This window comes from Saccostrea echinata, unplaced genomic scaffold (genome assembly GCF_033153115.1).
Source record: "Saccostrea echinata isolate AGI-Se365-2 ecotype Australia unplaced genomic scaffold, CSIRO_AGI_Sech_v1 ptg000005l, whole genome shotgun sequence".
Taxonomy (NCBI): Eukaryota; Metazoa; Mollusca; class Bivalvia; order Ostreida; family Ostreidae; genus Saccostrea; species Saccostrea echinata.
Genome location: NW_026889754.1, coordinates 14,988,231 through 15,132,409, shown reverse-complemented (window position 1 = coordinate 15,132,409; position 144,179 = coordinate 14,988,231). Strand labels below are relative to the sequence as shown.

At 33.4% G+C, this 144,179-nt stretch overlaps 2 protein-coding genes across 8 annotated transcripts; one reads left to right on the top strand and one right to left on the bottom strand.

Moving 5' to 3' along the window:
* Positions 1-52,881: 52,881 nt before the first annotated feature.
* On the bottom strand, positions 52,882-116,386 carry LOC133179815 (myosin-10-like). Of its 7 annotated transcripts, XM_061314491.1 has the most exons (44): positions 116,280-116,386; positions 112,443-112,618; positions 112,161-112,238; positions 111,642-111,686; positions 111,294-111,377; positions 110,217-110,413; positions 109,795-109,818; positions 107,649-107,669; positions 106,588-106,673; positions 105,990-106,090; positions 104,804-104,983; positions 104,092-104,106; positions 102,586-102,652; positions 102,266-102,372; positions 84,048-84,158; positions 81,471-81,530; positions 81,309-81,329; positions 77,502-77,613; positions 76,710-76,873; positions 74,531-74,584; positions 74,303-74,419; positions 73,973-74,092; positions 70,537-70,704; positions 68,061-69,230; positions 67,009-67,098; positions 64,900-65,556; positions 63,999-64,376; positions 63,003-63,234; positions 62,199-62,369; positions 61,436-61,543; positions 60,510-60,762; positions 60,124-60,171; positions 59,601-59,718; positions 59,191-59,298; positions 58,562-58,664; positions 58,055-58,131; positions 57,512-57,654; positions 57,054-57,086; positions 55,921-56,065; positions 55,477-55,608; positions 55,030-55,139; positions 54,705-54,829; positions 54,327-54,503; positions 52,882-54,172 (listed from the first exon to the last, which is right to left on the bottom strand). In XM_061314491.1, exons 2-44 carry the CDS (start codon positions 112,593-112,595, stop codon positions 54,084-54,086), a joined length of 6,552 nt encoding a protein of 2,183 aa, XP_061170475.1. In that variant the 5' UTR covers positions 112,596-112,618; positions 116,280-116,386; the 3' UTR covers positions 52,882-54,083. The 7 variants fall into 7 exon arrangements, with proteins under 7 accessions (XP_061170475.1, XP_061170469.1, XP_061170471.1 ...); XM_061314485.1 differs by lacking the exons at positions 63,999-64,376; positions 64,900-65,556; positions 68,061-69,230 and adding an exon at positions 66,592-66,645; XM_061314487.1 differs by lacking the exons at positions 57,054-57,086; positions 63,999-64,376; positions 64,900-65,556; positions 68,061-69,230 and adding an exon at positions 66,592-66,645.
* A 4,370-nt stretch (positions 116,387-120,756) lies between these two features.
* On the top strand, positions 120,757-122,679 carry LOC133179701 (E3 ubiquitin-protein ligase TRIM71-like). Its single transcript, XM_061314393.1, has one exon. The coding sequence runs from the start codon at positions 120,757-120,759 to the stop codon at positions 122,677-122,679; it is 1,923 nt and encodes a 640-aa protein (XP_061170377.1).
* The last annotated feature ends 21,500 nt before the right edge of the window (positions 122,680-144,179 follow it).

The following is a 144,179-nucleotide window of genomic DNA, read 5'->3' as shown; positions in this document are numbered from 1 at the left end:
AAAAATGTTCAATTACCAATTGCTTCCACTTAATTTGAAAAATCTAATTAACTACATTCAATTACAAATATTTTTTTTTTCTGATTAACAACCTGATACACACCAATCTCATTTTTGTAGCAAATATATGCTTTCTCTAGAAGGTAAATATGGAACTGGGAAATATTCCTATCTGGTGATTGAGTATCATTTAAAACAGCTTGTTCAAAATGATTTTTTTGTATACCAGAATTCATTCACAAAGCTTTTAAAAGACAAGAAGAAATCTCTTACTCTGGTTCTTTCTTTGACATATAAATATATAAAAAACAACTTATCAATTAAGATTATTAAGTAATATTCAATTAGTATGCAAGTATATTAAATATGTAGTAGCTACAGTGTATGGCATTAAGTACGTGTGTATAGTACAAAAAAATTCTCGAAGATTTTGATTAGTTATGCAGTAAAATGCAGTAGCCAGTAAAATAATTATGTAATTTGCAGTAAATTGCAGTATGCAATAAAATGTATTATGCAGTAAAACGCTTGTGTAGTATACAGAAAAAATGCTTGTAAAGTATGCATTAAATGTTATGATAAGCACGAGCACGAAAGTTACTTTGATATTTAAATGCAAATGTTATAACGTAAAAAGTTTATAATAATTTTGTAAATCCCATTTGTCCAAGGAACCAATCAACTACTCAAAAAGCAAGCTATTCAACAATTTTAAATTGTATAGATTCATTTGTGTGTTTGTTTAAAGGATTATCCATGTTTCTCAATTACTTGAAATTAAAAGCGTATTACGTTCCTTACAATCATAGCTTATAAAATTTATATTTAAGAGCCCTCTATACACTGCACACAAAAGAGTTCTAATTTTGTGGTATTTTTATGCAAATAGAGTAATCTACCCTTTGATGTAGAATAAAATGAATTAAAATGTTCAGCTTATTGCTTAATCCGTGATGAAATCAAGCATTCATAACATTTTAATAAGCCAAAATGAATAGATTGGACACTTCATTTGCGCACTTCAGTAAACAACGGTGATTTCTGTTATCAGAACTTCATTGTCTTTGAACATTTTTCATGGGGGTAAATGCAAGGTACCCTAATGTAATAGATAATCTCAATATTTAAACCTTTACATACTATGATTTTCACAAGGTCTAAAAAGCTTTTCCTTTAGTATATAGAGGGTCCTTAATGTGGATATACCTCCTGAATTAAGCAATATTTGACTCACATAACAAAAATCCGAGTTAATTAGATAGCGATCACGTGACCGTTATACGCCATATATAGGCGACAATGGCTGATCAGTTGTTTACGCTAATCTTACTAAAATATACGCCATATAAACTAAAATCTCGAATAATAATTTCCTGTCACAAAAAATTACCAAATACAAATAAATATATATCCAAATGTCTAACTAACAAACAGAAAAAGCAGATTAATTTTTCAAATAGCGGTAGATTTGGTAAAATAAAATAAATTAAAACCCTAGCTTTTACAAAACGTTAATTTTAATCAAGTTTAATAATAAATAAGCGACTGAATTATATTCGATTTCAGAAGGGCTCGGGCAGATAATCAGAATACATGTAACAGTGTGTAATACCCGTAGAAGCAAGGTCAGACATGATATTTACCAATTACCTTCTTTTATAATCATAGACAACAATTAAAATTCGAGAAGCCCCGCAGTAATTTTGCAACTTAGTTCGTTCTTTACCATCACTTTCTTTATATTTTCCTACTGACATGAAGCCACTATGTACATCCACCGTAGTCCTTTAATGGTGAAGGTATACTCATATTTTCATCTTTTATTCAACGATATAATTAAACTTAAAACTAGTTCAAATTTCTATAGTAATTGAAAAACACATTAATAATTATTTTTCATAATTTTTCGAATTTTTTATTGCATTTATCCTTATAACTCCGTTAATAATCTTTCTATCACTGAATTGTCGCATATGACGTCACAGCAGTATGGTGCCGAAATCCGATTGAAATATGCATATCGCGGTATTTGAATTTCAACTCTTTTAAAATATCATTTAAGATATGCTTACAATGATGCCGCTTAAGATATGCTTGCAACACCATTTATTGTGTTCAGTATTTCAATAAACAAGGTTATAGATAATTTTTTTCATAAAATTTCGATTTTTAAGAGCATGCAATAAGTCCTTTAATCGTGCGTTACGCATGCAGAATCGTTCGTGCAACGTCATCGTTTGTGTATGTTGTCAACAATAACGTTGCAGCCACTGTACAAGAAGTTGCGCTTCGTTACATATCAATATAAACTTTGTGTACATTTGTATATAAACGCTCGTATATTTTCATCTATCAGTTCACTGAGATTCGCATTACCAGTTGACAGTGCATTATCGTATGATTGCCTGACGCCACGTGCGTCAGGCAGTATAAGGATTAATATTTCAGGGATCCGAAACTAAGCGATCATTCTTAATGAACTAGATTTTCTGCAAGCTGATTTACATCGGAATTTGTTACCTGCATTTAAACAAATACAGTTTGCAGAGGAAAGAATCATATAACTGATGCAAAATAATGATGTGTTTAATTCCTTCAATTTTTTTGCATGCACATATTTATTCTTTGCGATTCTTTGTACGAACATGTCCGTGTAACATTTTTTCTGCGTTTCTAAACTACTGGATCAGTCCATTTGCCTTCTACAAAAGGGGTGACACAATCATTTCGCGCCAAGTGTCACATGTAAATTATGTTCGCGCCTTTTTCTTGGGTTGTTCTATTGAATGGGTGTGATAACTTCTATGGAAATAAAGTTTATTCTTTTAACATGATTCTTAAGCTCCAGATTTTTTATTAACAGTAAATTTTATCTCATTTTTTTAAGAGAACACATTGTATATGGACAAGCAACACTAAAGCAATGAATTTGCTGATTATTCTTACTATTTATTCCATAAGTGGACTAGTCTAATCATAAACAAACTCCCTCCACCCAGTAAATGGGACATCCTTTCTTGATTCTGTTTTCCACCTAGCCTTTCTTTCAACATTACATTTATTAATAATGTACGTTACAAGGTAAGGGTTTTTTTAAAAAAGCTTAGAAAGTCAGCGAGTAGCATAATTATTATTTCATGCTTTGTGAGGAACAAGGGTTTCGTTTTAATACAGTGACAACAAGAGTGTAGGTTAGCACCCGTAGCGGAATGGGCTTCACTCCCGTAAGGTTCTAAGTAAAGAATCGGCAAAATAAAGAAGACATCAAGATCTGTACTGGTTTTCATTTCATAAAAAAGCACATTATTTTAATTATGAGAAAGGTCCTGAAATCGATTGAAAAGAAAAACTAACAATTTCAAAACTGTATATAAAGATATATTTTAAGCTCATTTATTATACATGTATATAGTAAGACCATCATCGCGTGAGTTTTGTACGGGGGGGGGGGGTGTTATTAGTATCTTGTTTTGCGCTAGCTATAAAGTGTACAGGTTATTTACTTTGATTTCTAGAGTAGCATTGAAGCATTTTTGTCTCAAACACTTCAAGACAACTTTCCCAGTGAAAACTGTTCATAATTTACTTCGTCGTCGAGAATGACGGAAAACAGACCAGTCTATAAATAGAGGCCGTCTCATCAATCTATCACTGACCATGAAGAAGTGCGCCATCTAGTAAGAGAGTACATGTAATATGAATTTCTTTAAAACGAATCATCTAACTATTTTCCCAGAATTATCAGTGGCGGATCCAGGAATTTCATAACGGAAGGGCGCAGTAGAAGGCAGGGGGTCTGGGGGGCTGTATTGAAACCCCAGTGGGTCCAGAGCAAAGCTCTGGGGCCCGTTTTACAAAAGAACTTACGACTAAGACCACATTTTAATTCTGCTAAAAACTTTCCTATTAACATGAAATAGAAAATATTTTTAAACTTTTTAAAAGGTATGTAGAAAGATACCTTTACGCTAGCAATTTTAAACAAAATCATTAATTTTGCATAATTTTACAATCAACTGAAATTTTTGGTCTTAGTCGTAAGTTCTTTTGTAAAACGGGCCCCTGATTCGCCCCCGGAAGCTGACGAATTCTTACAAATAAGAGGTGTTTTTTCCTTGATTTTAGGATAATGAACATATAAGTTCTACATACAAAAAATTCAAACGGGGGGGGGGGGGGGGGCACGCCAAATAATAAAATAATCAATAATCAATAATAAATAAATAATAAATAATCAAAGGCGGATCCAGCACAGGCGCGCCGCCTGTGCTGGATCCGCCTTTGATTATAATTCACGCTAGCGCACTTGCAGTTTCATCCAAAAGTAACTAGTCAGCCCGTGGGCTAACTAATAAATGACCAAATAGTGGCATGTCTCAGATATTCGTTAATCTGTAGTATTTGGTTATGAAATTTGAGAAAGTCAACTATACATCTTGTGTAATGAAGTATCGCAACTATGTCGCTCCTTGATGACGGAAACGTTTAGCACCTCTCCTGCATATACGTTCCATAGATATTGATTGATTAGTCAGGCAAGCTTTTTGAAAAGCTATTACTTGTAACTTTATAAAGTTTTTCATAATGATGAAGGCGAAGAGAACAAACAGTGATCGATTTAGTAACTCCTAAAAATTTTAATTAAATCACGGCAGAGCAAAAAACACGGACCCTTTGAAACACCAAGGTGGGCTGAGGTATCTAGGAGAGAGCGTATCTCCTGCTTTACGGTAATACCCGCGCCGTGAGTCCTCCACATTGATACTGTAAACGGAATAATCCGCAGTCAAAACATACAAGCACGTAGGAAGCAATTTCATTTTGAGGAGGTACAACCACACATTTTCAGTTGGGGGGAGGCACTATCAACTACCAAATTCCTTGACAAGCAATAAAAAAATCTATATAATTAGAATTATTGGGGGGCTCGTGCACCCCCCCCCCCCGGTTCCTACGGTCATGACATACCATTGGTCAGTCAAAATAGAATCAAACGATAGTTTGTATTTGGAAACAAAGTTCTTTGTTTTTTTTCAATGCTCATGTTACGCAAAATAATTTTTTTAAATCCTTTTACCTGTATTATCTGTCAGTATAGGCTGTCCCCGTTTAATAAGTGATCCATTTCTAAACATGCTGTGTACCGAATCATCTTCAAGATATAAACTCCATATGCAAGTGATTTTGGAATGTTGCTGCATAAATAGCGGAGGTTTCAAGATATTTCTGTTTCAAGACACACATTAAGACACATTGCGTAGACACACGTTAATCTCTCTCGCCTTCTTGTGCAATGTACACCTGAGAATATTTCCCTGAGAACTTTGAAATTAACATTTTCAATATGTTTCTTGTACATGAAGAAGGCATTTCAAGATATGGCTCATTGTCTAATTCTCTCTATTATCCTGGATAGTATTGCACGCATGTTTAATTTTTGAGAAAAACTATAATGATATGTATGCGTCTGACGTGATCTGTCAGGTAAGATGAGTATTTCATTTTCTTTAAAACATGCTTTTCAGAGACAACTATAACTTTGTTAGTAATAAACTAAATGCAACGCTATTTTTAATACTATTAGTCGTACTCGTTATAACCGTTCACGGTAACTCAGTCGGTAGAGCGCTCGCTCCGTGATCGGGAGGTCCGTGAGTTCGATTCTCGACCGCGACTGACCTAAGTCGATAAAAAATGGGTAGCAACTGTTCCTTCGCCATGCGCACGGCACTTTGAAGTGAAAGTTGCGGGTCCTTCGTATGAGACCTTAAAACCGAGGCCCCGTGTCACGGCAGGCGTTGGCACGATAAAGATCCCTCACTGCTCAATGGCCCTGAGTGCCGAATAAAGGTCAAAATTTGAAGCCCTTCACCGGTATATATTGACGTCTCTATATGAGTGAAATATTCTCGAATGGGACGTAAAACAACATACAATCAATCAATCAATCAATCGTACTCTTAATTAACAAATGATTCTTGGGATTGTACCATTAGGTATGTTATATATATATATATATATATATATATATATATATATATATATATATATATATATATATATATATATATATATATGATTGCGCCCATGACAAAAGGGCCTTATGGCAATTTTGCTAAAACAGAGAAATAACGTCATAAAGATATGACGTTGCAGACGGTGAGCGTCGACGCAGATTTTTTTTTTCCCACGTGTTTTACATTTTGACACGTCTGGCTCACTTTTGTCGTTGTTCTCAATATTGAAATAATTATTTATTTTCATTTATATCTTTAATTCACGTCTTGATCTTCAAGTCCACTGATATTAATTAAAATATTTAGAATTTTATTCGAGACCCGTTTCTTTACTACATGTTATTGTAGCTTTATATGTCTCTGATCTGCATGGGCTGTGCATTTCCTATACATGTATAGAAGCTTCAGACAAGGTGTTTTCTGGATAATTGAATATGGATGAACGAATGCGATTTTGATATATAGACAAATTGAAGTTATTTGTTAGACACGGGTATATTATCAAAATATTGCAGAGGAAATCGTTTTCCTGTATAAGATCCGCCCCACCATTCTCCACACATCGATCATGTAAACATTGAAGCATTGGAACATCGTGCATAAATTTTTGTTGTAAAATGCTTTATTGCCAAAAATTTTAAACTGATCACACTTCTTCCAACAGAAAAGAAATGTAATCTTGTAAGTTTTCACAAATCTAGCAAAAGTACGAACGAATGACAGACGTGATATTATTTTTAAGAACTATAAATAAAAACAAGAGAGGTAACTCTGACAAGCGAGATACTAGAGAGGTACCAGAGAGGGACTTTCTTTTTCTTTTTTTTAACACCATTCAAAATCAACATACTCATACAAATTTGCTCCCGTAGTATAAAAAATATTTCTAAAAATCTTACTTATCATCAGTTAAAAAAACGTTTTAACTGTAAGTATTATATTTATATTTTCTTTAAAAGTATTTTTTGAAAGCTCATGGAACTAGCTGCTGTCAAAGTGAAAGAGAAAAAAAAAATAGAATAAGAAATAGATGCTACATTGAACCAGACTTTCATTTATTTTTTTAAAATCTGTTACATGTGCATCTATTTATTTCAACATGAAATTATTTTTTTTAAAAAATGAATTTTAATTTTTTTTTAGTAATAATAATCATAGATTTAAATAAAATAAAATGAAATTAAAAAAAATTGTTTCGTCTTATTTTTGTTGTTGCCACTTCCGATGAAAGTACTTGAAAACAAACAAAAACTACCGAATGAAATAAAATTGTTCTAATTGTTCTAGCTTAAAAAAAAAGTTTACATGTATGTATACCTGATGTGAGGGTGTGTGTGTGTGTGTGTGTGTGTGTGTGTGAGAGAGAGAGAGAGAGAGATGTTACATTAAATCCAGTTTATTAATACAATGTGAAATGTGAAACTTTAATGAAAAAGGCGAGTTTTCAAAAACAGAACAATATCGTATTATGAAAAGAAATCTCTATCTCTTTTTTTTTCTTTTGCTGTCTATTTATTTTCAGTAACTCGAAAATATAACATTTTGGTACTCGTGTTGTGCATAAAACAGTTCAAAGGTTTTAGCTTTATCTGTAGTTTTTAGTCACTTAAAAGTCAAATATATGTAATCCTTGTCATTCATAGAATCTCAGCATTGTATGTCATTACAGTTCTATTATCAACCTAAAACTCGGTTTCTTATTGAAATAATAATCTCAGTTATCGGTTTAGTATGATATTGCTTAACTTGCCGTTGAATTATGTAAACGGGCTGATTTTGTTATTTGGATTTATTGAAATAAATCTTGTTAACAATAAATTGTATTTAAACATGCATTGTACAAATTAAATTAAATGCTAAAAATATACTGCACAAAAGACTAAGAATATGTTTGGAAGTTTTTATTCTTGTGGCAGTGCAGGAGACCGGGGAAGAGGGCCAGGGTAATTTTATGTTACCGGGACCTAACTACTTTACAGTGTATCTGTAAAGCTTTTCAAGAATAAGCATATCCAAGTCTCTGGCATGGGGCCAGAATGGAATTTTTATATTGTAAAACTTCATATACAATAACATTTGAAAACAATAACATTAGAATTTCATACGATAAAGAAGCCGCGAGAAAGGGGGGGGGGATTCTACACACACCATCACATAACAATATTTACATGTACCTAAATATGTGCCACATCGTAAAAATTTGTCCTTTAAAAACTCAGCCAGTCAAGGAATATTATGAACCAGTCGCATTTAACTGACTGGATATATAAAACTTTCAATTAATTTTTACACCCCCCAGCCGAAAAAAATTCTATTAATTAATCTGCATGTCATTGATTCATAACGACAACATATATATAATTATTTATGATTTATTTTTTAGAAAAATCTATTTGATATTAATTTTAAAAAAATGACATATTGATTTCATTCAAAGTTCGGATAAAATTTGTGGAAATGACAATGAAAAACCCGATATCTATTAATACCCATTGTATACATGTTCTTCTAAAACCATTTAATTTTACAAAATCAAACAAAATCGTTATTCTAGGACGCAATTTTTCTCATGATTAACTAGATTTGAGAGCAGTTAAGTTTCCAGTTCCAGGCATGTGGAGCTCATGATCGCTGTTTGTTTTGAAAATGACCCTGCTCATATACATGTACGTAAGGAGAGAGTTCAAGGTGCAAAAATGAATTGAGGAATTATTTCAATATTATTTCAAACCTAACCAAATGACGTATTTGAAGGTTATGGGATTGGTTGTGGGAAAACATCCCCCCTGCACACCTAAAATGTAGGAAGATTTTAAAAATACGACAACCCTCGTATGCTATTAAACTCATGTTAACTACAAGTAATGTGTGTTTCTGTCATTTAACTTTTAACCCCTCCCCAACACACACACACACACACACTACCAACCACTGGTCATCCTGGATCTGTTCCTTTCATTCTAAATGCATGTGAATTATAATTCATCCATTTGTTTATAATTTATCAACCTGCTTACTTAAAATTAATTATTCAAAAATTTTCCTCGCTGTGACTGAAAAAATGTGAATCATTTCAATTTGAAAAAAGAAATTTCGTTACCACATGCGGGCAGAAGTCCTTCTGATTTTTTGTTTGAAATTTTTTTTATCGAATATTGCTTAACATGCAGTGTATCAACTTAATGTCCTTAAATTGTTGTACAGCGTATATGGTAACTCACTTCATTTCTCAAATTTTCTGTCTAATTATATTTAGAAAACAAAAAAAACAAAACAAAACAAAACAAAACAAAACAAAAAAAAAACCAACAAATTTTCACTACCCAGCAGCATCTATTTTATTGTTGTTCCCAAGAATTTTTTTGAAATATTTTTTAACTTCACATTTTGAAAGAGATATCGTTTATACTGTATTCAACCCCCCCCCCCCCCCCCCCAAATACATCTTGTCCTATCGAGAGCCATGCTTAAAATGAGATGATTTTCGAATGAATTCTACAGGTTTCTCAAACGATTATTACACGAGATAAATACTTTAGTTTTGAGAGAATAAATTGATATTGAACAGAAGCCGCTTGCTTCCCGGGTTTTCCTGACATTCCAACATAGTGAAATGTAAAACAAACAAACGAACATTCACTCATAATTCTATACACCACTGCATGATGGATAATAGTTAATACAACTATTTATTATCATATTATACAATTATCAAAAGAGACAATGACTCAAAAATGTTTCTGGAAATGCTCAATAACATACATTTATTACCGTAGTAACATTACAATGCAAAGTGAAAGTCATGTTCACTCTGAAAACTTTTGACGTTGGTGCGAAAGTAACATGACGTCATTGTTTACCTGATAAAGTATCATTGATAAAAATGAAGAAAAAAACCTACTTAGAGTTGACGTAGGGCCATAAAAATTCAGATTTGGCAACTTCTAACCTTGCTCTATTAATATCCATGAAAAGTTAAAATGTGTAAAAATTGCCATAAGGGCCCTTTTCCCATGGGCGCAATCATATATCTTTATTTATTTATTTATATTAACCTTTCTATTCTTAACCAGAACAGACAAGTACATAGGCTATGTCATAAGAGCTGGTTACGTTAAAACAAACATATGTTTTAAAACATATCTTCGTAAAAATCATCTAATTCTATGACACATTTAAACAACAAAATTAAATTCTCAAAAATGCAGCTCATGTTGCTTTAAGTGAAACATGGACGTAATGTATCAAATCCCATTAAATAAGTATTTTTTTCTGTAGATATTACAGACGGGTGTCAGAGTGATCCAGAATGTACCCCTAAATACACCTATATCATACGGAATGGCAACCGGCCTTAATTTCGCCCAGCATTTTTTAGAGTGTTGGCGATGCAAAAACGAACCAGCAAAACACGTATGTAAAACGTGCTCTGTTAATCTGTGTGAGGGATGTAAACTGAATCATCTTAAAGAAAGGAAAACGAAGAAACACAGTGTGATGACGATATCAGAGGATAGGTACATGACTTTAAAGAACTCAAAGAAACAACTAATGCCTGAGGCAATACTTACGACATGTGTTACGAGTAAACTCAAAAAGCAGTATAGCATTAGGTGTTGGAATCAACAAAATATTGCTATCAGGGGTGATGACTGTCATGTCCCAATTATGGATGTTGATGGTAACATAGTAAGCATTATAACTACTGATGCAGAAAATGGTCCTTCTGATATTTTAATACTAAACGAGAAAATTTTAATCTATATCAGTTATTATTCCAAACACATCATTTTTGTACAGAATATGAAAACATCAAACGAACGCAAAACTGTTGTAGCCACAGATTGGTATCCAGTACGGCTGTGTGCCAGTAGACTAAGTAACATCTTAGTTTGTGTATGCTTCCAGGAATATCATGACACTGAAGATCAAAAAAGTAAAGTTTTACAGTACACCTCAACTGGGGAACTGATGCGAGAGATTCGTTATTATTATAATCGTCCACTTTTTATTGCTGAAAACATCAACTCGGACATAATTGTTAGTGATTACCATAGTGATATGACCGAATACGTGGTGAAAGCTGTAAGTGGTAGAGGACATTTTAGATTCACTTATGACGGAGGTGTAGGAATTAAGTTCTGGCCGGGTGAGCTAGATTGCGATATTTTGGGACAGGTTATAATTGCAGATCGTTACAATAACAATATCCATATAATAAACAAGGATGGTTTATTTGTGCGTTTCCTGCTCAATAAAAATCATGATGTGGACACACTTTGGGGTATGTGCTTTGACGGAGTCGATTCGATCTGGATTACAGAACTGGAGTCCAAAAAAAACGGTTTAAATACTTGACAATTGAAGGCTAAAAATGCTTTGGCTACAACGCTGTAATACTAACATAACAAAATAAGCTTATTAAGCACAGCCAATTAACCCCAAAGTTTCAGGGATATGTTCATTTAATTTAATTGGTTGAAAAGTTTAACAATAAAAGATGTAAATGTAGCCAAATGATTTTAGTTGATGGAAACTGCAGTGATATGATCATATATGTCATTAAAATGGATTTAGACCAGGACATTATTATGATGCATAATAATTGAAGAAATAACTCCGGTGAGGATAGGATAGAACTCTGTATCTTACAAAAGATTTGATTTTGAAACCGATTGTGCTTATTGGATCGTATGCGCTAAATTATATGTTATACGATATCATTTGTATAAGAATAGTGTAATATGAATAAAGTTGATCATTAGGGTTCTATATACATCTATTGTGATAGCTATAAACAGCATTGAGAATATCCTGATCACCTAGCAAAGCAATTGCAATATGTACACAAAAACCTTTATATCGTTCCGATGTATTCAAGTTCTTAATTTTAAGCGTACGAGTTCTGCACAAAATCGGGAAGCAAGTGATATAATTCAAGGGATTAAAAGGGAGTATATAAAAAAGCAGAAAAGAGAAAAAAATACGTGAATCTTCCGATCATTAACAGTTAGAGTATGCAAAGTTTACATGTACCAACAACAAGGAAGGTGTTTCCTGAATTGAGTTTAAAATGGTTTCTTGTAAAAATTTCAGCTGCACTTCCTTCATGCGAATTCCCCGAATAATCCCTGGACGATCACTTCAAATACAGAGAACAGAGACACTTGACACTTTGTCAGAATGGATTAAATGTATCAGATGTATGTTCAAATCGCGCATTAAATGATTGAGGGCAATATGAGAACCATCTATCCTTCTGTATTCAATAATCCAGAAGTGAAAAAAGAATTAGGTAGATTACATGTTCAGTACGTACTGGTCCCTGCTGACAAAGCAGGTAACAACTTTTTGTCTTTGTTTGTAAGGCTCATTATATTAAATGTATTTTAGAGGAACTTGGATTTAATTCTACAAGTGGTAATCCAACTTATACTCATAGTTCCCTTTCTACGGAAGAAATTCTTCAAAATCATATGTCAGTTTTGAATATTTTTAATATTCCAATCAACCAATATGAATTTGAATTACCATATCTATATTGGATTCCGAAACTTCATAAAAATCCTTACAAACAAAGATACATAGCGGGTTCCAGGAAATGTTCAACCAAGCCTCTTTCTTTACTCCTCACTAAAATATTAACAGTGGTGAAGGAGAAACTTCAAGAGTACTGTGCAACAATATATTCGAGAAGTGGTGTAAATCAGATGTGGATACTTAAAAATTCTAAGGAATTTTGGAAAATTTAAAATCACAAGATTTTACCCAAATCAACAGCTTAAAAACTTAAGAGAGTGTCATTGCAAGCTTGATCAATCTACAGCCGGGATGACATCAATTCGTTAACTTGATCACATACAGCATCCAATGGATGTATTGAAGCATGTATTCAAGGACACGCCACTTTGAAAATATGATTTAATTACGTCTGAGTGAAATTAGGGTATTGGAATGACTTGTTAATAAAAATCGTATCATATTAAACTATTTCAAGAATATAGCAGATATTCAGATTCCTTTCAAAGACAAGTTGTATTCATTTTTCTACTCGAACTGTAAAACCTATATAAATTTGTTTAGATACCTTATTTCTATGCACAAGTTCAGGTAATCCTATTCATTAAACTCGACACATATATAAAGCATCCGATGTAGAAATGCGAAGTTCATTCTTCAATCTTCAATTAATTTTGATGACTTGCCTTAAAATGCAATATAAAGTGCTTTTTTGTTTAGGGTCGTGCAGAAAATACTTCTGGAGCTAGGTGTGCATATATGAATCACTGTAATAATAAATGGAGAGGAAATCCAAGGATAAGTCAAAGCAAACACTCTACCGAAGAAAAAGAGAAGTGAGGTTAAAGGTTAAGAAGTCTGAGATTTTGTTGAGATCAGCTGGTCACACCATGCTCCTTTATATGTTTAGATTTCCATAAAGTGATCCCGTTTGATTGTTTAAAGCCGGGTTTTTTTCCCCCGAACACTGTCAAAAATCGCCACTGATGTCAATGAGATGGATATGATGAAGGGGTTATTGTTTAAATATAAACAATTTTTAAGTATAAGTTTAAATATAAAGAAAATTACAATATCCTTGTAACACATGCCAAGGAAGAAATGAGACATTTTCTATTGGTTGGCAATGGTTGCCATGGTTATAATATCGCAAATGAATTTGAAATTTACTCTCTATATCTTTTAATCTGATCCTATTTTTTTATTTTTAAAAAACACACATTTCTGTATGACTGGTGATAAATCTTTAAAGGCATGATTGTTATCCTAATTTTTTTGCATTTCAAAACAAAAATAAATAAAATTCTTTTAAAATAGCACTGCTTTGGAATTAAGCAGAAAAATGTGTATAAAGAGTTGGAAAATATTTTGTTTCCTTGGATACGTACCCTTGTATGTATTCCCAAAACTTTTGATTGATATTCACACACAACTAAGCTGACTTTCAATTTTGATTGCCACACCATCTCTAACTGGATGCAAGAAGTTACCACACGGGGTTTAATAGTGCTATAAAGTGAACAAAATCGAACATTTTCCCTTCTTGGTAACCATAGCAACAGTGTTATTTTCTTCATCAAACTTCACCAATATATGATATTCAACTCTAGTTCTATCAGATAAGTACTCTTCAAGGTGAGTCAAACATAGTAAAGGGAAATAAATTCCTAAAGCAACAAAAAATATCACTTTAATCCACTGGTACATTGTTTCCATGGTTACACTGAAAATTAGCAATTTATCTCATTTTTTTTATGTTATCTGTGTTACAAGGCCCTAACGATGTACATTTGAAAGTCTTGAATTGCAATGGGTTTTTTTCCCTTGGATAGAAGCATTAACCAAAACTTGGCAACAAATTTTGCTTGGTTACGCTGTGTTACCATGACAACCATAAATGTTATTTTTAGAAAAATGTTGCCAATACCTCATTACTTAAGGTCAAATATTGTTATTGTTTTTCTTGAGTTGTTGATTAAGTTTGATTATGTTACACCTATCATTAGTGCATATTGAGTAAAACAGTTTTGTGACCTAATACGTAGTCATTCAGGAAGCCGTGTCCCAATACGGATTTCCATTTCACACCGTTGATGACTCCATATTAGGTCACAAACTAACTGTGAAACTAATAGTACATGTATAAGATTATATAATTGTTGACAACGGGGGATGATATATCTACATGCACAAGCGATAAATGAGTCACGAGATATTAACTAAAACTATTTTTTTGGTTGTACAGTAAGTCCTTGTTTATATCAGGACACAAAAAATTGTCTATATAGTATTTACTTCTTTTTTAAATAAAAAAAAGTCCTTTACTACACAGGGCTTACGGCTGGTGTAACTCTTCCTAGGCACCTGATTACACCCCTGATATTTCTGAAGGACCATTTTTATGCTCTGTTCAAAACAGTATTGTTATAAAAAAAAAATTTAGATCGGTCACGTACTGTTCGTAATCTTTATCTTTTTCATTTTCCTCTAGTTTTAATAACCTAGAAATGAATTATGTATGAATACTGTATTCTAACGTAAGATGGACTTACAATGATTATCATCATAAAATAATATTATGTGTGACAAATGTTGTATAACATAATAAAACTTGTGGATATTTTGATCAAAGTAATAAGGGAGCAAAACACTTTGGGAAAATATAATGAATACATATCTCTTGTATTGGGAAATATCAAGAAATCGGAAAAGGGAGAAGCTAACGTATTTTCTAGTCATCATAGTATTTTTGCACAAAATGTGACATTCTGACAATTTTCTTCAAAATGCATCATTTTTCTTAGCTTATGATACAAGCTACAAAAACTTAGTTGAAAAACTTGAAACAAAATAAAAACCTTGTTAAAAGAAGAATTGTTCTTCGAAACGGATTTTCTGCTGAGAAAATGAGAACTGTGTCTAACCGTATGTATAACTAGGGGACGGGGGATATCAAATAACAAACACTTTTTATGAAATATTAGAAGTTATAACATTAAAATAGAGTTTTCTTATGATAAAATATTTTTTTTTAAATCAAAGACAGAATATAATAGTATTTATTGTAATTTTTATACTAAATTTATATTGCTCAAAAAAGGGATATAAAATTTGTTATACTCCAAGCAAACATTTGTATCCATGTTAGGAATTTAAACACAGTCCGAACCTGCCTTTGAAAACCCACACTTTTATTGATAAAAGAAAGATTTTAAAATAACGCATCCCTTTATTTTTTGGTAATATCATACGTTATCATCTTTATTTTCATAAAGGTCATAGTCAATGCACCCCAAAGAGGGTATATTAGACAAAGGAGTGTGTTCTTGTCAGAGTTTACGGAACTCTCAATTTAAACTAAAAGGGTTTTTTTTTAATGAAATGGTAAAACAATTTAGAATATTGCTCATTTGGAAGATTTTTTTCTTTTGGTTTGCTTTTGCTTCAAGACTAAACAGGCATGAAAACACTACTAAGCCAGAAACGTACTGACAATCCCATTTTTTTACTGACAAACTTAGACAATTACTGACATTGTGCTGCCTTTACTGCAAAACTTAGACAATTACTGACTTTTTTACTGTTGGTGCTGATAAACTTAGAAAAGTACTGACAATCTTGCTGTCTTGATGGTGCTGATAAACTTAGACAATTACTGACCCATTTACTGTCCCTGCTGGAAAAAACTTATACAAGTGCTAACATTATGATTTACTGATAAGTACTGTCCCTATTTTTGTCCTTCTTGTGGAGACTGCAGTGGTGTGATATTTTTTTTTTTAATAAAAGATTTAATTTCATTTTTGAAAATAATTTTTGAATACATTTTATGCCCTGATGTTTTAAAAAGCTCTATGATCAATTTACAGTAAAATTATTTATCTAAAACTATTTTATAAGGGAAACATATTAATCATCAAAACCTTTCAGCAGATAAGCGATTTATAAATTATTTTTAGTGAAATTTATTCACGAAACATGGCATTTTAAAGTGATCTATTCCTCTTGATTTTAAATACATGTAATTCATTTATTTTTCCTTAATTTACATGTACCCTATTTTTGTTTAATTGTATAAAAAAGAAAATAAATAAAGCCGTCTGGTTAGATATGTTATATATGCATTTAATTTTAAATAATTACAAGTAAACCTTTTCAAAAAGCTTGCCTGACTAAATCATTCAATATCTATGTAACGCACAAGCAAGAGAAGTCCTTAAGGTTACCGTTATCAAGGAGCGACATAGTTGCGATACTTCATTACACGAGATAACGCTAGTTTCTAGATTGTCTCTCTTGGTGCGCTCTTTAGTTACGGAGGGGAGTTTTGTTTCCTAGTAAACTGGCAGGTGGGACATTATTTATATATGTTAAATCATCGATATGCCGGTCTTTCATAAGTGTTTATCGGGATGCTCTCATCAACTCGAAAAATAACGAATTTAAGTAAGGGCATCATTTTTTTTCTACCCCCCCCCCAAAATACCCCTACAGATATAAAGAGAAAATACCAGTGAATAACACATCAAACGAGGGAAGAGACATGGATCTCCAATACAAACCCATCTGATCATTGTACGTCGGCATTCTGAACGACACTCTTTTCTTCATTAAAATTTAAGATTCCACTAACTTTTTAGAAAAGGTTTGTATAATCGAAGAAGTGTCTTTTTCACAAAATTTTTGACGTTGTTTTGATTTCAAGTATCCTATAATTGAAAGTACATTTTAAAAAAAATGCGTCAAGTATAGATCAATATAATCATCAAAATCATCACTGCTTGACAATATGTTCATGTATAATCTTTCCATAATATTAACTACATTTTTTGAAAGCCCTAGCCATCGTTCATTTATATATGTACGTTTGTGTACCTCGACAACCTGTTCCACTTCTTTACTGATATGGATACTTTTTGCGCCTCTCTCGTCGGAGAGCATGCGTAATGGCATGCCTCTGTTTGGTCATTTGATAGTTATCCCACGGGCTGACTAGTTACGTTGGGATGAAACTGCAATGCACTTGCGTAGATTGGAATCCTGGGGAAAATAGTTAGATGAGTCGTTCTAAAGAAATTCATTTTACCCTCTTACCAGAGGGCGCGCTTCTTCATGCACAGTGGTATCTAATCAGTGATACATTGATAAGACGGCCTCTATTTATAGACTGGTCTGTTCTCCGTCGTTCTCGACGACGAAGTAAATTGTGAACAGTTTTAACAGTATTCAAACTCAAAGTCCTTTAAAACAATACAAATCGGGAGCAGAGCAAACACGGACCTCTAAAAACATCAGAGGTAGGATCAGGTGCCATGGAGGAGTGAGCATCTTCTGCCGACCGGTCACACCCGCCGTGTGCTCCTTGTTATGATCGGGAAATAACAGAAAACTCCGTTGAAAATTCAGTGTGTAAATAATGGCTTAACAATTTGAATTAGTATAAAGAAACGTCAGTCAGCATATGACTTAATGAAAGATTATATATGCTGACAAGGTCATTGTATCGACCATAGAACTTACGAAATGATGACTTTAAACTAGACTGTTAATATTTTTGTTTCATCAACTTGTTTGTCAATAACTTACCTCGTTTTAGAAATTGTACATACGTAGAGCATGCTCTTAATTGCGTATCGAATCAACAGAGAGATATACACCCCGTATGCAGGTGATAAGGGTATATTGCTGCATAAGTAAATTAAGCTGACGATTGAAAAGTTAGTCATCACGTTTATCATAAAGCTTTGCTGTTTGATTACCACTAACGTCTTTTTCTAGTAAAATATCTAAATATGAAACAGATGTGTCAGATTCTGTGGTATCTTTTATTTCAAGCTCACTGGGATATTAACTCGACATATATGACTGGAAATAACTATTGTTAATTGATAATACGTCGTCCTTATATTAAAATGTTGAGTTGAAGGCCACAGCAAGAGATTTCTTTTTCTCTTGTTATAAAATTCTGCTTCATATGAATACAAAAACAGGTCTGCTAACAACGGGGCGCAATTGGTACCCATGGGAATTCCAACAGATTGTTGGAAGACCTGGTCTCCAAAAACCAGATAGATATTGTCAATTGGAAACTCAAGCATCTTTTTAATATCAACTTAGTACTTATGTGTACAATCAGAATGTTTTTTCATGTGTTACATGGTCCTAACGTTAAATTTTCACTTATGATAGGTGTTACATGATCAATCTCGATGATCAACTCAAGAAAAACAATAAAAGTATTTTGACTTTAAGCGAATAACTTTCATGGTTACCATGGTAACACAATGTAGTCATACAAAGTCACAATGTAGTCATACAAAGTCTGTTGCTATTTTTTGGTTAATGCAACTATCCTAAGGAAGAACACTGAAATTCACAAATGTACATGTAAATTGAGCGTTTTTCAGCATTGTTATGCATTTAAAATGTATTCCAAATGTACTCATGGATACCACTTTCTTAGAGATAAATTCTCAATGATTTCTTTAAAGCATAAGTGGCAACAAGGTGTCATGTTTTTGTGGGAATGGTTTCTTTGTTTTCCTCAGTCTTTATTAAGGCTCAACAAAGATTCAGAGTAAAACTTTTATTTGATATATATTTCTGGTGTCAAGTTATAATAATGGGCAAAGTTTTATCAAAATCGGTGACCATGCGTTGCAAAGAAGTTTTGATGGTTACTGAGAATACTTCGTTAAAATATTAAATACATGTACCGTATATACTCGCCTATAAGTTGGATATTTGGGAGTTGAATTTTGAAATAAAAGTCTAGATCAGACTTAGTCCTAGAAAATTTGGAATTTTTCTTAAAGAGGAAAATTAATATACATGTAGTAATATTGTGGAAACTCCAACGATAATAGTTGGTAAAGATCGGAATTTAATCTAATGCAGGTATGAAGATCAAATGTAACCAGTACTTGGAGATTTAAATGATCTTGTATTTGTTTAAATTGTTAATAAAAGATCAAATATCGATGTCTTACCCCAAAATATATTTTGAATGTCAAATACAATAGATTATTAATCAAAAATTGTATACAAATTCTAGCAACAAAAAAACTGCACCGACTTTTAAGCGGGTTAATGGCTAATTCTTCAAAAATTAATCTTTAACAAGATGTGTTTGTGAAACACTGATGCCCCCGTATGGCAGCTTATGGCGAAGGTTAAAGTTTCTCAAATGCAAGTCAAAATCCATGCCAAAAGATTTTAAAAAATGTTGGTATCCAAAGAAATGTCTTGTCTCGAGGAATATACCTTTGAAATTTAAAAGCCCTAGCTGCAACTGTTCAAAAGTTATGGTGAAGGTAAAAGTCTTTTAAAAGTAAGTAAAACGTCAAGGTCAAAGTTGTTGGTATCCAAAGGAAGGTCTTGTCACAAGGATTACATATATATGTGAAGTATGAAAGCCCTATCACCAACAATTCAAAAGTTATGGCCAAGGTTAAAGTTTTTCGAAACAAGGTCAAACTCCTATGTCAAAGTCAAAGTGGTTGGTATCCAAAGGAAGGTCTTGTCACAAGGATTACATTTGTGAAGTTTGAATGCCCTAGCATCAACCATTCAAAAGTTATGGCCAAGGTTAGAGTTTTTCAGAAGTAGGTCAAACTCCTAGGTCAAGGTCAAAGTGTTTGGTATCCAAGGGAAGGTCTTGTCACAAGAATTACATATGTGAAGTATGAAAGCCCTATAGCTTCAACCGTTCAAAAGTTATGGCCAAGGTTAAAGTTTTTCAGAAGTAGGTAAAACTCCTAGGTCAAGGTCAAAGGGTCATAGAGGTTGATATCCAGAGGAAGGTCTTGTCAAAAGAAATACACATGTGAAGTTTGAAACCCCAAGCTCCAACTGTCCAAAAGTTATGGCCAAGGTTAAAGTTTTTCAAAGTAGGTCAAACTCAAAGGTCAAGGTCAAAAGGTCAACGTTGTTGGTATCCAAAGGAAGGCCTTGTCACAAGAAATACACATGTGGAGTTTGAAACCCTTAGCACCAACTGTTCAGAAGTTATGGTCAAGGTTAAAGTCTCATAAAATTTTGCAAAAGTGAGTCAAACTCCAAGGTCAAGGTCAAAAGGTCAAATATGATGGTATCCAAAGAAAGGTCTTGTCACGAGGAATACACATGTAAAATATGAAAGTCATGGCTTCAACCAATCAAAAGTTATGGGCAAGGTTAAAGTTGACAACAGACAGACAGACAAACAGACAAACGGACAAACAGACAGACAGGACAAAAACAATATCTTTCGATCCCGGGGCATAAAAATACAACCGACTTATACGCGGACCGACTTGAAGGCGAGTATATACGGATATTAGTGAAATGTCCTAATTGCACATAAAAATCGTATTTTCTTAATTCACACAACTGTTAATGTGATAAAAAAAAAAAAATAATAATAAATAAAAATGGATGAATTTTTTTAAAAAAAATTCAGTTGTTTGACACTCAAAATATCGTCAATATGTACATATGTATATATTAACTCAAAATGGATCGAAAATAGTACATATGTAAGATACTGTTTAATTATTAAACATACAAAAATAAATTGCACTAATAAAAAAAAATGTTTGCCACTGGATGTATTTGATCCGGGGACCTCTGGATTGTTAAGCGGGTGCTTACCCACATGACCAGTCACACCTTGCATAGAATGTCCATTTAATTAATACTTATATAGATATATGTTTCATTTAAAATTTTCAGAATCTTAGATCAGCAATAATTTTGAATGATAGAAACTGGTTTATTAGGAATATTACTATAGTATTAAATTGATAAAAAGTGATTTAAAAAAAAATATTATTTTTCAAAATATAATGTTCTTTGTCTAACATACTTCCTGTAATTATCTGAAGCCATATTTGCTTTGTTCGATCTAAAGAAAAATACATGGAAGATCTCTTGGACTGTTCTGAAAGGTTGATGTGAACCTAATTGTGTTACTCATTGGCTCAATTACAACGTACACCTCCTGTTCAAATCCTTACTTAGGGTATGTGACAATCATGATATTTTATTTTTATGTCCATATTTAATGAATGATATTTATCAGTAGTATGGTACATAATGAAAAGTAATATATATAAGTATCTCATATGTTGAATATCATGAAATTATTTATTTGTTTCATTTATCATATTCAACAGATGTAAATGTGTAATTGGGATAATTTTTTTAGAAATAAGACAGACAAAGTATTAGTATATTTTTATTGTGAACTGTCTTATACTGCATTAACTGTCATTGTTTCATATATTATTGTAGAGCTGTACCTTTAAAAGAAGTTTCTTAATAAATGATTGAAGCCTAACTCATTCCTTGTTACACATATATTGACTGACTTAAAATTCATGCCTTTAAAATGAACTAAAATACTCTTTGAATTGTTAATTGACTATTTTCAAAGTTTAGCGGCATCTTAAAAATAGAATTTCAGTAAAAATTCATATCCATTTTCTCATCAAATTACTTTTGGATTGGGGGGGGGGGGGGGGGGCAAGTGCGATCTTAAACAAAGATGATTGTGTTATAACTGTTTTCCTCAGATACTTTCATGTTTAGTTAGTACATTCTTTTATCTGTTTATGCCCCCGATGATATTATAGGTGGTAGAATTTGCTGTTGATAGCACAAAAAGCGAAAACATTGACATAAATCTTGCAAGGTTTGAATTAATGAAATATATGGAGGATGGAGTATTCCGATTATATCTTTTTTCGAGATTTTTAAGGGAGAGGTAATAGTTTCAAGGTATGTGGAAATTTTGACACAGAGACAATAATTTGTAATTTTGATCTTGTTCGAGCGATTAACTTGTCAATCAAATCGACAGCATTTTTTTATAGTTTCTCGCCTGATTGATCAGTAAGGTATTGTCATACTGAGGTGTGCACATTTGTTAGTTTACACCAAGATTGTGCATTAGATCAGAGAAAAAAATCATTTCTCTGCTTAGATACTGTAAGCTAAATAATAAAATATACGCCTGTAAAAGATGATCTCCGTACCCTATATCTGTTTGATTTTTTAACTCTGTATTATAAATTTGTCTTTTATTTATTGTGGTTATTTATAGTTTTATTTTCCTAAGATTTATGCTAAGAATTACCAGCAAAGGTCTTATGAAGCTCCACACATAAAACTGATTTCATCAAAATATTAAATTAATGTTTCATAGCCTAGTTGGGAACTTTGTGCAGTATATATATTTACATTTGCTGTGTTTTTCTACTAAGCCAACTGTGAAATTGATTTGAAAGTCACTTTTGTGTATACTCACGCGTAGAAATATACACGGTAAAACTCGCGCTAAAGTGACGTCACAATGAGGCTACAGAGACGTAAATAAAAATGTTTCAATATAGGGCAGCAAGAAATTCAAATATTGGGTATATTATTGGTGCTTTTAAACTTGTAAAATGTAAATATAAGGAATCTTTTTAAGTTTAGCGTGAATTATTTGTGTGTAAATCACACAGACTTGCACGTCGGCATATTTTTCATGAAGCGTTAGCGCGCTTCATGAAATATGCCTACGTGACAAGTCTGTGTGATTAACACACCAATAACTCACACAAAACTTAAAAACATTCCTTAAATATATACAGTTATACTGTTAGTACTTATTATTCATTCAAAATGATTCGCGTCTGTTTGGTTGATAACCAAAATTATTGAAGTTTACCCACAATCGGAACCTCTGTGAAGCACACTGTTTGTAGAAGAAATTGTCTGAGGTGAACCGAGTGAGTACATTAGCTAGAATATAAAACAATATGTGTCACTGCCGCATTGTACAGAAGGGCACTCGCCGGATATCACAGGAAGTTAGTTTCGCAACATTATGGTGACACGTACATCTCTTCTTCAACCAATTTAGCAAATACTTAATAAAGTGAACTATTTTTTAAGAAACTCGCAATTTACAGTCTCTCAACTCACCCTGATTTTAGAATATTTTTTTAAATACCAGATTTATATTAAGATAAATTAAATGAATGATTAAAAATAGCATGTGAAATACAATTGCAGGGAGAGATAAAAAGGTTAAATATTTAGCTACATTTTCTAACAAACAACAATATGTGACAGGGGTTTATGATGTAATAAAAACACCTGCGGGTTCGATTATGTATTTATTCCATATTCTATCATCATAAAAGTATTGCAGTCCTATTTGTGGAATAGAGCTGACTCCTTTATTTGATGTCAGAGTATTAATAAATAAATGTTGACTATGTACACTTTCTTTCAAACACTCAGTCTATTTTCATTGAATTATAAAATGGTCATAAAGTACAGTCATGTATAGCCATGAACGGTCAGCTGAAAAAGTGTCTTTGTCTCAGGTCAGGAATTTGGAGGTAAAAGTTTTGACCAATAGGATTAAAGAAAGTTGAATTTTACTCAGGTAGCTTATTACAGGTGTAGGGATAAAACAAGGGGTGGATCTAAAAATTTAGCTGATTGTTTATTTTATTTCAATTAGTTTGTTTTATTTAATTTATTTAATTATTTTATTTGATAAATTATTTTATTGAATATTATTAATATTTGATTTTAAATTATTTGTCTTTGTCTATAATGATTGTCACACTGATTAATACATGCACTTCAGAGTTTAAAATCAGTTGTGGCATATTCATAAATGTAAAATTAATAAATTATACATTTGAATATCATAATAATTAAAACAGCATAAAACTATCACTATTACAAATAAATAAATTAAAAGGAGGGATTCACTACTAAAGTGTTGCAAAAATATTTTTCAGCGGTTTCTTCCTAATATTTCCTTTTAGGTCGGGTTAGTGTGCTATGTATATTTCAAGGGACGGAAAAGTGAGAGAGAAATAATAATAATGACTGTGTTGCTCTGCATTCACCACAAATGTTTACGAATTTTGAACAAATAATTTTGAACAAATGTTGAAGATGCATTAAAAAAAATTCTGATTGTACACACAAGTACTCTGAAGTTGACATTAAAAAAATGCTTGAGTTTCTGATTGACAATATCTATGTGGTTTTAGGAGACCAGGTCTTCCAACAATATATTGGAATTCCTATGGGTACCATTTGCGCCCCGTTATTAGCAGACCTTTTTTGTATTCATAGGAAGCAGAATTTTGTCCAAATCTTGTACGTGAAAAGAAGAAAACACTTGCTGTGGCGTTCAACTCGACATTTAGATATATCGACGACGTATTGTCAATTAACAATGGCTATTTTCATTCTTATGTCGATACGATATATCCTGGTGAACTTGAGATAAAAGATACCACAGAGTCTGAAATTTCTGTTTCATATTTGGATATTTTAGTTGAAAAAGACGTTAATGGTAATCTAACAACCAAGCTTTATGATAAACGTGATGACTTTAACTTTTCAATCGTCAACTTCCCTTACTTATGCAGCAATATACCTTCATCACCTGCATACGGGGTATATATCTCTCAGTTGATTCGATACGCAAGAGCATGCTCTACGTATGTACAATTTCTAAAACGAGGTAAATTATTGACAAATAAGTAGATGAAGCAAGAATATCAGCTGTCTCGTTTAAAGTCATCATTTCGTAAGTTCTATGGTCGATACAATGACCTTGTCAGCAAATACAATTTTTCATTGAGTCAAATGCTGACTGACGTTTTTCATACTAATTGTTAGGCCATTATTTACACACAGAATTGTCGACGGATTTTTCCGTTAATTCCCGATCATGACAAGGAGCACACGGCGGGTGTGAGCGGTCGGCAGGGGATGCTCACTCCTCCATGGCACCTGATCCCACCTCTGATGTTTGGAGGTCCGTGTTTGCTCTGCTCCTATTTTGTATTGTATAATGGACTTCTGAGCTTGAATACTGTTCGTTATCTCCATATATTTCATTTTTCATGTAAAGTGTGCTTATCAACTAAAAAAAGATAGAGACGAACTGCAACTCTGCACGGGAGATTGATTGATTGTTTGTTGTTTAACGTCCCTCTCGAGAATTTTTCACTCATATGGAGGCGCCACCACTTGCCGGTGGAGAGCTGCAAATTTTGTCCTATACTCGGCACTTACGGCCATTGAGCAGTGAGGGGTCTTTTTCGTTCCAGCACCTACTGCGACATCCGAAGGACCGGTCTCCACGTCCCAAAGTGGGATTCGAACCCGCGACGTAAGGATCAACTCCTTACTCCGCGACTCTAGAGCAGACGCTCTAACCACTGCGCCACGCGGGCGACTGCACGGGAGATGATGGGGACCTATAGTCTTAACTTATGAAAAAGAAAGGGCATGATTAAATATTAATCAAAACTGAAACCAATAAATAATGAAATGCTAAAAATAATATCTACAATTGACCAAGTGGTCATAGAAATTTGTATCATGAAAAATAGCAAATAAACCCTTTTGATGTATACTACATGCAGATATTACCCATGAGTTTTTCATGTAACTTTGGGAATAACAGTTAATATTCTAAGTGACAACTGTTTTCTTACATATAATTCATTTTAGAGACAAAATTAACAAAAAATAGCTGTTTAGTATCAAAGCTCTAGAAAGGGGGAGTTTCGATAAGGCCGCTTATCGGCCCACTTATTTTCATAAAAATAAATTTCGTTTTATTTTTTCAAAATTGGTTTAGAATTCAAGATATATATGTTAATTTTTGTTATTTATATTTCAAGAGTTTATATGAGATGAATTCACGCCGTAGTTGGCACATTCTTAGATGTACCCTCAAATGCTTTAACATTAGGCTAATGGGAAAATATAAGAGGGTGGCATTTATAAATCGATGGTTAAAATATGAAGTGCATGAGGGACACTCACCTGGTTTTCTTCAGTAATTAGATATACTCTGCACACTAATATCTTAAAATATGATGACTTCATATCCAAAAATTGAAAATTGTCTAAAATTTGCATATCTAAAATTAGAAGCTCCTGGTTACTTGATCTGACGCCGTGTAAAAATACAGTCAAAAGTAGCATATTTTTTCTAAACCAAAGAGAACTCTCGAAAATATTAACATAAAAAAACATAATCGTATCCTATCGTTATTTCCATACTTATTTCGTCGCCCAAGTATAACTATAACGTCACATATTTAGCTCACCTACACGAAGTTGGGGGAGCTTTTGTAATACCATCATTATAGGCGTTCCAGGTTATTAAAAGTTTTTAATCATTTTCTTCATATCTTCAGAGTCGCCTGATCTAGTGTGTTTTCTTGTCATCTGTCGGGTTTCAGATGCTGCATTTTTAGTTAAAGAATGTCCAGGTTAATGTTCTTAAAGCAGGTTAATGTTTATGGAGCAGTGCAGCCATAAGCACTTGTTGAGAAGACGTGCTTCATGATGCATCTTAATTTGGATGCGCACTGTCAGACTTGCTTCAGACGCTAGATCTGACTTACATTTTCTTGATGAATGCTCAGGGTATATATTTTGGAGCATGTCTCATTTTCATGTAACTATAATCCCCATCTTGAAGAAATATGCACCGATGATGCTACAGATGCCGGATCTTACATTTTCCGAAAGACTGACTGAGCTAAAGAGAAGTTTGAGGATTAGTCCATTCATTAACCTTCTTTATCAAGGATATGTTTATAGCCATTCCTTTGAATAGAAACTCTCCTCGTTTCAATCTGTTAGAGAAGGTTCACATATAATTCCGTGTGGTCTACATGTAGGGAACGTAGATTACTTTTAAGACTGGATTTTGATTTGTACGTTTCTGCAGGATATGATTTAACACATACATTTGGTATTTACAAATGTATTTTAAATTGCGGCTATGGTCTAACAAATCAAATAGTGACTAGAGTTGGTGAAACAACATAAGCATGAAAAGGAAGTTGGGAAGCGCGAGGAATTACATGTAGGTCCTCGCTTGCCTGAATTTTTCTCATTTTTGCTGAAAACATAATGCACCTCTTTATGTGCGTAAATACTTTTAAGTTTAAGAATGAATAGAAGACATGCACTCAATGTATTTTAGTTTTTTTTATCATTTGGCTACCGGTATTTATTTACGCATTCTGTAAGCATTAGCAATAACCACTATCGGTACACCAAGTATAACCTGGTTTCCATTAAAAATTGAAAATGCCCTATTTGAAAAATCATTGAAGTGGAAGAAAATGCAAACTTGATCTATAACTCAAGTTTAGCACATATACCAAAACAAAAATCAGCTCAATATATGCGATTTTTTTTTTAGAAAAAACAAAACAAAAAACGCCGAACCTCCTTCCCCCTTTTTTTAAATTTGTAATATTCCGTCAAAAATCAATGAAGCAGAATTTCAAACTCGAATTCTAAATTCTGTTTCTCATCAGGATACACTATAAATACCAAAGCCAGCTCAATATCTGCAAGCGTTTAGAGAAAAGTGCGAAAAACCAAGTGGAACAGACTGACTGAGAGACAGAGGGACGGACGCACAAACAGGCGGACAGACGATGAGGAAACCTTTAGAATCCTCCGGCTTCACCGGTATGGGACTAATAATTACTGTCTTGATAAAATATTTTGACTGGTAGTAATACGCTTGGTATTAATAAATACAATGTACATTGCAGACTATGATTCTTTTAAATATACTTTAAAAATGTAATTAGCTGCATTTTTTTTTATCGTACCGAATTCCGAAATCTATTAATTTCAAGAATTTTTTTAAAATTCAATTTAATGATATTACGGTACATTTTTAATACTAATTTAGCACAATAACTTTAGTTGACAAAAATGTGTTGCAAAAAGTGTCAAACACCTGTCAATGACAGTTTAAGATTATCTATCTCTTGTCTATATATCTTTACAATTGCTTTTCTACGTACGGGAAAATGTTATCTATTGATTATTAAGTCTAAGTATAAACTGTCGATTAATTCATTCATCCTCTTTGAAAGAAGAAATACAATTAAAACACGAGAAAAATCTTGCACCTTAAAACGCATCCAAATAAAATAAATATCATTAATTTTCTGTAAAGAAAAATATTAAAATTGGTTATTTGATGCCTTTATTCACATTTGTAATATAAATAAACTCCATTACCCTCTTTAAATATGACCCCTCCAAAAATATAGGGAAGAGGGTATACTTAAATTTTTAATTATCACGTGACCAGAAAATGTGCAGTATAATTTTTTTTTTCATATTTTTAGGAAGATAACACTTTTATCTACAACATATCACAATTTCATTACATTTCTTGAGGTGCCGAAAAACAGCCTTATCGAAACTCCCCCTTTACCATACTTCCCTTGTTCAATAAGGAACTCACTTATGAAGTATTGATAGATACCAGAAATCCTAGGCAGCGGTATTACAGATGTCCAGGAACATTTAAAAATAAAGTTACCGATAATTAATTATTCAAGTCTTGATAGATTTAGATTTTTTTAAATAAAAGGTGCTGCACCTGTCCTGTTAGGACTTCCGGTCGATGTTAAAAAGAAAATAAAGCAAGATATACATTTAAAGACGGGTATCTTTAGTCCCCGTCAATGAAGAAATAAATAAATGAAAATTAATTTGATTTTTTAATTTATTTCTTTAGATTGAACAGGAAAATGGATAAAATGAAATCATTCCACAGATCTATAAATTAATAAATTTTGCAAATAAATTCCGAAATGGGTGCAACAGAGTTCTTACTAACTCCTCTATGAATGCACTAGATACAAGATGATGTATCGTACTTTAATTAAAACTCTACTTTCATTTTCTATAAACAGCCATGAAATAGCAAAAACGTGAGTACGGTGGCGGTTCCGATTGGTGGATGTAAGTTACTGGCAATTTTTAATGAAACTGACAAAAAGCAATCGTTTATTTCTTTCATAAAACATCATCACTGAATTATTCAATCAAAACTTGATTTAAATAAGTTGTGATAACTGATTAAAAAGTGAAATGTGTAAATTATTTTCGTCATTCGCCGATCTCAATATTGACGGAAACTTTTAGAACATCATGTAACATCAAGCCCGATGTTAAAAAGAAAAACGAGGCGATTAAAGCTACATGAACATAAAAAAAGCTTTTGTGTGAATGATCATTGAAATAATGGTGAATCATTTATAACACTATAAGTTGTGGATATATTTATATGTCGAAAGTCTATCAGTGGGTTTTCCAAATAAATTTATCGGTAAAATTTGTATATTCCTCACAATCTCATCATCTCAGGCCTTTCCGTCAGAGGTCGGAAAAACAACCTCATGGCGTCTACGTAATACATTCGAGGTTGTTTTTCCCGCTAGTCGGAAAGGCCCGAGAAGTTGCGATTGTATTCCTCAATCTCATCATCTCGGGTCTTTCCGTCAGAGGTCGGAAAAACAACCTTGAATGTATTAACATCACCGGATGTTAAAAATTTATACAACATGGAGTCGATTCCTATTTATTAAAGTATTGGATAGACGGAGTTGAAAGTCCCTTCTATAATATATTTTAGGTAATATCTTTACATTCAATAAAGTAAAACTCCATACTCCACAGCTAAGATGTCTTCCTACATTTATTTCAAGAGTTTTTGAAAAGGGGGTTGTCATGGTGTCTACGTAATACATTCGAGGTTGTTTTTCCACTTGTCGGAAAGGCCCTAGAAGTCTTATATATCAAATACTCGGCCTATTCATAGGACATTAAAAGCTAATGTTTCCAAAAAAAAAATCAATTTATAATTAAAATGTGCATATTCGCTGCTTTTATCCTTGACGGAAATGAAATAAGAGCACCAGAAGTACAATATCATGCATAACATAGTATATTAACAGTATTAATGAAATTGTTATTTAAATTGTTATTTTCAAGTTTTTACAAAGGGGGGGGGGGGGATGGCGATGTACATCTACTTCTGCTCCAAAGCTAAATGCGAGATTTTGAACAAAGTATTTCTTCCTGGTGAAAGCCTGTAGGCTGTCAGTAGAAACTACAATTCCTTTATATATATTAACAGAGTGAGATAAGAAACTTACTTTGGAAGTCTCATATTCTAAAATGTTTGAAAAGATACACGTCCACAAATATATTTCATTTCTATTACGGGCAAAATAATGGAGATGCAAACATGAAGCTTTAATTTCTTCCTTTCCTTAATACATCAGTATAGAGGACAAAAAAATCTCTGGCTCAAATCCCGTCTTCAAAGTTAATGCGAAAGAAATTTCGTAGAGTTGATTTATTGTGTAAATTGAGAAAACATTATCTTCTGTAAATAGTACTGCAGCAAAATCTTCGAAGCTCATTTCTGAATTTGATGTCAAAAATCCAGTAAATATATGGATTAGCAATGTGATTCAATAGTTGAAAACGGATACAGAGAACGTAAATATTTATCTTGTATCCTTTTATTTCTTTTATTTCTTCTGTACTTGCAAAATGGTGGATATGTGTTATCAGTGACGTCAGATACGAAACTACGTACACAATAATGATGACAAGAAACATGACACTGATATTCTTTCTAGCTTTTTGTTCCGGGCTTCCGTCTTTCCTTGAGGTGCTATTGGATTCTTCATTAGCCTGTATTGAGTCTTTCCTATTTGTATTTTTTCCAACACTAAAAATCTGTGTTTCTTTTGACGCGATGATGTTGTAATCTGGAGCTATATGTGCTCGATGTCTTCTGACAGGTGAAAATCTTTCATAGATGGTTTTGATCACAGGAATGTAAAGTACTGATACGACAAAAATGTTTAAAAAGGAAAGAAATAACAAAACCCCCAAGTATGGTATTATAACACTGTTAGAGTTGTTAGTGCCGTCATCGGTACTACAGACAGTGAGATTACTAGTGACATTAAATGATCTGAGTTTATATAGTCCATTAAATTTCAAAATTGGAGAAGCATAACCGGCACAAGTCAGAAATAAAAACTGGATGGCGATTCGGCACACTTTTCGGGACATTTGTTTACCAAACTGGCGACAGATAATCAAATATCTTTGCAATGCTATGGCAAGGATCATAAGAGCCGAAAATTCTCCGGTAAATATAATTAAAAAATGCATGGTTTTACACAGAAAGACACTGGGGTAAATGTAGCGCATGGTATTATCCAAATAAAATTGAGTAACGTTCGACACAGTCCCGATAAGATCAACAACAGCGAGAACTGGTATGAAATACCGGGATCCCGATTTGTCTTTTACATATTTTGTGTACATCAAAACGACTAGAGAGTTTCCAAATATTCCAAACGCAGCTGCAATTAGCTCAAAAATTGTATTGGGCAGAACTTGTTCCGAATATTCTTCTGATAAAGTATGTGCATCGGCCATGTTTAAATTCCTAATAAAGAAAGAAAGGCACTGGTTTTTCAACTTATGACTGAATCGTTTAAAATGAAATATTAATATATGTTATATAGGAAATTTGTCATTGGAATATATTTCCTTCCTGTGAAAGGAAATTTCCAGTAGGTTGTTTTCTATTAATACAGGAAGTGCATGCGTTATGTAACTAAACATCCAAGTTCGAAATACAGTACAGACCACGAGCATTCCCCGAAAAACACATTCCCATCCATCCTTCTACGTGCACCTCGAAAACTGTCGGCGTCTTTAAAGTTCGCTAACCAGCTCTGCAAGTGACACGGTTTGAACACGGTGAACAGCTTTTCGAATAAACTCTTTTTATTTAATTTATTTATTCAATTATGTTAATTTCGTTTGCAAAATAAGAAAAATTGTTGTGTTAGTAGTACTTTTTATTGATGTACAGATGTTTGAACTCGTATAATATCCAGTATCCTCTATTTAAAAATCTAGATTCAAGTTTTTGTGCCCAGAAACTGACAAACTCGGAAAATGTAAGTCACGGTTTAAATACCTAGTTAAATGGATATTAAAAATATGTTAAATTGACCTTTTTTTATCTTTAATTCATATTCGATACAAGAAGCAATAGACTTTCATAAATTGTCTGGACTCCTGTACTTTCTACACTTAGAGTTCCTTTCATTTAATAACGTTCTTGACGTAAGTATACATTTATATATGGTATTTAGTTTTCAAAAAAGTGGCTCCCATCAGCCACGTACCTCCGATCACTTGACTCTACACTAATTTAGTGTTTCGGCGGTATGATACGAGGTATATTAATATAAAATGATTTTACAGTGAAGAATAATTTTCTTACTTCTGCTGCAAATCCGTCTCATCAGGAGTTTATTTGTATTATGCATCTACACATAACGAATAAAATTATTTAATTATTGAGGAGGTGAGAACATCACCCAAGTTTTTATTGCGTTTGTATGACACAATAGGTAATTCAGAATAGACTTTTTTACAGTCATATTTTATCAGTTTTCTTTTTAAATGCGTCGTATACAGGGTTTGTATTTTGTGACAAAAACAAGAGGAATTCCTTTCTTCTTGATGCCACTTTCACTTTGCAGATTTTTTTCTCTACTATAGTTAGCGAGTACATTTTGCCTGTTAGATTTGATTTCAACTTTATTATATCCTCTTTTTAAGGGATTAATCTCAAACTCACGCAGAATTTTAAGCAAAGTGACTTCATTGCTGGTATTTCTCGTATGGCGTAGTGTTTCACCTTTGGTGAATCCTTTAAAAACAGATGAATAATGTGCCCTGTTACGTTCCAAATATTGGAATGTATTAGTTGGTTTAATGTAGGTTTTAAAAGTCCAGAATTTGACTGGATTTAAATATATTTCCTTTGAAAACTATAGTATCTAAGAAATTGATTTCTTGTATAGAAATTTCATATGTGAATTTGAGTAGAGGATGGTGTGAATTAGCTATTTCAAATAGCTTATGGATATCAGTTTCCAATCCATGAAAAATTATAAATCCGTCGTCGCGATAGTGACCATGATATATTATTTTATTATTCCCTGTAAATTTATCGATGATTTCATCAGTGATTTGATGTAGGTGAATGTCGCACACAGATGGGGAATACTTAGAACCCATAGCACATCCTATTGTTTGTTTATACAAAGCAGAGTTGAATTCAAATAAATTGTTTTCTAATACTACAAATAATAATAATCTTTATTCAGGAATAGGCATTATGCAATGTACATGAACATTGAGGTGTGAGTATTATATACATATAAAACTTAATTAGACATGATTTAAGAGATGATTTTAAAATGAATTAACTAATAAATCTTATTTTGCATATATATCAATTAAATATATTATATTGTATATATGCCTAAACCCAAGGATAGCCCATGAAAGCCAGTATGGCTTATTTCCAATGGGGTCCTTTTACATATAACAAAATTACTGGCATAGGACATATATAATATACTTAATATAAACAATACATAATATACTTACTATAAACAAAAAAGCTTAAAATTTCAATCATACTTAATATTCAAAATCATCTAAAGCAGAAGTTCTTAACTGTATGAGAAGAAAGAACAGTTTGGTTATAAATCTAATAGTATAAGAAGTCTTCTTTGGACATTTTTATAATTCCATAAAATGTTTTTTGACCTCTTTTTTTAACTTTTGGTTTATTGGTAATTGTTTTAATCTGATCAGGTAGAGAATTCCAATCTTTAATTCCTTTGTAAAAAAAGTTTCACTTTCCATTTTTTGAACCTTGGCACACAAAAAAATATTTAATTGACCTTGTACAATTTGAAGAAACTTTCGCTTAAAATTGCGGTACATATAATTTGGATCTTTATTATGAAATATATTGTAGACATGGTTGAGGCGTAATTGCCAAACTGATATTCAAAATACCCATTTTTTTTCAAATTCATTAACACTGACTCTTGATCTAGGTGAAACATCAAGAATAAAATAATTAATCTTGTTCTGTGCAACCTGAAGTCTATTTTTTTAATTTTACAGATAGTCCTTCATACCAACAAGTGATAGCATAATCAATGTGACATTGAATTAAAGCTGTACACAAAGATTTTCTTGATTGCATTGACAAAAATGATTTTTGCCGGCATAAAAATTTAAGTCGTTGGTTTGTTTTGCTAATAATACTTTCTACAATTTTTTCACCAGATAGTACATTGTCTAAAAAAACTCCTAAATATTTAACACAATTTTTACATTTAATTTTGATTCCATCACTTACTACTGAAAAAGTATTCATATCATATGACTTCAATTTTCTAGGAGGTCCAAATTAAATACTCTCTCTCTTTCCTTAATGTAGAGAAAGTTTATTATCAACTAATCAGTGCTTACATTCCTCTAACATCTAAGATAGTTTTTTACTAATGACTTCTGGATTGGTGTGTGAAAAAAGAATAGCTGTATCATCTGCATATAAAAGAACTTTGCATTCAGAATCGATACTGACACTGGGGTCATTTACATACAATAAAAATAACTGCCTTGGGGTACAAATATAAAAAGTGTTGTTAACATTTGCAATTTGTTTTCTACTGGATAAGGAATATTTAAATCATCCAGCTGATTTTACACCAATGACTTCAAGGTTTTTAACATAAAATTTTGTGGTCTACTATGTCAAAGGCTTTCTGAAGATCTAAAAGAACCATTCCAGTATAGAACCCTACACATACAGCTACAGTATAGAACCCTGTAGCTGTTTTAGATTTTATGTGATCTGTTAAGTGAATTAAACAACTGTCAGTAGAAAAAGAACTTCTAAATCCTGATTGGAATTCATAAAGCAAATTATTAAATCAATGAGGAAATATTCTAACTGTGTGTAAATTGTTTTTTCCATTATCTTTGAAACAATACTTAAAATACTTACAGGCCTATAATTTTCAGGTTTTAATCTATCCCCTTTTTTGAATAGGGGTTTAACTTTAACAACTTTTAGATAACAGTTTCTTCTGATATTGACATATTGATTAAGTATGTAATAGGTATTTTTATAATAGGGGCAACATCTTTCAAAAATCTGACAGGGATACCATCAAGTCCTGTGCTTTTTGAGATTTCAATTTGACATAGCTCTTTGAAACCAAAACTCTCAGATACATGTTTTAACACAAAAACAAGTCTTAGAAGAAAACAAAGATTAGTTATAGGCGGAGCTGGTATTATTAGCTCACCTGAGCCGAAGGCTCAAGTGAGCTTTTCTGATCACATTTTGTCTGTAGTCCGTCTGTCCGTCTGTCCGTCTGTCTGTCCGTCTGTCCGTCTGTAAACTTTTCACATTTTCGACTTCTTCTCAAGAACCACTGGGCCAATTTCAACCAAACTTGCCACAAAGTATCCTTGGGTAAAGGGGATTCAAGTTTGTTCAAATGAAGGGCCACGCCCTCTTCCAAGGGGAGATAATTAAGAATTCGTGAAAAATTAATGGCATCATTAAAAAATCTTCTTCTCAAGAACCACTGTGCTTGAAAACATGAAACTTATGTGGAAGCATCCTCAGGTAGTGTAGATTCAAATTTGTTCAAATCATGACCCCCGGGGGTAGGGTGGGGCCGCAATGGGCGATCAAAGTTTTACATAGGAAATATACAGGAAAAATCTTTAAAAATCTTCTTCTCAAGAACAGCAAAGCCATACTTGGTCATATTTATATGGTAGCATCCTCAGATAGTGTACATTCAAGTTTGTTCAAATCATGACCCCCGGGGGTCGGGTGGGGCCACAATGGGCCATCAAAGTTTTACATAGGAATATATTGGAAAAATCTTCAAAAATCTTCTTCTCAAAAACAGCAAAGCCATGATTGGTCATATTTACTTGGAAGCATCCTCAGGTAGTGTAGATTCAAGTTTGTTCAAATCATGACCCCCGGGGGTAGGGTGGGGCCACAATGGGCGATCAAAGTTTTACATAGGAATATATAGGAAAAATCTTTAAAAATCTTCTTCTCAAGAATAGCAAAGCCATGATTGGTCATATTTACTTGGAAGCATCCTCAGGTAGTGTAGATTCAAGTTTGTTCAAATCATGACCCCCGGGGGTATGGTGGGGCCACAATGGGCGATCAGAGTTTTACATAGGAATATATAGGAAAAATCTTTAAAAATCTTCTTCTCAAGAATAGCAAAGCCATGATTGGTCATATTTACATGGAAGCATCCTCAGGTAGTGTAGATTCAAATTTGTTCAAATCATGACCCCCGGGGGTCGGGTGGGGCCACAATGGAGGATCAAAGTTTTACATAGAAATATATAGGAAAAATCTTTAAAAATCTTCTTCTCAAGAACAGCAAAGCCATGATGAGTCATATTTATATGGAAGCATCCTCAGCTAGTGTAGATTCAAGTTTGTTCAAATCATGACCCCCGGGGGTAGGGCGGGGCCACAAGTGAGGATCAAAGTTTTACATAGAAATATATAGGAAAAATCTTTAAAAATCTTCTTCTCAAGAACAGCAAAGCCATGATGAGTCATATTTATATGGAAGCATCCTCAGGTAGTGCAGATTCAAGTTTGTTCAAATCATGATCCCCGGGTGTAGGGCGGGTCACAATGGAGGATCAAAGTTTTACATAGAAATATATAGGAAAAATCTTTAAAAATCTTCTTCTCAAGAACAGCAAAGCCATGATGAGTCATATTTATATGGAAGCATCATCAGGTAGTGTAGATTCAAGTTTGTTCAAACCATGATCCCCGGGGGTAGGGTGGGGCCACAAGTGAGGATCAAAGTTTTACATAGAAATATAAAGGAAAAATCTTTAAAAATCTTCTTCTCAAGAGCAGCAAAGCCATGATGAGTCATATTTATATGGAAGCATCCTCAAGTAGTGTAGATTCAAGTTTGTTCAAACCATGATCCCCGGGGGTAGGGAGGAGCCACAATGGGGGATCAAATTTTTACAAAGGAATATATGGGAAATTTTTTTTTAAAATCTTCTCAAGTACGACAAAGCCATTTGTTATATTGACATGGAAGCATCATCAGGTAGTTTAAAATTCAAGCCAATGTGCTCAGGTGAGCGATGTGTTCTACTTGTAACTTGACGATGTTTCATAACAAATTGCTCAACTAAGGACACATCTTTTCCCCGGTTTGCTTTCGCTGGGCAACAGAACAAACATCATTTTTAACCAACTCCCTCCCTTCACTTAAACAATCAATCCAATTAATGATTGGACTTCTGGTAAATCTTTTGTATTCATAAACCTTGTACAAATTGTCATATTCTACTGCAAAGGAATTTCCAAGATATAGGTTAAACGTTACAGTCGTTCGTTGCTCGGGTACGACTGAGTCAACAATTTTTTGTCACAAGTGACCTACATATTGACGTCATTTTCACAAACACGGAGCAAAACATTATTCAACATCTGTTTTTTATAGAACATCTGTATTACTATATGTGTGCCAAATTTCATTCTGATCTGAATTGTGGTTCTGTAAATATAGAGATAGTTCGCGTACTTTTTGATCGCCCCTCGTACATCAAGTGCAGCATTCAATACAAGATATTGGCATGCAGCAGCAGATTTGCTGTCTTAACATATTTGATTGATGTATTCCTGAGAAAAAGTAATGTTTGAACGAACAGCAACAGTGTTAATTCTGATTTTTTTTTAAATTCAGTATCCTGTTTTAGATGTACATAATCTAAGTACATCACATATAAATTTCGTCTAGGTACGGCTTATAGGTATCATAGTGTGAAATGGGCAAGCGACCCAAGTTGCCTGCTTCTTGGAGAAGTACAGTATTCAAGCTCAAAGTCCATTTAAATGAAAATTCATCAACAAATATATTTCCGGATACAAAGAATGTAGTTATTGGAGAAAATGGGATCTTTTTTATGTAACACATGTGAAGTATGAAAACCCCTAGAATCAATTGTTCAAAAGTTTGACCAAGGTTAAAGTTTTTCAAAAGTTGGTCAATCTCCAAGGTCAAAGGGTCAAAATTGCTGGTATCCAAAGACAAGCCTTGTCACAAGAAATACACATTTGAAGAATGAAAGCCCTAGCACCAATGGCCAAGGTTAAAGTTTTCAAAAGTAGGTCAAACTAAAAGGTCAAGGGTCAAAGTTGATGGTATCCATAAGAAAATCTTGTCACAAGGAATACAGTGAAGTATGAAAACCCTAGCACCAACTGTTCAAAAGATATGGCCAAGGTTAACTTTTTTTCAAAAGAAGGTCACACTCCAAGGTCAACAAGATCTTGTCACAAGATTTACACATGTGAAGTTTGAAAGCTCTAGTCAACTAGAGCTTTCTAGCCAACTATTCAAAAGTTGTGTCCAGGGTTAAAGTCTGATAAAATTTAGCAAAGGGGGTCAAACGCCAAGGTAAATGTCAAGTTCTTAAATTCATTTTAAGAGCTGAAATAATTCTTGAAATAGATATTACTTATTACAAAAATTTCGCTTTGTCTGAACGTAAAACACCCTAGCGTGAAAAGTTATCGTTCTTGGCAAAAATGTGCATAAATATGGACAGAAAGATTAAAGATATAGCAGTTCTTTTCAATTTACAAAAACTTTCATTAAACAATTAAATACATTGACCAAAATTTATTTTTAGGGAGTGATTCTTGTCTTGTTTCTGACTAGACGAAATATTCCAAGTATATTTGCTTGTATGGCTTATATACTTAGATATAATGTATTTAAAAGATCATATTTTTCTTTACTCATCACAATTGTACAATTTTATATAGAAATGGTCAACTGAGTTTGAAGTCCAGCAGGGACTACATTTTTTGCGCAACTGCGGCGTATGAAAATATCTCAAAATCACTTACAGAACAATACATTTATATTTAGTTAAATTTTTTAAACAATCAAAGACTTAAAGAAATTTTGAAATGTAGCTAAAATTAATAATAATGCCCTAAAGTTTTAAAACATAGCAAAGAATAATGATTTTCTAAGCAAACTACAATCTTGTTAGCTTTTGAAAGCTTCCAACCTAAAAACAGATTTGAGCAAAAAATCAGTAAAAGTGTTTTTTCTCTCTAACTAAACCGTCAAAGCTTTTTGTTTTTGTATCATTTTGTATATTTATATGACTACTTTTACCATTTGTAAAAATAAGAAATATTTAGTAATAAGAAGTATATAAGAATAAGTAATATATCCTAAAAATTAAGAAAAACAGAGGAAATTCGGATTAGCCAATGTCTATTTAATTTAAATAATGTCAATTAATTTGGTAGAATAATCTGATAGACCCGATATGGTAACATCTTTTTTTGCAAAAAGAAAAACATTTTGTCTTTAAAAATAGAAGTAGTCATCACATGATTAGCAAAATTAATTCTTTACTCCAAATGTCAAGGAAAAAGATAATGACCTTGACCTGACCTTGCTCCTAAAATAAAACGGTCAAATTTAAACTTATTGATACCATCATTTAGTGATATTGTCTTCTTGAATCTATGAAATCTTCATTAATTTTTAAATACAAGAAATATGAGATCAATATGAGAAGAATCCTTCTTTAAAAATATATATATCAGCAATTTTAAGCATTCTGAATATCTTTTTTTTCGGAGAATTTTATTAAAAACTCAGATTTATTCCTTTTGCGCAATATATCATATATATACGTCCGAACGCAATAATCAAGTGTGGTAGCTTGTACTCTGCGAGTGTGAGTTCATGAATTGCACCCATAGCAGAAGGAGTTGCGTTTATGGTGATATGAACGCAACTGGTGAGTGCAGGCTCATAGTGGGAGAAAACAGAGAGTATGCAAATATATGAGAGTATTGTGCTATAATAAAATATCTTGCACAACAGTAAATGACGCATTTTTTATGATTTATATTATTACCCTTTCATTCTTGCCTTCTATATTTCGATGAAATTAACAAAATGGCACTTTTCAAAATCTAAAATAGATCATTAAAAAGATAATCAATATGTAACTTAAGTAATCAAATTTTTGTCAATAAACCAGAACATAAATGCTCTTTATTTCCAACATCATTCTGCCTTCCTTGCATTGGTGCAGCGATGACATGTAACATATATGTAATACTTTTTCTAAATAAAATGATCCCCCCTCCAATGATACATTTTTGACAGTTCTTGTTCGTAATACTGTATTTATCTATTTTTTTCTTTTGGCATAAGGGAACTCATTGTATCCTAGTGTACCTAAGGAGACTAAGGACATGTATAGCTTACTAGCTTTAAGATTTTTTTTAAACTTTTATTTGAGATTAGTTTTTGAAATCAACTTTGTTACTTATATTAAAGCGAAACGAGGCTGAATAACAGAAAACGTTTTTCACGATATAGCTAAAATTAATCCTTACTTATATCACCTTACCTCAAATATGGCAAAAATTTAAATGTTCATTTTCCTTGTTTTTGAATAAGCTTAAATGCAAGAATAATGAACATTAAAATATTGTTTACATTTTTTAAAACAATGTAACTACTACCTTTATCTGAAGACAAAATTATGGATTTTTGAATTTCATTATGAGAAAATATTTTGGTTGTTCAGAGAAAGGATTTGCAATTTTCAATTAGAAGTTTTGGTCTATGTATTATTTCTCCTTACATTATAATTTATTTGATTTAGTACTTTACAGATTGATTAATATAGTGCATTTTTCTGTCTTTTAGGTCCTTATCTTTGTCAAATAAATCAGTATATATAACACTGTCCTACTGTGTCTTATCTATAGCAGATTTCAGGTGTTTCAATCATACTGAGAAATATCTGACATTCTAAATATATATCCTCGTACAAAAAATATGAAATGCTCAAGATTTTTTATTCGAAACCTTGGGGTCCAGTATATTGAGCTTACAGGTCTCTCAGGGTCTTTCTGATGTCATTTTAAGGATGATAAATCTCAAAAAATCTAAGTAATATTGGAATTTTTTATTTCACCTGTTGTAAATATGATAGATAAGGGATGTTTGTTGATTACACATCATATACATGAAAAGTCCTTCTAAGTAGTAAATATGGTGCAATTAAAGTATGACAAAACAGTTGTTTTTTGAAACAAAGTTTTATCAAAATGTATTAATCCTCGAATGGATCATCGTACATAAAATGTAACATTTACATACAAATCATTCATCTGAAGCCAGTTATAGCAGGTTTTTGTTTAAAATCTGTTTGAGAAGTAGGAGGGTTGTCCCAGAAAACGTAAATTTTTTAAAATTTTCATAAACTAACCAGCTATAAAATGATTCATTTTTTGCACATTCTTTGATTGATTGTTGTTTTACGTCCCATTCGAGAACTTTTCACTCATATAGAGACGTCACCATATACGGTGAAGGGCTTCAAATTTACACCTTTAGTCGGCACTTAGGGCCATTGAGCAGTGAAGGTTCTTTATCGTGCCAACGCCTACCGTGACCGGAGGCCTCGGTTTTTAAGGACCCGCAATTTTCACTTCAAAGTGCCAAGCGCTTGGCGAAGGAACATTTGCTACCTATTTGAACACACAACCTTACGATCACGGAACGAGCGCTCTACGACTGAGCTACGGTGACCGCCCACATTGTTTGAAAATGATTTTTTTTTTATCATTTTGACAAAATATTTTCAGGTTGTAATGCCATGTACATTCAAAAACAGCCTTTAAAGGGTAATTAAAATATCGGTGGTCGGCGCACGGCAATTTTTTGAATTTCAAAAATAGCATTGCTAGCGATGTTTTCCTTATTACTAATGTTATATGGAAATATAATGTGACAAAATTTACATTCATAGAAACGTATTGATCTACAGAGCTCATGTGCAAAATTTATTTTTTGCACATCATAAAATTCAAAATATGACTAAATAACTCGTTTAAGCACAAAACAAAAAGTTAGATGTTTTAAAAAACAGTAATGCAGCGCACCAAATTATCACTCATTGCAGGGTTTAGTGGGATATGATTCCAGTTTGATCGGGAAAAGATATAGGAAGGATGGAATGACACAAAAACATGAATTGAATACTGGTTTAAACTTTAAAAAAAGAAAAGAAAGGGGGGTGAAAGATGAATGGACTGCTTATCCGATGGTAGAGGCGATTGGTAGACCCACAGAACTCCAAACAAACTAAAAAGTCTAAGCTGGACTTCATATGTGGAGAACGCCGATAAAGCGAGCAGTTAGATTTATGATCAGGGTTAGGAAATTTAAAGATTTTCTTAATTTTTTTTTCTCTACTGTAGTATGTGTGAAATGGTTAACTCGATAACTAAAGAAAATCAGTTGCCGTGTCGAATTTATGCATCTTACGAATTTCACAGATGCCACGAACTACCTTTTGACGTGTTGCTCAAACAGCTATTTTAAATGATTAATGTATTAGAGAGAGTAATGTTATTTATAGAGAAATTCTATTGAAATTTCTGTTTATTTCTGTGTATCATGTAAAAAATGTTGAATGTGGCGCATTCGAATTTTTAACTTTAAAATATTTTTGAAACAAAAAATATTAAAAATGTTCGCTTTTTCAAGGAGAACCCTCATATTGTTATACCATGATATCAACAAGAACATTATCATGTTAAGAGACAAAAAATTGTAATACTTTAATAAAGGATATAAAAGCTAAGCAAAATTAAATATGTAGGATCTTTTAAGTAATCTTGTTGAAATTCTTATCCCATCTATACATTTCCTTGCAAATTAAATCCACGATAGTCGTTTTCTGAAAGATTATTTTAACAGCAATAGATTAGATTTTATTAGCAAAAAGGACACACTTTAAAATTATAAGCTTAGTATCATAATCTGTAATGATAATCTTGATTAAATTATGCTAAATTAAACCTAAAAAAAGAATTATTATAAATTCAGCTTACATCTATACTTATAAATTAATAAATTTTGCAAATAAACTCAGAAACGGATACACCAGAGTTCTTACTTACTACTCTAACAATACACACGATACAAGATGATGTCCGTAAACTATAATTAGATTTCACTCGCATAGTAAGTATCGTACATAAAATTAAAAGTCTACTTTCATTTTCTACAAACAGCCATGAAATAGGAAAAACGTGAGTACGGTGGCGTTTCCGGTTGGCGGATCTAAGTTACTGGCAATTTTTAATGAAACTGATAACAATCAATTGTTTATTTATTTCATAAAACGTCATCACTGAATTATTCAATGAAAACTTGATTTAAAAGATGTAAAAGAAAAAGGTTGTGATAACCGATTAAAAAAGGGAAATGTGCAAATTATTTTCGTCATTCACCGATCTTAATATTGAAGGAAGCTTCTAGAACATCATATAGCATCGAGCCCGATGTTAAAAAGAAAACGAGGCGATTATAGCTGTATGAACATAAAAAAATGTTTTTGTGTGAATGGTCATTGAAGAAAATGGTAAATCATTGATAACACTATAAGTTGTTATATATCGAAAGGCTATTACCTATATGTAATAGGTTTTCCTAATAAATTTATCGGTAAAATTAGTATATCTCCTTACTGACTGAGAGCATCGTGGCAACGAACCCGAAGTACAAGTTGTACTTCGTAATAAAGTTGCTTACATGAAAAGAGAAAATTAATGAATAAGGTATTGTTCAAATACAATTAAAGCTGTAAAATTCTGTGCTTTTATCAATACATTTCAGTTTTTTTCTTTCTGAATACAGTATCAAATACTCGGCCTATTCATAGGGCGTTAAAAGCTCATTTTTACACATGTACTCGAGTCTTGGTTTATAAATATGTATGTACCTTATTGATATGTAAAAAAAAAAGTAAAGTACATCTTTTACATATCAATAAGGTACACATACATTTATAAACCAAGACCCAAGTACCTTACCCCCCCCCCTCCCCAAAACAAAAATCAATTTATCAGTAAAATGTGCATATTCGCTGCTTTTATCCTTGACGGAAATGAAATAAAAGCATCTGAAGTACAATATCCATAACATAGTATAACAGGTTTCACAATAAACGTCAATAAATGAAATTGTTATTTTTCAAGGTTTTACAAAAAGGAGGGGGGGGGGGGGTGGGGTTGGAGACGTACATCTACTTCATGTGGGATTTTGTACAAAGTATTTCTTCCAGCTATAAGCCTGTAGTAGGCTGTCAGTAGAAACTACAATATATTTTCTGTCGGTAGTGATATAAATTCAATTCCCCGCGCTTGCGCGGGATTTCATCTAGTATTAATACACAGCAAAGATAAGTAAAACTTTTTATATATATTGTTTGATAATAAGCAATTAAAGAGGTCAAGATTTTGAAAAAAATAAAAAAGTACCTGTTATGAAGTAAATTGCCTCTTTCAAATGCGCACCTGTGCAACTAAGTATTTTAAAGATCTGATAAGAAAATTTATTGGCTTTCTATCCAGCTTTATCTTCTAATGTATATAAAAAGGTTCTTTTCGAAAACTTTATTTCATATGTACATGTTTTCTACATGATATATGTCCAATTCCTATTAACTAAAATATGCTCTTTTAAAATCAGGAAACTTCAATAGATGAATATTTGATTCTGTGATATTACATCTTCGTCTTGACTTCACAGATGGCTCCTCATTTTCCGGGTGCTATATGTATAAAGGTATGTACTTTTCAGGGTATAAATTATATCTTTTTGTATAATTCAAACAATATTTAATCTCTCCTCTCTCTTTGAAATTAAACACTATGTCCAGAAAATAAGATTTATTTTTTTGATTTAGCCAAGTCTGTTGGATAGAAATATATTTTCATTGGTAATGTTATTATGTTTACAAATGTGTTTAAATTGTATTACAATCTTGTTAATACAACTTTTCATCTTTTTACAAGAGACAATATTGTCTCAAACAATATTCTTGAATCAATATGTTAATGTTAAAGATGCCAGCAAGATTGATTGATTGTATGCTGTTTAACGTCCCATTGGATAATTTTTCACTCATATAGAGACGTCACCGTATGCCGGTGAAGGGCTTCAAATTTAGACCTACGCTCGACACTCAGGGTCATTGATCAGTGAGGGTTCTTTATCGTGCCAACGCCTACCGTGACAAGGGACCTCGGTTTTTAAGGTCTCATCCGAAAGACCCCTGACTTTCCTTTTAGTGCCGGGCACTTGGCGAAGAAACAGTCACTACCTTTGTTTACGTCTTAGGTTTGACGCGGCGGGGCGACCGAGAATCGAATCCGAGCCTCCCGATCACGAAGCGACCGCCCTTCCACTAGGTTACCTCAGTGACCGGTGGCCAGCAAGATATCTTTATTAATAATAAATAAACAACAAGGGCATATCGGTATCGATTCTCTGCTAAATCTTATGAAGAGTTTGGCATATTTTGGTTAAAATTTGCGCGTTTTAGATACTTTCATTTTTTTCACAATGAAGTCAAACTCGGATCTCAAAGATGACCTGCCAATGATTGTCAAAGTACATATTTTTATCAAGCATTATTGCCCTTCAGTATGTGAATGCTTTAGATAATATAAGGAAAACAGTATAAGAAAAGCTCATTTGATAGTACATGTACTTTAATCTTGAAATGTATTTCCTAGGAAGAAGAAACAAAACTTATACATCGAAGAGATATTTGTTCAGCCTTTAACTTGGTAAAGCGGGCTGTTGACAACACAACAGTTCTTGGTAAATCTTATATTTTTACACATTTAAATTGCATGGAGGGTCCGCTATAGCCTTGTGAAATGCATAATAGTAAAATGAAAATCAGTATTTTTATTTTTATAGTATTTTTATATGTCTGTTTAGTTTTTTTTTTTTAACCGAATCATGACTTGGTGTGTGTAATTGTTCTAACTAGATATTCAAATACTAATCCAATTTTTCATATCTATCATTATGAAATGCTGCGTAAGGTATTCAACTGGTAGTGAATAGCTTTAAAGTCTGTTTTGTTGTTTAACGTCCCTCTTGAAAATTTTTCACTCATATGGAGAAGACACCACTTGCCGGTGGAGAGCTATTCTCGGCACTGAGGGCCATTGAGCAGTGAGGGATCTTTTTCGTGCCAATCAGCAACACCTACTGCGACAATGGACTTCGATTTATATAGTCTCATCCGAAGGACAGGTCTCGACGTCCCGCAATGGATTCGAACCTGCGACGTAAGGTCAGCTCTTTACTTCGTGATTCTAGAGCAGACGTTCTAACCACTGCGCGCCACGTGGGCGATGAATGGCTTTAATAATAATAATAATTTTTGGCAACTCAAAAGAAGGTCGACATTGTATGTTGGTGCACGAACAACATCAGGAAAATTTGACATGAAATATGGAGATAACGAATAGTATTTATGCTCAAATGACCAATGAAACAATACATATCGGTAGCAGAGCAAACACGGACCTCTAAGGCATCAGAGGTGGGATCAGGTGCCATGGTACGCATGTTACTACTACAGTTGCATTTGCTTTTCTGGTAGTATATACAACATCAGTTGAATCAGTTCATGTTCAAAACAATATTTATTACATCCGGGAATGGTTTGACGACGTCTTTTGTTGAGAACTCAGATCTGAAAACTCATTGAAAATTACATCATCACTTCTCTGTCTCTGTTGCCATTTATTTGAAATTTCTCAAAATGCAGATTATTTCCTAATTTAATTGATTTGTTTTACACTTTTTTTATTCAGCTTCCTTTATTTTTTTTTTACATCATTTTCTAAATCAATGTTCATATAATAAAACTTGAAATTCAATTAATTGAATGTTCTTAATTTTGACAAGAAAAAAAAGTTATGATAGCAGGAGAAAAGGAAATTGTTTACCCTGCCTACGACATTTTGAGACAACGCTCATAATTTGACCGAAGGATAGATCGTGAACAACTGACAGTGGAATTTACGTCTAATGTTAAATATGTTTTGTTCAAATTTCAGGTTCACATGCTTTAACATTAAGCGACTTCAATATTCCTCAGAGAACAAGAGATGATGGTAAAACTGCTTGATAAAGATTATTATTATGAAATTAAGTTGAGAAAGCGATTGGGTGCATATAACACTTTTTGTGCATTCTTCGTCTCCATTGATGAATAAGGCCGGAAATGAACATAAATATCAGTAATGTAAATTCTGCAAAATCAACATTCTCATGTATAAATGCTATTTTTTTAATTGAATGAATTCTTTGGCTAATAATAATGTAGAAGTTTGATTCACGTTTATTCTTTTTTTTTTCTTGTTTATTTACAGACGTACAAGAAAAAGTAACTGAAATGTTTTTTTTCTTGTGAAAGCTTTCCTCATTTTGAGTATGTATATAGACTTGTAAGGAGATTTGTTCAAGAAGTGAAACCTACAATGAAAGACCCAGTTGACTGTTCTCTTTTTGAACTGAATGATCCTCAGATAAAACTTATGGTTTCTGGAGATACTTCAAAAGAAAATCTACGCCTCCTCTCAAAAAGAAAAGGTGTATACTTAAGCATGTACACATTCACATCTTATTTCGATTTTCAAACTCACATTAATCAATGATTATAAAGAAATTTTCAACAATTTTGTTTCACTTTCAGGATATAAAGATAGGATTGATAAGAAATATTGGTCGGTACATGTCAACGTCTATTTTGAGTGCAACTCTGATCACAGGGATGATATGGTTAGTAAAAAGTTCTCTTTGATAATAAATCATAAACAACGCTTAATACAAAAAAAATAACTTTTACATGTGTTTTTAGATCCTTCTGCAATTTGGGGAGCAATCTTACTTGAATCAGTCTGTCTACGTAAAACACGCTTGTTCAAGAAAAAGACCACAAAATTTCACTCATTTCGTTGAAAATAATAAGAATAGCGTAAGAGAAGCAATTACAAAATGCCTTGAAGAACCTCTTTATAAATTTCTTGAAAAACTGAAAAGAGTATTGGAAGTTTCAAGTGCATTTTATAAGGATCCGAAGAAGCAACATCCTTAATGAAGTTATTGAAAAGATGGGATACCAGCAACGATATGTCTGTTTCTTATCAGCAACAAAATCATATGCATAAAGTTCCATTGGAAATACATAATTATTTAATTAGGTAATGTGATACTTGTATTCATCTAATGAAAAAATTAAAGCTGCAAATAATTTCCTCTCAATCATTATGTTTTATAAATATTATAATATTATTTTTGTTTAATACAGAAAACATGGTGTGAATGCTTTTGGATATTGGAGAAACAGAAAGTTTAAAATTTTTATCGAAAAGGCATTAGAAAAAAAAAGAGCTTGAAGAAGAATTACTGAAAATTTACAAAGATTTTCTTTGCAGTGTCGAACTGCAAATTCTTGCTAAAAATATTCATTTTCAACCTTATTTGAAACAAGGAGACAAAATATTTTACGATAATGGTATCACAATTAAATCAGAATTCATTTCACATGCTACTTTAGGTGCCATGATGAGAAATCAGGTTTCAGTTGATGATTTCTATATTTTAACGTGTGGACATGTTTTCCCACGTATTCACATGTGTGCCTATGGCACGCTGAATGAACATTCCGTGTCATCTCAAATCGGATCTTGTATATTTACTAGTCTTCCTGGGGAAGAACATTTTATTGATTTTTCTGTTGTACAGGTTTCTAAAGATGTTCAAAAATATTGCGAAGTTGTTTTTATGCGTTCCGAGAATCAAAAATGCAATGCAATAGTATACAAAGAACCCTTTGAGAACACAATAGACTATGTTCACAAAAATGGTGCATCGTCAGGATGGACAGACGGTCGCATTCAATGTACCAGCTTTGTGGCAAAAATGTTTGGCAACAGGAGAGATGTGTTTCTTGTTCTGGGAAAAGGTGGGATATTTTGTGAGCCTGGGGATAGTGGGTCCATAGTTTTTGCTCCTGACAATTCAGCTGATCAAGAAAAGGTTCATATTCTTGGTATGCTTATGGGAAGCATGCAAGACTCCAATTCGGACGATAATAGTGATTCCGATTCCACGACGGAGGTCACTCATGCTAACGACTCTCAATCAGAAGAAAGACCAGAAGTGGTGGAAGACAAAAAAGGGGGATTTGCAACTTCAGGCAGTTTTGATCGTAAAGACGACGATTCGAGTGAAATGACCTACACTGAATTGGCTGTTTGTTTCCGATTGGACCCTGCTCTACAGCTACTGAAAGAAAAGAAAAATCTAGATGTTGAGTTTGAAAAAGTTTCATTTTCTTCAGATGAAAGTGACTGATTTGGGGAGAAATTGGAACTTAATTTAACATATTCGATATTCTGTATCCAAGTGACTTTTTGAGAATCAGAATTTTCTAATAAAATGAAACTTTAAAGCTAGACTGTTATTTCTAGCAATTAATTCGTATTTCAAAACAATCAGAAATATTTTTGGCTTTAGTGTGAACTCAAAAACATGTACCATGCACAAATATTTACATTTCAATCTGTTTCTCTGTGACAATTCTTTGAAAGTTAGGTGTGTTAATTTCTCGATAATTACAAGTGAATGTAAAAAGTCAGGTGCCAGGTATGCATGTCAATCTCTCAGGGCTATATTTGTGTCTGACGTCAGTGGGCGGGGACAATGGAAATCAGATGTGGATTCTTAAATCCTCCAAAGATCTTGTACAATTTTTTTCCAACTTTAAGTTAGCTTTCCCAACTTTAATCTTGATTTCGTAATTGGCTTTTCTAGCTTTGTACGGCTTTATGCGTTATATTCAGATACATGTACTTTGTAGCTGGACTCGTGTTGCTATTTTATACATGTAAGTACAATGGAAAGAAACGATTTAATTATAAAATTATGATGAAAGAAGAAGTATTTCTTTGTGTTTTCGCGTACAGAATTGATACATTTAGTTCAGTTTTATTTGTAGCATGTAATATAGTGTTGATCCATCCTCTATATTAAACACCAAATATTTGTTTAAGCTTATTCTCTCATACAATACAAAATATATATCTGATCTCTTAAATAGGTTTGGTTGAAATACTATCATGTACGGAGTTGTATGAAGTTATTCTCTGTATGATTATATAAGATGAACCCAAAAATTTATAAGGGTTTTCAAAGTTGGAAGTTATATGTAAGGTCAGAGGGAAGGTCAAGTTAAAAAATAATTGTCACAGATTAAATGCTCACCAATCTATTTTAGTGTATTAATTTTGAATTAATAAAGTTGGTAAAAATTTAAAATAAAGGAAAAAGGCTAAAGAAAAGGGCAAAAGCTCAAATTCAAAGTTGGAAAAGCCAAGATTAAAGTTGGAATTACCAAGTTTAAAGTTGGAAAAGCCAACTACCAACTTTAAAGTTGGAAAAGCCAAATTTAAAGTTGGAAAAGCCAAGATTAAAGCTGGAATTAACAACGTTAAAGTTGGAATTTCCAACTTTTAAGTTGGAAAAGCCAACTCTAAAGTTGGAATAACCAACTTTTAAAAAAAAAATTTTACGTGGCACAAATACGCTTCCGTATCTAACAAGAAACGGCGTAACCAAAATTAATTTACACCTATCAAAACTCATTATCAAAATCACAAGTTAATCGGACACAGTCGAATATTTAGAGGAAAATTGCAGCATGAGCTATGGCTTGGATTTTTTGCAGTCACAATTTACAGAATCCATAGAAAACCAAATAAAGGTTGAAGATGCTTTTGAAAATATGGGACTCGATCAATCTACCGAAACTTAAAAATGAACCTGTCATGGATTTCGATATAGGATATATCTTAGACATGATGGAGACTAACTTGATTCATGCATTCTTATGACAAATCTTAATCACAGAAACATATATCATTATATGTCTCATAAAACTACAATAGTTATAGAAATACTGGTTACACAGTTTAATTTGTTCTACATGCATGTAACGTCGTATTGATACTGTGTACAACGAATGAAATAACAAAGTTATTACCTTTATACATACAGGTATGAAAGCACTAGCGATATTCCAGGAATATTATTCTGAACAATTACAGATATTTGATATTCACTCATAACTTCCTTTGACCGTTTAACCAATGAAAAAAGGTGCAAATAACCAACAGTGATTAAACTCTGAAATCCTGTAAACAGCACGAAAGGTGAACAGTAGAAAACACAAACCCCCGGACACAACATAAAGGATTCGGTGTCTAGAAGGAGTAAGCATCCCCTGTCGACAGGTCACACCCACCGTTAACCTCTTGTCATGGTTAAACGGATCTTTTTTTAAGATTCTACATTTGATTTATACCACTCTCTGAAGATGCTATAGCACAGACCTTTCTTCGACTCGGGAGTCAATTTTTGCGAGTACAGTTAGGGCTTGGGAGAACATTTACTAGACCATGCAATATTTTTTGTTTGGTTGGTTGTTTTTTGTTTTTTTTTTGGGGGGGGGGGGGGGGAAGGATTTTTTATAAAGTTTTGGAAACCAGTATAGGTTACGGTAACTCCAACTCACTTCCGTTGACTGAAATGTTAAAAGTATTAAAAATGAAAGGTGATTTTCAAGAATTCCCTCGCTTGAAAGGGATCTGTATAAGTTGGTTTAATATGTGCAGTAAGCGAGAGAAAAAAAATCAAAACTCTTGTATCCACTTATTAGTATTATGTACGACTTTGTAATATCCGAGTTGGTGAAATATCTTTCTTTTATATGTAGTGACTACGATAGAAATATGAAAAAAGTTTCACATTAAGCGTTTAATCATGTTTGAAAAAGATGAAATATCATCAATGCAAAGCTTTATCAAAGTCAGACTCACAGGTTGACACCTGCATGAATGCTTACCCAGATTATTTATTTGGAAATTTAATAGATCAAGTGCAACATTCATTACAAGATATTGGCATGCAACAGAAGATTCGCTGTCTTAATACATGTGGTTGATGTATGCCAGAGAAAAAAAAGTGATCTTCGAACCAACAGTTGCAGCAGGGTGAATTCTGTTTTTGTTTGTTTGTTTGTTTTGTTTTGTTTTGTTTTGTTTTTTTTTTTGTTTTGTTTTGTTTTGTTTTTTTTTTTAAATTCGATATCTTGTTTAAGACATCAATACTCTAACTGCAGCACTTAAATAATTTTCATCTAGGTATGGTTTATAGGTACAGATGAAGTTGTATAATAGGTAGAATCCCAAATGGAAACGGAGAAGCATCCTAATTTCTTTACTTCATACAAGTTAGTCACTTATCAGGAGAAAACCATCTTATGATTTCACCGAGACTTAAGGTTCATAAACCCTCTGCTCACTCATATAAAATGTTTCTTCAACTCTTATGATTTTCCAAAAGAAATGCATTTGTTAAGTAAAATACAAACAATAATAGCACATCTTGCGAGGCAAAATTGGACAAAAAACACATTTCAACTTCACAAATTTATAAAGGAATAATAGATATTTACGTCATTAAGAGTTATCTCTCTCATCAGAGTGTCGATGAACCTTAATAATCAAATCTCAGAAGAGTATCTGTAAAAGTAGTTGGCGTAACCTGCCTTCATTGCAATAAAAAACCACAATAACACAGCATTCACATTAGCAAATGTATTTATTTAACAGACAAAAAAAATATCACAGTATTTAGATGTTTTATGGTTATTTATATCAATAATAGTTCATCAAGGCATGGCAAGGTCATAAAGAGTAAGACTTCTTATGAAGTTTCCTAGAGTCAAACAACCACAAAATCCAACAATATGTTGTATGAAATTAACATCGTTATATATAGTGGATATTTTACTCCTAGTTAAACATTCATCATGAATCTTGAAAAGTCAGTGATTGTGAATTAATAAAAAAATCTTTTAAGGTGAAATTGGTGTGGATTTCAATATCACAGATTCTAGATTAAAAAAAAAAGAGACACATAATCAAGCGAAATAATAATAATAAAATGGATATAAAATATTAATAAATATAACATATGCAAAAATTCTTCAAAATGTTTTAAAAAATTGTCACAAAACTTGTACAAATATTTTTTTACTATGAAAAATTCTTGAAATACTGATAAGAAAAAAAATACTTCATTATAATATCAAGTTAGTCAAAAAATATTGGTTTTCTCAGGTTTGTTTTGTGACATTGTACATGTATTCAAAAAAAATGTTCAGTATAAAAGTTGACTTAAACTAAGTATTGAATGGACGGTTCTTTTCAAAATTGAAAGGTTATTTAGCAAAAAAATTCATATCTTTAAGAAAAACAAGGAGGTTTAACCTGCATACAAACCACTGAAAACATTAACATAGAAAGCACTATTAAAATCTTTCAAGACCAGATTCTCTTACAACTCAGATTTTCTTTTATTAACATATTTAACAAACAAACAAACAAACATCTTCATTCCAGAAAAAAAGCAATTTAACCTTGACTTTTTATATTTGACTTTTAAGGACAATGTCTATTAATTGCTAATTAACAATCTTGCTAAATATGTCAATCAAAAAACAAACTCCAAAAAATCTTGATCTAGCCATGCCTATTTCACATTACTCACATCAAAGTTGTACTATTAGGTCATGCTTGCCAAAAAATCAATTAATCATCCACATTAAATTATTCTCCAGAAAGAATATTATCCTTCATCATCTAAAACAGTCCATCACGTCTGAAAGGCAGCTTCTATAATTGCTGGACTTACAGCAAAGTTCCAAAGAAAAAAGAAGCCTCAGATCCATTCCTTTCAGATTTAAGATGCTAATTAGTACATGTTAATTGTCTATTTTAGTCTATTTCAGTGGTGAGATAACCTCCCTGATGTGGTTTTGGGGGGTTGGAGATCCTCTTAATGATGACCCTGGAGGGCTCCTAGGGGGTTCTACAAAACAAAACAAAAATCAAGTAATTTACGTGCTAGGCAATGGTCACTGATCACAAATCTTGACCAACCACTTAAAAATAGAGGCTATCTTACATGCTTTAAAGAAAAGAGGCAACACATTTTGATGATATTTTGGAGATATAACACTTACCTTTAAAGGGTCCCTGTTCTGTTGTGTCTTGAGTGGAGATAGGAGGTAAGGGCGGTGTGCTGGGGATGGAATGTCGGGTTGACATCTCAGACTCTGTGAGCCGTACTCGCTTGTTCCCAGCACTGTTGGAGGTGATTGAACGAGATACAGGGGTAGTTGTTGGAACTTCCTTTGTACCTGGAGAACATGATTGCTTAGTTAATGATTTTATATCCACTACTTTATAATTTTACTGACATATCTTGAAATTGTACCATTGCTTTCTTTCCAAAATTCACTGGAGATCAATGAAAAGTTGCATTTTATACAAATTATTTCAAAAAAGTAACTAATTAAAATCTGATCTGAAATTTCAAAATCTAGGTACAAATGACTTACCAGTAAATGACCTTGGCCGTGTGGAGTTGACCATTGGTCGGTTGACAGTGACGTAAGATCTTAAGTTATTCTGTGAGGCATTTATCAACCTGTCGTCTGTTAGCCCTGGGGACCCATACTTAGAGCTGCAGATATAACATGGATTCCAATTCAATTCAAGGTTATCTGATTTTGATTGTATTTTTAAGTTTGTTAAAATATGTACAATTTTATTCATTTAATTTAATAAGTTTTAGCTCAAGACTTTGCATAACCAGCAATCAATGCTTTCACTTTGAAAGACTTGCAACTTAAGAATGACCAATCAGAATCTTTTGGACATTACCTTATAGTATTTTGACCAATCAGCATTCTGTTTATATCCAGCTCTAGGATTCTTGGAGTGTTCATGGCATTCACATCAGAAGGGTCACCCCTAGCCAAAGATGTATTCATCTGAAAATAATGAAAGGAAAAACATGTTCAATATGTATGTAATTGATGTCAAGCAGGTCACAGTGTAGATATTTGTGCTCTTCCACTAGAAAAATGTACCTCATTCCTAATTTTAAAGAATCTTAAAAGGAAATGATTGGAAAATTAATGTAAATACAGTCAAACCTCGTTATCTCGAACTTGAGGGGACCAAGAAAAAATTGAGGATAAAATTCTTAAAGAATATGTGGTTTGGACTTCCAATCACTTTGACATATCAATGGCATTCAAGTTATCGGTGTTCGAGATACCGAAGTTCAACGTGAACAATTAATGACTCAATCCATTCCTATCTTACATTCCATGTCTGTCGTTGTACCGCGGTGTTGTAATTAGCCAGGGCCGGAGAGCCCATCAATCCCGTCTCATCCCCCTCCAGGGGGCGGGGAATCTCCCTCCTAAAAAATGCCTGCTGTGGGGGATCAGTGGTCTAGGAAGGAGAAATAAAAATTAATAATTATGTCATCAGATCTGTAGATGAGCAAATGGAATTCAAAGTATTTACTTCCTTTAGAAATGCAAGGTTAACAATGCAAGGGGATTTTCTTTAAAGTTATAATTAGACCTGATCATAAATCATGTGACATAATTCTGAATTATAAGACTTGAATTCCTGATATTTCTTTAAAAAAAAAAACTTAATACATTTTCATTTTTATACATGTATCTAATTTGTTTCTTTTTTATTTCATTTCAGTGTGTATGTATTCCTTATCTGTTATATTTGACCTTATGACCTTACCTGTTGTATTTGTCGAGTAAGACCTCTGATGTTGGAGGCTGGGGTGGGAGCAGGAGCAAAAGAGCTGAACTCTCTTGAGGGGGAGATTACTCTGTGGGGTCGAGTGGGACGACTCAGTTTACTGGCATACCTTTCCTTAATCTCTCTGTAAGCAGCAGAACATATTAAATTTATGTCAGATTTCTCCATGTGTTATGGAATACATAAAATTACTTTTAAAAATTCCTCATTTGTTTCATAAAATTTCTCCATGTGTTACCATGTAGAATAAAAAAGCATTGAATTTTAAACTACTAACAGATTTCTTTATTTTTTCATTTTATTTCACGACAACCAAATAATGACTTGTTCAAGCACCTATCGATTAAGTTTTACAAAACTTACAATATAAAACACACAATACTACAAAATTCTTGTTTCAGTTTATGGTTTTACAATGTTACAGGTTCTATATACATGTACATTTTTCTAAATAATAAATATAATAACAGTTGATACAAACAGTAATACATGTATTTGATTGCCATGCAATGGAATCACTGATATGTGCCACATTAGTTCTTGGTAATGCCATTGTTGACTGAATAAATGGAATCATTAGGTGCATTAACATGCATGAATTACAAACAGATTAATATTCTTTCGTAAGAAAATGAAATGTGTATAAAAATGCAGATAACATGTACTGTTTGTTTTTTATGACTTTTTTTCTTTTTTGTTGAAAAAAAGTGACATTCGATATGAATCATGCCTGTGATATAACTTCACATTATGTGTACATATTGTCATCGTTGTGCTACATTCTTCAAATACAAAATGTGTATATATGCTTTTGTCATTTTTGTGATGCAAACTACAGATAAACATTTCTGCTTCACAGTGATTACCGTTCCAAATTCAGGACTCCTACAGTGTATCTGTGCAATTTCAAATTCAAATTTTATATTTTTTTAAAATAATCATTATGTGATAATAAGCCTAGTGTTTACAGAATATCTTATATATATATTTTTATTATATTTAATGAAATAACATGAAAATATTATTCATACATGAATAAATGGCATTTTTGTTAGAATCAAAAGCATTTAATTAACTGATACATGATATTTTAATTTATTCATGCATCTTACGCCAATAGTTCAGTGTAATCGACATCTAAAGGACTGCGTCAACAAAAAAAATGTGAAGAGATAATCCCTAATACTTCATACAGCCATTATACAACATAAATAATTAATCATTAAACAATTGTTTTATTCATTGATTAAATTATATGTACATGTAGGCACAAGTACAACGTTAATTTAACAGAATTTATAATCATTATTTTCTCGTTTCAGAAAACATTATTTTATCATAATTTACAACATGACAAAGAATTAGGTACCAAAGTTTTTGTAACTCCAATTGTGATTTTTTTTTTTTTAGAATTCTATATTTCACAGCTAGCAATTATAACTGTTACAATCTCTTTTGTATTAAATGCATTTTCCTTTCACCAGACCCCCCCCCCCCCTTGTTTGAGCATTATGCTTTTCCAACTACCTCCCTTGAACCAGTGAATATGAATTAAAGTGATTCTACTTACCTCCCCCTGTAAGAGTACATGGGTTTGATAAGGAATATTCCAGATTCCTGCTCTATTGAGTCTAATGTCTCCATCAAAAGGTTGGCAAGACGTAAACGCTCCGACCCCATACCATCCATTTTGTCTGCCCATCTCTTAGCCCTCTGTAAAAATAGGATTGGTCAAATAATGCAATCTGTGCAATAATCAACATACAGTCAAACCTCATTATCTCGAACTCGATGGGACAAAGAAAATACTTCAAGATACCTGAGGATTCGAGATATCAAGGCTAAAATACTTATGGAATAAGGGATTGGGGCTTCAAATTCACTTCGACATGTCTATGGTATTCAAGATATTATTGTTTGAGATATCAGTGTTCGAGATATGATGTTCGAGATACATCGATGTTCGAGATACCGATGTTCACATATAGTTGATAGTGTTATATAATTTTTTGATTACTTGGAAAATTAAATGTCATTTGCATTAATTTTATCATTACATTGTATTTTAGTGGGTTTAGATATTGCTCTTTATGCAGGGTAGAGTAATGCCTACCTTATTTTGCAGACCTTCCATTTTGTCCAAAATTTCGAAAACATTTTCATCCAAACTTTTACTCTGCTTGACATGCTCTGGAAAACAATACAATATTTTCCACTCAGTGCATCATCACTCAGTTTTTTTTTCTCTACAAGGTCCTTTTTTTTAATTAACTGCAAGATTTTAACATAGCATATTTCTGTGTCTAAACAGACTGCTAGTGGTTTCTATCTTACACCTTGGTTCCTTTTTACCAAAATTCTATATATCCTTGGATCAATTTCCAAATTGTGAACTCTACATTAATTTCCAAAATCAAAATAGAAAATTAAGTACCTTGCACTTTGTGTTTGACAAATGTCAAGTTTACATATGAACACTTAATGATGACCAGTTATAATTAAGAATCATCTTTACTTTCACTTCTCCTGATCAGGATCCTCTTTACTTTCACTTCTCCTGTTGAGAGATCATCTTTACTTTCACTTTAGATTTACTCATTATTGAGATGGGACATTTTACCTTCAATTTCCTTCATCCTGCTGTGATGGACATACTTCCTGACAAGGTGACCCAGTCTTTTGGCCGGAAGACTCACATACTCATCCATGGTAGTTACAGCATCCTATAAAATAAATATAGGATCTCCCATGATTTGTAGTTGGATATGATTTTTATCCAACGAGTTGTGTGTTTTTTATCCCCGAGCCTTGGCGAGGGGATAAAAACACACAACGAGTTGGATAAAAGTCATATCCAACTACAAATCATGGGAGATTCTTTTTATCCCATGTTTAATACTTCACAACCAATGTTTTACACTGTTTTATATAGGACTCCACTTTATTTTACTTCATCACGCTAACGCAAAAACCATTGTGACGTCACAACTGTGGATTATGAAAAATTTATCCAGTGAGTCATATCCACGGGATAAAGGGGTAAACATGGGATAAAACATAATTTATGTTATATATCATCCATAGGAAAAAAAATTTACAAGTCCACTGTATAATCTGATGATGATGCTTGCACCCTTATCTTCAAGCAAAAGGATAGAAAATATGTATATGAAAATATATAACTGCCAGTAATATAAGTCCGTGTATGACATATCATTGTTGGTATTCATCTACTATCTGTAGTATTACCTTGTACTTATTAACATCCAGTTTCTCGTCATTGACTGCTCGCTTCATGATTTTGGCATTTCTCTCAGAGTCAAGTCTCGTAAACATAATGGCCGACTCAGGCGGTGCCTGGATAGAAATGATAATGGCGTTAAGGCAGATGGAACAGTACTATAGTTATATCATGTTGTCACAGTCATTCAATAACTATATCCTTGACAGAAAAAAAACCAACAATATTCAATAGGCCAGTATTGCTTTAAAAGACATTTTAAATTTCAAAATTTTTTTTTTTCTTATCTGATAACAAATTTCCATTACAAAGATACTGAAATTCATAGAAGAGAGAACAGACAAAAAACGTACCTGCTGGACTCCATTACAAAGATATAGAAATTTATAGAAGAGATAACAAGAGACAAAATACGTACCTGCTGGACTCCATCCGATGGCGGCCTCTCCTGGCCAGACACTCTACCAAGGGCATTTAACTCTCGCTGTAACTCGTTAATGGTGTCCTGCATCTCCATCATAACAACAGTGTTATGTCTGGCGGGAAATGTAAAAAATAATCAGTTACCAATATTACACTTTGTAAACATAGTCTGATAAATCTCAAACTTCATTACTCTTCTTGACAGCTATAGACTTTTTTTTTTTACTTTAAACCTAGAAAAATAATCATTTAAACAATGACGATCCTCAAGGAGAGGCCAAGAAATTACAAATTTTCTATAAATGTAGTCAAATAAGAAATTCATGCAAATAAGGCATGCCACAGAGAGAAAATTTGAGAAAAATCGTTGTTGATGAAAATTTGATAAAAAAATTATCATGTTTAAAGGTTATCTCCCTTATTTGAGGATCATCTAACTATAAACCAATGTTCTGATAATTTTTATAGATCAATATGGACTGCCCTGTATTTAATGTTACTTGTATGATGACCTTTACCTCATCTGTTCTTCATGTTTCTTCGACTCCTCATTCAATTGCTGTTGCCTAAAAAATAAAAAGTTTGATTTTTCAAACTTATCTACATGTATATCAAAACACCTTTTTCAAGTTCAGGTAAAAAATATCAATTGGTGTTAGGCCTCTAAAGCATGTTCTCCTCTCTTTTAAAGACTTTTCTCAACTCAATTACCTTATAATAATTTTAAAAAATATTATTTTAAAACATCAAATACACCTAATCCTAGGACATACCAAATTTAACATAAATGTATCCACCAATAAAGATCCACCCATGAAAACTTACAATCTTTCATAATTTAGCTGTAACTACCAAATTTAACATACATGTACCCACCACTAAAGATCCACCCATGAAAACTTACAATCTTTCATAATTTAGCTGTAACTCTTTGAATGCCTCTTCTGATGAGGCACTCTGAGGGAATCTTGTCGACAGCGAGTGGTTGCTCCCCCTTGTGACAGTCTGTCCCCGCCCCGAGTCTGCGGATTTCTCGCGGTTCTGGATTGAGTTACGAGTCTGATCCCTGGACACCATCATTCCATTGAGTGAAGACACGATGGGCTCACGTTCGATGTACAACATACTGCTTAGAACACTCATTATCTCCTCAAGGGCTGAAAAAAGGGAAAATCTCACTTGATAAAGCATTGAAAAATGGAACTAGCAATCATAATCACAAATCTGACAGGAATAGTTTGTTTGAAAAAAACAACAAAAATCAACTTTTGAATTTAATCCTTGCATTTAGTTATCAACTTTGGAATGAAAGAGATTTCAACCTCCATGGTTTATTAATTATTAATCAACAGCAGTATGTTCATTCATGTGCAGATTTAGAAAAGGGGGGGGGAGGTCTGGACCCCACCCTGGAATTTGCAGAGATATTAAAAGTATATACTGAAGCAAATAAAAAATGACTTTGGACCCACCATCCCACCATGAAATAGGTGTTTTTCACGTTTAGGAAATGAATTTTACATTTTTTTTTTTTTTTTTTGCTTGTTAAGTAATTTTCTGGATAAGGAAGGGAATTTAGTTGTTTGTTTTTGTTTTGTTTTTTTGGCTTGTCAAGAAATTTTTGGGTTGGAAATTTTATTTTGACTGGGTTGGACCCCCCCTTGAAAAAATTCCTGGATTCGCACCTGTGATTCATAGGTCTTGCAGTATATACATTTTGACTTTACATTCAACGTAACAACAGTAAATGCTGTAAACGAAATAAATTATTCCATTGGTTTGCCCCGTAATATTTAGGATCCACCCCTTTGTTCTGAGCGATATACTTACTATAGTATACATTTTTGGTCATGTTCTCGAGTTGGGGCTGTACTTTGGCGTCCATGTCAAACTTCACTGAGTCCAGTTCCTGCAACAGCTCACTGGCCTGGAGAAACTCTGAAAAATGATGAAAAGTATTGTAAATCATATGCAAAAAGGATACATTAAAAACATTGACAGCTTTATTTTTATAAGAACAAAATGGGAAAAAAAGCAAAATGTTATTTGCCATCAAAGTCACAATATTTACCCAAAAATTTGGTTTTTTGTCAAAAGTCACATGCACTTGGGACAACCATTAGCTATCCATCAGGAAAATACTGTATACAAAACTAATTTTGTCTTGTCTTATTTCTGCCCTATTACACTTTGAAGCAATTTTGCTATGTGTTTTAAATTTGCCTAAACACAAATGTTTTAGACGAGAACTACCGGTAGTTGAACTTCATTATCTCGAACAAGGACATCTCAAATACCAGTTATATGACAAAGTAAACTGGCAGTCCCAACCACTTTTTCTGTTTTTTACCCTTGTTTTCACGAATCCTTGGATATCCACAAGTTTACTCTTGTTCCCATAAAGTTTAAGATAACAAGGTTTGACTGTATGTCTCAATTGAATTCACCCCATTTTGAATCTGTCCACAATAAGGGCAAAAATAAAATGGGAACAAAAATTTACTAATATACAGTTTGTACACAGGAAACCGCTCATTTCTGCCAAAGATAAATTTTGGTGACAGTTTGTTTTTAAGAGAAATGTAACACCCACCTCTATCCTGCATGACCCTGGACAAGTTTTCCTTGAAGATGACAATGCCCTCATAAGCCTTGAGGTACTCCCCCACGACTGGATGTTCTGCTAACTTTTTGGACATTGCTGTGCTCTGGCGGCGTGCGTCTGGGGGAGGCGAGGTACCCCTATCCTCCATCTCTATTTCCTCTGTCAAAATTAAAGCAAGATTTTTTAAATATATTTACTATAATGCTGTAAGGACCTGAATAATGCTTGTTTGTGTTTACGTGTTCCATCCATTCCTTTTGAATTTTTTATTCCAGAAAATTAATATGTGTGACCAGTCAGCAGGGGATGCTTACTCCTCCGTGGCACCTGATCCCACCTCTGTTTTGGAGGTCCGTGTTTGCTCTGCTCCCAATTTGTATTGATTTAAATAATGGACTTTGAGTTGAATAATGTTCATTATCTCCATATTTCATCCTATGTATATCGAATGCAAAGCCCCAAAAATTGAACAAATGAAAAAAAAAATCATTCAAAGAAAGATAAACAATTTCATCCTATTATCTGTGAAACAATTTTAGGTTCAAATATTGGGAAAAAACACCCACTTTTCATGCGACTATAAACAGTTACTTCTGTAGAATAGAAAAAAAATCTAAATATTTCTGGAATCCAAACCCACAAAAATGCCTTTTTATTAAACACATGCTTTAAATATATTTGAATGAAATTAATTTTCTAAACAATGAGATGTTTTATCCATTTTCAAATATCTGTAAAAATAAGGAATGTTCTAAGACCAGCTACATTTTTTTTCAACAACAAAAAATTAACCTTTTATTTCATCTGGAATAGGGAAGTCATCATCCTCCACAAGCTGGTCTTCAATAGACCTCTGGGAGGGGACTGAGATAGCTGGGGATTTAGACCTCCGTTCCTCTGCGGCCAACCGTGATTCCTCTAGACGATTTCTAAACTGATTTCTCAGTGAAGCGCGACTCTGGGATGAACTCAAGCGAATCTCATCTTCTGTCAATTCGGCACCGAGTTCTGGGTCAGTCTGGGTCTGTTGAATGATTGAACAATGATTAACAAATTGAATCATTTTTGAAATGTTAGCTCAAATTAACAATGTATTTATCAAGACTGCTAAAATGATAAATTTTTATAGTAACTAACTGAACAGGTACCTTTACATTATTTTTGCAAAGTTGCTTTAAGTAGCAATAGATAAAATTTTAAACTTCCACTATTGTTATTTCTCAATGAAAAATATCAGGAATCTAGAACTTCAAATTTTGCTAAATTGAAAACAAACTCAAACACATGCTAAACAATCAAGTTAGAAACACAAACAACTGCAAGAGATTAAAACAAAAAATAAACATAAAACAAGGTAAATTACAAACAAATCTTTGTATCATACAACAAAAACCAAAAAAAAATCATTTTGACTACAGATATTGTCTGCATGTATATTCTGTATGCCATATATTCAATGCTTTCCACTGAAAAAAAGATTAGGGTGGAATAAAACACTTAAGAAGTGTGGGACTCTTTGAGTGTGGGGCAGAGTTAACTTTAAACCAATGTTCTAATAAAGTGAATATTCCATAGGGAATATATAAAAGAAATATGTGATGATTCAATTAATCAAACAAACAATACTCAGCAAACGATTTGTTAGATCAGTCAGAGTTATGATCGTCATTTGTGAAGGTATCATTTCATAGTTACATATTGTGCCATGTTATGTTTCCATAGTTACATATTGCGGTGTCATGTTACGTTTCCATAGTTACACATTTAAGGGGGTATGGGAAGGTTCACCTGGGCATCACATCCGACACGGGATGGATTTACCTCGCTATCCATCATCATTATATCTAACTCTGTGTCTGCTCCACCATGACGCGCTATCATGGAGTCCGTCGTTTTCCCTGCTCCTAAAAAGTACTTAAAGGAATCTTTTGATGATGACGTAAAAGTGTCCCTAATAGAGCTCCCTCCTGTTGCCATGGTAGCGAAGGTCATTTCCCGTTTGCCGTGAGGGGCGGAGATGACTTTCTGGCTCCCCCTGGTGGAGAGATTGCTCCTTTGCTGACCGTACCGCTGTGATTGGGAGGATCCAAGGTAGCCGTGGAGAGGGGGGAGGGGATGGAGCGAGGTGTATGAAAGCTCTTGTAGGAATGTCATCATAGAGGACGGCTAGAAATGGGGGGAGGCAAATGTAACAGCATCAATCATACAGAGATAACAGTTTACATAGGTAGAAAAGGGGGGAGGCAAATGTAACAGCATCATGATCAACCGCTTACATAGCAATAGTATACATTATACTACATGTAAATGAAGAAAAAATTAAATTAATGAAAAAATTATAATTAAGAAATGGAATCCTTGAAATTGTGTTGATGTTTATCACTGTAAATATCAAATAGGATGAATTTTAAATAAGCAACTTCAATGTGAAAGAAGTCAACACTATGTGCATTTATTCAAAACAAATGTGAGATTTTTGGACAATAAAGGAAAAGTGTGAAAAAGTTAAAGAAGGAAAGGCCACAGGGACTGCAACATTAATGGAGAAGGAAAGAAAAGGGGATACTTCTGACAGTAAAACAAATAATAAAGTTTGATATTGTTTTAAAAAAACTGAGGTATTCCTTTTGACCACAAGGGTTTTTGTGAATAAAACACAGCAATCGGTGAGAAGTCAGGTGTATAATACCTCATCTCTTGTGTTCAAAGAATCTCGGGTCAAAGGTCGCAATAGTTCAACAGGTAAATTGGGTGTCTCTGAGACTCTAAAATCGTCCTCCAGGATCCCGAGCTCAGACATGGCTCGCGAGTTGAGATCTGCAAACTGATCAAACATTGTGTCTGGCAGAATGCCAAGCTGTATGGATTCCTCTGTCAGCTGACTGGCCAGAGAAATGATGGTCAGTGTCCGCTCCAGCTGGACATCAGTCAGAATCGGGTCAGCACTGATCTTCTGCAGGGCGCTGCGTACCGACTCCAGAGTCCTATTCTGCACGGAGGAGAGATTCTCTTCTTCTAACATGGACTTCACATTGTTAACAGCAGCCTCTTGGGAAGGAGGGAGTTCTCTCCCTTCGACAGCTCCATCGGTAAAACCTGGTGACGTGCTGAGAACGACCCGACCCTGAGCTGGGGTCACACGAGGGGTCAGCCAGGCATCTTTATGGCCAGACTCAGGGCTATGAAGAAAACTATGGGCAGAATGAACCGACTCCCTACTGCCTCCTTCTGAAATTTCTTGTATTGGAAGAGCATACTGGAGTTGGGATTGTGACCTAAACCCTCTCCCCCCATTTTCTAGAGGACGGGGGGATCCCATTGGTGTCCTCGGACCAGAATGAAGAGCCTAAACAAATTTTAGTTCATAGTCAATTTTTAAAAAGAAATCATTTACATTTTTATATAATGATCTTAATTTTACCTCATTTGGACCTCACATAGAGACAAATATTGGTAAAATTGAGATATTGAGAAAATATTCCTGTTTTAGTAAATGGATGGAAACTTTTAATTTAAAAAAAGCAACTCCACTTCAGAATAGTTTTTTTGGTTTGTTAAAACAGCAAACACAACCACTAAATTCTGTAAAACTCCAATTTAACAAAAAAAAGTTTCTCACTTCATTTTTAATAACACCTCCCTCATAGCAACTAAGACAAGAAAATAATGAATTACCCCTGAATCTACTTTTACTTTCTTAGTTTTCTTTGGTAAGGACTGAAATTAAATCAGTATACTGAATTTATACACAGCAAGGACAAATCAGATTTTACAACTGAACCATATTTTGTTCCATATAAAAGCTACTTTATTATGTTAAGTTTTATGCTCCATTAATTACACTCTCAGTATTCTACTCTGTTAACTACATTTCCTTCTCTGAATAAATAATGACCTAGTGACTTTCTGTTTATATATCTCTAAGTATTACATCTATCTAAATGTGCCAAGAAAGATAATGGATGTAAACAGTAGCTAGTGCTCGTACATGTAGATTACATGCACACAAAATATCTAATTTAAACGTTGTCAAGGCTGATGATATTATATATTAAACAAAATCATGATTATACTTAAAGCTGATTTTATATTGACAGGGCTATAATTATAAACTTACACTGTACAAAGAATAATGGTGAACAATTGATATTTTATATAAAGTGTTCTATTTGCACACAATATATTTTAATGCATAACATGCTAAAAATATTGACATCACTGAGATAACTAACTGCAAAAAAGCCTTTTTTTTGATATACTTAACTAAAAATAAAAAAAAAACAGAAAAGTTACAAGTTTATACAACATCAAGTCTGGAATATAGAATAGTCTAACATAAGCTTGGTATGGAGAGTGCTCCACAAAGGGCGATAACTGTTACCTGTTCATCGACCACGAGTTTATAATTATCTGACATGGAGGTTTGTCTGTCCAGCTAATTGTAAGAATTGAATTCAAAAATCAAAGTCATGTCAACAAAATTTCCATCTATAGCTCCTTACTATAATCTTCCATCATGAATATATCAATAAAGAAACGATTACATCTAGAATAATATTTCTAAAATCTTTTAATTCTTGACAAATGCTTTAATTTTCACAATTTTTAAAAAAAAAAATATTGAATTAAAAAATGCAAATTTCTTTCCTAAATAATTCAATTTTGTGACCTATTTCAGTATCTCTCTCTCAAAAAAAATTAATCCTGCTATTTTCTGTTACCTAGTTCTTAAAACAAAATAACAACTCTCCCACCTAGTAAATCATGAAGAAGACTTGAGATCCACCCCTGTATTTACCTTTCTGACTTCCTCCACTCTCGGAGACGGTTCCTGTGGTTCAACAGCAGGTGGCGCCGACATGGCTCCTGACGTTATTCTTGCTTCTGCCTAAAACAGTAAAATTTAAGAGATGATAATGGTCAGCTTCATATACAACAAACTGCTATTCAGGTCAAGCTTGATAGAGTAACATGTCAGATTTCAATAAAATTCCTCTTTTTTTTTTTTTTTTTTAAATCTTAATCAAATTAAAATTACATCTTGACAGAAAAACAAAATATAATCAAAAATTGAGAAAATCACAATGGCAATAATTAAAATTGCATACTAAAAAAAAAACCTTAAAAAACAATAAAAAGACAAAGAAAACGATAAAAAGACAATTATTTGGTGCTGAGAAAACAGGAGCATATTCACATTAAAACAATATGATATACAGTCAAACTTCATTATCTCAAACTTGATGGGACCGAGAAAAAACTTAAAAGATATCTGAGGATTCAAGATATCTAAAATACTTAAAGAATAAGTGGTCGGGACTTCTAAATCATTTCTACATATCCAAGGTATTCAAGATATCAGTATTTGAGATACCGAAGTTCAACTGTACATATACATGATATATAAGCTATAAATCATAGTTATTTTGAGTGATATAGCAACAAGAAACAGAGGCAATTTATTAATGATGACAACAGCTATATTTCAAAAGTTAATTATGTTATTTTTATCACTGGAAAATTTCACAATGCCTTAATTACAGTGAAAATATAGACATCACAATTTTAAGTGTTATTCGAGTTTATTATTTAAAAGTGAATTTTAATGACTTGCAGTGAGTTTTTTTTTTTTTGTCTTTGTAGTTTATTCCTTGTGACATTTAAGGTAGACATATCCTGACTTAACAGTTAAACACATTGATCTGTGAATTTAGAGTCCCTATAAAGGGGCCTCAGTTATTTGTGCTATTATTTCTATACCCTGTGGAGTACCTCACACTGATCAGTGAATTTAGATTTCCCATGATGGGGGCCTCATTAGTGCTGTTATTTCTACACCCTATGGGGTACCTCTGATCTAAGTTTATCCTCCCTGGTACTCCCCCTCCTCCTCATGTGTCCTGGGGCAGTATCCACCTTACGCGAGGCATCCACATCCTCTAATGTCATCCTCACCTGTGGCTGGGATCTCGTCCTTGAGACAACCTTCTCCTCAAAATCAAACCCAGACATCCTCCTTCCTTCTTTGTCAAATTCCTCATCTGAATATTCCTCATCAGGAAGACCCAGGATTTCCTCCTCAGACCTAAGTCCTCTTGAGGACGTTGTTTTCCTTGATGTCATCTTGCTGTGGTTCCTCAGTCCTCGTGAGGCTGTTGTACGCCTAGAGCCCTCGACCACTTCCTCTTCAATTTCTTCCTCATCCTCAGATCCATCTTCCATTTCTGGTTTGAAGCTGAAGTGAGTGCTTTGTCTCGATTGCTTCTCTGAGAAACGAGATTTTTCCGAGTTGCGAGATTTTCTGAAACTCTGATGAGTGCTCTGACGAGATTCTTTATCAGCAATATTTCCACGTGAACTCCTTCTAGAGGTTGTCTTGGAGACAGGGTCTAGTTGTTCTCCATCATCAATCAGACTTTTACGTCTGGACGAGACTCGTCCCTCTGCACCTGACCTCTCACTCCTGTCTCTAGTTGACATCTCGCTCCTATCTCGAGCTGATATCTGGCTCTTTCCTCTGCTCGACAGCAAGCTTTTATCTCGACTTGAGAGTTGGCCTTCCTCTTGAGAAGACATCTTCTGACTTATCTCAGAAATCTCAGTCTCGGCACCCTCAGGTTGTAAACTTCTCTGAGATGTCCTCCTAGAGATGGATTTATGCCCTGACTCACCATGAGATAAGCTTTTCCTTGATAAAGATCTGGATTTCAAGCTTCTCTGTGACTTTGTCTTGTTTCTAGAGAGAGGCTCGCTATCACTGTCTATAGCATTATCCTCATCCTCTTCATTAGGGTCCGTCAATTTTGAAATCTCGGTGTACAGTCTGTCAGACTTGCTATGGAAGCTGGCTTTGGAGAGAGAGGATTTTCGCTTTTGTTCATCTGTGTCATCCTCGGATTGGGAGCTGGTGGATTCTAGCCTGTTTTTCCTGGATTTTCCTCTGGATAACAGCCAGGGTGCAATGTCTCCATCCAGATCCGCGGACGAAACATGACTGGAGCTGGATTTCTGTCTCTGCGACTAAAAGTTTGTGGCATACATAATCAGAAGACTATCTGATCAATATACCTTGTCATCTTTAACATTTTCATTATGATACACATTTTGTAACTTTCCTACTGCAATAAGGCATGCAACATAAACTGAATGTCCAATAAAAACTTCAGAGATGTCAAATTCTTGTCAAAATATTTGGTAATCGAAATGAGTATGTTTTGCAAGATACATGTACATTTTCAATTTTTAAGATCTGAATCAAAGTTAAAGACCTAGCTGTGATTTCTGGCACAAGTTTTACTGAAACCGCAAAATAACTTCTACACGAAGCAGATACTAGTACATAAAATATAATCAAAAGCCTGAAAGGCTTCAATGACGTCGAAGAAGAAAAACAATTTCAAAAGATCATTTTGAATTTGAAGATAGCAATAAGTCAACTGAGTGACTCAGGAGACATAATAAAAAAAATAGTTTAAACAAAATATCACAATTACAGTCTGGGGCCTTATGTCATGGTCCGAATGGAGCAGGGTTCGAATTGACCAGACACCGTCGAACATGTTCATGCTAAATTCTTTTCAGTCAGTTGAAGAACTATAAAGGATTTCATGAATTTATATAATATTTTTTCTAATTGCCAATGTCAAAGCATTGTATTAGTGATTGCATCTAAACTACAACCAAGACTCTGTTCTGTTACAATTACGATCGAGTTACGATCGGGCATGGTATACGGTATACTGGGAAATGGAGGAAATGGAGAAATACAGCAATACTGGTCAATATCATCGGTTTTTAGAATAGAGTTAGTTAGAACATTGTATAAGTAAAGCTAAGATTTAAAAATTCAATCTTTTTTGTCTTGTAGTATTCGTGGTTATGTAATTTTGTAATTATTTTACCTCCTGTTGTGTTGTTTATGTTACACAGTTATCGTTCCGAAATGTTATTCATGTCATTCAACGCACCCTTTCTGTAGAAATTCATCCGCAACAACCATCACGTTTTTCTTGTGTGAGAATAAAACATAATATTGTTGTTTTGCAATAGAATTAATTGTAGATATAATTGATGGAATTTTATTTTCAAGATATTATTCATTTTGAGCATTTTCAAAGAAATTGGTTTATAGCTATTGTTATTTTCTATTGCGGATGCATCGACTGACACATTCGGTCGCGTACATATCCGGTCGCGATTTCAACTGGGCGCTCGCTAGATGACATTCGAGCTCCAAGAGCTCGACGTCATAAAAATGGTAGACTTCTTTTTATAATTTTAATATATTTACTTATAAAGTCAATATAAATTTGTGTGTTTATTTTACCTTAGCATCATCTGTCTGTTGCATCAGATTGGACAGTTCCTGGTCTGTTCCTTCGGTAACCACTTGTGGGGGAGGAGACACCTGTTTGGGGGGAGGAGTTACGACCTTGGGGAGGGGCTGACTGATCCGCCGGGTAATATCTGATGCCTTACTTTCCTCTTCTTCCTCCTAAAAAGAATTCATTCATAAATAAAATAAATTAAAATCTCAACTTTCTAGTATATAACTTGATTTTAATTACAAAGTTTGCATCTCTGAAATTGTGTTGGTTTGATGTATACTCCAAGGATCTTTCTGAATTTCAATGATTTCATCCCTGCAAAAAATAAATTTTTCTCTGATACATTTTGTACAACACAGTGCCACCTGACAACATCCACATGTTAGCTAAAGAAGGTAAAAATATAAATTCAATGTTTGAAATATTAAATTTATTCACAACTAAATCTCACATTCTGCCTCATTTTCTCCCAATCCACTTGTCATGAAAATTGCTTCACAAAATAATTCATCCTGACAGTTTCACAAATTTTGCCATGAACTCACAACAACCAAGCTAGAGGTGTGAGAATACCCCCTCTGCTGTCATTGGATAGTCCTACCTTACACTGCATAGGATGAGAAAACCTGGATACTCCTTACAGTTCTTAGGTTCACACACAGAGAGAGGGAAGAAAAATCTCAAATGACACTTCAAATTCTCCTTAGTATAACCTCTAATCAAACACTGGTATAGGTACCAATCAAAAGAGACTATGTTTCACTAATATCCCCATTACATAACATGCAGTGTCTCATGTGGAAAGAGTTCCTTGGTCCCTCCATTTGATTAAATTCTCCTGGGGCTATACCTCACAGATAACAGCATTCTCTCTGTCAAATCAAAGCTTTTTTGTATCTTTTTGTACATTAAGATTGACAGGTATCTCACAGGTCTCCCAGATCTACACTGTTCTTGTAAATTACTTTATGAATAACATGGTTTGTAAACTGTTAGGGATTTAATTTAAGGCTAAGTCATCTTAAAGGCAAGATTTTTAAAGATATCCAGCAAGACAATTGCACCTCTGACGATATACTTTTAAAAGTCATTTTAAAGCCCCCATCTACCATCCCCCCCCCCCCCCCCACCCAACACACACATATCTTTCCAAGAGTTGTTAGCCCAGCAAATCAAATGTTGAATATTCTTTATAATTTTCCTGTTCCAAAAAAGGTGAAAGACAACTAAATAAACATAGCCTTCCACACTGTCTAATAAGCCAAGCACAGTACAATACTTCTTTTCCACGGGGAAAGTTTTGTGACATGGCACTAACCAGGACAGTATACCTAGTACTTTTTATAAGAAAAAAAACTCCTATTGATTTGTTAATTAAGAATTAAGTTTGCTTGGCCTGGATGGGAATCACCCCCTGAGAATGCTCTTTATGTACCCTTTAAATAAATCAGATAGCGACACACATGTTATACATCTAGGATACTGTGAATGATCCTGATCATAGATAATTCTTCTAAAATCACAGTCTGCCCCCATATATGTAACATAAATATACCAGAGCTCTATACTAATAATAAAATACAAGCCTTGAAGTTCATGCAAACACATTTCATGCCAGCAGATTTTTTAAATATGAGGACATTTACTTACCACCCATATACATAATACAGTACCCAGTATTCTGAGTGTTTAACTGAAGGGAGAATTAAATAAAAGTTTAGAATTCTATACATGCTAAACAAAATTTTCATTAATTTTATAGTTATGATTTAGGAAAGGGATACATTAATTTCTTCTTCTTTTTTTGACACCCCCTACCCATTTTTTTCCCATCAATTTACATTACCATAATTTGAATCAAAGGTGAATCTAAATAATTCTACCTTAATTTTTCAACAAACTTTAACACAAAAAAAATGAAAGCATTTAATACATGAAATATTAAAAATGGAGTTTGTCTTTTTAGGGACTTTATGGAAAATTTTTCAAAAAAGCAATGACTAAACAAAAACTTACTGTACAATTATTCAGTTCTTCCTAAATAAAATTAAAAACTCCAACATCACACTGAACTAAACCTAATTACAGTAGAGTGTCATTTAGTGTTATACTCTGGCATAAAATATTAATCCCTATATTATCCACATTTTAATTGGTTTAAATAAGAAATTGAATTGAATGACAATGTCCCCGTTGGGTACTTTGGTTCAAATCTGCGTTTGTCATTAATGACATCATATTAATAACAACACACATCAAATGAGAACCATTGAATTTTCATCTCCTTCTCAACATGCCAAAGAATTCTATTTTACCCTCCATCATTTTTTTCTTTCTTTAATACTTGTCATTTTTGAGTTCTCTGTCAGAATTCATTTTCTTTGACAGATCATAATACAATCAACCCAATTTAAAAAGACCCATCAACACAAGCTGTGCATTGCAATACAATTTCCCAACCTGATTATAGTGCTATACACACAGCTAGCTTTTAATTCATTTATTTATTATAGATTTTATCTATCGCTGTACTCTGTAATATTTAAATACTTAATTCATTCATACCCCTCTCTGTGTTCAAGCTTTGAATTGCTTAAACATTATATACATATATGGTCCAGATATTTTAGCATTCAATTTTAAGGCGAATATTAAACATCAAGGTCTAAATTTCTCAAATCAGTTTAGAACAGATTTTATTTTCTCAAAGTTAAATCTTGAGTTAGCAAAAAAGAAAAAAAAGACTCTTGTGCCTCAATTCCTCAGTTCATTACCAAAAGAATTCTTTTACTTTTGAGCTCCTGCATTTTCCCAGTTTGGAATTTTTACATAATAAATAAAAATGCCCAATATACCCCCCCCCCTTTACCCTCCTCCCTCTCTCACCAATTCTGTCTCCTTTACTCACATGCACTACCTCATGGCTATTTCTCCCTTCTTTCCCCCAGTCCCTCCCTGTTATACCCCTATCCCCACCTTCCTACTTATTTTCTTTAGCTTTCATATATTTGTCTTTCTCTCTTTCCTCCACCCTTACTTTACTGTCATTTTCTCTCTGCATATGCCAAAGCTTTCTCTCCCCTCCTCCTCCCCTTTCTTCCTGTCTCTCTCTCTCCCCCCCCCCTTCCTTTCTCTTATCTTACCAGTTTCTCCTGTTCGTTGATAAACTCCTCAAGTTGTGTCATGGCATCATCAGCCTCTCTCTCTCGCTCTCTCTCTCTTACCAGTTTCTCCTGTTCATTGATAAACTCCTATAGCTGTGTCATGGTATCATCAGCCTCTTTCTTTCTCTCTCCCCTCTTTCTTTCTCTCTATCTTACCAGTTTCTCCTCTTCGTTGATAAACTCCTCTAGCTGTGTCATTGCATCATCAGCCTCTTTCTCTCTCCCCTCTTTCTCTCTCCCCCCTCTTTCCTTCTCTCGCTCTCTCTCTTACCAGTTTCTCCTGTTCATTGATAAACTCCTCTAGCTGTGTCATTGCGTCATCAGCCTCTTTCTCGGCTTCTGTCTGCAGCTTTTGAGCTTGCTCCACTTGTTCTATCAAAATGTTCCTTTCCTGAAAAATATTTAAGAAGTTGTTTATGTAAAATGTGTAAGTGCACTTCATTAAATGTTCCAACAAAAAAATCATTAAATTTATACAAAACTTGAAGGACTATCCAATAAATCTAAGAATCAATAAAAACGGGATTAGTTTCATCTCATAATTTTGCATTGTACAGAATTTCCAGTGATCTGATAGTTTGACATATAGTTGATAACTTACGGCCTCCCATTTAGACTTGTGCTCCTGGAACTGTGACTTAAGGGTATTGACCTTCCTCTGGGTTTTGGCTAAGGTCAAGGTCAACTGTTCCTCCAGCTCTGATATTCTCTGTTGGCTCTGTCAAATGTTAAAACAGTACATGAGGTTCATTTATACAATGACATATTTTATTAATCTGAGAGAGAGAGGGAGGGAGAGAGAGAGAGAGAGAGAGCATTATATACTTACCAACTGCCTGTACTGTGAAAATCTCCCTGGGATCTGATCTTTGGGTACAGAAGCCTAAAAAAACATTCAATGCATATATTTTTTTAAAAAAATGTTCTTCTCCATTGAAAAAGCAATTGGAAAATATTCTGAATAAGCCAAGATTCTAAACATTATACTTATTCTGAAATATAATGGAAAAAAGAGTTATTCCCCTTGACACAGCACTCTGAAATAATTCCAATAGAATCTAGATAATTTTAATGCTGTGTTTGATTCTTTTCAACGGATTCATAAAAACTTTGTAAACGTTGAATAATATCATGCATAAATTAATTGGTTTGATCTATGAAGAGCAGTTAAACTATGTCCATTTAATAACACTTTTAAAATGTTAAAATTCTCTCCGAGATGTAATATTGCTTTGTTCTTCATCATTGAGACAATCTACATGGTAACTTGTTGTTCAATAATTCTTATTCTAAAATTTGGAGGAGAAATTCTATTTTTGTCCATCAGTTAAGCTCAGTGCCTATCCATATGCAAACTACGGAAATCATTATTTCTTCATATTCCCTACTTTACAGTATGAAAAAAGTCCTCATTATCTTTGTATCTGTAATGGTTAACCAAGTTTGTCACTTGTTATAGAAATGTTCTAATCTCTGAGAGTTCAGTGATTACACAAGAAACATGGAGAGAATGCAGATCTTGAAATCATAAATGATCCCGACACTTTGAAGTGACGGGGCAATAAATATCATCACCAGGTCTTCAAACAGAAGTTATTGTGTGTGAACAATTATTACTTGATGAAAATTGTAGAAAAGGAAAAGGCAAGTGGCAAAATATGAGGATATAATGATCACATTTGTCATTTCCCAAACTTCTGTATTTTTTGAAATAAGATTTATGGCTTTCTAAATATTTCTTTCAATATTCATCTCAAATACTGTCCATCATAAAAAGAGAGAGTAATTATGCAAATTTGACAATAAATCCAAACAAACTGATGATAAAACTTGCTTATTTATTTTACTCATGTATTGTAAATTGATATAAAGACATCAGGAAATGCATAAAAGTTTGGATTTTTTTGGTAAACAGAGTTGAGGAAGGAAGTGGACTCTGAACACATACATTTCTACCTAAAATATTACTGTGTATTCTGTAGGGTTATTTTTGAACACCCTTTCACACTTGTAAATATTTTTCCAATATTTTAAATTTACCCAGACAAGATCATTTTCAAGAAATAATGCTGTTTACTCTGAATTTGCCCTGTTCTAAATTCATCCACTTGCAATGAGGGCAGAAGGGTGAAAAATAAAACGGGGTGAAAATTTCCCTGGATACACTATCAAGGCCATGGCAAAGCTCAGAGGCATGAAAATGCTGGAGGTTCAAATCTAAATGTGAACACATAATTTTGCACTTTGTGTTCCAGATCATGACACATGAGCCAGCTACTCCAAACTGAGAAACTTTTTCTGAATCAACTTAAGATCTTGTCGAATTTTGAGTGGGTTTACATTTACAGTATTACCGTAAATGCCCTCTACAGTGCTGTAAAGTGTAACATACCCAGGAAGTATCTGTGTTTATATGTACATTTACAGTTTTACCGTAAATGCCCTCTACAGTGCTGTATAGTGTAACATACCCAGGAAGTATCTGTGTTTATATGTACATTTACGGTAAATGCCCTCTACAGTGCTGTATAGTGTAACATACCCAGGAAGTATCTGTGTTTATATGTACATTTACGGTATTAGCGTAAATGCCCTCTACAGTGCTGTATAGTGTAACATACCCAGGAAGTATCTGTGTTTATATGTACATTTACGGTATTAGCGTAAATGCCCTCTACAGTGCTGTATAATGTAACATACCCAGGAAGTATCTGTGTTTATATGTACATTTACGGTAAATACCCTCTACAGTGCTGTATAGTGTAACATACCCAGGAAGTATCTGTGTTTATATGTACATTTACGGTATTTCCGTAAATGCCCTCTGCAGTGCTGTGTAGTGTAACATACCCAGGAAGTATCTGTGTTTATATGTACATTTACAGTATTAGCGTAAATGCCCTCTGCAGTGCTGTATAGTTTAACATACCCAGGAAATATCTGTGTTTATATGTACATTTACGGTATTAGCGTAAATGCCCTCTACAGTGCTGTATAGTGTAACATACCCAGGAAGTATCATCAGTCAACTCAAACTGGTTGTCAAACTGAACCTTGACCTCAGCTTCAGGGACGGGGTCAAGGGTCGACTTGTTCCGCTTGGACTGTCGTGTCTCAACATGAGCAGAAGAGTGATCTCCCCCTTCATCCTGGACAGAGGACTCTGCAGTCTCTATAGAGGAGGAAAATACTCAATTAAAGCCAAAATACATAAAGAATACAGAAGATATTAAATCCTAGTCAAAATACATAAAGAATAGAGAAGATATTAAATCCCAGTCAAAATACATGGAGAATAGAGAAGATTACACAGAACAAACCAGCATGAGAACCCAGCCTACCCAGATCTTAATATGCAGTGAACTTTTCAGACATACATGTAATGCTATACACATTGAATATTATTTGGCATTTTGCCCATAATCTTTCTTAACAGTACATTTAATCATGCACTGCTGTGTTTCATTCCTACTCTTCTACTTTTTTCTACATCCTGGTAATTAGAAATTAGGGTAATATACATCTTTTAAAAAGTCCAGCTTCAGATTCATCCTCCCTCTGTTCAATCATAAAAATTTTTTACCACTGTTTTAGATCTTGGTCTAAGGATTTTATAAATCAAATTTAATTCATTTTCAAATGCATATATAACTTCATCATACCCTGCAGGGCAAAATTTGACAGAAATGAGCATTTAACTTGACAATTTTGTAATGGAACAATGGTCATTTATTTCAGTAAGAGTTATCTCTCTTATTAAAGGGTCTGTAAACCTTAAGGTTTTGAAATATAGTGTTTACCTTTGACCTTGACTGGGGACTTTGTGATGGTGGGTGGGGGTTTGACCGGTGACTTCTGTTTCTGAGGGGGAGGGGCTGACTGTTTGCTGGACTTTGTGCTTGGCCGACTCTCCTGAAAATAATAATGCAATCAAACTAAGGAAAATGTATACTTCGTACATGTACATAAACTGTGAACAAAGTTTCCCCTGTATTCTTCATGATAATGACAATTGAACATGTCAGCAGAATTCCTTTTTGCATCTTTCCAGCTGTCCCTAGCTGTTTTAATAGTATAAGTGTACATGTGTATTAAAATAACAGTTAATATAAATAAAAAACTCATCTTCTCTAGTACAGAATTGTCAGCTTCTTGATTCATTCTCAAAAACATTAGTCAGTCAGTCACAGAGGAAATATAAGTTCACAGTCTCTTCAACAATTGTTATAATAACTAATTTTCCAGATAATATAGTGAAAGATCAGAATTTTCATCAGAAATAATTTCAAATATAAATTATTTCAAATATTTGAAATGAAACTTAAAACAGAAAAAACAAGAAGTCTGTGAGCCAATGCTCACTTATAATACCCCCGCTCTGATGTGAATACACAAGTTCAGTTATGGACAAACACAGTGATAATCAGGAAATTGACATCGGATTTGTAAAAACTGAATCCCAACATATGGCATGCCTAAACAAAGAAAAAATTTCAAGCATCTGCAATGAGTAGTTGCTGAGAAAACTACGACCAAAATTTATTATGTATGGTACGGACAGACGCACGGATAAACAGGAAGTTGACATCGGATTTGTTCCAAAAATGAATCCTATTATATGGCATGCCTAAACAAAGATTGTGCTAAAATTTCAAGCATCTGCAATGAGTAGTTGCTAAGAAAACTACGACCAAAATTTGTTATGTATGGTACGGACAGACGCACGGATAAACAGGAAGTTGACATTGGATTCATACAAAAATGAATCCCACCATATGGCATGCCTAAACAAAGAGTTTGTTAAAATTTCAAGCACCTATGATGAGTAGTTGCTGAGAAAACTGCGACCAAAGTTTGTTATGTGTGGTACGGACAGACGCACTGATAAACAGGAAGTTGACATCGGATTAGTACAAAAATGAATCCAACCATATGGCATGCCTAAACAAAGAGTGTGTTAAAATTTCAAGCACCTGTGATGAGTAGTTGCTGAGAAAACTGCGACCAAAGTTTGTTATGTGTGATACGGACAGACGCACGGATAAACAGGAAGTTGACATCGGATTCGTACAAAAATGAATCCCACCATATGGCATGCCTAAACAAAGATTGTGCTAAAATTTCAAGCATCTGCGATGAGTAGTTGCTGAGAAAACTATGACCAAATTTTTTTATGTATGGTACAGACAAACGCACGGATAAACAGGAAGTTGACATCAAATTCGTACAAAAATGAATCCCACCATATGGCATGCCTACACAAAGAGTGTGTTAAAATTTCAAGCACCTCTGATGAGTAGTTGCTGAGAAAACTGCGACCAAAGTTTGTTACGGACAGACAGACAGACAGACGGACAGACAGACAGACGGACAGACAGACAGACACACAAGGGTAAAACAGTATACCCCCCTCTCCTTCGGAGCGGGGGTATAAAAAATAGTTAAGACACTCATTTCAATATGTAGAATAAATATGAACTGCTCTTGCCTTTGGCTTGATAACAACAAGCTTATGTTTCATGTTGAAAATTCCATTTTACAAAAACATTTCACTTCACAAAACATGAAAATTCATAAATATGGTTTTTCAGTCAGAAGAATAATAATTAGCAGAAATCACAAATGCGACTGCTTCACTGACAACAAGGGGCAGCTAAATGTAAACTCCCAAGCTTCTGTGTAATCATTGTTCAAATATTTTATTATTTAATCGGATAAAATTCCATTTTTAGAAAACAAAACACGTAAAATAAAGAACTTATATTCCCTAAATCTTCTATAACTTTCTTCACTCATAAAATCCTGAGACAATATGCTGGACTAGGTTACTATCCGCAACGATGAATTTTATTGGTTTTTATTTATAATAACGTCAGCATCCCGATTTTATTACATTTCAAATAAAAAGTCACAATTGCGGAAGATAACTCAGATGAAAGATGCCGCGGTAATTATCCCTGGTCATTAAAAACACATCTCCGGTTAATCATCGAGAACAATCAGTATGTGATGAAAACGCAAAAGCTCGCAGATATTATTACTCCTAATGGCTTATCCCTTGTGTTCATGGGAAACATGTCTGATTTTTAAAACAACTTCTGTTTTTCAATGTCTAGCCTCAAGCTGACAGAACTTCTCTTCTGAATTTCTGGTCAATATTCTTTTTTAGTGACAAAATTTAATCATTCCTAATTTTTCCCCCTCCATGTAAACTGAAATCCTATGATGAAATCACTTAGTTTTCCCACCCTAGTTAGAGATTATGTTTTCCCCTTTTGCTTACACTTCACAAAGCATCGATTAGAATTTATTGATCATAATATTAAATGCCTTAACGTTTCGTTCCAGCATCCCATGCAGTGTATATATTGGATATGGAGAAAAATTAATATTTGAGGCTGTGTTTCACCAATGGACCATTATAATTGTTATCCAGGCTGTAGCAGGAAGGCTTTTATCCTCCACCTAATACACTCTGTCTTAAGTTACCATAACAGATTTAAATTGTCATGGTGACAAATTTCAGGGTAAAAATTTTGACATTGATTTTTTACCAGTCTCAAGAGAAAAATTATTGAGAAAAAAATTCAAGCATGCAAATATTGACCATAGACCGGCTGTTGTTGAGGATAAAAGACGATAAATATTTAACTCTGAAAAAATCTGCCAATATTTCGACGTCAAGCACAAGGAAAGCCTAATTGAATTGGAACTTTTATGAAATTTAGTTGCCGCACTGACGTAAACAAACCAAACCAAACACACAGAAAGGTGACAACAGTTGGAACAAAGTAAACATATCGGGGAAAATGTGGCATTTAATAAAAGTGACATGCTTCTGATCGACACTCAGTGTATCATTCTTGTTAACTTTGACTCAGCTTAGAGAAGCATGATGTATAGATTTAAAAAAAACTATTCAAAGCGAATGTAATAAAAATATATCCATTATGGCATAATACAATTACTCTACAGTTTTTAGCTAATGTTAAACCTCTTTTGTAAACTTTAACTTAGCATTTAGACAAAGAGTTGTATTGATTTAAAGGGGGGGGGGGGGGGGAATCATGCATTCAAAAAAGAACATAATAAAAATATATTCCATAATACATGAACAATTACAATTAGGAATAGTAAAGATTTCAGATTTATAAATTGCCTGCTGGAATATTAAATAGTTAAAAATCCACAAACATAAATATCACTTAAAATTTCTTTTCTTTTTTATTTATTTATTAGTCAATTGTGAATTAGGTGAATAATATGCATTAATATGCACCTCTTAGTGGGGGGGGGGGGGGATTCATTCATGCAGAATTAAAATGACTATTTTTAAGTCTAAATTTAAAGGCTTTTTGGCTTAGAATAATTTTTTTCATCCAACATCTCTTTCCTGAGAATAAAATTTTTATTGCATCATGTAAAAAAAATTTTAAGATCATAAATCAATCATGGACATAAAAAAGCACGAAAAAGGTTTTACACTGAGGAAGCAAAATAAACTCGATTTTTCAATCCTGTGCATCTCTCTCTCTCTCTTTCTTTCTCTGTGAATGACAATACAAGCTCAAAATAAAGCATAAATTTCGGTGAATTCCACAACATACCCTGTTTTTCCCTGCAGGTCCCTGCATATGGTCATAACAAAATAGATTATGCGTTTACTACAACTCAGTTATAGAGCCTTTATCTATATTCAACTATTCTAATCTCAGCATTGCATATGGTTTACATTTTAATATGACCTTAACCTTTGACCTTGACCTCACCTGTTGTAAAGCATCATCGTCCTGGATCTCGGGCTCTAATCTGGATTCTGCAGAATTACCCTGAAGGAATGAAAGTTCAAATTATATTTATTTATTAGTATACATTATACAATACAAGTTTTTAATTCATGAAATTAATAATTATAATTGCTTCTCGAACATAATTGTGCAGTTGTACCTCAAATCTCTATGACAAATATAGAAATTTAAAAAATAAATAAATAAATAAAATTTTGCATTAAACAAATAAAATAACATTAGAAGAACTAAAGTGATAAAAGTACTCAAATAAAACTACACTTAGTCGTGATATACATATGTATAACTTTTTCAATATTAGTAACAAGTACAACAACAACTAAAACAATTAATATCTGATTTTATTGATCAGCGAGGGTATATGTTAATTACTGTTAGTTGAATAGGCGTAAACATTTAATATCCAACACATCCTGTGTTAATCAGAATAATTATGCATCATAGTGGTTAATACAATTGGACATAAAACCCAAGATACACGACTGTATATTAAATACACATGCACCTATCTCTGATATATCAGAATACCATTCCTAATGCTCTGCAATCTCAAACATTAAACATTGACAACACAAGTTTTGTATCATCTTTAAGCCCCTTTAGATTAATACAGATTCATGTATTATGCATTCCCTAAATTTGACGTGTTTCTAACTTTAATGTTGTAATCATGCCTTTATTGCAAAAGAATTTCTGTGAAAAGCTCACAATTAACAGGATGTAAAATTTTTGGTTCTCTTTAATTTTTATCTAAATTATTTCCCATCCTCTTAAGGTAATAATTCTAAACTATTTACCAAGGGTAATGGTGTGAGGGTTTGGGGCATGGAATGGTATGGAATTCATTGCTGGGGCAATTGTCAAGATCAATGTATTAATTAACAGAGGCTGTAAATGCAGCCAAGCATGACCATTGCAGACAAGTCCTGTTAAGATTCTTAATTCTAATTCACATCCAACTAAAAAGGCAATCATAACAAATTAGACTGATTCTAAAGTGCATGTTCATGATGTATGTACAAAAGATTCAAATTCATCTTAGTGCAAAATTAATGATTTCATGTATACCCTACTTGTAATCATTTAGTTAATTGTTGATTGGTTATATATTAGTTATAGTTAGTTAATTGATGATTGGTTATATATTAGTTATAGTTAGTTTCATAGTTAAAGAATCAAACTTAAGGATTAGTTTGGTCTGTAATCAAAGATTTGGGGGAACATAAATTTTGGTCTGTCCGACCATCTGTCTGTCTGCAAAATCTTTTACCTTGCCCATAACTTTTGATTGATCGGAGATAAGGCTTTCATATTTCACATTGTGTATTCCTTTTGACAAGACTTTTCTTTGGGTACCAACACATTTTACCTCTTGACCTTGGACTTTGACACACTTTTGAAAAATTTTACCAAACTACAGTGCAGGAAACTAGTTTTGTTACAGCATCGATGCTGATTTGAATGCTTCCTTTGCTTGCTGATTTGAATGCTTCCTTTGCTTGCTGATTTAATGCTAGTAATCCTTATCCTGATGCTGTTTTATAATTAGGTCAATGCTACCGGAAGCAGCTACCTGCAGTAGATAATGAATTTCAGCATTGCCGTTTAAAGCAATAAAAGTGCCTTTTACAATTATTTGATCATAATATCTCACTATGTATCAATAATGTGAATACTTTGACCAATATTCTTTCTTTCTTTTTTAATTTTTTACTGAATTAAAACTCTTTGATTTTCTGATGCTAGTAGGATAACGCTGATTTTATGTAGGTCAATGCTGGTTTTATCCTATGCTTGCTGATGCTGATCCTGGTAATGCTGTTTTTTAAATGCTGATCCTGATGCTAGCTCGATCCTGATGCTACTAATGCTTATGCTGATGCTGGTTTATGTAACAAAATTAGTTCCCTGCACTGTAACCTTGACCATAACTTCTGAACTGCTAGTGCTACTGGGCTTTCCTATTTCACATTTCTATTTATTGAGACAAAACTTCCCCTTTGTTACCAACATTTTTTACCTTTTGACCTTGACCTTGGAATATTACCTAACTTCTGAAAAAAAAAAATTCAACTTTGGCAGTATCTTTTGAAGAGTACTACCTGGTGCTAGCTAGGGCTTTCATATTTCACATGTGTATTTATAGTAACATTTTTAACCATTTCCTATTTTTAAAAAAATTTCACCATGACCATAATTTCTAAATGCTTTCGTAATTTACGTGTACATTCCTTGTGACATGACCTTTCTTTGGGTATCAACATTTTTTACCTTTTGACCTTGGAATTTGACTTGTATTTAAGAAACTTTAACCTTGGCAATAAGCTGTCATATGTGGGCATCAGTGTTTCACAAACACATCTTGTTTTTAAGTCAGCAATAACTGACGAGGGGTTAGTTAGTTGTGTCATGATAGTTAACTACTAACTAACAGACAATGGGTTAATTGATCTATTAGTCAACCAGACACAAACTGATTGGTTAATATCAAAATTAATAGGTTTGATGAGGATTTAGTTTCAGATTTATGAGACATACTCGGAGTTGAAGCTCAACCAAATTTTGTCGAAGTTTATCAGCCTGATCAGCAGCGAGAGCAGCCTCTTTTTCAGCCTGTATTACCTGGCGTTCCGCTTCACTGATTTGTTCCTGAAATTTCAGCAGCAATAGTGCAACAATAATCAAAGCAAAAATAGCAAAAGAAAACATGGCTGAATTAGTGTTAACAAAATAAATTAACTTAAACTTTGGAGTGCAAATATGGGGAATGCAAACCAAACTCAGAAAACTGTTTACATGAAACAAATAAAATGGAATCAAAATTACACAACTACTAAATAGTATATATTCAACAGGTGCCAACATTCAATGGGTATTCTTTACTTTAAGTGTTGAGGATCGAGGTGTATTCTAATACATTATAGACTCCCTGCTGTTATATAATTACATGTACTAGTACTGCAACTCGGATAAAACAACGATTCCTTCACCTCAACAACATTCTAATCAACTAAATTAATGCTTAATATTGAAAACATTCTGTACCATATATTACATGATTTCATTTCATACGAAGCATTTTTTTTAATTTAAAGAAGAATTAGAAATTCAGCATTTGGACCACATTATGCCTCTGGTGTAAGCATATTAAATTCTTAATTCTTCAACGTGTCACAATATTTTTACCCCAAATACAAACACATAAAATCCCAATTACCCAAAAAATAAACACAAGTTTTATGACAAATAAATTGTGCAAATCAATTTTCGCCATCACACATCAAATCTTATTAACAGATAATAAAAAATAAATGGAATCTGAATGGTATGGTGAATTTGTCCAATTTGTACTCAAAACATCAGGGACAGTAATTATGGTGTTAATCTGAGCTAATCAAATCAAAACCTCAGGTTTAATGGTGTCAATCTGAGCCAATCAAAACCTACCTGGTATTGGATGATGTGAAAGGTCGGGGGGTCAACATTGATTGTCTGACGAAGGTCAAGATACTGAACCATTTGGACGGCCATATTGGACATTTAATACTGTATTTATCACAATGTTTATAATTATACAGTAATTGTTATTAATTACTCCTTTTAGAAGAAAATTTCCTTAAAGAAATGTCTCTAATGGTATCAGTCTTGCTGGAGTTGTCTCCCTTGATACTTATAAGAGTTATCTCTCTCAGTTGAGAGAATTCAGTTATTGCACAGTTATCACCCTTCACAAAATTTACATTTTAACAACTTCCTGCACAGCTTTTCAGACTTTTCCACTGTTGACCTGTTTGTTTATTACTGTTTCCACTGTCATTTTATATCAAACTTCATTAAAACAAGTGTACATCACTTGATCTCCTCACTTGTTGTAGAATGTCTTGTGTTCATCACTATTTAGGTCTGTGTATCATATGGAACACCAACATTCACTATAGAATATTTCTGTTACAAATTGCGATACTTTAAAAGTATCAGATACTTCACTTCAAACCTTCAATTAGTACACTCCCATGCTCCTTGAAATTTTAAACCTGATAATTTAAAGATAGATCATTAAAAATTAACATCCTGCCCATTAATACAATTACAGATACGTATCAGTTCCTTTTTTCCATTACGATGCATAAAAATCAAATTTCTCAGTACTGAATGGTAATTTGATGCTTTTTTTTATTTTTTATCAATATTAAATTTTTTTTTTTTTTTTTAAAAAAGCAAGCCTGCTTGTTCACACAAGTAATGGAGTTCTCATTCTACAAGAGAGAGGATATATGATCGCAATATTCATTTAGTAAGTCAATAGCTAACTCTTAATTACACCAAATTACATATTCATTATTAGCAAAACATTTTCTTTTAAACTCTCATCATCAGACATTCTGGTATGTACATCATTATAAAAGTCCACTGAACCTTTAAATCTTAAATTTGTAGGAAAAATGGACAGAAAATTGCCACCCTTTCACTCATACAGGTGGTCTATTCCCATACACCTCTATACACTTCACAGAAGCCAAACATGTCCCCACTTTTACTCAGTATTCAGTCTGATTAATGACCCAGTTTGTAAGATTAAAGATTAAGTCCTCCAAATCTACAGGTGAATTTATACAGAACTCTTAATCTCCACAGAACACTGGGAATTGCTGACTTTCACATTTTGATTTCTTGTTGATCAAACTTCAGATCTACAACCTCAAGTGGAGAAGATAGAACAACTTCAAAAATTGTACCTGTACCTGGCACTTATAATCAATGAACATATGATGATGTTCTTGTTTTAAAGCATATCACTCTTTGGTAGATCATTTTGGAGAAATCACACTCTAGTACTGCTGTCTGGATTATCATTAGTCACTTAGCTTTTACTGTAGTCATTCAAAGATCACGGTCTTGGAACAAAAAAACTATTCACACACTTAAGTCAATCACAAAGTGAGTAGAATTTCCTCTTAGAACTTTTCCTGTAAAAATATTGTAAACATTTGGCTACTTAAAATCCTGACCTTTAATTCCCAAAGCAATTTCAGGTCTGCAGTACGAAATCAAAACAAGAGAAGCTATTTTAAAATATTAAGACATCAGTTTGTACTATAGGCCTCCAAATGAAAATATCACTGAAGACACATGTACCATCAAGACAATACGGAAAGAAATAAATGTAAATATCTACTTCCAAATCTCAAAACACCCAGACAAATAAAATGTAAGGTACACAGACATCAAGACAATTAGGAATGAAATAAATATCTATAATTCCAAATCAACACACCCACATAAATTGAATGTAAGGAACATACACTAAGACAATCCTGAATGAAATATATCAACAGTCACAAAAGTCTAAATGTATCAGTGAACTGCTGTTTTTCTCGTTAGCAGACAGGTTAATTGGACATTTTGCACTAACAGGTGAGTACCTGTCTCTAACACTAATTAAACCTCTGGCTTTGATGGTTACATTGTCAATTAACTTTATAGACAGAGGTTTACCCACTATAACAACCGGATCTCGGTCAAATCATCGGGGTAATTTTACATAAGGACAATGATTTCTGGGTAATTTTAACACTAGGACAATGATCTCCAATAGCATGGAGAGCTTATAAGGTACCTTTCATCTTCCCTAAAACTTAATGTAAGCCAGAGATTAAATTGCTACATAAAGATACAGAGAAGCTGAAGAAGCAATAACAGAGATTGGCATCACCAAGGATATCAGAAAAATATATCTTTGAAAAATGACATGTAAAGAGTGGCTGTACTTTTATAGAGTAGGGAGTGACAAGCATTGTAATAATTAAATGAAATCTTCTTCTAAACCAGGAAAAATTACAACATGTATGAAATGGGTATCTGAGAATTAAAGTAGAATCCCAAATATATTTTCAAACTTACTGAAGTCATAATGTTGGCAGACTCATGTTTAATTAAACAAAGTCAATGAATATATGACTTACTGAATGATATAAAAACAACAACAAAATCAGATCCCAAAAGACCTATCTGTTAAAAAAAGTTAAATCCTTCTGCGAGCTATGAGGCTCATGAGGCCAATGCTTAAAGATGTACCTGGTTCAGTGGTACTAATATAAACAGATGAGAGTCACTGACTCCCCCTTGATGGCTCATCAGTCCATCACAAGTTAACCCCCAACATAAGGTGGTACCCATGGTAGCTGGGAGGACTGAAACAGATAGTGTGCCTTGTCAATGGACATAACAACAGATAGTGTGCCTTGTCAATGGACACACAACATTAAGTGCCCACAGTGGGGATTGAACCAGCGACCTTTGGGTTACTGGCCAAACACCTTTGACAACAGACCCACGTGCTCCACTTAATCACTTACTTGACACCAAGAAATCCAATATATGTTTGGTGACTGAGAAAATATAGGGAATACCCTTAAAGAAAAAGCCATAATTGTCAACTACATGTATAGCAAAGATTCTGATTCAAGCAAGACTATATAACTTGACCTAACTGAAGCCATTACTGAACACAGGTGGAAAAAAATGTTGCTTTTCTTAAGGAATCCTTTTCATTATAACCCTATATTCATTTTAAATATTTTCACCATAAGCAGGTTGCACTGTACTGAAATCCTTATGGGAGGTAAAAACAATGGGGAATCCATAAAGGTTTGTCCCTAATTGTCAGGATACAAAAATAAAAAAGTCAAGCATTTTCTACCCCCTGCCTTACTTGGAAGTCAATAAAATTCCCATTAATATCCCCTGGATTAAAAAGTTTTTGACATTTAAGTAATTAGCTACAGACATAACATTTTAAGTTCACTAAACACAATAAAATGGAATATGTCTGTCATAATATCAGATGACAATCTCTATTGTCTTATCTTGTATATTTATAGATCTAAACATTCAATTAGATTTAAAAGTCCTAAACCTCTGACTAGCACAAGAAATTCAAGCTGCTATTTACAAAAATCATATTAATTAGAGAGAATCATTCTCATTTTTGTCATTTAAATGATAAAAGTCTCAAGTTATAAGTACTAAAAATTAAAATGTCACCTGAGTGTAAATTCTAATCATTCTTTGGATGGTAATTACAAATGTGTAGGAATTATAACTGAATCATGCTTAAATTATGACATTAAAAAAATTCTCCATAAAATGTTTAATCCCCCATTAAAACATTCATCCTAACGTTTTCACTTAAATATGAGTTCTGCGTATTAAATTGGTTTTAAAAAAGCATGATTTTCTGAATCTGTTGAATCCTGCAGCTTGCTTAGATATACATATATTTACTGGGACTTCATCAATGACTCTAGGTTTACTCATACACATAAAAATTGAACTCAGACTCAAAATAAGAGAATTAAAACTCACTTAGCGACTCAATGTTTTAGTTGTGTACTCAGAACTTTATAGATGAGTATATATCTTTCTGAAAATTAAACAGTCTCTCTTTCTTTATATCACATGGCAGTTACATCTTCTAATAGTTAAAATTAATTAAATTTTTAAATTTGGAAGAGAGACATCAGCAAAAAAGTGAGCTAGCCGAAGCCTGAGACCACCATTAATGGGTATTTTAATGAATACACAGAGCAGAATTTCAGTATATCAGATTTCTGTCTCCAGGTAAGAACAGATCAGATATGAACCACTAGTGACGAGCAATTTCCACAGGTAAAAGATGAAGAAAATGAAAGTCACTTTAATTTACTCAATAACTCAGTGTTTTAGTTGTGTAATCAGAACTTTATTCATGAATACCTGTCTGAAAAACAGTCTCTCTTTATTAATTTCAAAAGGCAGCTACATCTAATAAAATAATTTCTTTAATTTGGACACCAGAATAAGGTGATCACGATCACCATTAATGGGTAATGGATAGACAAGACTTAATTTCCCGATCTCAAATCTCTGTCTCATAGAGAACTGATAAATAAGTATGAACTTCAAGTGAAGAGCAATTTCCACAAGTAAAATGAAGAAATTTAAGAAGAAAATTGTCTAAGTATACATTTAACAGTTCGTATCTATAATTGACATCATGTGATAAGAACTCTTATGTAATATTGTCTCCATTGAGGTGCAATTACGTCAAAACTTAGAAGACCACAAATATCTATCTCGAGATCCTCCAAGCATTTAAACATTGACTATCAATTACAGATAAGTTTATCAGAAATAATCTGCCATAGACTCCAAACGACACAAAATCAACAGAACTAAAAAGTCTGGGGCCTTATCAAGGCTTAAATCCAGTACTGTTATGGACACAACGAATTACACACAGATAGGGGGAGATAACTAAACTCCATTAAACTGTTTTTAATCCTTTGAGAGAGGAACAGTGTGACTTGGGTGACACGTTTAGTTATAATGTTTGTCTGTGATTAGATTAAGGCAGTCATAAACTCTCCAAGACACAGAAACAAGGGCTGGAAAATCACAAACAAGGGCTGGAAAATTACAAGTCCAAAATTTAATATGAACTAAAATCTTATAATGTAAGGAGAGAATGTGTTTACAAAAGCTAAGCCCTTATTATAAATGGCACTCAGATAATTATGCTTTCTTCCCCCCACCCCCCCACCCCCCACCCCAAAAATGCATTAATTTAAGCAAGAGAGGTAGAGGGGGGAGGGGTAGGGGGAAAAGATAGAGTGGAGAAATATATAATCTTTTGATCAATATATAACCTTTTGATCAACATATAACCTTTTGATCAAAGACCCCCACCCCACCCCTTTAAATATGATATAAATTCCACAGTCTCCCATAATAAGGTCACCAGCTCCATTACTTGTGTGATATCCAGGCAGGCATTCTACATGAAATAGAACTAAATTGATAAAACTGTTCCTAATAATTTTCTCTTTTAACTTTTAGATATACTACAACTTGCCAACTTTTATCAATTTCCTATTCTTAGATTTGGTCAATGGTGTATTTCAAATCTGCAATCCAGGTGTATATCCAATATATTTGGTCACTACGAACTTCAATTCAGCAGCTAGCAGCCAAAATGCATGGAAAATTTACAGGAAAAAAGCACCTCAATGAATTCCTCTGTGTGATTTAATCAATGGAAATTATTTTTACCTAGTAAAGGTTGAAATTTTGGCATTTCACTCGTCATTCACAGATGATTTTCACTCCCAATTCTCAGGTAAATCACAAAATTTCAACATATATAACTATTGATCAAAGATTCCCAAATGCAACATTAACAGATGTGGTAATCTTAGCTCTCCAACAATATTTTTCCACAACACAGTTATTCTTAGAAAAAAAAAGGCACAATATCCAATAAACCAGGGAGATATGTCAGATAATTTTCCCGTAGTCCTTTAGTAATCCAGTAGAGAGAGAAGAATAAAAATCTCCCGTAAAAGACGGACAAATCAATACTGAGTAGTCCTTTTTTTTTCCTAACGACGAGTAACGCTACGTCTTCATGGGCACAAGGCCTTCCCAATATCTCCAAGAGCGATTTAAATTTTGTATCAGTTTTCAATATGTTCAATTCAAATTCAATAAGTTCATTGAAAAACAGTTAAATCTGGGTTTAAAGCCATTCTTTCACCCCCTCTGTTCTTGTACCTATATATCTTTAGCTCTTTTTTCTTGTTTTCCTATGTAATTTTTTAAACGTCGAGTTCTATTGCAAGATTTCATTAGTTGTAGCTATGTAACTCAAAAATCCCGATCAGAGAGGGCTTTCAGTCTTGTATCAATATTGAAATTCACTGCAATATACCCTTTATGCTGAAAAATTACCCAATTGAAAATCCTGGGTCTATACAAACACACATTATAATCCAATCATATGTCCTATGGAAGTGGAAAATATGCTGCATGTACATTTAATTTCACCGTCCATTCAAAGAATAAATATTGAACCGCAGTATCAAAAAAAGAAAAGTAATCCATCAGCATTAAATGTAATAGTTTAGAGCCTGATAATCATGTGTGCAAGTCCTTCCGGCAAATTAATTTACGACAGAAGTTCTAAAAATGTATAGCTGTTGAATCAAACACATTAAGAGTCCATGTTGAATTAATTAACAAAATCTGTTTTCTCCAATTTTACTTGACATATTGTGAAAATTTATTTAAATCTAAAAACCACCCTTGATTCAATACTAAACAAGTGTTCCTTAAACAAACGGGGAATTAGGTCCTTCATACAAATAAAGCGTTAAGAATTTTAACGGCTAATTTAAAAGTGTTAAATCTCACACAGATCTTAGAACATGTATATATAGAAGTGAACTTTATATCAAAAGAAAATAAATCTTTAAGAGCAAATCTATGACATAACTGAAATCAAGGGTACAGGTTTTTAATCGGGCCAGCTTTACTATCCGTGTATACCTCTGTTTTATCGGGTGTACTTTTATACTTCTGAATTACATAATATGATTATAAAAAATAAGGTTTTCAAGTCATAGCTAGCTTTTGGGATTCCAGAATTATATGATCATAAAGCCAACGTTAAAATTTCTAGCGAATCAAGGAAAAAAAGTTTTTGTAGATATGTTATTGATACCTCAGCTTTTACAGGAAAATTATGATTCACTTGAACTTCTTTGAAATACAGATTATCAAATTTCTAGAAACAAATTTCTGACAAATTTTTTTCAGCGGGTAATTTACAAATTAAGTCAATAAAAAAAGCAAAATGTCTTCAATATAATTTGCAAGAATTTACACAATCTCAAAATTCAGATCTTTTGACATAACACTCATTGTATTCCACTGATCTAAATGTGAACACCACTTAGCAAAGACATTTTTAACTCTTTTTTCCCCTGTTTTAATTTGCATTCAATTTTATTCATTATCAGTTGCATCAAATTTGACGTACATAGTTTAATAGCCTTCTTGAAGCATAGCACGAGTTTCAGGACACATAAAACGTGTGTATGAGTAAGATCAAGTGCCATGTTGTCTTCATCGTTGAATCAACATTAGTCAACGACAAACAGGACAGTTAGCAAACAACGACTCCAAATCTGTATGTGTTTGGTCAATAAATCCCAACAGAGATCAACAAAAGGTTATCCAAATTTGTACAAAAATACTCCAACCTAACATTGAATAAACTTACTATAACAACTTAAAACAGATCTGGATTAAAGTGAAGTACTGAAGCAATCCACTTAAACATGCATCTCAGGATTAAGGAATAAACTACACACTTTAAAAACAGTCTAGCTTCCACCTGTAATTTGTCTTTGATTATCTAGCTAATGCTTAAATATTTTGATTAATTTTCAAATTGGTTTCATGCAATCAGTTGTAAAGTATATATTTTTCAATTTTTTTTTTTTCTTCAAATAAACACAACAGTGACTTTACTTACTTTTATATGACAAAAAAATTGAAGGGCATATAAATCTAAATCATTAGTGATGTGAAGCAAAATAAATCAATTATTAAAAAAGACTTTCCTCTGAAATATATTTCTATTCCATTACCTCTCCTTATTAAAATGAATTTAAATTGAAAAGATGGTCTTCTTATACAGACATTTTTTCACAATTATAAAGATTCAGCTCATATACTCCAAAAGCAAATACTCATCAAGTACATTAAAAAACTTCCCTGACATTATTTCAATTGGATATGATTTTATCTGTAGGTAATTTTTTTTTTAAGTATTCAATGAGAAGAAATAGTCTAAAAAACGAAATGAAATTTATACCACTTCAGGCCATTCAATACACACAAAGCTTTCCTACCCCTCGCTTAAAATTTCAAAATGCAGAAATCAGAAATTTATTATTTAAAATTCATCTCATAAAGCATTAAAACCATAAGATGCTAATTTATGTATTTTATTCAAGTTGGAACAAGAGCTGTATTTGCTAATCTGTGCCATCCGTGAAGGTAGATTTAAACAGCACGAGGCTTAATAACACACCTATAAGTAAATACTCCTTTCTTACATCTTTATATATACATATTGGAAGCTTATTGATTTAAAACGTTCACATTTTAATATATCTGCGCAGATTTAATCTCCCACGAACAAACATCTGACAATCCGGGAAACAGAGAGTGACACACGAATCTGAAGATTTTTTCAGCAAAGATTAAATGAAAATTGTTTTACTGCTAAACCATTATCACTTTATTTATTATTTATTCAGGTAGACATTATAAAACTCAACGCTCAAGGGGGACAACTCTTTGTGTGGTCTTCTAGATAAATCAGTTCATCTATCTGTCTTTCACAAATCCATGAACAAACAACTTTTTTCAGCAATGTTTTATGGAGTTGGAGTTCATTAATGAAGAAATATACTTTCACTGATGTACTACAAAGGCAGAGAAGTTTGCTGTCTGTCTGTTTTATGACTGCTATGTTCTATCTATTACAGTACACCTTTCACTATAAAGAATCACAGTTTAATCTCATTTATCTATTATTGAAAGAGCTGATAAATTCATACACAGACAATTATCAATTATTTACTATATGGCATCCACTTTTAAAACCAAACCTAACATATAAATTTGCTGACTGCATTCAAATATACATTTTTAAAAAGTCAGAGTATTGAGTTATATAAGACCTGCATTCTCTAATCAGATTACTTGACTCCTGACAATTGTATTACTAGTGTAAGAGGTTTAGAATGACTATAACACCTATACTCAATGAATGCTATTATAAATCTTGATCTCAACACCATTTTTTTCTCTGGCTTGAATTTTAGCTATAGTGGCTGAGAAAGTCAAAACCAAGTACTATAAGCATTCCATAAGTCTTTTATAGAAAAATTAAATTACTACCCAGAATACTGTTGTTAACAACACGTCTTCCCGGTCAATATAACAGAGGCCTTGTTCTGTAACAAATTACTGCTACACATCAGGCCCCTGCCTGAGACAGGACACTGGTTTATAGAATTTTCCTTCAGTAGTTACAGGTCTGAAGCATTTAAATCTATTGATCTCTAATTATTATTACCAGCACTTCAACATGTTGGTGGGATTATGAAATGTTCTACACAAAGAGAGGCTTTTGTGAAGAAAATCAGACAATTTGTGATCGATGGCAGTTTTCTGGGGTTTTCTTTAATAGGATTTTAATATAAGAGAGCTCAGGATTCAAAGGGAATTTAATCCTACAGAGATTGATCAATTCAATGCAGAGTTACTGTTCTTTACAAATTACAATTATATAGGTTTTATAATCAATCATGCAAATTAACTATGGAGAAAAAAAATACACAGAAGATGTTTCTGAAATACATTTTTTTTTTTTAAAATCTGTCCATTTCTGTAAGAATGTGACAGATGACGATAATGATCATTAATCAATGTCATAAATCAAGTAAAAAATACAAATTGTGTACAGGACAAAAACACAGACCCTGAAAATCCCAGAGGTGGGATCAGGTGCCTAGGAGGAGTAATCATCCCCTGTCAACCAGTCATACCCACCATGAGCCCTCTGCATTGTTCAGGTAGATGGAAAAAATAATAATGAATCCCCAGCAGGTGCAAATTGCATATTAAATCAATATTATTTTGAACAATACATGTAGTATAATTTCTAAACATCTAGCTGGCTGACAGAAAAATACAGAGGCATCACACTGTAAATCACTTTTTATTCAGAAGAACTTTTTTTACAACAATAATCAAATTCATGGAAATACTCTCACTTATCTATACCAAATAACAATACATGTATTACAAAGATAAGACGTCATAAAAATTTGGTGATCATCATCTACAGAAATTAAGGTGAATGCATTCAGCATGCAACAGAGCTAAAGAAATTTTGTTTCTTTTAGTATTTAATTAAGGTGCTTAGAATGTTTTACTTAAGGTATTAGAGGTGTAATACGCCATTTCCGGTAAAAATGACGGCATTTACCGAGGTGTCTGACATCGGCAGTTTTCGGAACACTGTACTTCGTAAACAAAAATGGTGTGTCGTCAAGACGGCGTAGGACGCTAACATAAAACATACACCAAAGAAAAGGAATATAACTTAGCGGAGGAGAGAATAAATATGATATTACGTAGAAAACACGTTAATATATTTTGTTAGACAAAATATGCAGTCAAAACGATGATACCTTCAAATACACACTTCATGGGTTTTTCCAACATCTAAAAATAGCACCATTTTTCGAAGAACAAAGTATACCTTTCTTCAAAACTTTGCATTCGCATCGCGATTTCTTGTGATACTCTCAATATTAGCAAACCGTTTGAGGGAAAAAAAAATGTACGTAATAGGTACATGTGCATTGCGTGCATTGTAGAAGTGACGTTCAATGTCCATACGTAAAATATCTGAGATGTTCAAAATGTATCAGTAAAAAATAGAATGTAAATATGTTTACAACATTAAAGAAAAAAATTAATATTAGATATGGGAATAAATGATTTATTCTGGGTTGGGTTAGGGTGATTTTTGCTATTTTATTTACATTAATTTATTTATTTATTTTTACATAAGTTTACTGTTTAGAAGGGGGGGGGTGAATATTTTTTATTGATATTTTTGATATACATGTGGGGAACAAATTAGTTGGGTTTTTTTTCCCTTTTGATTAGTGTTTCTGTCAGTATATATTTTAGTCTACATTGTATAGTAATGTTTTGATCTGTAAAGAACTTCATGCACATGGAAGCTGCAAAAACGTAGGTCATTTTGCAAATCTTTGTCTGGGTCAAGGTCACTGTGACGAGGTCAATCTTCTGAACAAATGAATCTGACTAAAGTGAAGTGTATTCAATATGACAATGACCTGTTTTTTATATATGTTCATCATTTCATTAATTATCACATATCCCATGACATTTACAAAAAATAATGGCTTAAATTTTTAGGGGTACATCGCTATGATACAGAATATAGATAAATATTGTGGATGGAATAAATTTTTGTTGTTGTTATATTATCACAAACACACCTTACACAAAATTGATATTGTTCTTTTATTCATCTTTCCTACAATATTTTTCTTTGACAGAATATTACAAACAGTTTTATGAAAATAATCACCAAAATTGTCACTCAAAGTAGACAAGTTCTCTCGATTACAAGTATTCATATATCATACCTGATGAATTTGAACTAAAAAGAATGCATATATGCAATCTGTACTGCTTAGTGTTGCAGATGAATACATGAAACATTCAACTGTTTGCGATTAACTAGAATAGAAGTAAAAATTACATCTGTACCTTTTGTCTATTAAAGGTGCACCAGTGGTTAGAGGGTACAGGTATGAAAATAAGTATAGAAAAATTATGTTTGGACAGAAGACCTTTGGGAAATATTGCCTGAAGTGTTGTCCATTATAACTAAACTGAATTTAGTCATATTCAAGGTCATGACCATTACACCCCTAATACCTTAACAATATCTATTGCTATAGACATCAAGTATATATCCTGGTTCATATGCTCTAAAATCACATATTTTCGTGGTGTCAAATTTTCGTGGTTAGGGAAAAATATTGGTATGGGTCCCTTCATACTATAAAAACAACAAAAAATTAACCCCCATGAAAATTAGCAATTTCACAGTAAATTGCAATTTATGACATCATTGACATCAATGGTTTTGGTTCTTGGGTGCAATTCATTTGTTATATATACTAGCTTAATGAGGAAATAAATTTAACAATTTGCATATTGTTCAATTTTATCAGTAGAATCATATATCAAGACCTGGAGAAGTTTGGATCCTTATAACCATTTTTACATTTTGTTTTTTAATTACTGTGACCCATTTCTTTATTATTTTCAGATATTTCTTGCAACAAAGATTAAAATGAAATAAACTTTTAATAAAAGTTTGTTTGTACAGTACTTCTCTTAATTTTATGATGTTGCCTTTCATTTACATGAATCAAGAAATCGTTATGACAGGATTGGTTGAAAATTGCCCAGTTTCCCAGAGAACAAGTAAAAATTTGGGAACAAATTACAATCTAACAGAACTACCAAAATTGGACAGTGAACATATGTCCTTAAGCTTTTGTCTCCTGAAGGTATATTTAAGCTAAAACCCAGAACTATCTGTTTAAAACTTGGAAGCTTAAGGTTCACTGACCCTCTGAAAAGAAAGATAACTCTTATTGGGTTAAATTACATCCATCTCTTTTGAATTGTAAAATTTTCATGTGAAAAGGTCTTTTCTGTCCTATTTTGTCCCACAATTAAAATATGTGCTGATATTGTGTAAATTTGGTTTATTTTGGAAAATTATCACTGTGAAAGCAAATTGAAGTTTTTTATGAGTGAACAATGGAATGATGAATCTTTGGTTTCACTGATACTCTGATAAGAGAGATAACTCTTAATGACTTAAAAGTCTATTATTCCTTTATAAATTTGTCAGGTTAATATGTCTTTACTGTCCAATATTGCCCTGCAAGCTATGCTACAATTGTTTGTATTTTACTTATAAAATGCATTTCTTTGGGAAAATCATAAGAGTTCAAGCAGCATTTTATATGAGTGAGCAGAGGATTTATGAACCTTAAAGTATTTTTATACAGAGAGAGAGAGAAAGGTAAATTCCCTGAATCCTATTTTATACATAATCTGGTGCTGCAGTGACAGGTTGTAATTGACCCTTTAGTGGTAAGGGTCCTGCACCCCTTCTACTACAATTTTCAATGGGAATGTTGAATTTAAAAAGTGGCAAAATATTGATTACTTGTGTTTACTGTAGAATAAATACCATTTAATTGTTGGCTAATCATCTTTTCACATTTTTGAGAACCATTATTATCTTAAGATTAAAAAGTCAATTTTCAAATGGAACTAGGTATTTTCAATGGACCTGCATGCAATGAACTCTAGGCCCTGAATGAACACTCACCATCTTGTTCCTTCTATGGAATATTGGTACAGAGGGTCGATGGCTTGTCCCTATGACCTGCTGGGGGTGTAGTTTGTCCACCATCAGGACCCGGGACAAGTCTATTATATGGACATACTCTGTGTCCACTGGTATTCCTTTGTCTGAAGAGTCACGCACAAAACTCATGTTTCACAGTGGTCAGTAAAAACTCCAATCAAGATATTGATGTTTTACATTAATTTCCTTTTGGGTGGAGGAGGCGAGGAGTTTTCAAAAGTTTAGAGACTTAACTAGTGTTGCTACTGTGGTTTCAAGAAATTATTGCAATATCCAAGGCCTTAATTTCCACATCACATAAAAAGTATAACACTATCTCAAAAATTCTCCTGTTGAATTATAAACAGTTTCATGTACTCCAGAGTCAGTGATATTTCTTAAACTGAACACCACATGAATATATTTCAGTTTTCAAATCTTTGACATGATTCCAGGATTTTCATTGATTAACAACATGCTCGTTATATACTTCTCAAAACTATAACCCAGTTTAATTAAAAATTCGCGAAATGGTACAGACAACCATAAATCCATGTTTTATTATTTTTTTAAACACATTTTTCAGTCTTTAATCTCAGAATTGGAATCACTTATGAATAATTAACTTGATTATTGACTGATCACATTTCACAGTCCCTAGTTGTACTTGTAAAGTTCAAATCTCATTTTTTTCATCAATATTTCAAAAAAAAATAAATTCTAAAAACCAAATTATTCTCCAGGCACAGGCCATTAAAATTCATCACAACATGTTTTTCTATTTATCAAGTTTAAAAGTTCTTATTTTCCTCCTCTAAAACTCCCTTAAGACTACACATGACAATTAAGTTAATCATATAGGTTTCATTTCAGTCCGTTGATTCACACATCATCAATACAAGCGGATACACAATTACAATAGCGGATCACTGATCGCCAGGAAACTAAAAATCAAATATTTGTCCAACATTAAGACACTCATAGCTAGGCCGTGCCCTTCTGAAATTTCAACAAATGTTCAAGATCCATTGTTGGTTTGAGTGGTTTCAGGCTTAGATGTCATTCAGAGTAATTAAACAGAGTTTGTCAAACTGTATTTTTTGGATAATCAATGCAGTTTGAAACTATTTATTGTGCTTTTGACGATTCTTAAATCTCTCTTTCAGATCACATCAATTACTACTGCGTAAATCTCCTTACAATAAAATTTATTGATGTTTTAAAAGTTAAAACTATTTAAAATTTCAATATCTCTTCCTAATCTATTACAGCTTGTCGGTGATACATGACTCTTAATCTATATAAAACACTGAATATAGTTTTCCTGGGTACATTCTTTCAGCAAAAAATAAAAGCTCTTCTAATTTAAGGCATCATAAAATGTTGTTTCTTGTAATCCAACCAACCCAATCCCCCCACCCCCAAGTGTCTCTTTTTTCAAAGTTTTTTTTTTTTTTTGGAAACAAAGTCATTTATTTTTAGCATTATGTGGATTACAGAAGTTATAATAAATTTTCTTAAAACTATAGATTAAGGAGTATGTGTATATTGATTACAGTGTCAGTTGCAGCTTTAGTATTGTCTATTTCACTGGTGCCCACAGATCTGGGAGAGAAGAGGAAATGTAACGCTGACAGGACCAATCTAAGAATGCTTAAAGATAATTAAAGGGTACCTGCTGACCCTGATTTTTTGTAAAACCTGTTACAAGAAACAAACATACAATTTTGTCTGGCCTAAACTAAGCAATGCTTTGTTGCACAATCAACTTCAATAAATCTACAATACATCTTTTTCTTACAGGGATCGACATTAACGGTTGTCCGATTGCCCAGGACAAGTAAAATATCAGTTCGGACAAGTGAAATTGTCGACGCACTTGTCCGATCGGGCAAGTGAATTTTTATCAAACAAATGTACATATTTATTTAGTTTACATTAATTTATAAATAAAACAATAAATTGAACACTTGATTTCCACAAATTAAAGTACCTGACTGACAATGTTTTTGCATTAAGAATTCCTTACTAGCGTTTCTGGATTATACCGTTCATTTAAAAATTTAAAAAATTATTTTATTTCATAGTAAATACGCTCTACATCTAACAAAATTTTGTTAATTTCCTATTAGGAAATTAGATTATTTATTCACGCACAGAATATAAGTACAGTGTAGCTTGATGTATCCTGCTCAAGATAAAATGTATGTTTCGTAGCAACTATCTTCCTTTAGCATTGATTCACTCTGAAAATCACGATTCACAAAAGGAATCCTATCGTAAAATATTATTAAAAAATATGAATTTTATGAAAAGGAAACGGAGGGTTATAACTGCATGGCAGTGTGTGTTAGCAGGTTAAATTTACAAGTACAATGGTATACATTTATGACAAATGCAGCAATAAAATTTTTTCAGGTAGCTCAATTTGCCAAATTGACAGTATTGTATTTGGTCACATTTTTTTTTCATCATAACGTTTACAGTAATAAATAATTTTCTTCTCAAGTTCTTTCCTAATTTTGGGTAACCAAGTTTTGCATTCGGACAAGTCAACATTTAAGATCACTTGCCCAAAGGGCAAGTGAATCTGAAAGTTAATGTCTACCCCTGCCTTACAACAAATGAAATATACAAAATATAAACTGATAATTCCTTTTTGAACAGTCAGGTAAATGCCAGCAGAATCATTTTTGCTTGGTGAATTTAGTTCCTCTTTTTTATTAAACACAGTGCAAACTATTGTTCAATTCATGCAAATACATTTGCAAGTAATATTCAAATATTAGTTTAGAAGTATGTCTTATCATTGGAATGTTGCGTAAACTTCTTAATACTTGTCAGAATTTTGCAGGCATTGCTGGAACTTTTTTTTCAAATTGAAATCTGTTTTCTTTGCATTTTTAGCACAATGAACAGCTGTGATTCAGGCCTCAGTGAGCTATTACCACTAAATATTAAGTTGAATCCCACATGAGTTACGTCTCCTTGTTTCCATATCTTAAATATGAGATGAATCTATAGATTTATATTTCTCCAGACTACTTGAATTATGTCCCCTGGATTTTCATAGATTTACGGAAGTGACATGCCTTAGTTTTCCATAGGTTTACTTGATTTATATTTGCTAGGTCCATTTCATTTCCACAGCAGTTTATGAGGTTTATTTTTATATCCTGATCTTCTGCCTCATAAACATATGTTGCTGGCATTATATCCATGGATTTACCCAAGACATGTTACTCAGAAATCCAATTGGTCTCCCTGACTTATGTCCCCTTATCAGAAATCCTACAGTCTACCCGAGTTTCATCTAGCTGAGTTGTGTCACTTAGATTCCATACCTCTACATGAGTTATGTCCCCTACATTTCCATAGCTCTACATGAGGTATGTCCCCTACATTTCCATAGCTCTTCATGAGTTATGTCCCCTACATTTCCATAGCTCTTCATGAGTTATGTCCCCTACATTTCCATAGCTCTACATGAGTTATGTCCCCTAGATTTCCATAGCTCTACATGAGTTATGTCCCCTAGATTTCAATAGCTCTATGATTTACATCCCCTAGATTTCCATAGCTCTACATCAGTTATGTCCCCTACCTTTGATTTCTTGAATTCCTCCTCAAACGCTGCCTTCATCTCTGCCATAGCTCTACATTAGTTATGTCCCCTATTTTTCCATAGCTCTACATGAGCTATGCCCTACATTTCCATAGCTCTACATGAGTTATGTCCCCTTCATCTCTGCCATAGCTCTACATGAGTTATGTCCCCTACATTTCCATAGCTCTACATGAGTTATGTCCCCTAGATTTCCATAGCTCTACATGAGTTATGTCCCCTTCATTTCCATAGCTCTACATGAGTTATGTCCCCTACCTTTGTTTTCTTGAGTTCCTCCTCAAACGCTGCCTTCATCTCTGCCATTTCTTCTTTATGAGCATTTGTCAGGGCCACCACCTGCTGGTCATGTAATTTCTGCCAGTCTAAAAATAGTAACATAACTCTAAATAAAGTAACAAAACAACCATATATCAGCATAATAACAAGAAACAATAATTAAAACAATTTTTTTTTTAAAAATCATAGAAATTGCCTACTCATTACTATTATTAGTGAGGAATTTACCATAAATGAGTCTGTACAAATAGGACTTCACTATCATTACTACTACAACCACATAAAAACAAAACATTTACCTCTCTGGGCCTCAAAAAGACTGGATTTGTTGGTGTCCACTACCTCCTGGAGTTCTGCTAGTTTCTTCTACAATGTGGATACAATACAGGACTTAATACATGAAGAGACAAATACATGTAGAGATAACAGAATCATAGAATGTGATGTTTCATATTTTACCTTCATTATATTAAGTAATAATAATGATAAATCTTTTTATAATAAAATGATTAATGCTCATTTAATTCCTGAATTTTTCCTTTTTTCACAAGGAAAGCAGTAAATTTAACTATTTTCACCCTGACTGATGGTGAATTACTGCTGATAAAATACTACACAGGAATCTCCCAGAAATTAGAAGTCAAATTTCCATGACCAAACAAATGCACGAACCCCCCCAAAAAATCAAGTCTATACTACAAATCAACACATGTACAGTAAACAAGTACATTATAAATCCCCCTCTCCCCCCTAATCCCCCTCCCTTAACATTCATTCCAACTGAGACAAACATGTAACAAAGATAAATTTAAACAACAAGCAATGAACGAAAAATAACACCACAGGAAACCCAACACCAGCAAAAAGCAGAGAATCCACAAGACCAGGCAAATGTATTTCATGTGAGCACCTGACTACTTTCCAGAATGTTTTAAATCACAGTATGCAATCTTATTCCAAATTTGAAGATTTTTGTTTGTAGTTATGTGCTCCACAGAAAACACTGGCCTGACTGGGTCCTATAGAACAACCAAACAGAATGAAAATTCATGCAAAATGGACTTAATATACAGTGTTAAAAAATAATATATATATTTCTTAAATATGAACAAATAGGGAAAAAAACAATTCTTTGGTGAAAATTGTTAACCTTGAGATAAATACCCAATTCTATACCAATAAAGCAGTACTAGTAATGAAACAATTTTTTTTAACACTGTATAAGATAAACATATATGAAAATCAAATAACAGAACTACATTTATATCAGTATACTACCAATAGAGGTCAAGAGGTCAGAGGCCAACAAGGCAAAAGCAAAGGTCATCTAGCAAAGTTAAAAAAAAGTACATGAAGCTAGTTACTGAATCTATCCTGTGGTCTAGAATATATATAGCAAAAAAGAATGTCTCCATGCTCAAGCTAATTAATGAAAGAATTTATGCGAAGTATTGTTTTTAATGAAGTTCATTCAAATTTCAGGGATTGTCTTGTATGGTAAACAAATATAAGGCAATCTTCACGTTAAAAGCTAAATGGAATTGAAATTTCATTACATTAAAAAAAATCTAGCATCAAAGCAAACAAACTTATACGACCTGCAATAATATATACATTTCAATATAGTCTTAATGCAAATCTTGAAAATTAATTGAAGCATTTCAAATGATATATATTTGACAACTACAAAAATCTGGTAGCTGAATTAAGCCTAAACATTAATATTGTCGCAACACAATTAAATCAAGACATCTGAATTCACAATATAGTTAAGGTAGAATTCCCTATCAGCATGCATTACCTACCTTCAATTCCTCAGGCTTAATAAGAAAAGCAGTCAAATTTTTAATTAAAACCTGATATAATTACACAGTTTGTTACCTTTCACAGGTGTTATGTTCAGAATTCTTAACAAACCTACTCAGAATTTTATTTGTTAATTTAATTAACTTAATAGTAAATGTTCACAGACCGTGTACATAACCTATAAGAAACTTTTAGTATCAATTTAATTTCTTTATACCTATAGATTAAGACATATGTGGAAAAAAAAATCATAATTATACTTTGCAGTTTTTCAGAAAATTTCATTAAGATAATCTGTTTAATAGGCCTGTTGGGCTGGTGTTACTTTCATATTGTTTCATTTAAAAAAAAAACAAACTTTGTTTCAATTTCTTTCAAAGTCAGATTCCTGTTCGTTTGATTAGCTGTTGACAGATAGAGAGCATGTTGGGACAGGTTGGTGGATTTTTATCATGCAGCAAATTGACATACTTGCTTTAAATTCACAAAAAAAAATCTTGAAAAAAAATTGAAGGGACTGTTTGATTCCAAAAACGCATACAGAAAATATTGCTAAGGTGACAATTTGATTTGAATTTGGATAATGTTTGATTTGAATTTGGATAGTGTTTGATTTAAATTTAGATAATGTATTGATAGTTCAGGCTTCTGTAATGAGAAACGGTTTGATTGGCTGGTTTCATAAAACTAGACGGATTTTCACACACAAACCTTTAGATCCATATTTTTCTCCTGGTTGCGTTCCGAGTCCTTTTTAGACAGATAATCTGTTTGACCGACCTCCAGCTCCAACATAGACAATTTACTATTGAGGTCCCTGATCAGTGCATCTTTTGACTTAATGGCCGCCTCGTTCTTTGTTTTAGCATCCTCTAGCTCTTGGATGGTTTTCTTTACGTAAGAATGTTACGTAAATTACGTAAATATGTAAGAATGAAATCAGTTGCATAAAGCAGGAAAAATGTAGAGAGAGAAAAATTGTACTAAAATTTCTACACAAAGCATCAAAAGATATAAGCAGAAAAAAATTAATATCAAATGCTTGAAAACCTCTGCCAGAGCCATGATTAATTTAAATAATTTGTTTCTTGTATTTTCATTAAATGGCAGGATTTTCAGGGTTGAAATATACGGTAGGAGGACACACGGGGCTATAGTCATCTTAAGACTTGGGCTAGCTGATTTAAATGTAACAATAGTACGTCGGACTAGCTGAACAGAAAAAAAATCTCATTAGTTTACTTACGCTTTTCTATGTAGACTGATTTCTTTTGACTAAGAACTAATTTAATTTGTTTCTTTCACCAAAGCATTTGAAACTTTGATTTGTAATGTTTTCATTTTGCATAAAAAATTGTTGGGCTAGTTAGTTTGAGGTTTGGGCTAGTAATTTTTTCTGATCAGTAGCCCCTGGGCTAGGGGGTTTTCCAGGAAAATTTCAATCCCTGATTTTACATGGGTCAAATTATTGTCATGCCTTATCTTCATTATAACCTGTTGCTACATGTACGACTGAATTTGGGTACATGAATTCAAAATATGTAAAAGCTTAAAAATTGTACATGTAGCTAAAAATAGAGATGGCAAAAATTTTCAAGCATATAGATTAAACTATGCTACAAATTAAGAGAAAGTATTAGTGTAATTTAAGTTAGTTTTCTACTCATTTAGAAGAAATTCTGTTTGTTATTAAATAAGCAAGTTTGAAATATTCTGACAAAGAATGCAGTGCAAGTTAATTCCTTCCTAAAATTTGAGCATCTCTTGAACATTTATTTTTACATAAATCTAAGTTTATTAGAACCCCAACTAAACAACTGTCTCATAAAAGACAACTCTTCCTGCATAGAGATACTGAGTTATCATTCCTGATGAGAGAGTGACCTCTCCTTGTTACCTTTGCAGCCTCGGCAGCTGTCCTGAATTTCTGTGTGTCGTTTGTCTTGATTTCTAGTTGTTTTAGCAGCTGTTGTACCTTTTCTTCCTTAACCTCCATTTCTGAGGAAATAAAAACAAAAATTCAAACCAGTGACACAACTTTTCACTTAGCCTGAGTGATTATTTTTGTTTTGGGTCATACTTTAAGCCTTTTTGCCTAAATTTAAACAAAAAAAGAATTACTATAGTTTTTATCCAAAAAAAACCTACAGTAAGATCTGGTAACTCACAGGCATAAGACTATTTCAATGCTAAGGACACAATAAATATAGTGCCTGTTGACTTACTAATGACAAAGATGCAAGATGGCCAAAGGAGAAACCCTCATCTGCCAGAGCTATAGTTTTTCCACTTACCTCCCTGCCATCTTTCAGAGCCACAGTTATTTAACCTACCTCCCTGCCATCTTTCAGAGCCACAGTTATTTCACCTACCTCCCTGTCATCTTTCAGAGTTATAGTTATTCCACTTACCTCCCTGTTCTTTTTTCCAGAGTTATAGCTATTCCATCTACCTCCGTTTTTTTTTTATTCCAGAGCTATAGCTATTCCACCTACCTCCCTGTAATTTGAGTAACTTCTCACTTAGTCCTGACAGATCATCCTTCGCTTTGTCTAGTGCTTTTTCCAGTTTCTTTTTTCCCCTAAATCATGTAAAAATAGCATGTTACTCATCTAAAATTTGTCAGACGAAATCAGCTAAAATAAGCATATTATACCATTTAACCCTCTGAAACTTAATTTTAATGTTTCAAATTCTATATTTTTCAAGTGCCTCCAAAGTACTGTAGACTCCTAAATATATGTGAGGATTTATTATCTCGTAATTTCACAAGAAGCACCGTGGCTGCACAAAATAAAATTACTCACTTTCATTTTTTTTTGTATTTCCGAGATACGTTAAAATTAGAGATCAACAGTCCAATTGTGAATTCATATTCTCGCAATTTGATGTCTATGCGTCATTTTGCGATATTAAGTACCCATGAAAAATAAGGTATCTACAGTACATGTTACTAAATTTAGATTATAGCTTATGATTTATTACTACTTTATCACATTCACTCATGTGAAATACCCCATACTTTGTTTTAACTCACTTCACTAAACTTGAAACATTTTGTTACTTTAAAATGCATCCAAGAAAAATTGTGTTCATGCAACACACTAAAAAACTTCAAGTGACAAAAAATTTGTATAATATGAAAGCAAACTTATTACATAAAACTTGTAGATAAATAACACTAAACAGAGTAATATTGAATAATAATATCTGGTGTACACAGAAAGACAAAACAAAAATAATAATATTTAAAAAAAAAAAAAAAAAAAAAAAACAATATTGTGCTTACTATACAAGCTTCTAATTTTTTTGACATTTCTCTGAATATAGATTATGAATATATTGAAATTAAAACCAAAGATTACTTGGGCTTCTCAAAACACATGTGTACTTAAGTACTAAGCTGAAAAAAATGTGTTCATAATGGCTTCAAATGGTGTTATTATATGCATGCAGTTCATTCAAAATCTACAAATCAAAAACAAAAAAAATATAAAATCAAAATTAATAAAAAATGAAACAACACTGAAATGTGCACTTAAATAGAAAATCTTACTCATCTGCAAGTTTGCTTTTTCTACAAAAACAAAATAACATCAAGACATTTCAGAGATTTCATTCAAGCAGGCTAGAAAATCATTTTAACTTTGTCTTCTTGATCTAACAGGTTGTCTAATGAATTTTCTTGTCAAATTAAACATCAAAAATTCAATCCCAATAAAATTCTTTTTTCCTTCAGTGACATTAAACAATGATCCTTTTTTAATTTTTATAAATCCAGAATATCTACAGTTGGAGTTTACTCTGCCTAAACTGTCAACTGAATTCTACAAATTCAAAATGCAGTGCAGTCGTAAATGATATGGATGCATGAGATGGTACTAAATTTAATTCTTTAATCAATAAAAATAGCACAATTTCATTGAAAATCAAGCTCAATGCCTAGCTGTTGAAGTTCTTTCCATAATGTGATTGCTTCAAGCTAAAGAAAAAAATCTTTTATATAATTATGCAGACCTTAAAGTTTCAAAGAAGATATCTATAAATTAATGTACATCCCTTATCCCAATATGCTGATGTAAAGCTTCAGGGATAACAATATTATGCTACCTAATTGATATACAGTTTAAGTGTCCAATAAATTGAATATATCATTTATTTTATATTTTTCCTTTATAAAAATATAGGGGAAGGTTCTTATATATTGGAATAGTAGATTGGAGAATACACTTGGGGGAAGTTTTACATGAATGATACACAATATAGCCATATACATACATATTTCATTCTAGGATAAAGTATGTGAGCATATATTTAAAATGCTATAGCTTAGCATCTGTACCTATTGAAAGAACACTACCTCAGAATAATTTTTAAAAAATTACCTAAATTTCTAACACTATTAGAAATTATAATTACTAATTTAAATTTAGTAAATAATAAAAACATTCTACCAATTTTTATTAAAAGTAGTTAATTTCTACTTATTATATCAAAAAAAGAAATCAAAGTAGTAAATGAACGCTATATCAACAAACCATGCAGTGGTTGTGAAATCTCTACTTATTATTATTATCATCTAAGTTCACTACATTACCTGTAACTTAATTAACTAACTAGTTAATTTCTGTAGAAACCAAATTTCACTACTGTGAGTTTACGCACACTCTAACATTACAACTTACAGTCTTAATTATATTCCTTTTTTCTTCTATGTATAGAAAACTACTGACAGCTAATGTATATAATTATAAACAGCATTAAATATTCCCTCTCCTTAAAACTCTTCAATTTACGTTCTAATTTGTAACTCTGTCTTGCCTCTCTACTTGTCAACCATTCACCAGTTCACAAGATAAACATAAAATAGAGGAATCATGAGAAATATTATACAGAATCCTTATTATTCTTTGGATTAATTTTCCTTCTTTTTTCTGTTTTACTTTAATTTTCTTGTATTTTTTCCCTCCAATAATTCTTTTAAAACTTCATCACAATGGTCATGGAGGAGACAATTTGTTCCTCAAGACTCCCACCCCCCTTCTCCCATTTTCCAGGCCTGGGATTATAATAGAATTTTTTTTTTTGTTAATTTGATTTTTTTAGTTGAATTTTGTCTGCCATGATTCCTCCCTTTCTATTTTTAGTAGCACCATCCCTTACATCAATGTCTACTTACTCTTTCAATCTACAAAGTAAAAAACACCTTTACTGATTAGTAAACTATCACTCAGGGAGTGAACATATCCAATCATAGTGCTTGTTAGAGAATGAGATGGGAAATTCAACAAATCAAAGTCTTGGTTACAAAAATGATGGCATACCTAATCCAATCAAAATGCTGCTTTTTGGGAAAGGGGAAATTTTTTAAAAAGATAAAGACATGTGAATATTTATTAAATACATGAATTCCAACTCAAGCATTTTAAAATTAGAATCTGCTCAATTATGTCTCAAATGTTTCATGTGCAGTATTTAGCAACTATAAACCCTTTGTCCAGTGAGCTCTCATAGAATGAAGAATTTTAAGTACAAGGTCCAAATTGCATAGAATTGTGCAAGTTTTGAAGCACTCATTTTCATTTACTGTCAGAACGAGAGGAAAGAGAAATGATTATGTATGGGAGATAACCCATACAGGTTACACTCTGTGATAGAGTAAAACACTCAAAGGGACACACAGACTCAGGTACCAGACTTACATGTTCTCTAGATTGGATATAGTTCTTAAAAAGTACAAACATTAGGTAATTAATATTTAGGTAATTATTAACTCCTACCTATAAAAATTTCAACAAAAAAAAACAAATAATGAATAAAAAATTGCTAAGTATTTTGTATGCTGAATTTATGTCAATAAATTATAACTCTAGTAATAAATGTCAAAATGGGTATCTCTAATTTCTAAAAGGAAATTGGTTTGGAAGAATCTAACACTAACAAACTTAATTGTATTAATTTTTTACATGCATTAGACACCATTTACCCAAATCTCTAAAAATTCAAAACAGGGATATCTAATCCTAACACATACATCAAATCCTCTCTACTTCCAGTATTCATTCTATTTGTCCATTACACATTACAATTTTTCAGACTCAGGAGCAGATAACTCTGGCCTTACTTTGAGGAGGCTTTGTTGATGGCATAGTTAGTAAGCCAGTCCACCATCTGTGAGTTGAGTTCACCGAGTCTGTCTGCGAGTCGGTCAGCCGAGTCCAGTGTTTCCTCAATGGACTGGCCAATCTCCTCGATGTTGATATCTGGGGAGGGGGAGAACAGGGGTTCTTCCTCCTGGGGTGCTGTGGCATCCATGAAGAACTGAAAAAATGTCAAGGTCATCACCATGGAAATGAAATGTTCATAAGGATTACTTTTTATATTAGAATTTCTTTGTTGTGGACATGTTAGGCAATGTCTTTTAAATCTGTTTGCTCTTTCAAACCTTTTTCTCTGGAAAACTGTGAATGCAAAAATCATTGACTTGTCATTTGAGTTGCATTCTCTGATTTAACATACATATAATCAATTTACTGTCCGGGTCACAGTCTCTGATTGGACAAACATTAACTTGCTATATGAGTCACACTTGCTGACTTGACATACCTCATTGACTTGCTGTATGAGTTATAGTCTCTAAACATACCCCATTGACTTGCTGTATGAGTTATAGTCTCTAAACATACCCCATTGACTAGCTATATGAGTTATAGTCTCTAAACATACCCCATTGACTAGCTATATGAGTTATAGTCTCTAAACATACCCCATTGACTAGCTATATGAGTTATAATCTCTGTACATACCTCATTGACTTGCTGTATGAGTTATAGTCTCTAATTGAACATACCTCACTGACTTGCTGTATGAGTTAATGAGTTATAGTCTCTAACTGAACATACCTCACTGACTTGCTGTATGAGTTAATGAGTTATAGTCTCTAACTGAACATACCTCACTGACTTGCTGTATGAGTTAATGAGTTATAGTCTCTAACTGAACATACCTCACTGACTTGCTGTATGAGTTAATGAGTTATAGTCTCTAACTGAACATACCTCACTGACTTGCTGTATGAGTTAATGAGTTATAGTCTCCGACTGAACATACCTCACTGACTTGCTGTATGAGTTAATGAGTTATAGTCTCCGACTGAACATACCTCATTGACTTACTGTATGAGTATAGTCTCTGAATATACCTCATTGACCTGCTGTATAAGTCGCAGTCTCTGATTGGACATATTCTCAAATCCCACGATGAAAACTGTCACCCTTTGTTCATACTGAATAAAACAAAATAACTCCTTACTTGACTGGTACAAAATTAAAACGCTGTTTTGTATCATTGTAAAACTATTTCCTTGAAATACAATGACATAGGAATACATAATTCTAGTTGCCACAGTACCAAAACAAATTCGCTACATTTGAAGGATTCAGATGCAAGGATTTTGAACCAAAGAAATTAGCACTATAGGTTATGTTTCTTCCATTTAGAATTCAGTTTTAACAGGCCCCTCAACTAATATGATACTTTAAGTTCTCACCTTTTTCTTTTTAAGTTGATCAGTCAAAATCTCCTCCAATTCTTTCTGTAAAAAAAAAAGCACATGTAAAAATAATGAATTTTTCTTAATGTAACAAACAGAACTCTAGCTGGTCATTATTATCTGAAGCTAATCTGAGATACATGTTCAAAGAGCATATATATATTTTTTTGTCACACACAGAAAAATATGGCATGTACAGTACAGGACAAAAATAAAGCTTACTATATCTTCTATGTACTACACATTAGCCCTGTGTGTCAAAAACATGTACAGTACAGGACAAAAATAAAGCTTACTATATCTTCTATGTACAACACATTAGCCCCGTGTGTCAAAAACATGTACAGTACAGGACAAAAATAGAGCTTACTATATCTTCTATGTGTTCCACATTAGCCCCGTATGTCAAAAACATGTATAGTACAGGACAAAAATAAAGCTTTCTATAATCTATGTATTCTACATTAGCCCCGTGTGTCAAAAACATGTACAGTACAGGACAAAAATAAAGCTTACTATATCTTCTATGTATTCCACATTTGCCCCGTGTGTCAGAAACATGTCCTGGGTGCTCTGTTCATAGGATTCATAGATCTGTGTGAAATAAATAAAATGTTTTATATATGTGAGGAAAATAAATTCTTACTGGTTTCACTGAAAATAAATTTGCTAATTACTTTCCATTATTCATATTCAGCAATTTGGATCAATTATTTTCACTATTCTCATGGGTACAGTTGATATTTAACAACTTTACAAAGGCTATATGTTGTTGGCCTTATATACTTTGACACTTACATCCTCAACCCTGTGCATGACCTTCTCCAGCTCATCTTTGGTCTCGTCAGCGATGCGCTGGGCCAGGGATCGTTTGTTTTTGTCAATGATGGCACGGGCAGGAGCATCTCCACGATCCAAGATGGAGATACTTCCCACGTAATTCATCGACATGTTGAAAGACTGTCCGATTCACACTAAAACACAATCACTGATTCAAATAATGTGGAGAGTGTCATTTAAAAAAAAAATCAACAATAAAATAATATGTAAATTGAAAGCATCAAAATATTGTTTGTGTCTCATGATCAGCATTATAAATTGAGCTCTCATACATGATGTATATTAAGTAAACTGCAATAATAAAACATAGGTAATCAGAGATTACAGAGCTCACCTCAACGAATGTTGTCTTTAAGTAAGGCAAAGTCCCACACTAAACTAATAATCTATATGAGTGAAAAATATTGTTGTCTTTAAGTAAGGCAAAGTCCCACACTAAACTAAAAATCTAGGAGTGTGCATCCCTAGATGCAACATTTATGCAATTTTGGTCTGATAGGGCTTGCAGTTACTTGGGAATATACTTATCTGAAAACTTAAAACTAGTCACTCATCTAGAAAATGTAAGCCAAATCCAGCATCCAAAGCAAGTTTGAGATTGTTCGCCCCTTGATGCATCATCCATGCAAGTTTGGTTCAGATAGGCCTCATAGTTACTTGGAAATGAGATCTGCTCCAAAAACTTTAACCTGGTTACTCATCCGGAAAATGTAGGTCAGATACAGCATCCGAAGCAAGTCCAGTAGTGTGCATCCTTAGATGTATCATCCATGCAAGTTTAGTCAATATAGGGCTTATAGTTACTTGGAATTGACATCTGCTCCAAAAACTTTAACCTGGTTACTCATCCAGAAAATGTAGGTCAGATCCAGCATCCGAAGCAAGTCCAGTAGTGTGAATCCTTAGATGTATCATCCATGCAAGTTTGGTCAATATAGGTTTTATAGTTACTTGGAAATGACATCTGCTCCAAAAACTTAAACCTGGTCACTCATCTGGAAAATATAGGTCAGATCCAGCACCCGAAGCAAGTCCAGTAGTGTGCATCCTTAGATGTATCATCCATGCAAGTTTAGTCAATATAGGGCTTATAGTCACTTGGAAATGACATCTGCTCCAAAAACTTTAACCTGGTTACTCATCCAGAAAATGTAGGTCAGATCCAGCATCCGAAGCAAGTCCAGTAGTGTGAATCCTTAGATGTATTATCCATGCAAGTTTGGTTCAGATAGGCCTTATAGTTACTTGGAAATGACATCTGATCCAAAAACTTAAACCTGGTCACTCATCTGGAAAATGTAGGTCAGATCCAGCACCCGAAGCAAGTCCAGTAGTGTGCATCCTTAGATGTATCATCCATGCAAGTATGGTCAATATAGGGCTTATAGTTACTTGGAAATGAGATCTGGTCCAAAAACTTAACCTAGTCACTCATCCGGAAAAATTTAAATGTAGGTCAAATCCAGCACCCGAAGCAAGTTCAGTAGTGTGCATCCTTAGATGTATCATCCATGCAAGTTTGGTCAATATAGGGCTTATAGTTACTTGGAAATGAGACCTGCTCCAAAAACTTTAACCTGCTCCCAAAACTTTAACCTGCTTCAAAAACATTAACCTGGTCATTCTTTAGCTGAAATTGCAGCATCTGAAACCTTGACTGGTACAATGAAACACACTAGAAGCATCCTCCATGCATCTCTAACTAATATAGGCCATAGAAGTACTTGAAAAGAAAACTGCTCCAAAAACCTTAACCTGGGACGCCGACGCCGAGAGTATTACATAAGCTCCCCCAACTTTGTTGAGGTGAGCTAAAAAAAACTGTTGATACATTTTTTTAAACAAAAGGTTTTGAATTTTGAATCAGCAGTCCCTATGTTAATCATACAGTCATTTGACCAGTTTCGAGCTTTGACCAGTTCCTAAGAATTAATAATATAAGAGCTGATAATTAATAAATTCAAATGTGTAAACATAAATTCACAGATATGGTATGAAGGCTTATCTATGAGTGTTAGAATTATGTGAAGTTTTGATTTTTTGCCGTCAGTTTGTGTCCGCAATCGTACTTGAAACAGGCAACATACTTTACAATGCAACAAATCTGAATCACCGTGACGGGTTTGTCTGTCGAAAAATGTCTGTAAAGACGTCAATTTTTCACATAAAACAACATTTCAACTATCAAAAGTAAGTTTCATACATATTTTAAACAAATACCAAAAGCTTGCCAAAAATAAATAATTAGACCACCGGAAGATATCAGAATATTTTCGTGTTCTCATTTTACTAGAACTTTCCGAATACCCATTATAAACACTACATAATACGTTAGTTTTCTGTCATTTCTTCATTGTAAACATGACTGTTATTTCTCTTTATCCTTTGGAAATACCACTTACTTACCGGTAAGCATTTATTTTAACTTTTCCTAGGCATGTCAGTTTATAATGTGTGGGACGGATATTTTTTATATAGGTTCGAATTGCATGGGAACCACTAAGGTATTCGGAACTCGTCGGCTTATTCTTAACTAGTAAAATAAGTACCCATGTTAACTTGCTAAAATAAAAAGTTTTTTTGAAAGGTTGAACTTTTATGAAACAACATTTAATTCCGCAAGTCATTGAACTACTTTGACAAACAAATTAGATTTTGAAATAATGCTGTCATATATTTATAGCACTGCCTAATCGGTTCCCTATTCGCAACTGGTCAAACGACTGTATTAATACAGTGAGTGTCAACTTCAACAATTTGGAAACATAATATGGACAATTCTTTTTTCTTTCAATAACCCCCTTCCCCTCCCAGCATCGTGATCATGATGTGTTCAAAATACTGATCAAAGTTCATTTGAATCATTGAGAGATTTTGACATCTTTAGTCTTGCTGAGATTAATACTCCTCTTTTTGAATTTGTGACACAATTTAAAAGCAGCCAATTATGAGTGAACTGAGCTTTTTCAAATTATATTCTAGAGCATCTACAGTCAAAACAGATCATGCAGTTGAATTTTTTGATCTCAACTGACTGCATGTTGATGACTATATTGCATAATTTTGTGCATATACAACAGTTGAACTTTGGTATCTCAAACACTGATATCTCAAATACCATGGAAATGTCAAAGTGATTTGGAAGTATTCTTAAGTATTCTTAGGTATTTTACCCTGAATATCTCGAATACTCGGATATCTCTAAGTTTTTTTTTTTTGGTCTCATCAAGCTCAAGATAAAGGTTTGACTGTACTATATATATGCAAGACATTCTGAATTATTTTTCTTTCATGTAACTATTGTGCAACATGAACAATCAATTAATTAGCCTGTCAGATGGTTAACTATACAAAATATTGGTCTGGGAGGGGGAATAGCTACGAGTCACTCTTTCAAAATTTTCACTGATTTGAAAGTTAAATAATATACATTTTCAGCAGATTTCAACAAATATCTCCCCTGGCCTGCATTCTATCGGCCTGTTCATTATCACTAATAATATCATACATCCCTCCCCTCTTATATTATGCGCGGATTTTAAATGGCCCTCCCATAACTAGCAGTCAAAGCAATACATCAAACTATATTGATGTTCAAATTGATATGAATTCGGATCTGTGCAAACATTAATTAATCCATAACGCATACAATAACACCCCCGTTATTCTGTTATAGTTTGTGTACACACAAGTCGAGCAAACCTATAATCTGATAATGCAGCCGATTTTAAACGATCATTGACTGTGTTCATTTGTTCTGGCCTGCGCCTCGTTAAACATTGTGTAAACACTCACAATTAAAACAAAAACCTGTCGCCATTATCTTCCTTCGATCGAGTAAACACATTCATTCGCCATATAATTGATATTTTCGTCAATACACAAGGCCGCCATATTGGCCATGGATTAAACACGTGGTATTGTCGTCACTTGGCTACAACCAAACTTTATGACAGGTGCGCGCGGAATTTTAAATTCAAAATTGATTTAAACTAGATTAAATAATACCAGCATAAAGACCCGTCTGTATGTTTTACATGGTCGTAAATAGGATCCTATTGCAACCCTAGGTAAAGCCCTGCGTCGACCGGATTGTGTTTGTGTGTGTGGTGGTGGTGGAGGGGGGGGGGGGGGGGAGGGGGTGCCTAAGATATTACATTATTTAGTTAGTGCTATATCTCACAGGCCCTTGTTTCTTTGTATTAATTTTTTTAACCATAGCATTTTTTTTACTGTGGGTTAAAAAGTGCCTGTGCTACATCTTACAGGCATATACGCCATCGACCCCTTCTCCTATTACTATTTTTTTAAAATAGATCTAGAATTGACACTTTTTTTGAAGGATCTTCTAACTTTTCGGTAATTTTAATGCAATTAATCTAATTTTTTTTTTTTTTTTTTGCATCAATGGTATTAACTACACACGTATACATGTATGTGGAAATTTGTGTTTTAAAACCACCCCATGGAGCACATAAAATATGTTCGCAACAAATTAATTTATATATCTATTTTTCTTTTTTTTTTTTTATAATTGTATTGTCTCCTAAATACTTAAGGTCAGATTCATATCTTTTTTACTCTACACCCCAAACCCAATCTGAATAAAATCAGATCTTCATTATTCTCTGAAATTCTGATAGTCGCTGTACAAAAATTTCGATCGATGCCCAGAGCGTAACAAAGATCTGATTTTAAATCAGATTGCCCCAATCCCTTGCCTTTGTGATACAGGCGCGGATCCAGGGATTTTTTCAGGAGGGGGGGGGTCCACCCAGTCACAAAAAATTTACAACCCCAAATATCCATGAAAACCCATTTCCAAAACCTGAAAAACAACTATTTCGTGGTGGTGATGTTGGGGTCCACGTTTTTAGACTTGTCCAAAGTCAATTTTTATTTGCTTCAGTATATACATTTAATACCTGTGCAACCCCCCCCCCCCCCCCCTAGATCCGCGCATGTTATATATATCTATAGCAGTGAAAAATTCACCGCTTCAGAAAGAAAACTTTATTTTGGACTTTACCTTTCATTTTCTTATTTTTGTCATATTTATTTCTCACGATATGTTGAACGATTTTAATTGTTAAATTTTAATTACGAGTAAGTCTTTTCGGATTCTTGATCTGATATATTACAAAGAGACAGAGTGCTATATTTCAAGAACTGTTAAAATATCTTTTAACAACATTGTGTAATTATCTGTTTTTCATATCTAAACATGAAAGAGTCATTTAGTATATCTAATTACTCGATATCTGTAAATTTTACTCATTTTACTTAATGTCAACATGTACCTGTCACTGATTTATCTACTCATTATCAATATCTACATTCTCATAAATAGTCATGTATATTTTCAATCTTTAGTCTTGAATATACGAAGGCCAGTCTCGGTCACGTCCGACTCGCCAAGACTCTGAGTGCTGAGGCCACCCTCGGCCAATCCGACTCGATCACGTTTTATATGTCTGTTTGTTGATTCATGTAAACTGTTGCCGTTGAGACTAATCTAATAAATACGGAATCCTTCATCAATTGTTAAATCTCTGGAATTGCATATTGGTGGATCTTCGGCAATACGACACACCTATACTTTGTTTTAACCTCACGGCCACACAGCACCTCTACCTATACCTCGTACCCTCTACGCCAACGATCACCCCGTTCGTTCTGCAAACAACGTTAAAGACGAAGTTTTAGTGCCGTCCAAATCTTCACGGTCACATATCATTCGAAGACTTCTTTTTATTTCAAACACGTCTTCACCCCTCCATCACCTAGGGCTATGCTGTATTATCTTTCATACTTTTTTATTATATGAAGCATATCAAGGCCGTAACTACCATTGAGGCAAGTGCCTCACTAAAATTGTAGAGTTTTTTAAAAAGTGAGAAAGTTTTACTTTGAACTTTAATTAATTATGTGTGTCATTGAACTAAACTAATACTTTCAACTTTGTTTCAATTTCTGTAAATCGATCATCTCACCAGGTGCTTCATTATTGTTTAGAACGCATGTTAAAAATAATTCAAAAAGTGAAAATTTTCAAAGATTAAGTCTTTATATAATTTACTAAACCCAGGTTTCGGGAGCTTCCCCCTCTCCCTGAGAATCCCCATTTGGACACCACCCTGGACCCGCTTGGGACTCGGGTGACCCCCAATTCCTTTTCCTCATTAAAATATTTAGCTTACTTACGGCCTTGTCAATTCAAAATGCATGCCATGTATTTGGAACAAAAATGAAATGAATGATCATGTTGATTCCTAAAAAGAGTTTAGCAGTAAAATATATGTTACTACATATACTTTATATTTTATTTTTCTTCTCCTAATGTTCCAGGGGGAAACATTAAGTACACGACTGGTTTTTGACAAACTTCCTGATTTTCCACCAAAATTTCCAAGGAAACGAAAAGGTATTATACTTGGTCAACTGTTCCCTCGATTTATCACTGGAACAAATTTTTAGCAATTCTCTCTCTCTCTCTCTCTCTCTCTCTCTCTCTCTCTCTCTCTCTCTGAGATATTATTATTTCAAAAGAATCCGATCTTATTTCATCAATTAACAATATTTATTTTCGTCCAATTCTAGGTAGTACGTCTTGTATTTAAACTTTTTGTTAAACAACAAATTAATTATGTATAGACTATAATACATCTGATTAAACATTACAAAAAAGAAGGATATTAATATCAATGCAATGATTAATCAATTAATATTCACAATATTGATTTTTTTTTCTTAGCTTTAACCTTTCTTTCAAAAAAGAATTGTAATGGACCTTCTCAATACTTCACTTAGTAAAGATATGGCAGTAAAACCTACAACTGCTAGAATTGTCATGTTCTAAATTTAAATTGACGGGGTTGGAGTAAATACAAAATTTAGAACATGACAGATTCAATTTTAACGGTAACAGCTAGAAGTAAGTTTCTAGGACGATGTCTAATAGCTACATGTTAAATATACTAGAATGGCTTCAGGGACACACCTCTATAGAATCAGACACAGGTCGGTGATGTGCTACAATATAAGTAACCACACTGTCGATCTCTATCGGACCCAGATCCATGCGTGATTATAGAACACCTTACCAGAGGGCTTTGGACAAGCAGCATTAAAACGGAGGCTGCATGGGGAATGTGATGGGAAAATAAGGTAGACATATGTGCAAGTATTTTAAACCTTTTATTGAGTTAAGCAACTTGGAAGCTTACCAAGACATCTAGGAAAAGAGGATTGACATCTTTCAGACCAAGTGCCTGAGAAGGATTCTCAAGGTCAGATGGCAGCAGCATATCCCAAACAAGACAGTTCTGGAGATGACAGGAGCAGAAAACATCAGGGACGAGGTGAGGAGGAGATGGAATTGGATTGGCCATGTGCTGAGGAAGGACCCAACAGATGACTTTGTTGTGGCCCTCGGATGACCGCCCGAGGAGAGAGGAAGCGAGGCTGCCACAAGACAACATGGCGGCGGATGGTGGAGGTGAAACGAATTGATGCTGGAAGTCATGGAACACGGCACGCCGTGCAGCTTCGGACCGGCCCCAGTGGAAGAGGGATGTCCAGGCCTTGTGTGCCTTCTGGCACAGAGAGAATTAAGATTAAGATAAGACAAGAAGCAACTTGTTTTACCTTGAGGGAGTTCAGCTCTATAATAGAAATAGAAAACGCTGAGATGTTAACATTGTGTTGCAAATCCTATCAAAGCAATATTACTTCGATATACTTACTTCAATTTCTTACAAAAAATTCCATTGATGGATTAAAATTAATTTTTTTTTATTAAATAATGTATCTATATAAGATATCAGATACAAGAGTTACACATATGATCTTAGTCACGGACTCGCAGTGTGATTTAAAATCATTTATATAGACCCTGTTTAACCTCCTCTCCCAACCTAACCCATGCCCTCCCCAGTGTTTAATGCTTTAATATATATTATTTTAAAGATACATTTTTTTCTCATGGAATACATTGTAAACAATATAATATTTCTGAAAATAATTTTTTTTAAATTGAATTTAAAAAAACAGTCCGGTGCTCCACATTTTGGGGGTACCCTTTTTGTATTGATAAAAGAATTTAAAAGAATTCATATAAGCTTTGACGAATCATACAACATTTTAAAAAAAGTAATATCTATATCTTTTCATGATCGGGATCGCTATCTTATCTCGTACTTCATAATCGAGATCAATATCCCTTAGTGGGAGGGGCTGAAGGAGGAAGTGTCATAAGACTTCATGTATAATCATGGCTTCCTCGAATCCTCCCAATTTGGACAAAAGCGCGTGTGCATTGTGCTCCGGAAAGTACAAGTCTCCAAGATGTCTACCCTGTTCACATTCGTTTTGTCAAGATTGTTTATCGTCACACATCATAGACTGTTGTAAATCTAAGGATTTCCCTGTGGGTTTTAACTGCCCAGTGTGTCAGGTATGCATTCCCAGTAACGGTGAATTTGAAACTCCGGAAAGATGGGCGTATCTTTTTCCTGTTAATACCATTTTAATGAAATTGGTTGCTTTCCCTGAACAGAAACATTGCGCTGCCTGTAAGAGAGATAATGAAGAAGTAGAGGCGATTGATTTCTGTTTGGCATGTAATGAAGAACTCTGTAAAACATGTTCAAAGTGTCACAGAAAAGGACTGACAACCCGGGACCATAAGATGTGTTCGATGAACGAACTCCAATTTCAGAACAGTTCACATCTTTCAGAATCAAATACATGTTCACAACATATTGACAGACCAGTGGAATTCTACTGTGACAATCATGGAATTTTTTGTTGTGGGTTGTGTGGAGCAATTGAACATAAGAAGTGTGAAAATGTTTGCAGTATAGAAGAGGCGCTAGAGGGTTTGAGAAAGGACAAGAAAAAGTTAATTGATACTTTGCAAAATAATATAGAAACACATGAGCAACAGCTTATGTCATTCAAACAAAAAGAGGAGGCAAAAATTACACAACTAGAAAATATTTCAGAGTCAGTGTCAACAAGTTTCAAACAATTTCGAATGAAAGTGGAAGCGGAATTAAATAAAATTGAAGAACTTGGTTATAGTTCATTAGAAAAAATCATTACATGGAAAAAGTTGGAATCGCAGAAATATATAACTTCACTTTCCGAGAAAATAAATTGCGAGAAAAATGTAAGTACTCTTCTGAAAGAAATGAAAAGGGAAGAAATCTACAAAGACATGTTAATAAAGTGGAAGCAAGCTAGCAAGATGTATGAGTATATAAAGAAAACAATCGCACCGGAAACGGATCTTATAGTCGAAACAGAACACTCTCAGAAACTTACTGAAATACTTGATTCGTTAAGACATTTGTCTTATCCTAGTGAGTGTGCTATCAATGCATGTTTTTGGGAAATCAGAGGAAAAGACAAATTAGGTCTCGCAATTTTGAACGTAGATTATCCAAAAATAGACAGAGAAGGAAAGGACCTGCTTAACGATGGAACGTTTTTGCCAAACGGTAATATTGTAATGACAGGATATTGTGTTCCAGAGTGCTATCTTTTCAGCAACGACTTCAAGTTCTTGAAGAAAATTGACATTGATTACCGTCCTTGTGATATACATTTGAAAGGAGAAGAGTTATTTGTCAGCTGTCCTAATGATAAATCTATACAAGTATTGTCACTAGAGGATTTCAAAATACTAAGAACTATTGAAATTGGCGAGTGTTGCTACGGTTTAGCGAGTTTTAGAGACAATCTGTATGCTGCATGTTACTCTTCCATCATTGAATTCGATGATCAAGGAAATATATTGCGCACGTTTTGGACAGAAAGTTACGTTTGTAATTTGATTGTGAATTACGATGGCGATATCATTTACAGCAGTAGTACCGACTCCCATTGTGTAAAATCACTGTCCCAAGAAGGTAATGTCCTTTGGACCTACAGAAGTACAAATTTAAAAGCTCCTTATGGGCTTGACATAGATTCCGCAGGAAATATATACGTTGTTGGTAAATTTAGTCAAAATATTCACATTCTCAGTAAAGACTTTTCATCGATAACTGTTATAGAAAACATATTCTCTCCATTCTACATAAAGATAAACGAAAGCAAACAAAGATGTTTTGTGATTGCATACACCGGAGCTTTGAGTGAATATGACATGAGATCATCACTAAAAGGTAGATCAAAGGAAAACGCATAAAGCCCAGTCCTTTCTGTTGATTTTTAATAAAAAAAATTGTTGTGACTCTACTATTACTTGTATAATGAAAAAAGAAATGATGTTTTGAAAAGAAGGGAAAATTATTAATTAAATTTATGTCCAGTGTGGAAAAAATAAATAATGAATAAATTTACTTACCTTGTCATTGGTCATTTGCAAACTTTTTTTTGTTAAAAACATTCTGATTGTACACACAAGTACTCTGAAGTTGATATTGATTAAAAAGATGATTGAGTTTCTGAATGACAATATCTATGTGGTTTTTGGAGACCAGGTCTTCCCAAAATCTGTTTGAATTCCCATGGACACCAATTTCGCCCCCTTATTAGCAGACCTATTTTTGTATTCAATATGAAGCAGAATTTATTCAAAATCTTATGCATGAGAAAAAGAAAACTCTTGCTTTGGCCTTCAACTCGATATTTAGATATATCGACGACGTATTATCAATTAATGATAGTTATTTCCTTTCATATATCGACACGATACCGGTATATTCCAGTGAGCTTGAAATAAAATATACCACAGAGTCTGACACATCTGTTTTATATTTGGATATTCTACTACAAAAAAGACTTTATAATCTAACAACAAAGCCTTATGATATACGTGATGACTTTAACATTTCAATCGTCAGCTTCCCTTACACAGGGAAAAGTGGCTCGCATGAATTTCATATGAAAATCGCATGAATATCATGCGAATTCTTCGCATGAGAAGGAGTGAAAAGGACCACGCATGATATTCGCACGAAAATATCATGCAATTTTCACATGAAATTCACACGAATATCATGCGAAAAGAAAATCGCACGAAATTCATGTGAAAAAAAGAACCCAGGTTTCATATGAATATCATGCGAAGACAAGCATATTTTTTGTACCCCAGATATTAATATCAAGCTATTATCTATGAGTGCACCAAACTTAATCCATTAATTCTATCCTTCTTCCTATGAAACAGAATTTTTGCTTCTTGCAAATGAAGTTTTCTTGAAAAATTCCCTTTTTCTTACTTAGTCAGTTAATCCAGACACAAGTAATGCATGATTATACAAAAAGTAACTTTGAATTTGAAAGAATCAAAACTTGTTTTCTGAACTCCCTGACTAAATAAAGACATTTGTGACATCAATTTCTACATTGAAAACTAAAACAATTGATCTTTTTCTATCTTCTTTATTGAGGTTCTCATCACATAAGATTTCTTTATCTTGAGGATCCTGTTGAGAGGGTGTTGTCATTATAGCTGAAAATACAAAAGTAAACAATCTCAGGTTATTGAAATTCATAATGAACAATATTTTTTTTTTAAATTAACTATGACTACCCTAGGCCCTTAAGTAGGATTAATACCTCTTGGTCATAATCACCTGTATGCCAAGTATGTTCTCCAGATACTACTCCAATAAAAAGTTGCATTTTCTGAGATACTTCTATCAACTCTATGACCTTGACCTTGTCTTATGATCACTGTTCTGGAAATGGCATATCTTATGATCATTATCAACCATTAGGGCAGTATGATTTTTGGGAGTTACTTTTTTCAATATACAATTATGTTATGGCCAAGAATTTAAACTTCAATTCCTGTTACCTCTACATTGCTTAAATGACCAACAGGCAGGGTTGTTTCACTGCCTCTAGTCAGAATTAAGCAACCTTAAAAACATATCTAGTTCAAATTACCCTATGTTATTCTTGGGATATACCTTTGAGTCACAGGCGAGTTTTGTCTCAGGTATGTCTACTGTGTTTCCATTATAGAGTTGTGAATGAAAATAATTTAATACATTTGTACCCTTTTGACCTTGAACATATCTAAAATGCCCTTGGTACTGGGTCAAGACTCATTTCTGGACACAAGCTACCTTTCTATCAGTTATGAGCCTAAGATTGTTTTCTTGGTTACAAAGTCATGTTCAAATAAGAATTTAATTCTCTTATTCCTCTATTTAAAAGTTTGACAAATCAGTCTGTAAATTCCTGTTACCAGTTAGTTCATATATAATTACAAAGTGTAGGGAAGAAACAAGATGTGTTTGAGAAACACCGATGCCCCCGTATGGCACTTATGGCGAAGGTTAAACTTACTCAAATGCAAGTCAAACTGCAAAGTCGAAAGATCAAAAATGCCCAAGCACCAACCATTCAAAAGTTATGGTCAAGGTTAATGTTTTCTGAAAGTGGGCCAAACTCCAAGGTCAAGGTCAAAGGGTCAAAATTAATGGTATTCAGGGGGAAGACCTTGTCGTAAGAAATATACATGCAGAATATAAAAGCCCTGGCACCAACAGTTCAAAAGTTATGGTCAAGGTTAAAGTTTTTCAAAAGTAGGTCAAACTCAAAGGGCAAGGTCAAAATTGTTGATATCCAAAGGAAGGTCTTGTCACAAGGAATACACCTGTGAAATTTGAAAGCCCTAATACTAACTATTCAAAAGTTATGGCCAAGGTTAAAGTTTTTTAAAAGTGGGTCAAAAGTTATGACCAAGGTTAAAGTTTTTTAAAAGTGGGTCAAACTCTAAGGTCAAGGTCAAAAAGTCAAAAATATTTACACCCAAGGAAAGGTCTTGTCAGGATAAATACACATGTGAAATCTGAAAGCCCTAGCACCAACTGTTCAAAAGTTATGGTCAAGGTTAAAGTTTTTCAAAAGTAGGTCAAACTCAAAGGGCAAGGTCAAAATTGTTGATATCCAAAGGAAGGTCTTGTCACAAGGAATACACCTGTGAAATTTGAAAGCCCTAATACTAACTATTCAAAAGTTATGGCCAAGGTTAAAGTTTTTTAAAAGTGGGTCAAAAGTTATGACCAAGGTTAAAGTTTTTTAAAAGTGGGTCAAACTCTAAGGTCAAGGTCAAAAAGTCAAAAATATTTACACCCAAGGAAAGGTCTTGTCAGGATAAATACACATGTGAAATCTGAAAGCCCTAGCACCAACTGTTCAAAAGTTATGGCCAAGGTTAAAGTTGGGTAAATTTTTACAAAAGTGGGTCAAACTCCAAGGTCAAGGTCAAATATGTTGGTACCAAAAGGAAGATCTAGTCGATAAATACACATGTGAACTATGGACGGACGGGGCAAAAACTTATATACCCACGACTCTTCGATTACCAGGGCATTATTATAAAGTGGTTTAAAAGATAATTTCCAGACAAAACATGTCTACAGACAGACAAACAGACATGGTGATTCCAGGACACCCTTACAACTTCTTTGTAGGAGCTAGTATATAATTTCACTGTATTATTTTTATTGTATTTTCATGGGCAAAAAAGTTTTAGCTTTTACCAATAATATATGGCCAAGTGATCTTGACTTTTGAGATAATTCAATGTTTTACTACACCCACATCACTGTTTTCGTTATCCCTAAATGCTCGCCCATTGGAAAATGGTTAGTCTGTACATTTCTGTTAAAACTTGAATTTCCTTAATCTGAGACTTAAACAAAACATGAGTTGTGCTAACTGGCCAAGTTTGCAATGGTTAAAATTGGCATTTAGGTGTGATTCTAGAGAATGTAATACGTACGTCTGGAAAGTGCAAAAGTTTACAACAACAGACAGACAAGTTTTGACAGTAAAAAGCTTACTAAAGCTTCTGGCTTAGATGGAATAATTAAATTAAATATGTTCAGCTTAATGTCAAATTTAAATTGTCGAAAAAAATCATACATGTATTTACTTACATGTACCATTGACAAATCTGTTTGTATGTATCTTCTGAGGATATAGGTACTCTGGTATTTGAAGCTGTGATGACATGCTAACTGCGCCTACAGTGAAAATTAAAAAATATCAGATACTGTCAATTCAATAGCATTTGGTTAATTATCTCCTTAGTACCACTGCATTTTTATGCATTTATTCTATAAATTAGCAGAATATATTTAAGAATTAGATAAGCCGAAATAACCTGAATGCTTATGGTTCTGCTAGTCTGATTCAAATAATTAACAGGAAAAAAAAATCCGGCTTTTCTGCAGCCTTATCCTGATTTTCTGCAATTATATTTTTGCTTTTCTATGTTTGATCTTCTATTATGGCCCCACCCTACCCCCAGGGGACATGGTTTGAACAAATTTGAATATACCTAACCTTACCTGAGGATGCTTCTGAATTTATATGGCTAATCATGGATTTGCAATTCTTTGGAAGAAGATTTTTAATGATTTCTCCTATGTATCTCATTTTAAACTTTGATCACCAATTATGGCCCCTCCCTACCCCTAAGGGGGACATGATTTAAACAACCTTGAATGTAAACTATCAAGGATGCTTCCATATAAATATGTCTAATCACTGCTTAACTGTTCTTGAGAAGAAGATTTTTCACATGTATGCCTAACATAAAAATTTGATCACCCATTTAGGCCCTCCCAACCCCCAGGGGTAATGAATTGAACAAACTTTAATCTATACTACCTGACAATGCTTTCATATAAATATGACCAATCATGGCTTTGCTGTTCTTGAGAAGGAGATTTTTAAAGATTTTTTCTATATATATATTTCTATGGAAAAATTTGTTCATTCATTGTGATTCCCACCCTAGCCCCAGGGGTCATGGTTTGAACAAACTTGAATCTACACTACTTAAGGATGCTTCTTCATAAAAATCTCCAAATCATGGCTTTACTGTTCCTGAAAAGAAGAAAATTTAAAGATTTTTCATGTTAATTCCTATGTAAAACTTTGATCACCCACTGTGGCCCCACCCTATCCCAAGGGATCATGATTTGAACAAACTTGAATCTACATTATGTCAGAAAGCTTTCATATAAGTTTCATCTTTCTGACCCGGTGGTTCTTGAGAAGAAGATTTTTAAATATCCACACCCAATTTTTACTATTTCTTACTTATCTCCCCTTGGAAAGAGGGTATGGCCCTTCATTTCAACAAATTTGAAACCCCTTTACCATAAAGGATACTCTGTATTAAGATTGGTTGAAATTGGCCCAGTGGTGGAGAAGTCAAGATGAAAATGTGAAAAGTTTATGACAACAACGACAGACGACAGACAAATTTTGATCAGAGAAGCTCCCTTGAGCCTTTGGCTCAGGTGAGCTTAAAACCAATCATGGAAAAGAAAAGCAGACAGGTTGCAAAAATAAGATGGGGGGAAAAGTATGTCAGCCACTTGATCATAAATAACAACATTATTTATATATATTGATGTATACCTTTGCAATAAATATTTCATTCTAGATTTTTTTTTACTTGATTGCATGTAACATATATGTATAATCTTTGAGAAGCTATCAGTGTGGTATAGTGGGGGACCATCTGCTCATTTTCTAGCAAATAGCTGCAAGTTAAGAATACAACATTTTAGTAAATATTTCTCAAACATGTCATTAGTAAACACAAAATAGAATATACAGTACAACTCATTTACAGGGAAGTTACTCGGACTTGCTTTCTTATAACTAAGCTTCTTTATATATCTGCATGTATTTTGGAATGCATAAAAGTTTAACTCCTAAATCAACTGAGATTTACCTCTTTTTATGAGAACTGAGTTCTGTTGTATTTTCAATTTAAAATGTATAGATATGTTTACAGTGGCATTAGTGCTCCTAAATAAATACTTTTTATCTCTAGCTCAATCAGAAATCAATTGATTTATTAGCTATATTACATTACTGCTTTTATTAATATTGCAAACAGAGCGTCAAACTTCAAACTCGATGAATTATAAACATTTTTTATATCTATCCCCATTTAGGGTGAATTCACCATGCATCGGACACCCTCGCACTTCAACAAGTTCTAGCGATATCGCTACCGACCGAATATTATCAAAATGGAACTTAATATGTAGTATGTGGTTAAAATATAAATTTTTGAAACAACCGCGCCCTATTTATTCAGAAAATATCATTAAAAACCGATTTTTTCGGAATAAGTCAGAATTCACCATGGATCGGACAATAGTCACCATGCATCGGACATACGATATTTAAACCAGAAAAAATATCATACCTTGATCTCCGTGCTTTAAAATGAGTGATATCGAAACATTTTTATCTTTTATTTAAAAGTTAAACTTCTATTTAATTTGAATGACTTTTTCGATCCACAAATGTGAAGAGATTTTAGTTGCATTACATCGCCTAAGAAAGGCTTTACAGTACTAGTAATATGGCAACTCGCGCCTTTGTCTCGTGGGTTATCACCATCTAGTTTAAAGAAATAAATTGAGTCCACGTCGTCATATATCGATTATTTGTTTTTTTTCACTGAAAATTTAGAGTTCCTATTTTTTATTTCCGTAAAAAAACAGCTGTCATTTGGGTTTGATATGAAAATGGAAGTGATTACCAATGCATCGGAAAGTGTCCGATGCATGGTTAATTTGTGTCCGATGTACGGTGAAATAAACTTACTAGTTAAAAACAACTCTAAAAAATATTATAAAAACATTGAAGTAAAATTTTTGAAAAATTTCTGTAAAATAATCAATTATTGATAAATTTTACCTAGGTCCGACACGTTCCGTTGACGTCTATTTAAAAGAACGACAACTCTAAAAATTGCAAAATCGTAAAATTCTGGTTACTCCCCTTTGATGATGCAAAATATGACGTAATTTCAAGGCCATTCTTGTGGTATTTTTATCACAACATGAAAATAAAAATCGGCATCATTAAAAAGTTTAATTCTTCACCTTTAAGACAGAAACAAGTAAAAACACGGGAGACTCGGGTTCAATGAAAGTTTATTGCTTAAAATTGTCCGAAGCAAGGTATGTGTCCGATGCTTGGTTAACTCACCCTATAATTAACCTCTTAGTGTTTTTAAAACACTGAATTTATCACAGCACACCCCAATGCCTGCCCTGGTGGCAAAAAGATCAAAGAAAACATTATTGGTTAAGTGATTATAGTGGATTGTACCACATAGGAAGAAAAAAAAAGACCCCACAAAGGGACACAACTCATTTACTATTTGCAAACTAGTGAACATGAACTACAATGTATCTCAACAGATGTGCCCCCACTGTGCATGTCATTAGTACATTGTAGTAATTATATGAATATCATGGTTCTATAGAGAGAGAGAGTAACCTCTTTGTGATTATACATGTACATTTACAAATAAATGTTTTGATTGGTGGTGATGGGTGAATGTGAGGTGTAAAGGAGAGTTTGGAGAGGAAGAAATAGGGAAGGTCGGAGTCAGACAGAGGAAGAAAAAGGAAATTCAAAATAGTAGAGTTGAAGGGATGGGAGCTAGGAGAAGGATAAATTAAAGACCCACCCCACTTTTTTCCAGGCCACCCTTCCATTATGTATCTATTTTTAGAACAAAATGATTGACTTACAGTCTGATTAAAAAAAAAATTAGGTATATCCTAATATACATGTATAACTATGCAGTGCTGTATATTGCTTGGTGCGGTTTACACCAGACCCAGGTGCAACAGGCAAAGAGTGCCTGTGCCAAGTCCATCTTATTTCAACATATCCATTTATTCTGCCAGCATACATGTATATTGCCAATAAATTATATTACATATATTTGGTGATAAAGGAGATGATAAAAATATGACAAACTTACAGAAAATATGCAGTTGAATTTACTCTGCTCTTTCTTGTCTGCTTTCTCAGCCGCATGATGACGTAATATGTGACGTACGGCATTCCATAAAAAAATACTTTTGGTTTCGAAAAATAAGGGTATACCCCGTAGTCATCAAAGTTCCGACTTCGACGCGATATAGATTTTCAAAATAAAGATTTAAAGGACAAAAAATATAGTTATTTAGATATTTCCCGATTCTGTGATGAATACGAAATTGACTGGCCGATTTAGCCAGGTTCTACTTGCACTTCCTGTTACAGAAAAAAACGAGTGTACCCTCCTGTGGCTTGTTCCAGAGTTTCCTTTTGGATTTATGTGCTCTAATCCCTTGAAACGACGGTGAATATGTATGTACTGTTAATTGTTTGTCATATTTTGTGTTTAAAATGTAGATTCTTATTGTTATTCATTTTGCAACGAAAATTTTCAGAGTAAATTCGGATCTCGTTTTCGTTTCAGGTTCAACGTTACACGTCCAGGTGAGTCGAATGGTTCCGTTTCATCGAAGACATAATGAAGTTATGCCTTTTTTATGCTAAGCGACTACTATTTGAAGGCTTTACTAAATTCTGAGTAAGTAATTAACATTAAAAGTGATTTTTAACTGTGTATATTGTTCTGACACACGTGTAGAGACTTGTAAACACGACTTTTACAGTGTATCACACAAAATATTTTAGGACGCAGGTCCAACAAAAGATCCAATTTCCTTAGAGATTAATCTCACAAATGTGAGGGTTATGAATGAAAAAAATCCTTGTAATAAACTGTTGCATTTGATATATTCTTATCATATTATGCAGATTTAAAAAAAACAAGAGGCCCAAGGGCCTTAACGGTCACCTGAGTATGATACAACAATTTAAAGGATGCATAGAGTATAATATGAACTGAAAGGTGAAACTTTGTTGCCAAAAAGCAAGAAAAATAGGGTGATCATGATCAACAAAATAATTGGTCTTAATATTCATTAACAGTTTATAAATTATGTTCTATAAATCTGATCCCCATTTATCACTGTCACCATACAGTATATTAACAAATTATCAATGCTTCTGTACTATTTTAATCCTTTGTTGAAATTTCTTACATTGGCCTCTCTTGGTCCTTGATGAACATTTAATAAGACAAGTTATTTTTGTCTCATTTTTATTTATCTACTACTTACAAGTCTATCTGATCATTAAAACTATGAAAGTACTTTCTGTATTATACAATAAAAGTTTTTGCATAATTATCTTATTCTATTTACCTTTCATTTTGCTTTTTCACTTTATAATCAATAGAAGCCCCCCCCCCCCCTCACCAGAACCCTTAAATCTGGGGTCATAAAATTCACAATTTTGGAAGAGGCATCCTTGCCTATCATAACAATGTACTTAGTTTGTTTAAACAATACCCAGGGGCAGAGAAGAAGATTTTCAAAGAAATAATTCACCTTCACTACAGGATCTATATAGCGCCGCCCTAGCACCAGAACTCCTGTCCCCGGGGCCATGAATTTCACAATTTTGGAAGAGGCATCATTGCTTATCATAACAATGTACTGTACTTAGTTTGTTTGAATAATACCCAGGGGCAGAGAAAAAGATTTTTAAAGAATTAAAACATTTTCACATTAAATCAATAGAGCCCCGCTCTAACACCAGAACCCCTGATCCAGGAGCCACGAATTTCACAATTTTGGAAGAGGCATCCTTGCTTATCAAAACTATGTATTTAATTTGTTTCAATAATACCCAGGAGCAGAGAAGTTGATTTTCAAAGAATTAAGGCATTTTCACTATATAGTCAATAGAGCCCCGCCCTAACACCAGAACCCCTGCCCCTGGGGCCATGAAATTCATAATTTTGAAAGAGGCATTCTTGCTCATCATAACTATGTACTTAGTTACTTTATTTAATACCCAGGAGCAGAGAAGAAGACTTTCAATGAATTAATGCATTTTCACTATATAATCAATAGAGCCCCTCCCTAACACCAGAACCCCTGACCCTGGGGCCGTGAAATTCACAATTTTGGAAGAGGCACTTTTGCTTATCATAACTATGTACTTAGTTACTGTAGTTAATACCCAGGAGCAGAGAAGAAGATTTTCAAAGTGGTAATGCATTTTCACTATATAATCAATAGAGCCCCGCCCTAACACCAGAACCCCTGCCCCTGGGGCCACGAAATTCACAATTTTGAAAGAGGCACTCTTGCTCATCATAACTATGTACTTAGTTACTGTATTTAATACCCAGGAGCAGAGAAGAAGATTTTCAAAGAACTAATGCATTTTCACTATATAATCAATAGAGCCCCGCCCTAACACCAGAACCCCTGACCCTGGGGCCATGAATTTCACAATTTTGGAAGAGGCACTCTTACTCATCATAACTATATACTTAGTTAGTTTATTTAATACCCAGGAGCAGAGAAGATTTTCAAAGAAATAATGCACTTTCACTATATAATCTATATAGCCCCTCCCTAGCACCAGAACCCCTGACCCTGGGGCCATGAATTTCACAATTTTGGTAGAGGGCTCAATGCTTATTACAATGATGCCAACAGTTTGACTGCTTGATGTCCAGGAGTAAAGAAGAAGATTTTTAAAGATTGCATTAATTTTGGTGGTTTTAGCCCCACCCCTCAGGTCCCAGGGGGGCAGGGATCATGAAATTCACAATTTTTGTTCCCCTTCACCCATAAATGCTATATGCCAAATTTGGTTGAAATTGGTTGAGCGGTTTCAGAGAAGAAGCTAAAAATGTTCAAATGTTAACGCACGACGCACGCCGACGGACAAAAACGGATAGCAATAGGTCACCTGAGTGACTCAGGTGACCTAAAAAATCCATCTTTTCAGCATTATAATGTCTGTAAAACTCATAAATCCAATTGGAATATCATAACTGAAATGGACTATTATATCTCATTGGGACAATAGGTTCCAATAACAACCTTATACAGTGTTTTCTCTTTATTTCAAAGCAAAGGGTTAGAGATCAGTTGTATCGGGCTTTGGGTTGATGTGTAAGACAAATCTCTGTGGACCTTACAACAATTAAATTTTATTTTTTTTTTTATTTCAAAGCAGCATTTTCATCAATTGAAGTGATCAATTTGGCCGGTAGCTGGTTCTTAGGGAAATCACTACTTATATAGAGAGTTGGTCAATAACATGTTCTGATGTCTGACGTCCTATTCAGTAATTATAGGAGTTAGCCCCTTTGACTGAAACAATTGGAATATCAGTATGGGTAGTAATATAATGAATATTTTTATGATTTAATTTCTTTGTAGGAAATGCTTGTCAGGACAAAAGACTGAAAAAAGACTGAAAAACTGCCTTTAAACACAGCCATAATTAATGTTAATGGATTCATAAGGAGCATCCAAACAATATGATATTAGGATCATCAGAGACTGGCACCTTTTTACCACTCACTGTGACAGAAGCATCTAAATAAAAATTGGAATGTTCAATTTTTTTTGTTCATTGCTTTTCCTCATATGGTATGAATATTGCATAATATTCATGTGAATATCGCACGATTTTCACACGAAAAACAGACAAAGTGGAATTCACATGAATATCATGCGAAATTTTAGTCGCATGAAAATCGCATGAATTTCGCATGAAATTTGTGTGATAACATTTGCACGAAATTCGCATGTGGGACTTTTCGCATGATTTTTGTATGATTTTCGCATAAATTTCATGCGAAAAGGCAAACGCATGAAAATCATGCGAGCCACTTTTCCCTGTGTATTTATGCAGCAATATACCCTCATCACCTGCATATGGGGTTTACATCTCTCAGCTGTTTCGATACGCAAGAGCATACTCTACGTATGAACAATTTCTAAAACGAGGTCAGTTATTGAAATAAAAAACAAGTTAGTGAAACAAGAATATCAACAGTCTCGTTTTAAGTCATCAATTCGCAAGTTCTATGCTCGATGCAATGACCTCGTCAGCAAATACAATCTATCATTAAGTCAAATGCTGACTGACATTTATCATACTAATTGTTCGGCCATTACTTACCCACTGAATTGTCGACGGATTTTTCCGTTATTTCCCGATCATGACTAGGAGCACACGGCGGGTGTGCCGGGTCGGCAGGGGATGCTTACTTTTCCATGGCACCTGATCCCACCTCTGATGATTAAGAGGTATGTGTTTGCTCTGCTCCTGATTTGTATTGTTTGATTGGACTTTTGAGCTTGAATACTGTTCATTATCTCCATATAATTCATATTGTAAAATAAAAAAAAAATAAGCAAACTCTAAAAACAACGATTACTCTTGTCATCTATCAAACACAGTGAATTGTGAATTAAACGTTGTAAACTTTATTCAAAAAGTTTCCTGTTGTCTCCGTCTCGCGCCTCCTGATGATATAGTTGTGTATTTTGCTTATCCTCGGGCTAACTCTTAAATGAATCCTCAAGTCCACTTCACGTTTTCTCCCCAATATACCGAAGAATCAGATACCATCTGAGTACTTAACATGTGATCTAAATTGTAAATGAAATATACTAGTATTAAAAGTAAAAACTTTACATCGATCGATCAAAATTCATTTTATATTGACTGTAGGTTCTTAATAAATGCAAGAGATACAGTACCAACCAGACCCAACCTGACACCTAAATAGTCCCAGAAAGCAGTCCCCGGAACTGCTTTGGGACTGCTCTGGGACCGCTGTGGGACTGCTCTAGGACTGATGTGGGACTGCTTTAGAAAGCAGTCCCAACAGTCCCTGGGACTGCTTTGTTCACTCATGCGTGAAAAAGGTTCTGCGTGACACGATAGCTCCGCCCCTTGTGTATTCTGAATTTGCAGGCTCCCTGTTGTTGTTTTGTTTACTTTCAGCAGAGATGTGTTTAAGATAAAAAATAAAAAATTAAAAAATTAAAAAAAAATAAAAACAAGGATTTTTACAAAATTTTAGTAAGTAGAGATAGTTATACATGTAATTACTAAATGTCTTCAGGGGCTGTTAATTTACACTATTCTAGTCTAAAATGTCAGGAGATGATTTTTATCCCTTAAATTAAACTTTAATACAGGTGTTTGAAAAAAAAAGACTTATCTAGGCCTATTTAATTAATTAATGCTGTCAAATTATGTACTCAAAGTTTGCATTAGCACTATTTAAAAAAAACAAACAAATAAAAATCAAACAAACTTGTCATTTCAGTAATATATTCAGAGGGACGTACTGTACTGGGTTTTTTTTTTCATAATTGAAAAAGCTAATAACATGCTACAAAAAAGAGTATTCCATTTTTTACCGCCCTCAAACTAAACCTAATAATTTATTAAATGATCAGTTATTAAAGGTTACATTTATTTGTAAAATAAACATCTGAAAATCTCGGGAATTGTGACTTATTTCATATTTGTTTTGTTTGTGTTTACCTGGCCGATTAATAAAAAAGCAATACGATTGTATAAAATGGTGTCAACACCTGAGGTTTCAATCGCCTTTGGGCATGATTAGCAGAAAGTCAATGCATGTTATTTGGGTATCAGTGTTACACATCACTGAACATGCTGGTCAATTATGACACTAATTTCATTCTATGTACTGCCAAAATATTTTGTTTCAATAAATATGTATAAATTTATTTCGGGATTAATTAATTTTGAACATAATCTGAAGGTTCCTTTCGCGTGATTTACAGATGTACACTCGAAGGTTTATATAATAAAACACTTAAAACTGAGTGTTATTGTTTTCTGTTACATAGAGAATCTAACGATAATTAAATTGGCAAGTTAGTGAAAATAACCATGACTGAAAAATAATATTTGGCAAAATTTAACAAAGAATTTTGGAAAGCTCCAAAACCTAAGAAATATGCGTTCAGAGTAAAGTATGGGAATCGACCTTGCTCTATAATTATATGAGCTATTTAAAGCTACTTGTGGTAGAAAATAAACTATTCAAGGTTTATTTTCTATTTAAAAAAATAAATAAACATGGAAACCAATATCAATCACAGAAAAAGAATTGATTTATTTTGGTGAAAAATTAAAATACCACGTAATTGTGTTTAAATATTCATGTTATTAATAGGTGTGAACGTCTTCTTCGTTCAATAATTATTTTTTGTTTCTATACGCGTATTGTGATTTTCTAAACAGTTCAGAAATGACTGTCGCATAAGAATTGTAAATATTTGTCGATACTACTCAGAAAGAAATGCATCATCAATTTCAACTGCCTTTTATAGTTACATTGTTTATTGGTAATCTCATTTCTGAGTAAGCTCCGCCCATTAAATTAATTAATCCCGCCCACAGGGACTGCTGGGACTGCTTTCTGGGACCGCTGGGACTGCTGGGACCGCTGTGGGACTGCTCTGGGACCACTGTAGGTCTGCTTTAGCAGTGCCAGAAAGCAGTCCACGGGACTGCTCTGAAACTGCTTTGTGTCAGGTTTGTCTGGTTGGTACTGTACATGTATGATCTTTGACACGGTGTGATGTAAAGACATTTATTATAACGACCTGTACTTGTAAAATCCCTACCCTCACCCCTTCCGCACAAATCGGAACTGTTGCATTTTCCCCATAAATTACAATTATAAGAAAGATACGCTGTATTCCATTGTTAAATATAAGAAATTCATTTTCATACTAATTGTTAGGCCATTATTTACACAATGATTTGTCGATGGATTTTTCCGTTATTACCCGATCATGACAAGGAGCACACGGCGGGTGTGACCCGTCGGCAGGGGATGCTCACTCCTCCATGGCACCTGATCCCACCTCTGATGTCTTAGAGCTCCGTGTTTGCTCTACTCCTATTTTGTAATGTTTAATGAACTTTTGAGCTCGAATACTGTTCATTATCTCCACATATTTCATAAAATAGTAATACCAGCTCCAAAATAAATACCGAATGTACATACATCTGGATAAAATGATCTTTATTCTACATCTTTTATCCAATAGACTTTTTCTTGGCTTCCATTGAAAATATTCTTTACAAAAGACATTTTTAATAAAAGTCCAACAGCTCCAGGGTGTAAATCGAATCCGGGGGGTGGGGGGGTGGGGATGTAAGGGGTGTTGTTCTTGTATACCTGTTGGCATGGATTACTAATACGTATGTACTGAGCCCCGCCTCTTCCTCTCAGTCCCTCCTACATCTACTCTATTACAATGTAAATAATTTGGTTCATCATTAACACAGAACACAGATCCCCATGTTCGCCTCCCCCACACACATACAAGTTTATTTTAGCAGAGGTCTGCATGTGCCTTTTAATGATAAATGATTTTTCAAAAGCACATTTAATTTTTTATCCTATGCACACTCTTGTACAATGGTATTATCAAGCTATACATGTATACGTACATAAACTTACACAAGTTGAGCCTATTTATATTTCTAATATAATGACTATTTTAAAGTTCTCAATCCATATTTTTCTCAAGGAATACATTGTAAATAATACTATGTCTTGAAAAGATAATTTGTTTAAATATTTAAAAAAAAAAATGAACAGTCTGGTGCTGTACATTTTGGAGGCACCCTGTTTGTTTTGCCAAAAGAATTTAAACGAATCCACATACATAATGATATTTAAAAAGTAATATTTATATCCTTTCATGATCGGGATTGCTAATGCCTATCTCATCTCGTACTTCATTATCGAGATCAATATCCTTTAGTGGGAGGGGCTGAAGGAGAAAGTGTCATAAGATAAATAAGACTTCATGTAATAATGGCTTCCTCGAATTCTCCCAATATGGACAAAAGCGCGTGTGTATTGTGCTCTGGAAAAGTACAAGTCTCAAAAATGTCTTTCCCTGTTCACATTCCTTTTTTCACGATTGTTTATCGTCACATATTTTAACTATTGTAAATGTAATTGATAAATAACGAGATGGTATTAAATAGTTTAGAGAAAACATTCCCTCCAAGGGCCGAAGGCCCGAGGAGGGGACGTTTTCTCTAAACTACCAGTATTCAACACTATCGAATTATTTATCTTACTTAAAAAACTTCCCCACTTTGGACCCCAAAGATACATTTACCCATTCATATATCCAACTTCGCTGTAATACAATGGGATCTAGCCCATTTAGATATACAACAGTGACACAAAACAATAGCATAATCGAACACCCCTTTTAAATTTATTCATGGACTAGTGAGCATGAAACTGCATGGTGCTAATCTCATTTCAAACCTTTCCATTGTCCTGAACAGTCATGAAATTAGATGGAGAATAGTTTTAAATCAAAGTAAATTTAGAGAGGTTCAGATAGTGTTTTGAATACATTTGACCTGAAAACAGAAGAAAACTATCATTACATATAAGATGAAGATTTGTTGAGGAAAAGTGTTGGAATCTTATGGAGTTCCATTCGGACAATACTTCTAGTAGTGCTAAAACAGATGAAAAGATTGTCAGTGTTATGCAGACCGGAAACATTCTGTTAAAATACATCGGTTAAGTATTTATGACCATTTATGAGTCTAAGAGTGCAAATTTCGGAGGAATTGTAATTTTTGTGAGCATTGAAAGTCCATTTTTAACAGGATTCTAATGGTGTGAAAAATGCGAAGTGATCAATTCTGGATGCATTGGACATAAATTCTAATAGTGTGACAAATTCGGAGTAGTATTATTTTTTATGTGCATTGGAAATACATTTTAAACTCTTTTATCTATTTTGTTCATTGCTTAATTATTTTTGTATGCACGGTTGGATATTAAATATCCAACCGAGAGGCAGTTGGATATTTGAATATCCAACTGATGGCCAGTTGGATCTTTAAATATCCAACTAATGATGGTTGAATCGGTAAAATATATGTGGACTAATAACAATGGGTGACGTCATTGAAGTTTTTTAAACTAAGGATTACCCTGTGGGTTTAACTGCCCTGTGTGTCAGGTATTCATTCCGAGTAACGGTGATTTTGAAACTCCCGAAAGATTGGGAGGTCTTTATCCTGTTAATATCATATTAATGAAATTAGTTGCTTTTCCTGAGCTGAAAAATTGCGCTACCTGCAAGAGAGATAATGAAGAAGTAGAGGCGATTGATTTCTGCTTGGTTTGTAATGAAGAAGTCTGTAAAACATACTCAACAAAAGGACTGACAACCCGGGACCCTAAGATGTGTTCATTAAATGAGCTTCAATTTCAGAACAGTGCACAACTTTCAGAATCAAATACATGTTCAAAACATGTCGAGAGACCAGTGGAATTCTACTGTGACAATCATGGGACTTCTTGTTGTAGGTTACCTGGAGGAATTGAACATAAAAATGTAAAGAAATGTTTGTAGTATAGAAGAGGCGCTAGAGGATTTGAGACAAGACAAGCAACAATTAATTGATACTTTGCACCAAAATATAGAAAACATGAGCAGCAGCTAACATCAATCTAAATTAAATAGGAAGCCAAAATTACCCAACTAGAAAATCTTCGAGGGTCAGTGTCAGCTACGTTCAAAGGAATTCGAATGAAAGTTGAACAGGAACTAAATAAAATTGAAGAGCATGATTTAAGTTTCTTAGAAAAAAATTATTGCAAAGAAAAAGTTGAAAATGCAGAAATACATATCCTCGCTTTTAGAGAAAATCCAATGCGAGAAGCAGATGACGACCTTGCTTAAGGAATTAAAGGGAAATGAAATCCAAAGAGACATGCTATTAAGATTGAAGCGAGCCAACAAATTGTATGAATATATAAAGATAACAGGTACTCCGGAAACGAAACTGAATATTAAAACAGAACTGGCTCAAAACTTCACAGGATTTATTTGCTGAGAAGACAAGTTGTAGTGAATACACCATGAGTACATGCACATGTTTCTGGGAACTCACGGGAAAAAACGAAACAAATCTCGAAATTTTGATCCTAGATTATCCAAAATTTGATACATTAGAAAAAAGATCTAACGACGAAACCTTTTTACCAAACGGTAATTTTATAATTTCAGGATATTCTGATCCAGAATGCTATCTTTACCGCAACGACTTAAAGTTCGTTAAGAAAATTGAATTAGATAAAAATCCTCGTAAATTACATTTGAAAGGAGAAGAATTATCTGTCAGCTGTCACGGTGGTAAATTCATACAAGTATTGTCATCAGATGAATTCAATACAGTAAGAACTATTCAAATGGACGAAGGTTGCTATGCTTCAGGTAGTTTCGGAGACAATCTGTATGCTGCGTGTGGCTCTTCCATCATTGAATTCGATGATCAAGGAAATTAATTTCGAACATTTTCGACAGAAGGAGATGTTCGCAATTTGACTGTGAATGACAAAGGTGATATCATTTACACATGTTTCAGTTGTAATGACTCTTATCATAATTGCGTCAAAGCGCTATCACAAGATGGAACTACATGTATCCTCTGGACATACAGAAGTACGAATCTAAGTCATCCCTTTGGCCTTGATGTAGATTCTAGGGGAAACATTTATGTTGCTGGTAAAATCAGTGCAAATATCCATATCCTCAGTAAAGACTTTTCATCGATAACTATTGTAGAAAACATATTCCCCCCTTATTACATAAAGATTAACGAAAACAAACAAAAATGTTACGTGATTGCATATAATGGAGAGTTCCATGTACAAGACATTAAGTCATCAATTGAAAATAGATTTGCGGAGAGTGCATAAGGGCCAGGATTTTTTTAAAGTCAGAAAATCACGTTTGTTTATCTTTGCATTGAAATATGCTAATTCAAGCAAGAGTTATCTTTCTTTATCCCCCCCCCCCACATTTTTTTATGTAGAAATACAATAATATTAAAAATATTTTCTAAAGCACATTATAGGTTATTCAACCTTTTACGTTCTTATAAAAAAGTAAAAATATTTTATTTTTTAACAGGAAAAAAACTGGATACAGGTATTTAAGATAGAAACTATAAATAACTATGAAATATATTGGCAAAAGAAAATACAAGAAAATGTTGGAAGAAAGAGATATTTTTGCCAAAGGATGTAATTGTCATGTAGAGATATCACAGTATATCAAATATATCGTTTCATTTATCTTTAGATTTACATTCTTTGGAAGTTGTCTCTCTTATCAGGGGATCTCAAGATCATAAACTGAGAAAGACGCAAGTAAAAAATTTTGATTTCGAATATCTTTATTTTCATTACACAAAAGGGTAAATTGGAGGTTTGTAAAAAAAAATTCCAAAAAAAATTATGAAAATTATTAAATTATTTCGGTTCTGTTTTCAGTCTGTTCTAAGCCTTGGGGTCTGTAGTTTATACATTGTATTTGAAAATAATAAAAAATGGGGGGGGGGGGAGCGTATACTAGGCGTATACTAGGCGAGGACAATCCTTTGCACTTAGACAATATATTTCTGAGTTTTCAAAGTTCATGGAAAGGTTCTATTTTTCAGAAATAAAGTTGTCAGTAATGTCATCTCTAACACATTTGATTCATTTACATGTGTTTGATTGAATAATTTATTGATTGATTATTTGTTTTTTTTAAAGTAGACTGTTAAAGCATATTGAGTGTAAAAGGGGTCTATTACCAGTACATGGCAAGACTCCAATATCAGCCCTAGGACCGAAGACAAGAAGGTAGATATCGGTCGAGGGTTGATACGGGGCGTGATACAAATTTTGACAGGTGTATAATCCAATAAAATTACAACTTAGAATTATAATTCACAGCTGTTAGATTTACCTGATGAATCTGATAAAATTGTAGCTAGATACCTAACAATATTTATAGTCTGATAAAGGTAGTTTGAAACTATGAATGATAACTATACTTATTTTGGTTTAAGAATGTTTCTTAAAAATTGTAGGCTAATACTATAAAGAGAATGAAATATAGAATTACTAGTATTATTATATTGACAGGTGTAATTATTATTAGCTCTACTGGTCAGAGACCAGAAGAGCTTATGCGATAGTAAGGTGTCTGTCGTCCGTCCGTCTGTCTGTTTGTCTGGTCGTCTGTCTGTCTGTAAACACTTTTTCAAAACGCTACTCCTCCTACGGTTTTCGTCTGATTTCAATAAAACTTGGCACAAAAGATACATAACATAGTGCATCGGTTTTTGATTTCGATGAACGGTTTTGCCATGGTTACTAAAAATATAAATTTTGGTGAAATTCCTTTAAAACACTACTCCTCATACAGTTTTGGTCTGATTTCAATATAACTTGGCACAAAAGTAGACTACACTAAGATACACAATTTAGTGCATTTGTTTTTGATTTATGAATGTGTTGCCATGGTTACTAAACATAGAAATTTCTGTTAAATTCCTTTAAAACGCTACTCCTGCTACAGTTTTGGTCTGATTTCAATAAAACTTGGCACACAAGTAGACTACAAAAAGATACATAATTTAGTTCATCGGTTTTTGATTTCAATGAACAGTGTTGCCATAGTTACTATAAATAGAAATTTCTGTGAAATTCCCTTAAACGCTTCTCCTCCTACAGTTTTGGTCAAAATAATTTGGCACACAAGTAGACTATTATATAAATAGTGCGCGTTTTTGAGGGTAACAGTTGAAATTGACACCCCAAGGAAAACCATTGTCAACCGACGCGTCAGCGGAGGTTGACAATGGTTTTCCGAGGGGTGTCAATTTCAACTGTTACCCTAAAAATGTGCACTATTTATTTTATTATACTGAATGTCTTATTTATTTCGGATGTCATAAAAAAAAATCGGAGATCGTCGTTAAGTTCACGCTTAGAAAGCTTTCAAACTCCCCGCTTCTATTTTTCTCAATAAGAAAGCTTCGGAAAAGATTAACCAACCTCTTTATTGTTTGTTTGCTACTCAAAAAGTCCTTTATCATCTTAAGTTTGCACTCGCAAGGATGTTTCGTCTGTCGTTTGTTGTTTTCAGGTAAGCTACATCGGACGCAAGCTTTTATTGACGTCGTTTATTCGGCTTTTTTCAAATGCACAACTGACTTTTTGAGAATTCTACGGTGAACCGTACGCGCATGATTTGAACGCATGTGACATTTTCGTAATGTTACCCGTTGTCAAGTGTGTTGCTAACGCTGAGGGAAACATTACGGATTGTTAAATGTGTCTAAACCAACCAGATTTTAGTATTTAATATGAAAGTATAATAAACTAATATACATAATTCGATGGATTGGTTTATGATTTTGATGAATGAGGATGTCTTGCAAGATGTATGGATATATAAAGACAACAGCTGCCAGGGAAATGGAACAAAAAAAATCAAAATATGACAGTCTCTAAATTTACTGGAATACGTGATTTATTAGATGAGTTGGCAGAAAATGAGTATGGTACGGCAACAATTTTGAACGTAAATTATCCAAAGATTGACAAAAAAAGAAGACAATCGCTTTGGTGATGGAACTTTCCTATCAAACGGTAATATCATAATAACAGTGTTTTGTACTATTTTTACAGCGAAGACTTCAAGCTTTTAAACAAAATTGACATTAGTTATGCTCGCAACATACGTTTGGGAGGAGAAAAGTTATTTGTCAGCTGTCCTTCTGATAAATGTTATCATTAGAGGAATTCAAAATACTGAGAACTACTAAAGACGGATGAGCTTTGCTACGCTTTAGAGAGTTTTAGAGACAAACTGTATGCTGAATGTTACTTTTACATAATCGAATTTAATGATAAATGAAATACAACACGCACTTTTTCAACAGAAAAATACGTTTGTAATTTGATTGTGAATGTCAATGGAGATATTATTGACAGTAGTATAAAGTCACTTTGCATCAAAACATTGTCACAAGAAGGTATTGTTCTTTGGACCTACAGATCTACGAATTTAGATGCTCCCTGTGGCCTTGATATTGATTCCACAGGAAACATGAAATATGAAGCCTACGAAAAGTAATCAAGCTCAA

Bases quoted from the DNA above. Each gene is read 5' to 3' on its own strand.
- LOC133179815 (XM_061314491.1), bottom strand. From the start codon at position 112,595: ATGTCGATGAATTACGTGGGAAGTATCTCCATCTTGGATCGTGGAGAT. The intron at 102,373-102,585 runs GTAAATGTTTTG...TACTATTTTTAG, and splicing joins TCTTTTTGAGGCCCAGAGAG to ACTGGCAGAAATTACATGAC. The intron at 54,173-54,326 runs GTAAGTGTTATA...TTTGTTTTGTAG, and splicing joins AGAACAGGGACCCTTTAAAG to AACCCCCTAGGAGCCCTCCA.
- LOC133179701 (XM_061314393.1), top strand. From the start codon at position 120,757: ATGGCTTCCTCGAATCCTCCCAATTTGGACAAAAGCGCGTGTGCATTG.